We start from the raw sequence: 144,179 nt of genomic DNA, 5'->3' as shown, positions 1-144,179 counted from the left end.
GGTTACTGAAATGTCACCCGCTCAGCCAGGCTTTGCTGGCCACCCTATTTGAAATCGCATCCCACTTTCTCCTCAAGTGCATTGCTTATAAAAGGCGTGAGCTTGCCTTGAAGCCCCATCAGGATCCCTCTGTCCATATTTTTGCAGACATCACCCCATCCCGATAAATGGTACTTGACAGAAATGGGTATTAATGTGCTAGAGATGATCACACAGAAAACCTCTTTTAGGGAGCATGTGACTTAACTTGGGGAGGGCCTCTTATAAGCATCTGTATTCTTTATTGATATTTCTCTGGAACACGAATGGGTAGATCATGTTGGCCATGTACAGGCAGGAACACAGACCCTGGGGTCACATGGACAAGTCACAGCTCTGCCGCTTATTTAATCTCTCTGAGCTGTAGTTTTCCCATTTGTAAAAAGGGCAGAATGCCATCTGCTTACTTCAGAGTTGCTAATGAGATGAGGCAGCCAACACACCTAGAGTAGTGCCCAACCAAAGGTAGAAGGCAAGGGACTTCCCTGGTGGCGCAGTGGTTAAGGATCCGCCTGCAAAGGCAGGGGACACGGGTTCGATCCCTGGTCCGGGAAGATTCCACATGCCGCGGAGCAGCTAAGCCCGTGCGCCACAACTACTGAGTCTGAGCTCTAGAGACCACGAGCCCCATCTACTGAGCCCACGTGCCATAACTACTGCAGCTCTCACACCTAGAGCCCACGCTCTGCAACAAGAGAAGCCACAGAAATGAGAAGACTGCACACCACAACGAAAAGTAGCCCCCACTTGCCACAACTAGAGAAAGCCCGCACTTTGCCCTGCTCTGTGGCCATGAAGCCCAGGATGGAGAAGACCACGAAGCCAGCAAAGAAGCTGGTCCCGCTGTTGATAAGTGCGAGGATGATGGCATCCCTGGGGGCAGAGGGGACCATGTGGGCTGGTGAGACTGCCTGCTGCCCACGGGCAGGCAGGGCAGGGGTGGCAGGGCCGTAGTGCCTACTTGTAGCAGTTGTTGTTGAAGCGATTGTAGCTGCCCAGGGCCGTGAGGGCCCCCAGGCCAATGGCGTAAGGAAAGAAAATCTGGGTCCCGGCATCTATCCATACCTGGAGGTGAGCGAGGGGAGAGCAGCTGTGAGGAGCCCTGCTAGGCCGGCCTGCTCCTGCACCGTGTCCCCCGACCCGACCTCTACCTCACCTGAGGGGACGCCAGCTTCGACCAGCCGGGCTTGAGATAGTAGACGATGCCGTCCAGGGCTCCAGGCAGCAGCACTCCCCGCACGAGCAGCACAACCAGGACCACGTAGGGGAATGTAGCGGTGAAATACACGACCTGGGGGGCGGGGCCCCTCAGAGGGGTCCTGTGGCACCCACCTCCCCCTTAGGGGCCCTCAGCCTGCGCAGGGCTGCCAGGAAGGCCACGGTCCCCGTCCGCACCCCCCCCACAGCTGGCCGGTGTGCTCAGTGCTGAGGAGGGAGGCCACCCAGCGGCACCCCCTTCTACTCATCAGAGCCACGGCTCCTCCCAAAGGAAGCTGGGTGTTTGGCTGGGGCACCAGCAGCCCCACGGCAAGAAGTACAGGTCAGCTGCAGAGGGAGGGAGAGGCAGGGAGCGAGGCCGCAGCCCGCAGGCAGGTCCCACGCCTCCCGTGCCGACTCCAGGTCCTCGTCTGCAGAGAGGCGGGGGTCCTCGGTGCCGGGGATTAGAACTCAGCTAGCCAGAGACAGAGGCAAGATCAAGACCACAGCAAAGGCCTCTGCCTCCCACCCAAGCAGCGCCAAGCGGCTGCTCTGCGGACCCTGCTGGAATGCTCCCGCCCTCCAGAGACCTGGCCGTGTCCCGCGTGTCCCGCAACCGTCGGCACGCTGTCTTATTGTGTCTGTTCACACAGTTGTCCCCGCAACCTGACAGGGAGCCCCTGAGGGAGGGATGTGTGCAGGCTCCCTGCTGGGTGCCCCAGGGCAGACAGGCAGGTGAGGAAGACAGACCGAGAAGGTCAAAAACTGACTCAGAGCCAGAACCCAGAGAAACTGGAAGGGAGGGAAGGCGAGCCAGGGATGCCCCCCACCGCAGGGAAGGGGCACCCGCTGCCGGGGCCTCTCCCCCTCCACTCGGGAGGGAAGGCTGCCGGGCCTGGAGGCGCAGGGTGGGGAGGACTCTCCAGCCAGGGGGGTGGGGATCAAGTGGCCCGGACTGAAGTCCCTGCCCCTCCTCGGGCTCTGGCCCTGGTGCAGTCTCCTCCCGTGGCAGCAGTGGTCGCTGGCAGACACCCACAGCCCCCCACGCAGTGCTGCCCCCAGGCCTGCCGTCACCCCGGCTGTACCTTTGCTGTTGCCTTGACCCCCTTCCAGACACAGAAGTAGACCAGCACCCAGCGGGCCAGGAGACACAGGGTCACCTCCCAGTTGAGGGCCCCCGGAACCTCCAGCCCTCCGGAGAACTGCAAGACTTTGTTCCTGTGGGAGGGAAAGGCCATGAGGGCTGTGCCAGCAAAGGGCCAGGAGACTCGGGGTGGCCCTGGGGTTGCGCCCCCCGCCCCTCCTGCCACAACCCTTGAGTCCAACCGGTCTCCCCCGTGCACCTGGCCGGCCCGGGCCAAGCCTGCAGCCTGGAGTCGCTGCAGTCTGTGTCCCGGGAGCCTTGGAGCCGCTGGCGGCCCGGCCCCACGCCACCTCAGTGGGCCCAGCAGCAGTTCCCCGCTTCCCTCCCCAGGCGGGCAGGCACCGCCGCTCTGCATCCCTGGCCTCATGCCCCCAGGGCCGGCCCCGACACACGCGCGTGTGCACGTGCCCACACACGCATGCGTGTGCATGCACACACACATGCAGACTTGAGCTACCTGTGGGAGACCAGAGGGCTGGCCGGGCCTGGCCCAGAAGTGCCCTACTCCCTGCAGAAGTCGATGACAGGGACCTGCGCTCAGCAGGCTGGTCACATGTGAAGTTGGCCAGGCTGGCATTGATACAGACTTCGAAGTGCACGGGGCTCGCCTGGGGTTTGCAGGCTTGGCAGGGAAAGTTACATACACAAAGGCCTTAGGAGGAGGGGCACGGGTCTGTTTGGACATGCGCACTGGGGAGCCCCAGCCACACTAAGGGGAGGAGCGTCACCTGGAGGCCTCATGGCTAAGCCGCTTCCGGGGTGTCTGGGCCTGAGGTAGACCGGTTAGAGGGACCAGACCGTGTGGGTGTCTGTTTGTGCAGGCTCATTGGGGTTACACAGCGCTCTGAGGTGTGGAGCTTCATACAGGGGCGCCCGTTGGCTGGAGAGCCTGCAGGCTCTGTCGGTGGGAACCAATCACGAGTCAGGAGGCGTTACCAGGGGTCTGTTTGCGCAGGCGCTCTGGGAATCCCGAGTAGCTCGGGGCGCTAGACGGTTGAGTTTCGTAAGGGAGCGTTTTGTTCTTCCCCAGCTCGTCGGGAGGGTGGAAGCGGTTCTAGATGGAGTCTGAGGCAGATGGTGGAGGAGCCATGAGGGCAGCAGACGAAGGCGAAGGCGCCGCGGCCGTTGCAGAGGGAGCAGCACGTGGCGACCAGGGTGACCCTGGTGACCCAGTCAATCCTGGCGACCCTGGAGACGCTAACAATCCTGGCGTCGCAGGAGAGGCAGGTGGCGCAGCCGGTGGCCTTGTGCAGGTCCCGTGGGCACCCCTCGCAGCAGGGCCACGTACAGACGCAGCAGGCAGGGGTGGAGATGCGGCTCAGCAGGCGCTACAGTGGTAACCGTTTTCAGGAGCCCCAGTGTTCCGGGCGGACAGGGGCTGGGCTGGAGGTGGTTTGGGGGGAGGGGCTGCAGGCGGTGGGGCCTGAAGTGTAGAAGGAGGGAAGTCTGGGCAGCTGCAGGGTATGGGCCAAGGGTGGTCTGGGCTGACGGGATGGTGGTGGGGAAAACCAACCTGAGGGAAACCAGAGGGTAGGGGTGGTGATGTCCAGGGTGGCCTCAGTGTATAGGGTGGGAGGTGTGGACGGCCTAAGGGGTGGTCTCGGGGAGAAGCCTGGGGGTGGGGTGTGAAGGCTGGTCTCAGTGAGGAGGAAGCCTGACGCACAGGCGAAATCAGTAGTGTGGATGGTGCCTTAACCATATCTCCACCAGCACCCTTACTGTGGATTTCTCAACGCACATGGACGCAGAGATCGCTCACGAGTGGCTGACTGTATACTTTCAAGTCCCAGGGTCCATTCAGAAGGAGCTCGACGTGGAGGGCCGCGTCCTGGTCGTGTCAGTTCTAGAGGGGGCTGGGGAGGGGGTGGTGGCAAGTGGCCAGAGCCAAGCTCAGGCCCGGTGGAGCTGTAAGGGAGGGTTAAGCCTAAAGAAGAAGTGTGCTGCTCTGGGATTGTCGGCGTGGGGGGACAGGGAGGGACGTGCTCCTCCACACGAACCTGAATTTTATTTTTCCCTCCCTTTTAGCCGATTGAGTGGTGAAGACTTTGGCCAACTCCGAACTTCCATCATGCTCTGTGTGAACAAGATTTCCTGTGCGCTTCACATCTTGCAGCGCTCTGTGCGCCCCTTTTAAGTTCAGCGTCAGCAGTCCACAGGGGCCTAACCCTAACTTCTGTGTCCTGTCCTTGGCGTCCTTCCCTAGGGCATTGCTTTCTTCAGTGGTCACCACTTTGTTGTTGCCGTTTCATCGTTTGCCTGTACTGGCCCTTGGGCACTCAGGGTCCACGTATTTTGTTTGGTGATTAAATGTTAACTGCAGAAAATACAACTGAGCTGCTGTTCTGTGCCTGAGTTTAGTTTTAGCTTCTGCACCTCCTAATATTCTTGCATTTGTCCTCAGGTTGGAGGGGAGGTCTGGGATTCAGCTATTCAAGTAGTACACGTAATTGAAGACAATGGGACAAAAAGAAAATTGTGTCCTGCCATTCAGTGTTAATCTTGGAATATTTTCTTAGTTTTATAGTTACATTTTTATATTAACACATAATGCCAGAATACTAAATAGGAATTTGTGGCTTACCGACCTTGTTTCAGATCTGCAAAGAAAAGTGCTGGGGCAGTTGGTTAAGTGTTTGGGGTGAGGTGATTAGCTCCCTCTAAAACAGCTTGTATTCTGCAACGTTGCTAAACTCACTGGTTGATAGTAATAGCTCTTTTTATAAATCCCATGGGCCTTTCTACATATACAATCATTTTGTCTGTAAATAAAGGCACATTTACTTCTTCCTCTCCAATCGATGCATTTTAACTGATTTCTTTCATAATGGTTTGGATTTTCCTGCTTCTTTGCATGCCCGGTAATTTTAGATTGGATGCCAGGCATTGTAAGATTTCCCTTGGGTGCTGGATGTTTTTCTATTCCTAAACTTATTCTTGAGCTTTGTTCTGGGATCCTATTAAGTTACTTGGAAACAGTTTGAACCTCTTGAGTCGTACTTTTTAAAATTTGCTTTGTGGGACCAGAGCAAATCTCAGTGTAGGATTAATTTAATTAACTGGAATCTTCAGTGTTCAAGAAGGCTATAGTTAGAAACAAGGACTCTTATACACTATCAGAGTGGTGGTAAAATCTGTCTGGACATTTGATTGGCATTTCCTCTTAAATATTAAGATATACTTATCCTTTGACCCACCTTTGGGAATCTATCACAGGAAAACTCTTGTGTATGTGAACAAGGCAGAATTGACCACAGCGTTAATTACAGCATTGTTTGTCATTGTGAAAAACAGGTAGAATGTACATCGACAGGGGAAAGGTTCAGTAAGTCACGGCAAGTCCGTCCTGGTGGAGTACCATATGGCAGTCAGAGCAAAGTAGATAGCTGGGAACTAATATGGAAAGAGATTAAAGCAAAGTGCAGAATTCTGGGCATGGCATATTCCTGTTTTTCGATACATTCGGACCATATGAGCATGTGGGGAAAGGCAGAGTCACCACCTGGAATGAGCCACCCCTGCTGTCAATGTCATCCCTGGGCATTGGGGAAGAAACCTTTCACTATTTAGATTTTAGATTTCCATGTTGTTTAAGTATTTTCATAAGGAATTATTAGCTTTGAAATGTTTTTCCTTTGGAAAATAATAGTCTGCTCCATTTTTCCCCTTTACAACCACTGACTTAACAAACTTTAATCCAGCAAAGGTCAGTGTGGGAGGATTAGGAAGAGGACACCCCCCTGAAGTGGATGTGCAACCCCAGAGTCAGGGGATGGAAGCTGATGGGAGGGCCAGTAGCAGGGCACATGCTCTATTACGAGAAGAATCTTTCCTAGTCTTGCTTTTTTAAAAAAAAAAAAACCATTAGAAATGGATTATGAATTTGATGAAAAGTCTGCACCACTGTAGAGGACATCTATGGGTTTTGTCACCCAGCATCCGTTTCCCTTCTCTTGGTACTGGTATCGTCATGTCACGCTAGAAAATCTCCCCTTTCCTTTTCTCTCGGCCATTATGGTTCTGATAGAGTTGACGTCACCTCTGATTCCGGGGGTGGGCATGTGGCTCAGGCCTGGCCAATCGGAGCACTGCTTTCCTGCGGCCGTGGTGATCCCATCCAACCAGTGACACTTTTGGGGCTGCAGGGGAGGCAGGCTGGCAATGGACAGAGGGGAAGCTAGAGCAAGAAGACAGATCTCAGAGGACCGAGTCCTGGATCCAGCCAAGCCTGAAGACAGGAACTACCTCTGTACATTTCAGTTACACAGACCCAGAAATTCTCCCTTTGGCTTAAGCCAATGTGGATATTTTTGATTGTTTTTGTTCTACTCAGTTCCAAACCCTCCAAGGGGCTCCCTGTCAGAGTTGAAAACAAAGCCTTACAGTGGCCTGAAAAGTCCTACGTGATCCAGCCTGTATCCTCTCTGGCTTCATCCCTTCCCCTTCCCCTTCCCCTTCCCCTTTCCCCTTGCCTATTTGAATCCAGCCCCACAGGGCTCTTTGCCCTTTAGGAGAAACGAGGCCCATTCATTCCTGCCTCAGGGCCTTTGCACTGGCCTTTTCTTGTCTAGAACTCTTCATCCAGAGTTCACCGGGGTTACTGAAATGTCACCCGCTCAGCCAGGCTTTGCTGGCCACCCTATTTGAAATCGCATCCCACTTTCTCCTCAAGTGCATTGCTTATAAAAGGCGTGAGCTTGCCTTGAAGCCCCATCAGGATCCCTCTGTCCATATTTTTGCAGACATCACCCCATCCCGATAAATGGTACTTGACAGAAATGGGTATTAATGTGCTAGAGATGATCACACAGAAAACCTCTTTTAGGGAGCATGTGACTTAACTTGGGGAGGGCCTCTTATAAGCATCTGTATTCTTTATTGATATTTCTCTGGAACACGAATGGGTAGATCATGTTGGCCATGTACAGGCAGGAACACAGACCCTGGGGTCACATGGACAAGTCACAGCTCTGCCGCTTATTTAATCTCTCTGAGCTGTAGTTTTCCCATTTGTAAAAAGGGCAGAATGCCATCTGCTTACTTCAGAGTTGCTAATGAGATGAGGCAGCCAACACACCTAGAGTAGTGCCCAACCAAAGGTAGAAGGCAAGGGACTTCCCTGGTGGCGCAGTGGTTAAGGATCCGCCTGCAAAGGCAGGGGACACGGGTTCGATCCCTGGTCCGGGAAGATTCCACATGCCGCGGAGCAGCTAAGCCCGTGCGCCACAACTACTGAGTCTGAGCTCTAGAGACCACGAGCCCCATCTACTGAGCCCACGTGCCATAACTACTGCAGCTCTCACACCTAGAGCCCACGCTCTGCAACAAGAGAAGCCACAGAAATGAGAAGACTGCACACCACAACGAAAAGTAGCCCCCACTTGCCACAACTAGAGAAAGCCCGCACTTTGCCCTGCTCTGTGGCCATGAAGCCCAGGATGGAGAAGACCACGAAGCCAGCAAAGAAGCTGGTCCCGCTGTTGATAAGTGCGAGGATGATGGCATCCCTGGGGGCAGAGGGGACCATGTGGGCTGGTGAGACTGCCTGCTGCCCACGGGCAGGCAGGGCAGGGGTGGCAGGGCCGTAGTGCCTACTTGTAGCAGTTGTTGTTGAAGCGATTGTAGCTGCCCAGGGCCGTGAGGGCCCCCAGGCCAATGGCGTAAGGAAAGAAAATCTGGGTCCCGGCATCTATCCATACCTGGAGGTGAGCGAGGGGAGAGCAGCTGTGAGGAGCCCTGCTAGGCCGGCCTGCTCCCGCACCGTGTCCCCCGACCCGACCTCTACCTCACCTGAGGGGACGCCAGCTTCGACCAGCCGGGCTTGAGATAGTAGACGATGCCGTCCAGGGCTCCAGGCAGCAGCACTCCCCGCACGAGCAGCACAACCAGGACCACGTAGGGGAATGTAGCGGTGAAATACACGACCTGGGGGGCGGGGCCCCTCAGAGGGGTCCTGTGGCACCCACCTCCCCCTTAGGGGCCCTCAGCCTGCGCAGGGCTGCCAGGAAGGCCATGGTCCCCGTCCGCACCCCCCCCCACAGCTGGCCGGTGTGCTCAGTGCTGAGGAGGGAGGCCACCCAGCGGCACCCCCTTCTACTCATCAGAGCCACGGCTCCTCCCAAAGGAAGCTGGGTGTTTGGCTGGGGCACCAGCAGCCCCACGGCAAGAAGTACAGGTCAGCTGCAGAGGGAGGGAGAGGCAGGGAGCGAGGCCGCAGCCCGCAGGCAGGTCCCACGCCTCCCGTGCCGACTCCAGGTCCTCGTCTGCAGAGAGGCGGGGGTCCTCGGTGCCGGGGATTAGAACTCAGCTAGCCAGAGACAGAGGCAAGATCAAGACCACAGCAAAGGCCTCTGCCTCCCACCCAAGCAGCGCCAAGCGGCTGCTCTGCGGACCCTGCTGGAATGCTCCCGCCCTCCAGAGACCTGGCCGTGTCCCGCGTGTCCCGCAACCGTCGGCACGCTGTCTTATTGTGTCTGTTCACACAGTTGTCCCCGCAACCTGACAGGGAGCCCCTGAGGGAGGGATGTGTGCAGGCTCCCTGCTGGGTGCCCCAGGGCAGACAGGCAGGTGAGGAAGACAGACCGAGAAGGTCAAAAACTGACTCAGAGCCAGAACCCAGAGAAACTGGAAGGGAGGGAAGGCGAGCCAGGGATGCCCCCCACCGCAGGGAAGGGGCACCCGCTGCCGGGGCCTCTCCCCCTCCACTCGGGAGGGAAGGCTGCCGGGCCTGGAGGCGCAGGGTGGGGAGGACTCTCCAGCCAGGGGGGTGGGGATCAAGTGGCCCGGACTGAAGTCCCTGCCCCTCCTCGGGCTCTGGCCCTGGTGCAGTCTCCTCCCGTGGCAGCAGTGGTCGCTGGCAGACACCCACAGCCCCCCACGCAGTGCTGCCCCCAGGCCTGCCGTCACCCCGGCTGTACCTTTCCTGTTGCCTTGACCCCCTTCCAGACACAGAAGTAGACCAGCACCCAGCGGGCCAGGAGACACAGGGTCACCTCCCAGTTGAGGGCCCCCGGAACCTCCAGCCCTCCGGAGAGCTGCAAGACTTTGTTCCTGTGGGAGGGAAAGGCCATGAGGGCTGTGCCAGCAAAGGGCCAGGAGACTCGGGGTGGCCCTGGGGTTGCGCCCCCCACCCCTCCTGCCGCAGCCCTTGCGTCCAGCCGGTTTTCCCCACGCACCTGGCCGGCCCGGGCCAAGCCTGCAGCCTGGAGTGGCTGCAGTCTGTGTCCCTGGAGCCTTGGAGCCGCTGGTGGCCTGGCCCCACGCCGTCCACAACAGGCCCAGAAGCAGTCCCCCACTTCCTTCCCCAGACGGGCAGGCACCGCCCGCTCTGCGTCTCTGGCCTCAGCCCCCCAGGGCCGGGCCCCAACACACGTGCACGTGCACACACATGCATGCGTGTGCATGCACACACACATGCAGACTTGAGCTACGTGTGGGAGACGAGAGGGCTGGCCGGGCCTGTCCCAGAGGCACCCGACTCCCTGCAGAAGTTGATGACAGGGACCTGCACTCAGCAAGCTGGTCACACGTGAGGGTGGCCCGGCTGGCACCAGCACAGACTTGGAGGTGCATCGGGCTCGCCTGGGGTTTGCCGGTTTGCTGGGAAGCAGTCACGTGCCCAGAGGCCTCGCAAACGTGACATCTGGGGAATGGCGGCGGGGCCTGCTTGCACAGGCGCTCCTCTGGTAGCCCCAGTGACGTCAGCCACCTAGGGGCAGAGCTTCCTGTGGCGGCCTCGTTTCCTCAGAAGCTCGTGCTGGGCGTGGAGGGCAGAAGCGAAGCCTGAGGCAGCATGGAGGAGGCAGCCCCAGGCGCTGGCCGCGGCGTGGCGCGAGGTGGTGTAGTCCAGGGCGGCGGAGAAGTCCCCAGAGGTGTCCCAGAAGAGGGTGGAGGTCCACCGGCCGCACAGCTGCCGCCTGCTCGTGGGCCGAACGGACACGCTTTGCGCCGGTCGGGCATACGCGGCATCGCAGGGCCCGGTCGCCATCTCCCGGGAAACCGAGGTGGATGTGCCGCAATGAGACAGGGTGGAGACGCTGCGGGGGGACCTGGTGGAGACGCTGCGGGGGGACCTGGTGGAGACCCTGCGCGGGGACCAGGTGGAGACCCTGCGCGGGGACCAGATGCAAACGCCGCCTCAGGGCTGGGTGAGTTTGTCGGGCCCGTGGGCAGCGGATCCGGAGGCCAATTGCTCCAGTTGTATTCTGTTTGAGGAGAGGCCGGTGGATGCGCCTTCGGGAGGCAGTGGAAGGGGGGGGAGAAGGGGGTCAGTCGGGGGATGTGAAGGGGTGGGGGAAGGGGGACCAAGACCGTTGGAGGCGCTGGCCTGGTGGGGGGCCGGGGGTCAGCGGGGGCTGGGAGAGGTGGTGGGGGGAGACGGCCTGAGGGACCAGAAGGGAGGGGAGCAGACCTGGAGGGGCCCGAGACAAGTGAGAACGGCCTGAGGGGACGCAGGCCTGCGGCCCAGGCCAGGTCGACGGACGGTTCCTTGACTGTGCCGCCACCGGCTCCTTCCCGGTGCCCCTCCGGTGGCCCGTGGAGGCAGAGAGGGCCTGCCAGCCCCCGGCGCCGCATGCGCAGCCCCACCGAGGGGCGGTGTGGAAGGAGCTCGCGGTGAGCGGCAGCACCGTCGCCGTGTGTGTTCTCCGAGGGGCCCCGGTGGGGGGCGCTGGCCGGGGGCCGGTGGCCGGGCTCGTTCTAAGAGTGAGTTGGAGACCCCAGAGGCGAGGTGTGAGGACGTGGACTTGCGCGCCGAGCCTGCCCCCCGCTGAGGGGCAGAGCGTTCCGCTCACAGTTACCATGTTTACCTTGGTTTTCTTTTGCTCTCTCCCTTTTAGCCCAATGAGTGCTGAGGACCCTGGCCGACTCCAGATTTCCATCACCTCCGGTCTCACCCAGCCTTCCCCGTTGGTTCGGACCATGCAGCACTTTGTGTCCCGTGTTTCCACTAAGCCCGGGCCAGGAGAGGGGGCGTAGGACTCACCTAGCGTCTCTTCCTAGGCAGGGCGTCCCTCCCCAGGGCGTTGACTCCTATACTAGTTGCCACTTCATTATGGGGCCCTATTTGTTTGCTTGCATTGGTCTTGGGCACAAGATCTTGGCCCTGTTGTTTCCCTGTTGCTTCCCTGTTGCTGGAGGAGGAGGGTGCTGAAATGTTTGTTACGGCAGAAAATAAAACTGAACTACTATTCCGTGTCTGAGTATACTTTCAGGTACTGCGCCTCCACGGTTTCTTGCTTTGTCCTTGGTTCCAAGGGAAGGTTCTGGGCTTCAGATATTCTAGTAGTACAAGGTAACTGAAGACAGTTTAGGAAGTGGAAGCACATTAAAATGCACTATGTCCTGTCATTCAGCGTTAACTACTACCAGTATTCTGGGATATCTTCTTAGTTGTATACTTTCATTTACATATAACAATAATATAATGTAATTTTTGCAAGTTCATGGTTAATTTTTTTCCTGAATTATTTTCACTTAACATAGGAGCTTTTTTTCCCCTAAAATTCCTTCAAAAACATGTACTTCGTTGCATAAAAGAAGAACTATAAGTGTTAAACATTTAATACGTTTCTGTTTATCCCTATTGTAAGTAACGAGTCAGTGGAATTCTTCTGTGTAAGTATTTGCCTGGCTGGTTATGTCCTCAAGGTCGATTTCAATGGGTAGAAGTACTGAGGTAAGAGTTCACTTTTCTATTGATTTTTTAAGGCCGTTGGTGTACGGTACATGGTTGCTGCTCAGAAAGTGTGCCCTCCCACCAGAATTCTAGTTTGCCCACCACCTTGTACCAGTAGGTCTGATTCCTGCCAAAATAAAAAGCTTAGTTTGCAGGAGAAGATCAAACAACCCAGAAACACTGGAACTGGACCTTTGTGGTCTACTGACCTTGTTTCAGACGAGTGAAGAAAAGTTTTGGGACAATTAAGTCTTTGGGGGAGGAGTTAGCCCCCTCTAACGGATAGTGTTTCCTGCAACCTCGCTAAATTTGCTTATAGTTTTAGTAGCTCTTCTGTGAATTACATCATATTTTCTACATACACGATCAGGTGGTCTGAAGATAAGGTAGTCTTACTTTTCCTTTCCAGTTGGGATGCCTATTTGTGATTGATTTCTCTCCTAATGGGATTGGATTTTCCTGCTGCTTTCATGCCTGGTGATTTTATATTGGATGCCAGACACTGTGAAATTTTACCTTGGATGCTGGATATTTGTGTTCCCAAACATATTCTTGAGCTTGTTTCTGGGACTCTGTTAAGTTACTTGGAACCAATTTGATCCTTTCAAGTCTTCCTTTTGGTGAGAACAGGGCAGGTTTTAGTGTAGGAATAATTTAACTAATTAACAACCTCCAATATTTGTTAGAAACAAAGACTCTTATACTTCATCAGTTGGAGTGTTAGTAAATCTATCGGGACATTTATTTGGCATTTTATATTGAAGTTGAAGCTGTTTTTACCCTTTGGCCCGCCTTTGGGAATCTATCATAGAGAAAGTCTTGCATATGCCAACAAGGCAGAGTTAACCAGAATGTTAATTCTAGCATTGAGTAAAAAAACTTCAACTGAGTAAAGATTCAGTGAATTACAATAAGCCCATCCTAGTGGAAAACCGTGTGGCAGTTAGAGAAAGAGCAAGGTAGATAGCTGGGTACTAAGAAAGATGAAAACAAGTTGAGAATCTCTGCGTGGTATGGTATGTTCTCTTCTCACAGTGTGCTGCCACCGTGTGAAAGTGCGGGGATATGCATAGTAACTACCTAGAGTGAGCCCCCTCCACTGTCAGGAATGCTCATCTCCAGACATTAGCGTTAGGGAAAGAAACTTCCACCTTGTAAATTTCACACGTATGTATTGTTTAAGTATTTTCATCACGTATGTATTACTTTTGACATAAGTATTTTTATTTTGGGAAAATAAAAATACTGTTCTATTAGATTAAGGAATAATCTTTCCTAGTCTTGTTCCTTTAAAACATTGGAAATGGATTATGAATTTGATGAAAAGTCTGCACCACTGTAGAGGACATCTATGGGTTTTGTCACCCAGCATCCGTTTCCCTTCTCTTGGCACTGGTATCGTCATGTCACGCTAGAAAATCTCCCCTTTCCTTTTCTCTCGGCCATTATGGTTCTGATAGAGTTGACGTCACCTCTGATTCCGGGGGTGGGCATGTGGCTCAGGCCTGGCCAATCGGAGCACTGCTTTCCTGCGGCCGTGGTGATCCCATCCAACCAGTGACACTTTTGGGGCTGCAGGGGAGGCAGGCTGGCAATGGACAGAGGGGAAGCTAGAGCAAGAAGACAGATCTCAGAGGACCGAGTCCTGGATCCAGCCAAGCCTGAAGACAGGAACTACCTCTGTACATTTCAGTTACACAGACCCAGAAATTCTCCCTTTGGCTTAAGCCAATGTGGATATTTTTGATTGTTTTTGTTCTACTCAGTTCCAAACCCTCCAAGGGGCTCCCTGTCAGAGTTGAAAACAAAGCCTTACAGTGGCCTGAAAAGTCCTACGTGATCCAGCCTGTATCCTCTCTGGCTTCATCCCTTCCCCTTCCCCTTCCCCTTCCCCTTTCCCCTTGCCTATTTGAATCCAGCCCCACAGGGCTCTTTGCCCTTTAGGAGAAACGAGGCCCATTCATTCCTGCCTCAGGGCCTTTGCACTGGCCTTTTCTTGTCTAGAACTCTTCATCCAGAGTTCACCGGGGTTACTGAAATGTCACCCGCTCAGCCAGGCTTTGCTGGCCACCCTATTTGAAATCGCATCCCACTTTCTCCTCAAGTGCATTACTTATAAAAGGCGTGAGCTTGCCTTGAAGCCCCATCAGGATCCCTCTGTCCATATTTTTGCAGACATCACCCCATCCCGATAAATGGTACTTGACAGAAATGGGTATTAATGTGCTAGAGATGATCACACAGAAAACCTCTTTTAGGGAGCATGTGACTTAACTTGGGGAGGGCCTCTTATAAGCATTTGTATTCTTTATTGATATTTCTCTGGAACACGAATGGGTAGATCATGTTGGCCATGTACAGGCAGGAACACAGACCCTGGGGTCACATGGACAAGTCACAGCTCTGCCGCTTATTTAAGCTCTCTGAGCTGTAGTTTTCCCATTTGTAAAAAGGGCAGAATGCCATCTGCTTACTTCAGAGTTGCTAATGAGATGAGGCAGCCAACACACCTAGAGTAGTGCCCAACCAAAGGTAGAAGGCAAGGGACTTCCCTGGTGGCGCAGTGGTTAAGGATCCGCCTGCAAAGGCAGGGGACACGGGTTCGATCCCTGGTCCGGGAAGATTCCACATGCCGCGGAGCAGCTAAGCCCGTGCGCCACAACTACTGAGTCTGAGCTCTAGAGACCACGAGCCCCATCTACTGAGCCCACGTGCCATAACTACTGCAGCTCTCACACCTAGAGCCCACGCTCTGCAACAAGAGAAGCCACAGAAATGAGAAGACTGCACACCACAACGAAAAGTAGCCCCCACTTGCCACAACTAGAGAAAGCCCGCACTTTGCCCTGCTCTGTGGCCATGAAGCCCAGGATGGAGAAGACCACGAAGCCAGCAAAGAAGCTGGTCCCGCTGTTGATAAGTGCGAGGATGATGGCATCCCTGGGGGCAGAGGGGACCATGTGGGCTGGTGAGACTGCCTGCTGCCCACGGGCAGGCAGGGCAGGGGTGGCAGGGCCGTAGTGCCTACTTGTAGCAGTTGTTGTTGAAGCGATTGTAGCTGCCCAGGGCCGTGAGGGCCCCCAGGCCAATGGCGTAAGGAAAGAAAATCTGGGTCCCGGCATCTATCCATACCTGGAGGTGAGCGAGGGGAGAGCAGCTGTGAGGAGCCCTGCTAGGCCGGCCTGCTCCCGCACCGTGTCCCCCGACCCGACCTCTACCTCACCTGAGGGGACGCCAGCTTCGACCAGCCGGGCTTGAGATAGTAGACGATGCCGTCCAGGGCTCCAGGCAGCAGCACTCCCCGCACGAGCAGCACAACCAGGACCACGTAGGGGAATGTAGCGGTGAAATACACGACCTGGGGGGCGGGGCCCCTCAGAGGGGTCCTGTGGCACCCACCTCCCCCTTAGGGGCCCTCAGCCTGCGCAGGGCTGCCAGGAAGGCCACGGTCCCCGTCCGCACCCCCCCCACAGCTGGCCGGTGTGCTCAGTGCTGAGGAGGGAGGCCACCCAGCGGCACCCCCTTCTACTCATCAGAGCCACGGCTCCTCCCAAAGGAAGCTGGGTGTTTGGCTGGGGCACCAGCAGCCCCACGGCAAGAAGTACAGGTCAGCTGCAGAGGGAGGGAGAGGCAGGGAGCGAGGCCGCAGCCCGCAGGCAGGTCCCACGCCTCCCGTGCCGACTCCAGGTCCTCGTCTGCAGAGAGGCGGGGGTCCTCGGTGCCGGGGATTAGAACTCAGCTAGCCAGAGACAGAGGCAAGATCAAGACCACAGCAAAGGCCTCTGCCTCCCACCCAAGCAGCGCCAAGCGGCTGCTCTGCGGACCCTGCTGGAATGCTCCCGCCCTCCAGAGACCTGGCCGTGTCCCGCGTGTCCCGCAACCGTCGGCACGCTGTCTTATTGTGTCTGTTCACACAGTTGTCCCCGCAACCTGACAGGGAGCCCCTGAGGGAGGGATGTGTGCAGGCTCCCTGCTGGGTGCCCCAGGGCAGACAGGCAGGTGAGGAAGACAGACCGAGAAGGTCAAAAACTGACTCAGAGCCAGAACCCAGAGAAACTGGAAGGGAGGGAAGGCGAGCCAGGGATGCCCCCCACCGCAGGGAAGGGGCACCCGCTGCCGGGGCCTCTCCCCCTCCACTCGGGAGGGAAGGCTGCCGGGCCTGGAGGCGCAGGGTGGGGAGGACTCTCCAGCCAGGGGGGTGGGGATCAAGTGGCCCGGACTGAAGTCCCTGCCCCTCCTCGGGCTCTGGCCCTGGTGCAGTCTCCTCCCGTGGCAGCAGTGGTCGCTGGCAGACACCCACAGCCCCCCACGCAGTGCTGCCCCCAGGCCTGCCGTCACCCCGGCTGTACCTTTCCTGTTGCCTTGACCCCCTTCCAGACACAGAAGTAGACCAGCACCCAGCGGGCCAGGAGACACAGGGTCACCTCCCAGTTGAGGGCCCCCGGAACCTCCAGCCCTCCGGAGAGCTGCAAGACTTTGTTCCTGTGGGAGGGAAAGGCCATGAGGGCTGTGCCAGCAAAGGGCCAGGAGACTCGGGGTGGCCCTGGGGTTGCGCCCCCCGCCCCTCCTGCCACAACCCTTGAGTCCAGCCGGTCTCCCCCGTGCACCTGGCCGGCCCGGGCCAAGCCTGCAGCCTGGAGTCGCTGCAGTCTGTGTCCCGGGAGCCTTGGAGCCGCTGGCGGCCCGGCCCCACGCCACCTCAGTGGGCCCAGCAGCAGTTCCCCGCTTCCCTCCCCAGGCGGGCAGGCACCGCCGCTCTGCATCCCTGGCCTCATGCCCCCAGGGCCGGCCCCGACACACGCGCGTGTGCACGTGCCCACACATGCATGCGTGTGCATGCACACACACATGCAGACTTGAGCTACGTGTGGGAGACCAGAGGGCTGGCCGGGCCTGGCCCAGAAGTGCCCTACTCCCTGCAGAAGTCGATGACAGGGACCTGCGCTCAGCAGGCTGGTCACATGTGAAGTTGGCCAGGCTGGCATTGATACAGACTTCGAAGTGCACGGGGCTCGCCTGGGGTTTGCAGGCTTGGCAGGGAAAGTTACATACACAAAGGCCTTAGGAGGAGGGGCACGGGTCTGTTTGGACATGCGCACTGGGGAGCCCCAGCCACACTAAGGGGAGGAGCGTCACCTGGAGGCCTCATGGCTAAGCCGCTTCCGGGGTGTCTGGGCCTGAGGTAGACCGGTTAGAGGGACCAGACCGTGTGGGTGTCTGTTTGTGCAGGCTCATTGGGGTTACACAGCGCTCTGAGGTGTGGAGCTTCATACAGGGGCGCCCGTTGGCTGGAGAGCCTGCAGGCTCTGTCGGTGGGAACCAATCACGAGTCAGGAGGCGTTACCAGGGGTCTGTTTGCGCAGGCGCTCTGGGAATCCCGAGTAGCTCGGGGCGCTAGACGGTTGAGTTTCGTAAGGGAGCGTTTTGTTCTTCCCCAGCTCGTCGGGAGGGTGGAAGCGGTTCTAGATGGAGTCTGAGGCAGATGGTGGAGGAGCCATGAGGGCAGCAGACGAAGGCGAAGGCGCCGCGGCCGTTGCAGAGGGAGCAGCACGTGGCGACCAGGGTGACCCTGGTGACCCAGTCAATCCTGGCGACCCTGGAGACGCTAACAATCCTGGCGTCGCAGGAGAGGCAGGTGGCGCAGCCGGTGGCCTTGTGCAGGTCCCGTGGGCACCCCTCGCAGCAGGGCCACGTACAGACGCAGCAGGCAGGGGTGGAGATGCGGCTCAGCAGGCGCTACAGTGGTATCCGTTTTCAGGAGCCCCAGTGTTCCGGGCGGACAGGGGCTGGGCTGGAGGTGGTTTGGGGGGAGGGGCTGCAGGCGGTGGGGCCTGAAGTGTAGAAGGAGGGAAGTCTGGGCAGCTGCAGGGTATGGGCCAAGGGTGGTCTGGGCTGACGGGATGGTGGTGGGGAAAACCAACCTGAGGGAAACCAGAGGGTAGGGGTGGTGATGTCCAGGGTGGCCTCAGTGTTTAGGGTGGGAGGTGTGGACGGCCTAAGGGGTGGTCTCGGGGAGAAGCCTGGGGGTGGGGTGTGAAGGCTGGTCTCAGTGAGGAGGAAGCCTGACGCACAGGCGAAATCAGTAGTGTGGATGGTGCCTTAACCATATCTCCACCAGCACCCTTACTGTGGATTTCTCAACGCACATGGACGCAGAGATCGCTCACGAGTGGCTGACTGTATACTTTCAAGTCCCAGGGTCCATTCAGAAGGAGCTCGACGTGGAGGGCCGCGTCCTGGTCGTGTCAGTTCTAGAGGGGGCTGGGGAGGGGGTGGTGGCAAGTGGCCAGAGCCAAGCTCAGGCCCGGTGGAGCTGTAAGGGAGGGTTAAGCCTAAAGAAGAAGTGTGCTGCTCTGGGATTGTCGGCGTGGGGGGACAGGGAGGGACGTGCTCCTCCACACGAACCTGAATTTTATTTTTCCCTCCCTTTTAGCCGATTGAGTGGTGAAGACTTTGGCCAACTCCGAACTTCCATCATGCTCTGTGTGAACAAGATTTCCTGTGCGCTTCACATCTTGCAGCGCTCTGTGCGCCCCTTTTAAGTTCAGCGTCAGCAGTCCACAGGGGCCTAACCCTAACTTCTGTGTCCTGTCCTTGGCGTCCTTCCCTAGGGCATTGCTTTCTTCAGTGGTCACCACTTTGTTGTTGCCGTTTCATTGTTTGCCTGTACTGGCCCTTGGGCACTCAGGGTCCACGTATTTTGTTTGGTGATTAAATGTTAACTGCAGAAAATACAACTGAGCTGCTGTTCTGTGCCTGAGTTTAGTTTTAGCTTCTGCACCTCCTAATATTCTTGCATTTGTCCTCAGGTTGGAGGGGAGGTCTGGGATTCAGCTATTCAAGTAGTACACGTAATTGAAGACAATGGGACAAAAAGAAAATTGTGTCCTGCCATTCAGTGTTAATCTTGGAATATTTTCTTAGTTTTATAGTTACATTTTTATATTAACACATAATGCCAGAATACTAAGTAGGAATTTGTGGCTTACCGACCTTGTTTCAGATCTGCAAAGAAAAGTGCTGGGGCAGTTGGTTAAGTGTTTGGGGTGAGGTGATTAGCTCCCTCTAAAACAGCTTGTATTCTGCAATGTTGCTAAACTCACTGGTTGATAGTAATAGCTCTTTTTATAAATCCCATGGGCCTTTCTACATATACAATCATTTTGTCTGTAAATAAAGGCACATTTACTTCTTCCTCTCCAATCGATGCATTTTAACTGATTTCTTTCATAATGGTTTGGATTTTCCTGCTTCTTTGCATGCCCGGTAATTTTAGATTGGATGCCAGGCATTGTAAGATTTCCCTTGGGTGCTGGATGTTTTTCTATTCCTAAACTTATTCTTGAGCTTTGTTCTGGGATCCTATTAAGTTACTTGGAAACAGTTTGAACCTCTTGAGTCATACTTTTTAAAATTTGCTTTGTGGGACCAGAGCAAATCTCAGTGTAGGATTAATTTAATTAACTGGAATCTTCAGTGTTCAAGAAGGCTATAGTTAGAAACAAGGACTCTTATACACTATCAGAGTGGTGGTAAAATCTGTCTGGACATTTGATTGGCATTTCCTCTTAAATATTAAGATATACTTATCCTTTGACCCACCTTTGGGAATCTATCACAGGAAAACTCTTGTGTATGTGAACAAGGCAGAATTGACCACAGCGTTAATTACAGCATTGTTTGTCATTGTGAAAAACAGGTAGAATGTACATCGACAGGGGAAAGGTTCAGTAAGTCACGGCAAGTCCGTCCTGGTGGAGTACCATATGGCAGTCAGAGCAAAGTAGATAGCTGGGAACTAATATGGAAAGAGAGTAAAGCAAACTGCAGAATTCTGGGCACGGCATATTCCTGTTTTTCGATACATTCGGACCATATGAGCATGTGGGGAAAGGCAGAGTCACCACCTGGAATGAGCCACCCCTGCTGTCAATGTCATCCCTGGGCATTGGGGAAGAAACCTTTCACTATTTAGATTTTAGATTTCCATGTTGTTTAAGTATTTTCATAAGGAATTATTAGCTTTGAAATGTTTTTCCTTTGGAAAATAATAGTCTGCTCCATTTTTCCCCTTTACAACCACTGACTTAACAAACTTTAATCCAGCAAAGGTCAGTGTGGGAGGATTAGGAAGAGGACACCCCCCTGAAGTGGATGTGGAACCCCAGAGTCAGGGGATGGAAGCTGATGGGAGGGCCAGTAGCAGGGCACATGCTCTATTACGAGAAGAATCTTTCCTAGTCTTGCTTTTTAAAAAAAAAAAAACCATTAGAAATGGATTATGAATTTGATGAAAAGTCTGCACCACTGTAGAGGACATCTATGGGTTTTGTCACCCAGCATCCGTTTCCCTTCTCTTGGTACTGGTATCGTCATGTCACGCTAGAAAATCTCCCCTTTCCTTTTCTCTCGGCCATTATGGTTCTGATAGAGTTGACGTCACCTCTGATTCCGGGGGTGGGCATGTGGCTCAGGCCTGGCCAATCGGAGCACTGCTTTCCTGCGGCCGTGGTGATCCCATCCAACCAGTGACACTTTTGGGGCTGCAGGGGAGGCAGGCTGGCAATGGACAGAGGGGAAGCTAGAGCAAGAAGACAGATCTCAGAGGACCGAGTCCTGGATCCAGCCAAGCCTGAAGACAGGAACTACCTCTGTACATTTCAGTTACACAGACCCAGAAATTCTCCCTTTGGCTTAAGCCAATGTGGATATTTTTGATTGTTTTTGTTCTACTCAGTTCCAAACCCTCCAAGGGGCTCCCTGTCAGAGTTGAAAACAAAGCCTTACAGTGGCCTGAAAAGTCCTACGTGATCCAGCCTGTATCCTCTCTGGCTTCATCCCTTCCCCTTCCCCTTCCCCTTCCCCTTTCCCCTTGCCTATTTGAATCCAGCCCCACAGGGCTCTTTGCCCTTTAGGAGAAACGAGGCCCATTCATTCCTGCCTCAGGGCCTTTGCACTGGCCTTTTCTTGTCTAGAACTCTTCATCCAGAGTTCACCGGGGTTACTGAAATGTCACCCGCTCAGCCAGGCTTTGCTGGCCACCCTATTTGAAATCGCATCCCACTTTCTCCTCAAGTGCATTACTTATAAAAGGCGTGAGCTTGCCTTGAAGCCCCATCAGGATCCCTCTGTCCATATTTTTGCAGACATCACCCCATCCCGATAAATGGTACTTGACAGAAATGGGTATTAATGTGCTAGAGATGATCACACAGAAAACCTCTTTTAGGGAGCATGTGACTTAACTTGGGGAGGGCCTCTTATAAGCATCTGTATTCTTTATTGATATTTCTCTGGAACACGAATGGGTAGATCATGTTGGCCATGTACAGGCAGGAACACAGACCCTGGGGTCACATGGACAAGTCACAGCTCTGCCGCTTATTTAATCTCTCTGAGCTGTAGTTTTCCCATTTGTAAAAAGGGCAGAATGCCATCTGCTTACTTCAGAGTTGCTAATGAGATGAGGCAGCCAACACACCTAGAGTAGTGCCCAACCAAAGGTAGAAGGCAAGGGACTTCCCTGGTGGCGCAGTGGTTAAGGATCCGCCTGCAAAGGCAGGGGACACGGGTTCGATCCCTGGTCCGGGAAGATTCCACATGCCGCGGAGCAGCTAAGCCCGTGCGCCACAACTACTGAGTCTGAGCTCTAGAGACCACGAGCCCCATCTACTGAGCCCACGTGCCATAACTACTGCAGCTCTCACACCTAGAGCCCACGCTCTGCAACAAGAGAAGCCACAGAAATGAGAAGACTGCACACCACAACGAAAAGTAGCCCCCACTTGCCACAACTAGAGAAAGCCCGCACTTTGCCCTGCTCTGTGGCCATGAAGCCCAGGATGGAGAAGACCACGAAGCCAGCAAAGAAGCTGGTCCCGCTGTTGATAAGTGCGAGGATGATGGCATCCCTGGGGGCAGAGGGGACCATGTGGGCTGGTGAGACTGCCTGCTGCCCACGGGCAGGCAGGGCAGGGGTGGCAGGGCCGTAGTGCCTACTTGTAGCAGTTGTTGTTGAAGCGATTGTAGCTGCCCAGGGCCGTGAGGGCCCCCAGGCCAATGGCGTAAGGAAAGAAAATCTGGGTCCCGGCATCTATCCATACCTGGAGGTGAGCGAGGGGAGAGCAGCTGTGAGGAGCCCTGCTAGGCCGGCCTGCTCCCGCACCGTGTCCCCCGACCCGACCTCTACCTCACCTGAGGGGACGCCAGCTTCGACCAGCCGGGCTTGAGATAGTAGACGATGCCGTCCAGGGCTCCAGGCAGCAGCACTCCCCGCACGAGCAGCACAACCAGGACCACGTAGGGGAATGTAGCGGTGAAATACACGACCTGGGGGGCGGGGCCCCTCAGAGGGGTCCTGTGGCACCCACCTCCCCCTTAGGGGCCCTCAGCCTGCGCAGGGCTGCCAGGAAGGCCACGGTCCCCGTCCGCACCCCCCCCACAGCTGGCCGGTGTGCTCAGTGCTGAGGAGGGAGGCCACCCAGCGGCACCCCCTTCTACTCATCAGAGCCACGGCTCCTCCCAAAGGAAGCTGGGTGTTTGGCTGGGGCACCAGCAGCCCCACGGCAAGAAGTACAGGTCAGCTGCAGAGGGAGGGAGAGGCAGGGAGCGAGGCCGCAGCCCGCAGGCAGGTCCCACGCCTCCCGTGCCGACTCCAGGTCCTCGTCTGCAGAGAGGCGGGGGTCCTCGGTGCCGGGGATTAGAACTCAGCTAGCCAGAGACAGAGGCAAGATCAAGACCACAGCAAAGGCCTCTGCCTCCCACCCAAGCAGCGCCAAGCGGCTGCTCTGCGGACCCTGCTGGAATGCTCCCGCCCTCCAGAGACCTGGCCGTGTCCCGCGTGTCCCGCAACCGTCGGCACGCTGTCTTACTGTGTCTGTTCACACAGTTGTCCCCGCAACCTGACAGGGAGCCCCTGAGGGAGGGATGTGTGCAGGCTCCCTGCTGGGTGCCCCAGGGCAGACAGGCAGGTGAGGAAGACAGACCGAGAAGGTCAAAAACTGACTCAGAGCCAGAACCCAGAGAAACTGGAAGGGAGGGAAGGCGAGCCAGGGATGCCCCCCACCGCAGGGAAGGGGCACCCGCTGCCGGGGCCTCTCCCCCTCCACTCGGGAGGGAAGGCTGCCGGGCCTGGAGGCGCAGGGTGGGGAGGACTCTCCAGCCAGGGGGGTGGGGATCAAGTGGCCCGGACTGAAGTCCCTGCCCCTCCTCGGGCTCTGGCCCTGGTGCAGTCTCCTCCCGTGGCAGCAGTGGTCGCTGGCAGACACCCACAGCCCCCCACGCAGTGCTGCCCCCAGGCCTGCCGTCACCCCGGCTGTACCTTTCCTGTTGCCTTGACCCCCTTCCAGACACAGAAGTAGACCAGCACCCAGCGGGCCAGGAGACACAGGGTCACCTCCCAGTTGAGGGCCCCCGGAACCTCCAGCCCTCCGGAGAGCTGCAAGACTTTGTTCCTGTGGGAGGGAAAGGCCATGAGGGCTGTGCCAGCAAAGGGCCAGGAGACTCGGGGTGGCCCTGGGGTTGCGCCCCCCGCCCCTCCTGCCACAACCCTTGAGTCCAGCCGGTCTCCCCCGTGCACCTGGCCGGCCCGGGCCAAGCCTGCAGCCTGGAGTCGCTGCAGTCTGTGTCCCGGGAGCCTTGGAGCCGCTGGCGGCCCGGCCCCACGCCACCTCAGTGGGCCCAGCAGCAGTTCCCCGCTTCCCTCCCCAGGCGGGCAGGCACCGCCGCTCTGCATCCCTGGCCTCATGCCCCCAGGGCCGGCCCCGACACACGCGCGTGTGCACGTGCCCACACATGCATGCGTGTGCATGCACACACACATGCAGACTTGAGCTACCTGTGGGAGACCAGAGGGCTGGCCGGGCCTGGCCCAGAAGTGCCCTACTCCCTTCCAGAAGTCGATGACAGGGACCTGCGCTCAGCAGGCTGGTCACATGTGAAGTTGGCCAGGCTGGCATTGATACAGACTTCGAAGTGCACGGGGCTCGCCTGGGGTTTGCAGGCTTGGCAGGGAAAGTTACATACACAAAGGCCTTAGGAGGAGGGGCACGGGTCTGTTTGGACATGCGCACTGGGGAGCCCCAGCCACACTAAGGGGAGGAGCGTCACCTGGAGGCCTCATGGCTAAGCCGCTTCCGGGGTGTCTGGGCCTGAGGTAGACCGGTTAGAGGGACCAGACCGTGTGGGTGTCTGTTTGTGCAGGCTCATTGGGGTTACACAGCGCTCTGAGGTGTGGAGCTTCATACAGGGGCGCCCGTTGGCTGGAGAGCCTGCAGGCTCTGTCGGTGGGAACCAATCACGAGTCAGGAGGCGTTACCAGGGGTCTGTTTGCGCAGGCGCTCTGGGAATCCCGAGTAGCTCGGGGCGCTAGACGGTTGAGTTTCGTAAGGGAGCGTTTTGTTCTTCCCCAGCTCGTCGGGAGGGTGGAAGCGGTTCTAGATGGAGTCTGAGGCAGATGGTGGAGGAGCCATGAGGGCAGCAGACGAAGGCGAAGGCGCCGCGGCCGTTGCAGAGGGAGCAGCACGTGGCGACCAGGGTGACCCTGGTGACCCAGTCAATCCTGGCGACCCTGGAGACGCTAACAATCCTGGCGTCGCAGGAGAGGCAGGTGGCGCAGCCGGTGGCCTTGTGCAGGTCCCGTGGGCACCCCTCGCAGCAGGGCCACGTACAGACGCAGCAGGCAGGGGTGGAGATGCGGCTCAGCAGGCGCTACAGTGGTAACCGTTTTCAGGAGCCCCAGTGTTCCGGGCGGACAGGGGCTGGGCTGGAGGTGGTTTGGGGGGAGGGGCTGCAGGCGGTGGGGCCTGAAGTGTAGAAGGAGGGAAGTCTGGGCAGCTGCAGGGTATGGGCCAAGGGTGGTCTGGGCTGACGGGATGGTGGTGGGGAAAACCAACCTGAGGGAAACCAGAGGGTAGGGGTGGTGATGTCCAGGGTGGCCTCAGTGTATAGGGTGGGAGGTGTGGACGGCCTAAGGGGTGGTCTCGGGGAGAAGCCTGGGGGTGGGGTGTGAAGGCTGGTCTCAGTGAGGAGGAAGCCTGACGCACAGGCGAAATCAGTAGTGTGGATGGTGCCTTAACCATATCTCCACCAGCACCCTTACTGTGGATTTCTCAACGCACATGGACGCAGAGATCGCTCACGAGTGGCTGACTGTATACTTTCAAGTCCCAGGGTCCATTCAGAAGGAGCTCGACGTGGAGGGCCGCGTCCTGGTCGTGTCAGTTCTAGAGGGGGCTGGGGAGGGGGTGGTGGCAAGTGGCCAGAGCCAAGCTCAGGCCCGGTGGAGCTGTAAGGGAGGGTTAAGCCTAAAGAAGAAGTGTGCTGCTCTGGGATTGTCGGCGTGGGGGGACAGGGAGGGACGTGCTCCTCCACACGAAACTGAATTTTATTTTTCCCTCCCTTTTAGCCGATTGAGTGGTGAAGACTTTGGCCAACTCCGAACTTCCATCATGCTCTGTGTGAACAAGATTTCCTGTGCGCTTCACATCTTGCAGCGCTCTGTGCGCCCCTTTTAAGTTCAGCGTCAGCAGTCCACAGGGGCCTAACCCTAACTTCTGTGTCCTGTCCTTGGCGTCCTTCCCTAGGGCATTGCTTTCTTCAGTGGTCACCACTTTGTTGTTGCCGTTTCATCGTTTGCCTGTACTGGCCCTTGGGCACTCAGGGTCCACGTATTTTGTTTGGTGATTAAATGTTAACTGCAGAAAATACAACTGAGCTGCTGTTCTGTGCCTGAGTTTAGTTTTAGCTTCTGCACCTCCTAATATTCTTGCATTTGTCCTCAGGTTGGAGGGGAGGTCTGGGATTCAGCTATTCAAGTAGTACACGTAATTGAAGACAATGGGACAAAAAGAAAATTGTGTCCTGCCATTCAGTGTTAATCTTGGAATATTTTCTTAGTTTTATAGTTACATTTTTATATTAACACATAATGCCAGAATACTAAGTAGGAATTTGTGGCTTACCGACCTTGTTTCAGATCTGCAAAGAAAAGTGCTGGGGCAGTTGGTTAAGTGTTTGGGGTGAGGTGATTAGCTCCCTCTAAAACAGCTTGTATTCTGCAACGTTGCTAAACTCACTGGTTGATAGTAATAGCTCTTTTTATAAATCCCATGGGCCTTTCTACATATACAATCATTTTGTCTGTAAATAAAGGCACATTTACTTCTTCCTCTCCAATCGATGCATTTTAACTGATTTCTTTCATAATGGTTTGGATTTTCCTGCTTCTTTGCATGCCCGGTAATTTTAGATTGGATGCCAGGCATTGTAAGATTTCCCTTGGGTGCTGGATGTTTTTCTATTCCTAAACTTATTCTTGAGCTTTGTTCTGGGATCCTATTAAGTTACTTGGAAACAGTTTGAACCTCTTGAGTCGTACTTTTTAAAATTTGCTTTGTGGGACCAGAGCAAATCTCAGTGTAGGATTAATTTAATTAACTGGAATCTTCAGTGTTCAAGAAGGCTATAGTTAGAAACAAGGACTCTTATACACTATCAGAGTGGTGGTAAAATCTGTCTGGACATTTGATTGGCATTTCCTCTTAAATATTAAGATATACTTATCCTTTGACCCACCTTTGGGAATCTATCACAGGAAAACTCTTGTGTATGTGAACAAGGCAGAATTGACCACAGCGTTAATTACAGCATTGTTTGTCATTGTGAAAAACAGGTAGAATGTACATCGACAGGGGAAAGGTTCAGTAAGTCACGGCAAGTCCGTCCTGGTGGAGTACCATATGGCAGTCAGAGCAAAGTAGATAGCTGGGAACTAATATGGAAAGAGATTAAAGCAAAGTGCAGAATTCTGGGCATGGCATATTCCTGTTTTTCGATACATTCGGACCATATGAGCATGTGGGGAAAGGCAGAGTCACCACCTGGAATGAGCCACCCCTGCTGTCAATGTCATCCCTGGGCATTGGGGAAGAAACCTTTCACTATTTAGATTTTAGATTTCCATGTTGTTTAAGTATTTTCATAAGGAATTATTAGCTTTGAAATGTTTTTCCTTTGGAAAATAATAGTCTGCTCCATTTTTCCCCTTTACAACCACTGACTTAACAAACTTTAATCCAGCAAAGGTCAGTGTGGGAGGATTAGGAAGAGGACACCCCCCTGAAGTGGATGTGGAACCCCAGAGTCAGGGGATGGAAGCTGATGGGAGGGCCAGTAGCAGGGCACATGCTCTATTACGAGAAAAATCTTTCCTAGTCTTGCTTTTTAAAAAAAAAAAAAAAACCATTAGAAATGGATTTTGAATTTGATGAAAAGTCTGCACCACTGTAGAGGACATCTATGGGTTTTGTCACCCAGCATCCGTTTCCCTTCTCTTGGTACTGGTATCGTCATGTCACGCTAGAAAATCTCCCCTTTCCTTTTCTCTCGGCCATTATGGTTCTGATAGAGTTGACGTCACCTCTGATTCCGGGGGTGGGCATGTGGCTCAGGCCTGGCCAATCGGAGCACTGCTTTCCTGCGGCCGTGGTGATCCCATCCAACCAGTGACACTTTTGGGGCTGCAGGGGAGGCAGGCTGGCAATGGACAGAGGGGAAGCTAGAGCAAGAAGACAGATCTCAGAGGACCGAGTCCTGGATCCAGCCAAGCCTGAAGACAGGAACTACCTCTGTACATTTCAGTTACACAGACCCAGAAATTCTCCCTTTGGCTTAAGCCAATGTGGATATTTTTGATTGTTTTTGTTCTACTCAGTTCCAAACCCTCCAAGGGGCTCCCTGTCAGAGTTGAAAACAAAGCCTTACAGTGGCCTGAAAAGTCCTACGTGATCCAGCCTGTATCCTCTCTGGCTTCATCCCTTCCCCTTCCCCTTCCCCTTCCCCTTCCCCTTTCCCCTTGCCTATTTGAATCCAGCCCCACAGGGCTCTTTGCCCTTTAGGAGAAACGAGGCCCATTCATTCCTGCCTCAGGGCCTTTGCACTGGCCTTTTCTTGTCTAGAACTCTTCATCCAGAGTTCACCGGGGTTACTGAAATGTCACCCGCTCAGCCAGGCTTTGCTGGCCACCCTATTTGAAATCGCATCCCACTTTCTCCTCAAGTGCATTACTTATAAAAGGCGTGAGCTTGCCTTGAAGCCCCATCAGGATCCCTCTGTCCATATTTTTGCAGACATCACCCCATCCCGATAAATGGTACTTGACAGAAATGGGTATTAATGTGCTAGAGAGGATCACACAGAAAACCTCTTTTAGGGAGCATGTGACTTAACTTGGGGAGGGCCTCTTATAAGCATCTGTATTCTTTATTGATATTTCTCTGGAACACGAATGGGTAGATCATGTTGGCCATGTACAGGCAGGAACACAGACCCTGGGGTCACATGGACAAGTCACAGCTCTGCCGCTTATTTAATCTCTCTGAGCTGTAGTTTTCCCATTTGTAAAAAGGGCAGAATGCCATCTGCTTACTTCAGAGTTGCTAATGAGATGAGGCAGCCAACACACCTAGAGTAGTGCCCAACCAAAGGTAGAAGGCAAGGGACTTCCCTGGTGGCGCAGTGGTTAAGGATCCGCCTGCAAAGGCAGGGGACACGGGTTCGATCCCTGGTCCGGGAAGATTCCACATGCCGCGGAGCAGCTAAGCCCGTGCGCCACAACTACTGAGTCTGAGCTCTAGAGACCACGAGCCCCATCTACTGAGCCCACGTGCCATAACTACTGCAGCTCTCACACCTAGAGCCCACGCTCTGCAACAAGAGAAGCCACAGAAATGAGAAGACTGCACACCACAACGAAAAGTAGCCCCCACTTGCCACAACTAGAGAAAGCCCGCACTTTGCCCTGCTCTGTGGCCATGAAGCCCAGGATGGAGAAGACCACGAAGCCAGCAAAGAAGCTGGTCCCGCTGTTGATAAGTGCGAGGATGATGGCATCCCTGGGGGCAGAGGGGACCATGTGGGCTGGTGAGACTGCCTGCTGCCCACGGGCAGGCAGGGCAGGGGTGGCAGGGCCGTAGTGCCTACTTGTAGCAGTTGTTGTTGAAGCGATTGTAGCTGCCCAGGGCCGTGAGGGCCCCCAGGCCAATGGCGTAAGGAAAGAAAATCTGGGTCCCGGCATCTATCCATACCTGGAGGTGAGCGAGGGGAGAGCAGCTGTGAGGAGCCCTGCTAGGCCGGCCTGCTCCCGCACCGTGTCCCCCGACCCGACCTCTACCTCACCTGAGGGGACGCCAGCTTCGACCAGCCGGGCTTGAGATAGTAGACGATGCCGTCCAGGGCTCCAGGCAGCAGCACTCCCCGCACGAGCAGCACAACCAGGACCACGTAGGGGAATGTAGCGGTGAAATACACGACCTGGGGGGCGGGGCCCCTCAGAGGGGTCCTGTGGCACCCACCTCCCCCTTAGGGGCCCTCAGCCTGCGCAGGGCTGCCAGGAAGGCCACGGTCCCCGTCCGCACCCCCCCCCACAGCTGGCCGGTGTGCTCAGTGCTGAGGAGGGAGGCCACCCAGCGGCACCCCCTTCTACTCATCAGAGCCACGGCTCCTCCCAAAGGAAGCTGGGTGTTTGGCTGGGGCACCAGCAGCCCCACGGCAAGAAGTACAGGTCAGCTGCAGAGGGAGGGAGAGGCAGGGAGCGAGGCCGCAGCCCGCAGGCAGGTCCCACGCCTCCCGTGCCGACTCCAGGTCCTCGTCTGCAGAGAGGCGGGGGTCCTCGGTGCCGGGGATTAGAACTCAGCTAGCCAGAGACAGAGGCAAGATCAAGACCACAGCAAAGGCCTCTGCCTCCCACCCAAGCAGCGCCAAGCGGCTGCTCTGCGGACCCTGCTGGAATGCTCCCGCCCTCCAGAGACCTGGCCGTGTCCCGCGTGTCCCGCAACCGTCGGCACGCTGTCTTATTGTGTCTGTTCACACAGTTGTCCCCGCAACCTGACAGGGAGCCCCTGAGGGAGGGATGTGTGCAGGCTCCCTGCTGGGTGCCCCAGGGCAGACAGGCAGGTGAGGAAGACAGACCGAGAAGGTCAAAAACTGACTCAGAGCCAGAACCCAGAGAAACTGGAAGGGAGGGAAGGTGAGCCAGGGATGCCCCCCACCGCAGGGAAGGGGCACCCGCTGCCGGGGCCTCTCCCCCTCCACTCGGGAGGGAAGGCTGCCGGGCCTGGAGGCGCAGGGTGGGGAGGACTCTCCAGCCAGGGGGGTGGGGATCAAGTGGCCCGGACTGAAGTCCCTGCCCCTCCTCGGGCTCTGGCCCTGGTGCAGTCTCCTCCCGTGGCAGCAGTGGTCGCTGGCAGACACCCACAGCCCCCCACGCAGTGCTGCCCCCAGGCCTGCCGTCACCCCGGCTGTACCTTTCCTGTTGCCTTGACCCCCTTCCAGACACAGAAGTAGACCAGCACCCAGCGGGCCAGGAGACACAGGGTCACCTCCCAGTTGAGGGCCCCCGGAACCTCCAGCCCTCCGGAGAGCTGCAAGACTTTGTTCCTGTGGGAGGGAAAGGCCATGAGGGCTGTGCCAGCAAAGGGCCAGGAGACTCGGGGTGGCCCTGGGGTTGCGCCCCCCGCCCCTCCTGCCACAACCCTTGAGTCCAGCCGGTCTCCCCCGTGCACCTGGCCGGCCCGGGCCAAGCCTGCAGCCTGGAGTCGCTGCAGTCTGTGTCCCGGGAGCCTTGGAGCCGCTGGCGGCCCGGCCCCACGCCACCTCAGTGGGCCCAGCAGCAGTTCCCCGCTTCCCTCCCCAGGCGGGCAGGCACCGCCGCTCTGCATCCCTGGCCTCATGCCCCCAGGGCCGGCCCCGACACACGCGCGTGTGCACGTGCCCACACATGCATGCGTGTGCATGCACACACACATGCAGACTTGAGCTACCTGTGGGAGACCAGAGGGCTGGCCGGGCCTGGCCCAGAAGTGCCCTACTCCCTGCAGAAGTCGATGACAGGGACCTGCGCTCAGCAGGCTGGTCACATGTGAAGTTGGCCAGGCTGGCATTGATACAGACTTCGAAGTGCACGGGGCTCGCCTGGGGTTTGCAGGCTTGGCAGGGAAAGTTACATACACAAAGGCCTTAGGAGGAGGGGCACGGGTCTGTTTGGACATGCGCACTGGGGAGCCCCAGCCACACTAAGGGGAGGAGCGTCACCTGGAGGCCTCATGGCTAAGCCGCTTCCGGGGTGTCTGGGCCTGAGGTAGACCGGTTAGAGGGACCAGACCGTGTGGGTGTCTGTTTGTGCAGGCTCATTGGGGTTACACAGCGCTCTGAGGTGTGGAGCTTCATACAGGGGCGCCCGTTGGCTGGAGAGCCTGCAGGCTCTGTCGGTGGGAACCAATCACGAGTCAGGAGGCGTTACCAGGGGTCTGTTTGCGCAGGCGCTCTGGGAATCCCGAGTAGCTCGGGGCGCTAGACGGTTGAGTTTCGTAAGGGAGCGTTTTGTTCTTCCCCAGCTCGTCGGGAGGGTGGAAGCGGTTCTAGATGGAGTCTGAGGCAGATGGTGGAGGAGCCATGAGGGCAGCAGACGAAGGCGAAGGCGCCGCGGCCGTTGCAGAGGGAGCAGCACGTGGCGACCAGGGTGACCCTGGTGACCCAGTCAATCCTGGCGACCCTGGAGACGCTAACAATCCTGGCGTCGCAGGAGAGGCAGGTGGCGCAGCCGGTGGCCTTGTGCAGGTCCCGTGGGCACCCCTCGCAGCAGGGCCACGTACAGACGCAGCAGGCAGGGGTGGAGATGCGGCTCAGCAGGCGCTACAGTGGTAACCGTTTTCAGGAGCCCCAGTGTTCCGGGCGGACAGGGGCTGGGCTGGAGGTGGTTTGGGGGGAGGGGCTGCAGGCGGTGGGGCCTGAAGTGTGGAAGGAGGGAAGTCTGGGCAGCTGCAGGGTATGGGCCAAGGGTGGTCTGGGCTGACGGGATGGTGGTGGGGAAAACCAACCTGAGGGAAACCAGAGGGTAGGGGTGGTGATGTCCAGGGTGGCCTCAGTGTTTAGGGTGGGAGGTGTGGACGGCCTAAGGGGTGGTCTCGGGGAGAAGCCTGGGGGTGGGGTGTGAAGGCTGGTCTCAGTGAGGAGGAAGCCTGACGCACAGGCGAAATCAGTAGTGTGGATGGTGCCTTAACCATATCTCCACCAGCACCCTTACTGTGGATTTCTCAACGCACATGGACGCAGAGATCGCTCACGAGTGGCTGACTGTATACTTTCAAGTCCCAGGGTCCATTCAGAAGGAGCTCGACGTGGAGGGCCGCGTCCTGGTCGTGTCAGTTCTAGAGGGGGCTGGGGAGGGGGTGGTGGCAAGTGGCCAGAGCCAAGCTCAGGCCCGGTGGAGCTGTAAGGGAGGGTTAAGCCTAAAGAAGAAGTGTGCTGCTCTGGGATTGTCGGCGTGGGGGGACAGGGAGGGACGTGCTCCTCCACACGAACCTGAATTTTATTTTTCCCTCCCTTTTAGCCGATTGAGTGGTGAAGACTTTGGCCAACTCCGAACTTCCATCATGCTCTGTGTGAACAAGATTTCCTGTGCGCTTCACATCTTGCAGCGCTCTGTGCGCCCCTTTTAAGTTCAGCGTCAGCAGTCCACAGGGGCCTAACCCTAACTTCTGTGTCCTGTCCTTGGCGTCCTTCCCTAGGGCATTGCTTTCTTCAGTGGTCACCACTTTGTTGTTGCCGTTTCATTGTTTGCCTGTACTGGCCCTTGGGCACTCAGGGTCCACGTATTTTGTTTGGTGATTAAATGTTAACTGCAGAAAATACAACTGAGCTGCTGTTCTGTGCCTGAGTTTAGTTTTAGCTTCTGCACCTCCTAATATTCTTGCATTTGTCCTCAGGTTGGAGGGGAGGTCTGGGATTCAGCTATTCAAGTAGTACACGTAATTGAAGACAATGGGACAAAAAGAAAATTGTGTCCTGCCATTCAGTGTTAATCTTGGAATATTTTCTTAGTTTTATAGTTACATTTTTATATTAACACATAATGCCAGAATACTAAGTAGGAATTTGTGGCTTACCGACCTTGTTTCAGATCTGCAAAGAAAAGTGCTGGGGCAGTTGGTTAAGTGTTTGGGGTGAGGTGATTAGCTCCCTCTAAAACAGCTTGTATTCTGCAACGTTGCTAAACTCACTGGTTGATAGTAATAGCTCTTTTTATAAATCCCATGGGCCTTTCTACATATACAATCATTTTGTCTGTAAATAAAGGCACATTTACTTCTTCCTCTCCAATCGATGCATTTTAACTGATTTCTTTCATAATGGTTTGGATTTTCCTGCTTCTTTGCATGCCCGGTAATTTTAGATTGGATGCCAGGCATTGTAAGATTTCCCTTGGGTGCTGGATATTTTTCTATTCCTAAACTTATTCTTGAGCTTTGTTCTGGGATCCTATTAAGTTACTTGGAAACAGTTTGAACCTCTTGAGTCGTACTTTTTAAAATTTGCTTTGTGGGACCAGAGCAAATCTCAGTGTAGGATTAATTTAATTAACTGGAATCTTCAGTGTTCAAGAAGGCTATAGTTAGAAACAAGGACTCTTATACACTATCAGAGTGGTGGTAAAATCTGTCTGGACATTTGATTGGCATTTCCTCTTAAATATTAAGATATACTTATCCTTTGACCCACCTTTGGGAATCTATCACAGGAAAACTCTTGTGTATGTGAACAAGGCAGAATTGACCACAGCGTTAATTACAGCATTGTTTGTCATTGTGAAAAACAGGTAGAATGTACATCGACAGGGGAAAGGTTCAGTAAGTCACGGCAAGTCCGTCCTGGTGGAGTACCATATGGCAGTCAGAGCAAAGTAGATAGCTGGGAACTAATATGGAAAGAGAGTAAAGCAAACTGCAGAATTCTGGGCACGGCATATTCCTGTTTTTCGATACATTCGGACCATATGAGCATGTGGGGAAAGGCAGAGTCACCACCTGGAATGAGCCACCCCTGCTGTCAATGTCATCCCTGGGCATTGGGGAAGAAACCTTTCACTATTTAGATTTTAGATTTCCATGTTGTTTAAGTATTTTCATAAGGAATTATTAGCTTTGAAATGTTTTTCCTTTGGAAAATAATAGTCTGCTCCATTTTTCCCCTTTACAACCACTGACTTAACAAACTTTAATCCAGCAAAGGTCAGTGTGGGAGGATTAGGAAGAGGACACCCCCCTGAAGTGGATGTGGAACCCCAGAGTCAGGGGATGGAAGCTGATGGGAGGGCCAGTAGCAGGGCACATGCTCTATTACGAGAAGAATCTTTCCTAGTCTTGCTTTTTTAAAAAAAAAAAAACCATTAGAAATGGATTATGAATTTGATGAAAAGTCTGCACCACTGTAGAGGACATCTATGGGTTTTGTCACCCAGCATCCGTTTCCCTTCTCTTGGTACTGGTATCGTCATGTCACGCTAGAAAATCTCCCCTTTCCTTTTCTCTCGGCCATTATGGTTCTGATAGAGTTGACGTCACCTCTGATTCCGGGGGTGGGCATGTGGCTCAGGCCTGGCCAATCGGAGCACTGCTTTCCTGCGGCCGTGGTGATCCCATCCAACCAGTGACACTTTTGGGGCTGCAGGGGAGGCAGGCTGGCAATGGACAGAGGGGAAGCTAGAGCAAGAAGACAGATCTCAGAGGACCGAGTCCTGGATCCAGCCAAGCCTGAAGACAGGAACTACCTCTGTACATTTCAGTTACACAGACCCAGAAATTCTCCCTTTGGCTTAAGCCAATGTGGATATTTTTGATTGTTTTTGTTCTACTCAGTTCCAAACCCTCCAAGGGGCTCCCTGTCAGAGTTGAAAACAAAGCCTTACAGTGGCCTGAAAAGTCCTACGTGATCCAGCCTGTATCCTCTCTGGCTTCATCCCTTCCCCTTCCCCTTCCCCTTCCCCTTTCCCCTTGCCTATTTGAATCCAGCCCCACAGGGCTCTTTGCCCTTTAGGAGAAACGAGGCCCATTCATTCCTGCCTCAGGGCCTTTGCACTGGCCTTTTCTTGTCTAGAACTCTTCATCCAGAGTTCACCGGGGTTACTGAAATGTCACCCGCTCAGCCAGGCTTTGCTGGCCACCCTATTTGAAATCGCATCCCACTTTCTCCTCAAGTGCATTGCTTATAAAAGGCGTGAGCTTGCCTTGAAGCCCCATCAGGATCCCTCTGTCCATATTTTTGCAGACATCACCCCATCCCGATAAATGGTACTTGACAGAAATGGGTATTAATGTGCTAGAGATGATCACACAGAAAACCTCTTTTAGGGAGCATGTGACTTAACTTGGGGAGGGCCTCTTATAAGCATCTGTATTCTTTATTGATATTTCTCTGGAACACGAATGGGTAGATCATGTTGGCCATGTACAGGCAGGAACACAGACCCTGGGGTCACATGGACAAGTCACAGCTCTGCCGCTTAATTAATCTCTCTGAGCTGTAGTTTTCCCATTTGTAAAAAGGGCAGAATGCCATCTGCTTACTTCAGAGTTGCTAATGAGATGAGGCAGCCAACACACCTAGAGTAGTGCCCAACCAAAGGTAGAAGGCAAGGGACTTCCCTGGTGGCGCAGTGGTTAAGGATCCGCCTGCAAAGGCAGGGGACACGGGTTCGATCCCTGGTCCGGGAAGATTCCACATGCCGCGGAGCAGCTAAGCCCGTGCGCCACAACTACTGAGTCTGAGCTCTAGAGACCACGAGCCCCATCTACTGAGCCCATGTGCCATAACTACTGCAGCTCTCACACCTAGAGCCCACGCTCTGCAACAAGAGAAGCCACAGAAATGAGAAGACTGCACACCACAACGAAAAGTAGCCCCCACTTGCCACAACTAGAGAAAGCCCGCACTTTGCCCTGCTCTGTGGCCATGAAGCCCAGGATGGAGAAGACCACGAAGCCAGCAAAGAAGCTGGTCCCGCTGTTGATAAGTGCGAGGATGATGGCATCCCTGGGGGCAGAGGGGACCATGTGGGCTGGTGAGACTGCCTGCTGCCCACGGGCAGGCAGGGCAGGGGTGGCAGGGCCGTAGTGCCTACTTGTAGCAGTTGTTGTTGAAGCGATTGTAGCTGCCCAGGGCCGTGAGGGCCCCCAGGCCAATGGCGTAAGGAAAGAAAATCTGGGTCCCGGCATCTATCCATACCTGGAGGTGAGCGAGGGGAGAGCAGCTGTGAGGAGCCCTGCTAGGCCGGCCTGCTCCCGCACCATGTCCCCCGACCCGACCTCTACCTCACCTGAGGGGACGCCAGCTTCGACCAGCCGGGCTTGAGATAGTAGACGATGCCGTCCAGGGCTCCAGGCAGCAGCACTCCCCGCACGAGCAGCACAACCAGGACCACGTAGGGGAATGTAGCGGTGAAATACACGACCTGGGGGGCGGGGCCCCTCAGAGGGGTCCTGTGGCACCCACCTCCCCCTTAGGGGCCCTCAGCCTGCGCAGGGCTGCCAGGAAGGCCACGGTCCCCGTCCGCACCCCCCCCCCCCACAGCTGGCCGGTGTGCTCAGTGCTGAGGAGGGAGGCCACCCAGCGGCACCCCCTTCTACTCATCAGAGCCACGGCTCCTCCCAAAGGAAGCTGGGTGTTTGGCTGGGGCACCAGCAGCCCCACGGCAAGAAGTACAGGTCAGCTGCAGAGGGAGGGAGAGGCAGGGAGCGAGGCCGCAGCCCGCAGGCAGGTCCCACGCCTCCCGTGCCGACTCCAGGTCCTCGTCTGCAGAGAGGCGGGGGTCCTCGGTGCCGGGGATTAGAACTCAGCTAGCCAGAGACAGAGGCAAGATCAAGACCACAGCAAAGGCCTCTGCCTCCCACCCAAGCAGCGCCAAGCGGCTGCTCTGCGGACCCTGCTGGAATGCTCCCGCCCTCCAGAGACCTGGCCGTGTCCCGCGTGTCCCGCAACCGTCGGCACGCTGTCTTATTGTGTCTGTTCACACAGTTGTCCCCGCAACCTGACAGGGAGCCCCTGAGGGAGGGATGTGTGCAGGCTCCCTGCTGGGTGCCCCAGGGCAGACAGGCAGGTGAGGAAGACAGACCGAGAAGGTCAAAAACTGACTCAGAGCCAGAACCCAGAGAAACTGGAAGGGAGGGAAGGCGAGCCAGGGATGCCCCCCACCGCAGGGAAGGGGCACCCGCTGCCGGGGCCTCTCCCCCTCCACTCGGGAGGGAAGGCTGCCGGGCCTGGAGGCGCAGGGTGGGGAGGACTCTCCAGCCAGGGGGGTGGGGATCAAGTGGCCCGGACTGAAGTCCCTGCCCCTCCTCGGGCTCTGGCCCTGGTGCAGTCTCCTCCCGTGGCAGCAGTGGTCGCTGGCAGACACCCACAGCCCCCCACGCAGTGCTGCCCCCAGGCCTGCCGTCACCCCGGCTGTACCTTTCCTGTTGCCTTGACCCCCTTCCAGACACAGAAGTAGACCAGCACCCAGCGGGCCAGGAGACACAGGGTCACCTCCCAGTTGAGGGCCCCCGGAACCTCCAGCCCTCCGGAGAGCTGCAAGACTTTGTTCCTGTGGGAGGGAAAGGCCATGAGGGCTGTGCCAGCAAAGGGCCAGGAGACTCGGGGTGGCCCTGGGGTTGCGCCCCCCACCCCTCCTGCCGCAGCCCTTGCGTCCAGCCGGTTTTCCCCACGCACCTGGCCGGCCCGGGCCAAGCCTGCAGCCTGGAGTGGCTGCAGTCTGTGTCCCTGGAGCCTTGGAGCCGCTGGTGGCCTGGACCCACGCCGTCCACAACAGGCCCAGAAGCAGTCCCCCACTTCCTTCCCCAGACGGGCAGGCACCGCCCGCTCTGCGTCTCTGGCCTCAGCCCCCCAGGGCCGGGCCCCAACACACGTGCACGTGCACACACATGCATGCGTGTGCATGCACACACACATGCAGACTTGAGCTACGTGTGGGAGACGAGAGGGCTGGCCGGGCCTGTCCCAGAGGCACCCGACTCCCTGCAGAAGTTGATGACAGGGACCTGCACTCAGCAAGCTGGTCACACGTGAGGGTGGCCCGGCTGGCACCAGCACAGACTTGGAGGTGCATCGGGCTCGCCTGGGGTTTGCCGGTTTGCTGGGAAGCAGTCACGTGCCCAGAGGCCTCGCAAACGTGACATCTGGGGAATGGCGGCGGGGCCTGCTTGCACAGGCGCTCCTCTGGTAGCCCCAGTGACGTCAGCCACCTAGGGGCAGAGCTTCCTGTGGCGGCCTCGTTTCCTCAGAAGCTCGTGCTGGGCGTGGAGGGCAGAAGCGAAGCCTGAGGCAGCATGGAGGAGGCAGCCCCAGGCGCTGGCCGCGGCGTGGCGCGAGGTGGTGTAGTCCAGGGCGGCGGAGAAGTCCCCAGAGGTGTCCCAGAAGAGGGTGGAGGTCCACCGGCCGCACAGCTGCCGCCTGCTCGTGGGCCGAACGGACACGCTTTGCGCCGGTCGGGCATACGCGGCGTCGCAGGGCCCGGTCGCCATCTCCCGGGAAACCGAGGTGGATGTGCCGCAATGAGACAGGGTGGAGACGCTGCGGGGGGACCTGGTGGAGACACTGCGGGGGGACCTGGTGGAGACCCTGCGCGGGGACCAGGTGGAGACCCTGCGCGGGGACCAGATGCAAACGCCGCCTCAGGGCTGGGTGAGTTTGTCGGGCCCGTGGGCAGCGGATCCGGAGGCCAATTGCTTCAGTTGTATTCTGTTTGAGGAGAGGCCGGTGGATGCGCCTTCGGGAGGCAGTGGAAGGGGGGGGGAGAAGGGGGTCAGTCGGGGGATGTGAAGGGGTGGGGGAAGGGGGACCAAGACCGTTGGAGGCGCTGGCCTGGTGGGGGGCCGGGGGTCAGTGGGGGCTGGGAGAGGTGGTGGGGGGAGACGGCCTGAGGGACCAGAAGGGAGGGGAGCAGACCTGGAGGGGCCCGAGACAAGTGAGAACGGCCTGAGGGGACGCAGGCCTGCGGCCCAGGCCAGGTCGACGGACGGTTCCTTGACTGTGCTGCCACCGGCTCCTTCCCGGTGCCCCTCCGGTGGCCCGTGGAGGCAGAGAGGGCCTGCCAGCCCCCGGTGCTGCATGTGCAGCCCCACCGAGGGGCGGTGTGGAAGGAGCTCGCGGTGAGCAGCAGCACCGTCGCCGTGTGTGTTCTCCGAGGGGCCCCGGTGGGGGGCGCTGGCCGGGGGCCGGTGGCCGGGCTCGTTCTAAGAGTGAGTTGGAGACCCCAGAGGCGAGGTGTGAGGACGTGGACTTGCGCGCCGAGCCTGCCCCCCGCTGAGGGGCAGAGCGTTCCACTCACAGTTACCATGTTTACCCTGGTTTTCTTTTGCTCTCTCCCTTTTAGCCCAATGAGTGCTGAGGACCCTGGCCGACTCCAGATTTCCATCACCTCCGGTCTCACCCAGCCTTCCCCGTTGGTTCGGACCATGCAGCACTTTGTGTCCCGTGTTTCCACTAAGCCCGGGCCAGGAGAGGGGGCGTAGGACTCACCTAGCGTCTCTTCCTAGGCAGGGCGTCCCTCCCCAGGGCGTTGACTCCTATACTAGTTGCCACTTCATTATGGGGCCCTATTTGTTTGCTTGCATTGGTCTTGGGCACAAGATCTTGGCCCTGTTGTTTCCCTGTTGCTTCCCTGTTGCTGGAGGAGGAGGGTGCTGAAATGTTTGTTACGGCAGAAAATAAAACTGAACTACTATTCCGTGTCTGAGTATACTTTCAGGTACTGCGCCTCCACGGTTTCTTGCTTTGTCCTTGGTTCCAAGGGAAGGTTCTGGGCTTCAGATATTCTAGTAGTACAAGGTAACTGAAGACAGTTTAGGAAGTGGAAGCACATTAAAATGCACTATGTCCTGTCATTCAGCGTTAACTACTACCAGTATTCTGGGATATCTTCTTAGTTGTATACTTTCATTTACATATAACAATAATATAATGTAATTTTTGCAAGTTCATGGTTAATTTTTTTCCTGAATTATTTTCACTTAACATAGGAGCTTTTTTTCCCCTAAAATTCCTTCAAAAACATGTACTTCGTTGCATAAAAGAAGAACTATAAGTGTTAAACATTTAATACGTTTCTGTTTATCCCTATTGTAAGTAACGAGTCAGTGGAATTCTTCTGTGTAAGTATTTGCCTGGCTGGTTATGTCCCCAAGGTCGATTTCAATGGGTAGAAGTACTGAGGTAAGAGTTCACTTTTCTATTGATTTTTTAAGGCCGTTGGTGTACGGTACATGGTTGCTGCTCAGAAAGTGTGCCCTCCCACCAGAATTCCAGTTTGCCCACCACCTTGTACCAGTAGGTCTGATTCCTGCCAAAATAAAAAGCTTAGTTTGCAGGAGAAGATCAAACAACCCAGAAACACTGGAACTGGACCTTTGTGGTCTACTGACCTTGTTTCAGACGAGTGAAGAAAAGTTTTGGGACAATTAAGTCTTTGGGGGAGGAGTTAGCCCCCTCTAACGGATAGTGTTTCCTGCAACCTCGCTAAATTTGCTTATAGTTTTAGTAGCTCTTCTGTGAATTACATCATATTTTCTACATACACGATCAGGTGGTCTGAAGATAAGGTAGTCTTACTTTTCCTTTCCTGTTGGGATGCCTATTTGTGATTGATTTCTCTCCTAATGGGATTGGATTTTCCTGCTGCTTTCATGCCTGGTGATTTTATATTGGATGCCAGACACTGTGAAATTTTACCTTGGATGCTGGATATTTGTGTTCCCAAACATATTCTTGAGCTTGTTTCTGGGACTCTGTTAAGTTACTTGGAACCAATTTGATCCTTTCAAGTCTTCCTTTTGGTGAGAACAGGGCAGGTTTTAGTGTAGGAATAATTTAACTAATTAACAACCTCCAATATTTGTTAGAAACAAAGACTCTTATACTTCATCAGTTGGAGTGTTAGTAAATCTATCGGGACATTTATTTGGCATTTTATATTGAAGTTGAAGCTGTTTTTACCCTTTGGCCCGCCTTTGGGAATCTATCATAGAGAAAGTCTTGCATATGCCAACAAGGCAGAGTTAACCAGAATGTTAACTCTAGCATTGAGTAAAAAAACTTCAACTGAGTAAAGATTCAGTGAATTACAGTAAGCCCATCCTAGTGGAAAACCGTGTGGCAGTTAGAGAAAGAGCAAGGTAGATAGCTGGGTACTAAGAAAGATGAAAACAAGTTGAGAATCTCTGCGTGGTATGGTATGTTCTCTTCTCACAGTGTGCTGCCACCGTGTGAAAGTGCGGGGATATGCATAGTAACTACCTAGAGTGAGCCCCCTCCACTGTCAGGAATGCTCATCTCCAGACATTAGCGTTAGGGAAAGAAACTTCCACCTTGTAAATTTCACACGTATGTATTGTTTAAGTATTTTCATCACGTATGTATTACTTTTGACATAAGTATTTTTATTTTGGGAAAATAAAAATACTGTTCTATTAGATTAAGGAATAATCTTTCCTAGTCTTGTTCCTTTAAAACATTGGAAATGGATTATGAATTTGATGAAAAGTCTGCACCACTGTAGAGGACATCTATGGGTTTTGTCACCCAGCATCCGTTTCCCTTCTCTTGGTACTGGTATCGTCATGTCACGCTAGAAAATCTCCCCTTTCCTTTTCTCTCGGCCATTATGGTTCTGATAGAGTTGATGTCACCTCTGATTCCGGGGGTGGGCATGTGGCTCAGGCCTGGCCAATCGGAGCACTGCTTTCCTGCGGCCGTGGTGATCCCATCCAACCAGTGACACTTTTGGGGCTGCAGGGGAGGCAGGCTGGCAATGGACAGAGGGGAAGCTAGAGCAAGAAGAAGACACATCTCAGAGCACCAAATCCTGGATCCAGCCATGCCTGAAGACAGGAACTACCTGTGTACCTTTCAGTTATACAGACCCAGAAATTCTCGCAGTGGCTTAAGCCAATGTGGATATTTTTGATTGTTTCTGTTCTACTTTTTTTCACTTGCAATAGCAAAGTCTTGACTATTAATGAATTGGGGGAATCATACTTTTATTTATTTAACTACTGTGGTCTGAGGACTTGGCCCTCCTTTAATTACTTCAAGGGAGAAATTGACCTCTTTTCTTGTTAAGGGATTAGCTCCTGGCTGATCAACTCATACTGTGGTAGAAAAGGAGACAAATGAGTCAAAGGAGGGGAGGGACTGCAAGGGGCAGCTGGAGGAAAGGGAAAAGGAGAAGGACCATCCCTTTCCAGACAGGGCACCCAAAATTGGCCCAGAAGTGGGCCATATAGTGGATATGGAGAAGCCTGTGCCTTCCACATTATTTTTAATAGCTGTATAATGTTCCACAGAATGTGTATACCATAGTTATTTTAACCAATCTCTTGTACATAGGCCTTTAGGCTATTTATAATTTTTCAGTATTATAAACCATGCCGAAATTAATACCCTGGTACATTTGTTTTTGTGTAACACATTATGTACAATAGGATTTTAGAAGGAGGGTTGTTGGGTCAAAGAGTAATCTCTTTTTAAAGTGTTTAATATGTATTACCAAGTTGCCCTCCAAAAAGTTTGCATCAATTTAACTCCAACGAATTGTGTATGAAAGTGTCCATTTTCTTACGTCCTACCCTCTATTTGTCAGCTTCGCCTGCCATAATAAAATACCACAGACTAGGTGGCTTAAAAAGTAGAAATTTGTTTTCTCATAGTTCTGGAGACTTGAAGTCCAAGATCAAGGTGCCAGCAGGTTGGTTTCTGATGAGGCTTCCTCCTTGATTTATAGACAGACACCTTCTCGCTGTGTCCTCACGTGTCCTTTGTGTGTGTGTGTGTGTGTGTGTGTGTGTGTGTGTAGTGAGAGAGAGAGAGAGAGGTCTTTGGTGTCTTGTTTCTCTTCTTATAAGGACACCAGACCTATTGGATTAGGTACCCACACTTATGACCTGATAAATATAACCTTAATTACCTCTTTAAAGTCCCTATCGCCAAATACTGTCACATTAGAGAATAGGATTTCAACATACGAATTAAGGGGGATACAATTCTGCCCATAATGCACACCAAGCAGGACATTTTCAATCTAACTTTGGTCATAGTTCTTTTCTATATAGAAGGTTTTAAAAAACTTCTAAAATGTAGTTAAGTGATCGATCTTTTCATTATGATTTCTGTAGTTTATGTCCAATAGAAACCTTACCCACTGTAAAAGTGTAAAGTTTGTCACTCATAACGTCTTCTAGTACTTTAAAATTTTAATCCACTAGGAATTTATTTGGGTGCAAAAAATGACATTGATCTAATTTTGTTTTGCCCCCAAAGGTTAGTCAGGTGTTGGAACGCTATTTATTGAATAATCCGTATTTCTCCACTGAGTTGAAATGTCATCGTCACCAAATTTTAACCCCCATCTTTGTTTATTCTTGCAATTTGTTCTTCTAGCTAATTTGGGTTGAGTGATCTGGGATGGCCTCTCTGAAGAAGTGACCTGAAGGATTCAGTACAGAAAGTTGGGCTTGGGGAGGGAGAAGAAAGAGACAGAGGAAGACAGACAGACATTTGATTGGTTCAGCTTAAGTTGCCTTCCCAAGGATGCAGGGAGAAACGTGAGGACAAGAAGGGGATGAGAGAGAGGAGATTAACGCATCAGTGGATTAGAGGACTGTTGAGTTGGGGATACTTGAACATTTGAGTTTTTCTATTTTATACTATTATAAATAATATTGTTGTGAATATTTTGCTTAAAAGGGTTGCATACACACATGTGTAAATATACACGGTCCTAGTTTTAGTGATGAGAGGGTTTTCAGGTTGAGTTCATAACTTTGCAAGAACTATGCATTCCCACATGACATATTTATCCAGGCCTCTGTAATTACAGCATATTACCTGGTTAGGGAATGAGGGAACATTACTCTACCATGTAGTAGGGTGAAGGCTATGTGGAGAAAGGCCAAGATATGTGTCTGCAAAATTGATGTCCAAAATAAAAAACAAGTTCCATATTCTCACGGGAAGGTAGGGTTTATCAGCCAGGATGCCAGCAGTTGTGTCTAAGGGACCAAGCCAGAGATGTGACTGGAGAGAAAATGTAAAATTAAGAGTCAGAAGTCAGAGTGAAACCGAAATTGAAAGAGTACATAAAGAGCAATGGTGAAATTACTTGGATTACACAAGTCAGAAGAAAGCTGGTCTAGACTTTACTTTTTACAGAAAAATTAATTTCCAAAAGAATTAAACTTGAAATGGGAAAAAATGAAAGCATACAATTAAGTAGAAAATATGAAACCATAAAAATGAAAGGAGAAAACATTGAGGAAGACAATTATGCATGATACAAAACCCAGAAGCCATACATGAATAAATATGAATCAATGTCTGAACACAAAGAAATGTGAAACGTATTTATGGAAGAAAACACCGTGAGAGCATCAAATTGGGACTCAATTGGGATAATTCTTTATAAATCACATAGTAAAAAAGGCAGGATACAAAGTGCAGAAGGCAAAAAAATAAAATCAATATCTAATTATACGAAAATGTTAAACTCTGTTATGGAACAAAACACCATAAATAAGATGAAAAGACAAACAAGTTAGGAAAAAAATCAGTGATACAAATAGTAAACTAAAGAAGATATCTTAAAAATGTAAAAAAATAAAAAGCCCTAAAAAACTCCTGGAAATCAATACATAAAAGACAAACAATCCAATAGGGAATTGTACAAATGACAAGAACATGGCATTCATGGAATAAGAATTATAAACAGCCAAATTGGTACTTGATATGATCTTATTTATGTAAAAAAAACTGTAAATGCAGGTTAGCATATCATAGGAAAAAATCTAGAAGGATACCCATAAAACTGCTCATAGTGGTTAGTACAGAGACATTATGAGAAAAAAATTTTTAATTAATTTATTTAATTTTGGCTGCGTTTGGTCTTCGTTGCTGTGTGTTGCACAAGCAGGGGCCACTCTTCGTTGCAGTGCACGGGCTTATTGCGGTGGTTTCTCTTGTTGCAGAGCATGGGCTCTAGGCGCGCGGGCTCAGTACTTGTGGCTTGTGGGCTCTAGAGCGCAGGCTCAGCAGTTGTGGCACATGGGCTTAGTTGCTCCGTGGCATGTGGGATCTTCCCAGACCAGGGCTCATACCCATGTCCACTGCATTGGCAGGCGGACTCTCAACCACTGTGCCACCAGGGAAGCCCCCTATGAGAAATTTTAACTTTCTAGTAATGCACCTTTATGTAAAGCATAAAGGATTTTATTTCATTAGATTTTTTTAACCATTAAAAAAATTGAAGTATAGTTCATTTACAGTGTTGTATTCGTTTCAGGTGTATAGCAAAGTGATTCCATTACACACACACACACACACACACACACACACACACACATATATATATATATATATATATATTCTTTTTCAGGTTCTTTTCCACTTTAGGTTATTATAAGATATTGAATATAGTTCCCTGTGCTATACAGTAGGTCCTTGTTGTTTATGTATTTTATATATAGTAGTGTGTATATGTTAATCCCAAACTCCTAATTTATCTCTCCCCCTCTCCCTCTGCTATCCTCTTTGGTAACCATAAGTTTGTTTTTTATGGCTGTGAGTCCATTTCTGTTTTGTAAATAAGTTCATTTATATCATTTTTTAAAAGACTCCACATATAAGTGATATCATATGATATTTGTCTTTCTCTGTGTTACTTCACTTAGTATGCTAATCTGTAGGTCCATCCATGTTGCTGCAAACGACATTATTTCATTTTTTATGGCTGAGTAATATTCCATTGTATATATTACCACATCTTCTTTATCTGTTTATCTGTCAATGGACATTTAGGTTGTTTCCATGTCTTGGCTACTGTGAACAGTGCTGCTCTGAACATAGGGGTGCATGTATCTTTTTGAATCATAGTTTTGCCTGGATATATGCCCAGGAGTGGGATTGCTGGATCATATGGTAGTTCGATTTTTAGTTTTTTAAGGAACCTCCATACTGTTCTCCATAGTGGCTGCACCAATTTACATTCCCACCAACAGTGTAGGAGGGTTCCTTTTTCTCCACACCCTCTCCAGCATTTATTATTTGTAGACTCTGTTTTTATTTTTTGCTGCGTTGGGTCTCCATGGCTGTGCGTGGGCTTTCTCTAGTTGCGGCTGTTGGGGGCTACTCTTCGTTGCGGTGCGCGGGCGTCTCATTGCGGTGGCTTCTCTTGTTGTGGAGCACGGGCTTTAGGCGCACAGGCTTCAGTAGTTGTGGCACGCGGGCTCAGTAGTTGTGGTTCACGGGCTTGGTTGCTCTGTGGCATGTGGGATCTTTCCAGACCAGTGATTGAACCTGTGTCCCCTGCATTGGCAGGTGGATTCTCAACCACTGCGCCACTGGGGAAGTCCCTATTATTTGTAGACTTTTTAATGATGGCCATTCTGACTGGTGTGAGGTGATACCTCATTGTAGTTTTGATTTGCATTTCTCTAGTAATTAGCGATATTGAGCATCTTTTCATGGGCCTGTTGGCCATCTGCATGTCTTCTTTGGAGAAATGACTACCTAAATGATTTTATAATAAGCATATATTGTAGTTGAAAAAAATAAAAAATCTCTAAGCGTCCAGAACTGTAAATACACAGTGATTCCAGTTTTGTTTCCCTGCTTTAAATGCACATGCACATACATTGGTAGTTCAAAAAGAAACCTGAAGGAAACCATGAAAATGTTCACAGTGGTTCTCTGTAGGCGGTGAGATTGTGAAGGGTATTTTTTGTGTGTCATTTTATGAGCTTCTGTAACTGCACAACTTATCCGATGACCATGTTTTATTTCTATAAATACAAAAAAAAACAATGTTTTAGAATAAAAAAATGCAACAGAAATATTTGATCTTTGCTGGAATGGAGGAAAGCCTGGCACACAAAATAAGATTCACCAAATGGACCATCTACGCTAAATTTCAGAATCCTATGTAGTTGGATTCACTCCCAAAGCATCAGGTATGTGCCAGCCGCACTGTGGAGGAGTGTGGCCTTGTTTCGCATATGCCGTAGACGATGGGGTTGAGCATAGGAGCGGGGACCACATACAGCACAGAAAGAACCCGGTCTCTCAAGCCAGAGTGTGCAGAGCTGGGAAGGATGCAGCAGAGGACTGGAGTGATGCAGAAAATGCAGACCATGGTGATGTGAGCGCCACGGGCAGAAAAGGCTTTTCTTCGGCCCTCGGCAGAGTGAATCCTGAAAACCGCAGCGACAACATGTATATAGGAGATCACAACCAGGGCACAAGGTGCAAGAGCCACCAGAAAACTGAAGAACAGGGCAAGTTCATTGGCCCACGTGGTGGAGCAAGAGAGTCTGAGCAGTGGAGGGAGGTCACAAAAGAAGTGGGTGATAAGGCGGGGTCCACAGCGCTTGAGGAGAGCTGCAAGAATGGTGTGGGTGAGTGCATTGGCCAAAGCAAGCAGGCAGGAGATTGAAGCCAGTCCTGTCCGAGTCCTTTGGCCCACGAGGACTAGGTAGTGCAGTGGCTGGCAGATGGCTGTGTAGTGGTCATAGGCCATGGCTGTGAGCGGGAAGCACTCCCAGGGAGCCAGGAAGTAGAGAAAGAATATCTGGGTAAGACAAGCATGACAAGGCATGACCCGCACTGGTGCCAGCAGATGAACTAGAACCTGAGGCACCGTGTTGGAGATATAGGCAGTATCCAGCAGCGAGAGGTTGGCCAGGAAGAAATACATGGGAGTGTGGAGTCAGAAGTTCCCAGCCACGGCCACTGTGTAGACCAGCAGAAAGACGGTGAAGGGCAAATGCCTCAACTCCTGTGTCCCATTCCCCAGCTGCATGAAACCACGCCCAGAAACTTGCACCTGTAGAGTCCAGCTCAGAGTCAGATGAGGGTTTTAAGTTTGGAGTTTCAATTTACAAAAGGGAGTGGTGGTGAGGGACAGAGACAAAGAAGGCAGGTTTCAGGCTTAAGGGAATAAAACTCAGAATTGGAAGAATGAAATTAGGCTCAGGAGACCAGCGGTAAAGTAGAGGCCAGGAGAATGGAAACCCCACCAGCCCTCACACCAAGAGGAGGTGCACAGACCTTGAAGTCACAGTGCACGCACAGCCTATGAGAATATCAAAGTCAGTCCCTCAGAAACTTCTACCTGAGTAAGTGGCCCTGCGCCTTGTAATTACCTGAAATTGTCCCATCACCAACCCAACAGAACCCCTACTCAGGACCAGTGATGAGATCAAGATCAGGTCTCTCCTTCTCTTGCGCTGAACCTTTCAGTGCCTCCCATCTCACTCAGAGTCAAAGCCAAAGTCCTCCTCATGGGCTAGCAGACCCTCTGTGATATGCCCTCTCCTTTCCTCTCTGATCATCAGACAAGAGTTTCGTTCGTCAGCATCTTGTCCCATGTCACATCTTCAGACCTACCTACAGCAGCAAGCATCCTTGCCTATTTCCTGCCTTGGCGGAAGAGGGCTCTGCCCTTCTATCCAAGGCTAACTTCTCCAGCTGCTCTTCTTCTCAGTACTTGGCAATCCTTTTACATGTGAATGTACTAAATGCCACTAAATTGTTTACTTTAAAATGGTTTATTTTATGGTGTGTCAATTTTGCCACAATAGAGAAGAAAGCAAATTAAAGACTTCTTTCAGACATATAAAAGCTGAATTATTGTCAGCAGAAAACCTGCACTACAAGAAATGTTAAAGAGAGTTCTCCTCAAGGAAGGATGACACCAGATGGGAATTTGGATCTACGTGAATGAATGACGAGTTCCAGAAATGGAAAATATGTAGGTAAATATAAATTTTTCTCATTTTAATATCTCTTTCAATCATAGTAAACTGTTTAAGCAAAAATATTAACAGCATAGTGTGCGGTTTATAACCAATGTAGACATGAAATGTATGACAACAATAGTACAAAGGACATGAGTGGGTAATTGGAAGTATATTGTTGTAATGTTCTTACATGATACGTGGAATGATTTTAAACCAGTTGAAGGTAGTCAATAATAAGGTAAAATGCGTATCAGAAACCCTAGCTCTAAAAGAAGATATAGTGAGGATAAAATGGAATTCTAAAAATTATTCAACCTAAAAGAAGTCATGAAAAGATAGAACGAGGAACATAGAACACATGGGACAAACAGAAAATAAAGTACAGGATGGTACATTTAAACTGAGCCATATCACTAGCTACATTAATGGTAAATGGTCTTCAGTTAAGAAAATGCTTCAGTTAAAAAGCAGAGAGTGTCAAAGTACATGAAAGGATGCTCAACATCTTTACTCATTAGAGAAATGCAAATCAAAACTACAATGAGATATCATCTCACACCAGTCAGAATGGCCATCATCAAACAATAAATGCTGGAGAGGGTGTGGAAAAAAAGGAACACTCTTGCACTGCTGGTGGGAATGTGAATTGGTACAGCCACTATGGAGAACGGTATGGAGGTTCCTTAAAAAACTAAAAATAGAACTACCATATGACCCAGCAATCCCACTACTGGGCATATACCCCGAGAAAACCATAATTCAAAAAGAGACATGTACCAAAATGTTCATAGCAGCCCTATTTACAATAGCCCGGAGATGGAAACAACCTAAGTGTCCATCATCGGATGAATGGGTAAAGAAGATGTGGTACATATATACAACGGAATATTACTCAGCCATAAAAAGAAACGAAATTGAGCTATTTGTAATGAGGTGGATGGACCTAGAGTCTGTCATACAGAGTGAAGTAAGTCAGAAAGAGAAAGACAAATACTGTATGCTGACACATATATACGGAATTTAAGAAAAAAAAATGTCATGAAGAACATAGGGGTAAGACAGGAATACAGACACAGACCTACTAGAGAATGGACTTGAGGATATGGGGAGGGGGAAGGGTAAGCTGTGACAAAGTGAAAGAGCGGCATGGACATATATACACTACCAAACGTAAGGTAGATAGCTAGTGGGAAGCAGCCGCATAGCACAGGGAGATCAGCTCGGTGCTTTGTGACCGCCTGGAGGGGTGGGATAGGGAGGGTGGGAGGGAGACGCAAAAGGGAGGGGATATGGGAACATATGTATATGTATAACTGATTAAATTTGTTATAAAGCAAAAAATAAAAAAAAAGAGTAGATGGGAGTTTTTTGAGAGGGTCTAGGGATATTAATTTCTTTATGGTTACATGGGGTGCATTTTCTTTCTAAATGTTCATCATTTAAAGTAGTGATCTGTGTACTTATATGTCAATAAAACATTTATTAAATTAAAAAAAGCAGAGAGTGTCAAAGTGGATAAAAAGGCAAAACAAAACATATGCTAAGCATAAGAAACCCACTTTAAACATAAAGATATAGGTCTGGTAACAGTAAAACGATGGATGAAGACATACCGTGCAAACTCGAATAATAAGAGAGTTTGAGTAGCTCTATTAATAGCAGGCAGAGTAGACCTTACGATAAGGAATATGATGGGATGGAGGACATTTGCTAATGATAAAGGGGTTATTTCATGAAGAAGTCATAATAACAGAGCTTCAAAATGTATGAAACAAAACTCACAGAAAAGAAAGAAGTAAAGTAGCAATCAAGAGGAAACTTATCTTAAGTAACAGAACGATACTGCAGAAAATCAGACATAGAAGAGCAAATTTTGATTAATTGCACCTAAATAAGCAGTAGGAAAGAAATAATGAAGATAAGAGCAGATATGAATAAAATGTAAAATGAGCAAATAAATGATAGAGAAAAATCCATGAAACAGAAAGCTTTTGAAAATACCAATAAAACTGATAAAAAACTGTAACCAGGGAATGTTAGGGAAAATGTTTGTGAATAAATTTGCCAATTTAGATGAGATGGACAAATTCCTTGAATGACACAAATCACCAAAACTAACTCAAGAAGAAGTGGGAAACCTGAATATCCCTAAATCTATGAAAGAAATGGAACAGAAAACTCCAGGCCCATATGACTTTACTAGTGAATACTATGAAATACTTAGAGAAGAAATATTACCAATATTACCAAAGTAGAGGAGGGGAAACACTTCTCAAGTCATTTTATGAGGCCAGCATTACAAAATACCCAAACCAGATGAAGACATTGCACGAAAAGAAAACCATAGACCAATATCCTTCAGTAACTTACACACAAAAAACTTAGTTAAATATGAGCAAGTTTAATCCAGCAATATATAAAGAGGACGATACATTACGACCAAGTGAGATTTATCCAAAGAATGAAAGACTGGTTTTGCATTGAAAAATCAATCAAGAGTTATTCATCATATTAACAAAATAAAGGAGAAAAACCATGTGATCATTTCAATAGATGCAGAAAAAGCATTTGACAACATTCAACAACCACTATGATAAAAACTCTCAGAAAACTAGGACTAGAAAGAAACTTTCTTAATCTGATAAAGGCAATCTACAAAAATCCTACAGCTAAAATGATAATGGAGGAAAATATACTTCCCCACCCCTGAACTTGAGAGTAAGGCATGGATGTTCACCACTTTTAAGTATTGTCCTGGAAATCCTAGGCAGTGCACTAGACAAGAAAGAAAAATAAAAGTTATACAGATTGGAAAAATTATCTTTATCTTTATTCAGAGATGACATGTTTGTGTCTGTAGAAAATCCTAAGCAATCTACAAAGAAAGAAACGTGAAATTTAAAAGTCACTATAATTTATAATAGTATCCTAAAACATGAAATACTTAGTGATGCATTTAATAAAACACGTGCAAAACATTTACAGTGAAAACTAAAACCTATTAACAAGAGAACTTAAAACCTATATTAATGGAGAAATGTATCATGTTCATGGCTTGGAAGACCCGGGATTTTTTTCTTTTACTCACGAAAATTTAACGTTTGAAGATTTCCATCACAAAGCAAGATTACACATAGACAAAAATTAGGAAAGCAAACAAATAGAAAATTTGTTAGCAGAGGAAAGAAAAGTAGTACATATGGCAAAATATTCAATCCCACAAGTTACTTATAAAATGATAATTAAAATAGCAAGTGAATACCATTTTATAACTAGTAAATTAGATGTACTAAAATGAACAGCCAGTGCTGACTAGGTTGTAGTCAATGGGTAGACTATATTGGTGACAGTGTGAATTGATGTAATTCTTTTTGGCAAACAATTTGCAATACATTTGAAAAGAAACATACATCTATTGCATGTGATACTGGACATCCTGTTAACACAGCATCTACAGCTTTGTCTCCTTCTCCTCCCACAGTGGACAGAAATAATTCCATATTCAATCTTTCCAAGGTGCCCCACAGTATCAGTTACTGGGTGTTATCTGACATCCTCAGATATATATGAGGATGAAGGATCAGAAATATTAAACCCAGGCCCAGGAACTATGAGTATATATTAGGAAAAGGATACCACAAAGGAGCGAAGACTCAAGTATTAAGAAGAGATTTGGGGGCTTCCCTGGTGGCGCAGTGGTTAAGAATCCGCCAGCCAATGCAGGGGACACGGGTTCGAGCCCTGGTCCGGAAGATCCCACGTGCCGCGGAGCAACTAAGCCCGTGCGCCACAACTACTGAGCCTGCGTGTCACAACTACTGAAGCCCGCGAGCCACAACTACTGAAGCCCTTGTGCCTAGGGCCCGTGCTCCGCAACAGGAGAAACCACCACAGTGAGAAGCCCGCACACCACAATGAAGAGTAGCCCCCGCTCGCCGCAACTAGAGAAAGCCCGTGCGCAGCAACGAAGACCCAACGCAGCCAAAAATAAATTAATTCATTAAAAAAAAGAATATATTTTTAACATATCCTGCTGGTCATCAAGAAGATAAGAGCAATTCCAATTTTTTTGGAAATGGCCGAACGATATGAATAGGCTAGTTACAGAAAAGGAAATCCCCAAAGGTCGCAAGGCTATAGTAGGAGTGGAGACGGGTACAGCCATAGCAGAGAGCAGCGTGGCATGACTGAATCCAGTGACGTCTGCCCATCCCTAAAGCCCAGCAATTCTGCTCCTGGGAACTTGCCACTGGTCCCCTTAGTGGGTATGTATGAGGCTGTCCATCAGGTATTTTTCGCGGAGGCGGGAGTCAGAGCCCCCTAGACGTCCCACTGACCCTCCTTCTGCCCTTGTTTCAGACCCTCAGGTGGGGCTGGTTAATTCATGAGTTTCCTCTTGTGATATGGACGACAGCAGAAGCCAACAAGCTAGACCCTTGCTCAGTACGTTCTCTGGGCTTTTCCCGCACATGTCCAACCAGTGTCCACGCCTACTCACTACCTACCCACGTGAGTCCAATTCTGCACTGATGGTTTTTTTTTTCCCCCAGTGATGATGATTAAAACCTATTTGCTAAACCTAAAACTAAAAAACTATGAGAATGTCTGCTCACGGCTCCCGCTTTGCAACTCCCACAGGGAAACGTGGGACAGAGAGCTCATTGAGTCTTCCGTAAGTGACTGTGAGGCGTTAATTCCCACCTGGCTTTTGTACAAGACCACGGCTCGGCCTCCCTAGTCCGGCTCCCTACTGCCCATTATTCAGAGAAGCTGGCCTGCTCTCCTTTCCTCGTGTTTATATGTTAGTCTGGTGTGAATTGTAATCACTTCTGTACTCTCTGCTTTCTCCCGAAAAAAGTATGTGGCTTTACAAATTGGACCACGCGAATCATTTCCTCTGCAAGGAGTTCACTGACACCATCCACTCACACCTGCCGCCTGTCCTTTTCCACTCCTTTCAAATAGGTCTAGTTTACCATCTGCAGCCTTTGACACATCTCCCTTGACATGTTTTTCAACCTAAATACCAGCTTTATTACTGATAAAACTGATTGGGGGACTTCCCTGATGGTGCAGTGGTTAAGACTCCATGCTCCCAATGCAGGGGGCCTGGGTTCGATCCCTGGTCAGGGAACAAGATCCCATGTGCATGCCACAACTAAGAGTTCGCATGCCACAACTAAGAAGCCTGTGAGCTGCAACTAAGGAGCCTGCCTGCCACCACTAAGGAGCCCACGTGCCACAACTACAGAGCCCGCCTGCCACAGTCAAGGAACCCGCGAGCCACAACTAAGACCCAGCACAACCAAATAAATAAATAAATGCATTAAAAAACAACAAGAAAAACTAACTCATTGGGGGTACTTCCCTGGTGGTCCAGTGGGTAAGACTGCGAGTTCCCAATGCAGTTCCATCCCTGGTCGGGGAACTGGATCCCATATGCCGCAACTGAGGAGTTCGTATGCCACAACTAAGGAGTCTGCACGCCGCAACTAAGTCCCACATGCCGCGGAGCAACTAAGCCCGTGCGCCACCACTACTGAGCCTGCGTGCTACAGCCCGTGAGCCACAACCACTGAGCCCACGCACAGCAACGAAGACCCAACGCAGCCAATAAAGAAATAAACAAACAAACTGAAAAAATACTTAAAAAAGAAAGCACAGGTGCAGATGTCGAGTAGCCAGAGGGAGGACTCTGGTGGGTTCCGTGGCTTGGCCCCTTGCCACGTACTCCAACCTCGGTCCGGTGAGGCCTCTTCTACCACACGCGCTGGAGAAATGAGAGCTGCGTTTCCCCGGCCCCTTTGGAACTAGCGTCCTGGGCGAGGTCCAGGCGTGGCCAGCTAGTTGCCCTCACGTGTGATGTGGGGGGCAAAGCGAGATGGAAGTCTGCTTCTGGGTGCTCTTCCTGTGAGTCACAGTGACACGGTTTCCGTGTGAGTACTAGCAGAGTGTCCGTGTGTGCTGGGACGCACGGTGCGGCCCTGGGGGTGTGCTGGGCCACCTTGGACCTGCTGGCGACAGCCGAGCAGGAGCGTGTCTTTGCGGCCAGGCACTCAGTGACGTCGTGTTGGCGGCCTGCAGTCAGTCGGCTGTGGTGGGAGTGGGTACAGCGTGGAGATCAGCAGATGCAGCGCCCCTGCTGCATCTGGAGAGCCGTTGTTAAAGCTTCACCAGTGCAGCACTGGCCGCCCGGGCGAGGGCGCCTACTGAGTGAGCGTCCACCTCGGGGCAGCCTCTGGGGCCGAGGGCAGGGCTGCGGAAGGACGGTAACCAGCCCAGCAGGTGGAGGAGTGGCCTGGAAACAGCCGAGAGGAAGCCAGACCGGCCCGTGTCACCTCCTGGCCCTGGGACGCGAGGGACCGGGCCGGCCCAGGGGCAGGAGGGTCCACACCACTGGCAAGGACAGCAGGGAGCACGAGGAGGGGGAGGGGCACCCGAGAGGAGGTGGAGTGAAAGTAGAATTAGCATCCATCACCACAGCGGGTGTCACCGCCACAGCTCCTTTGATTCCAGGCGCGTCCTCAGGGCGCTTGGGGTTGACTGGCGTTAACCCACAGAATCTTCGTTTCCCCGTTTGCGTCCCGGCCCGCAGCTGGGGGACCTGTGAGGCCTTGGCTGGCGCATCTCTCAGGACAGCTGAGGTGGATCATCTCTCCGTCAGGAAAGATGCTGTTTCTGTGTTCGGTCAGGTAAGTCAGTGGCGCCCCGCTAAGAATACTCACGGGAACCTAGCCCGGGTTAGCTGAGCAGTGCTGGCCTATGGCCGGAGCGTCCAGTCCCTGCCCCTCCCCCTCCCCTCCCCCGGTTCACCCATGGAAGCCCTAACCCCCCCATGGGATGGACTTTGGAGGCGGGCCTTTGGGAGGTAATAGGGTCTGGACGAGGTCATGCGGGTGGCGCCTCCATGATGGGGTCAGTGGAGACACCCACCAGCCCTGACCTCCCCACTCAGCGGAGACCCCGCTGCTTGGAGGTCCTACGCTTCCCCTGCTGTTTGTGGTTTACTCTGGGCTTTACCGGGGGGAGGGTCGGGGGGCTATGGGGGTGGGTGGGTGGCCCTTATTGCCTGGGGCAGATGGTTTGGGAGACGGTTCAAGGCCTTGGGAGTGGAAAGGCGTCATTCCTGTCTCGGTGGTGACTCCGTGGGCACTCGGCACCCGCTCCACGCCGCCCAGGCCCCGCCGGGGGGGCCAGTCTGCGCAGGCGCATCCGGGGCGCGCGAAAGGAGCGGGGCTTCACGGCAGAACCGAGTCCGTGCAGCCCAACGGGGTCTCCGGGGCGGCCCGTGGGGGTCAGGGCGGCAGCCAATCGGGTGCCGGGAGGCGACCTCAGGGGTGTGTGCGCAGGCGCCCTGGGCGTCCTTGGGCAGAAGGGGCGTGGCCTCGTGAGGCGCTCAGGCTCTCCTCTGCTCTTAGAGGGACGCACAGCGGCCATGCAGGCCCCGGGGGATGGCGGCGCGGTAGGTGCAGGGGGCCGAGTTGGCCAGCAGAGCTCCGGAACTCCTGGTTACCAGAGTCGGTCGGGTAGCCCTGAAGGCGAGGGTGGTCCTCGGCGCCCGGAAGCCCCCCGTGGGCCTGGCAGAGGAGGAGCAGCGACGGGAGCGGCTGCTGCAGGTCCCCAGGGTGGGCGGGCACCACGTGCCCTAAGAGCTGGTGGAGATGCAGCGTTCGCGGCTGTAGGGCCTGGAAGCAGACGGCTGGTGTTGTATCCTTTCCGTGGAGCCTCCCTGGGCTGGGGCAGCGGTGCGGTGGCAGGGTACATGGCGGCCGCCTGTGGAGGGGACGGAGGGGAGCGCAGGGCGCAGTCAGGGGCAGCAGGGGCGGGCAGCCCTGCAGGAAAGGGGATTGTCAATGCCTGAGGAGCCTGGGGGGTGGGGAAGGACCGAAGGGTTAGGGAGGCAGCTCCGGGCGGTCTCATCCTGGGGCAAAAACGGGCCTCTGAGGTGTGGGCAAGCCCGAGATACCAGCAAATTCAGTGGCGGATGGTGCCTTAACCACGTCTCCCCCAGCAAGCTCATAGTGCTCTTCCGATCCCCGCTGGAGGCACACATGGCCCGCAGAGCTCTGACCCCAGATGCCCAGCGTGACCAAGGCATGATTCGGAAGGAATATAGAGTGAATGGCAATGCCCTAGATATGTGAGTTCTAGAAGAGTCTGCCGTGGGCGGGGGTGGGGTGGGGTGGGGTCGGTGGCAGGTGCTGGGATCTGATCTCTGTCTTAAGAGTGCTGCGATGGGGGCGCTGACGGGCTTGGTATACGGAGGGGCCTGGGGGCTGGTGCCCTGGACCTACATGAGCGATCTCCCCTTTAACCTGATTTTCCTTTCCCCTCACTTGTAGTACGTGGACTGCTGAAGACCTTGAGCTCTTCCAGATTTCCATCAGCTCCTCCCTCGATCAGCTTTCCCTGGTGATTCGGAATATTCAGCACCTTGGGCCCTCGCCTCCCTAAAGGCTACGCGAAGGAAAGGGGGCTGAGGCCTAACCTTGTGTCCCCTACTAGGCAAGGCTTAGGGAATTCAAACTTGAGTAATCACCACTTTGTTATTTGGGTTTAATTTTTTGCCAGTACTGGCCCTTGGTATCTCTTGGTTCACTTGTTTTGTTTCCCTGCGGCTCGAGGAGTGGGATGCTTCAATGTGTATTACTGCAGAAAATAAAACTAGGCCACTGTTTTGTGTCACAGTTTCTTCTCAGCTAATGCATTTCTGGATTTTTTATCTTTGTCCTCGTGTTGGAGGGAAGGTTCTGGAATTCAGATATTCCAGTAGTACAAGGTAATTGAAGACAGTTTAGGAAAATGAAAAGCCCGATGTCCAGCACTAAATACTGTCAACGTTCTAGAACGATTTTTTTAGTTGCACTTGCACAGTAAATGTATAACGGTATGCAATGTAGAAGTCATTAAGGTTAGCATTAAATTTTTTCCTGACTTTTTTTCATTTAACATACTAGCTTTTCCACATTCTAAAAACTCTTCAAAAATATGTTATTGAGTGGAGGTATATAAGATGCACCATAATGTAATCATTGAACATTTAAGTTGTTTTCAATTTTTTCATTACTATGGTTAACGATTCAGTGGAATTCATGTATGTAATTCTTTCCATGAATGATTATTTCCTGAAAGTATATTCCAAAAGTTGGAAATATTGATCTAAATGTTTACTTTTCTATTTCTTTTTTGAGACTCTTGATCACAGGGAATTCCCTGACAGTCCAGTGCTTAGGACTCCGTGCTTCCACTGCAAGGGGCACGGGTTCCATCCCTGGTTGGGGAACTAAGATCCTGTAAGCCACGCGGCATGGAAAAAAAAAAAAAAAGAGCGGGAGAGAGAGGGAGAGGAAACAGACTGTCTTTAAAAAAGGAAAGACTCACAGTTTCTCTTCAGAAAATACACCTACTACCGGATTTCTGGTTTCCCAACATCCTTGTCACAATCGGCTTGGTTTCCTACTAAAATTAAAAACTTAGTTTGCACAAGAAGAGAAAAACCCTAGGCACAGTAAAAGAACAATGTTGTGGCTGACTGGACTTGTTTCAGATCAGTGCAGAAAAGTGCTGGGACAAGAACAATTAGTTGAGCGTTTGGGCAGGTGGAGTTAGCTCCTCTGATATCTTTTATCCTGTGATCTTGCTAAACTCACTGACTAGTTCTCCTCACTCGTGTAGATTGCATTCGGTTTTCTACATAGACAATCATGTTGTCTGCAGATAAAGTTTTACTTCTTCCTTTCCAATTGGGATGTCTTTTATCAATTGATCTGTCTCCTCCTAATGGGTTGGATTTTTCTGAATCTTAGCATACCCTTTTCCTTGGGTGCTGGGTACTTTTCTTCCTAGGTATATTCCAGAACTTCAAAAAATCTAATATTGTTAACTTCCTGGGAAACAGTTTGGTCCTTTTGAGTCTTGCCTTGAGACTTTCTGGGTGGGGGCAGAGCAGCTTTTAGTTTTCCACACGATTGAGACAAGATCCGTCTGAGTACTGTATATGATGTCACCCGAGTTCCGAGTTTCCGCTAGTGGACCCTCCGCCCTTGGGCACGGTTCTGTCCCTGTGCCGCTGTGTCCTCTCCAGTCCTCCACCCGCCAACTCCGGCTGCGTGCGCTCTGCGATCCACCCCCGAGACCCGGGGAGGCGGCTGGACTCGGTCCGGACGGTCCGTGTAGACAGCAAGCTGGGGCAGCTGCACGGCTCACCTCTTCGGGGTCTCAGCTCCCAGAGGTCACTGACGGTCCTCCCTCACCCGAGGCCCAGTTTCTTCACAGCCTGTGTTTCATAACTTTTGGCTGCGTTTAGGGGATTCTTTCAAGCCAGTGCGGGGGAGATCCGGTCCCTGTTCCTGCATGTGCGTGAACGGAGTCCGCCGGCACAGAGCCCAGAGAGCTCTGACAGCGTGGGCTGGAGGGAGGGCGATGCTGGTGCTGGGGATGGTGGCGGTGGGCATGGCGACGACGGTGATGATGGAGCATCTCCCCTGCCAGCACGCAGCAGCTCTGGTGGCTACGCTGATCCTGCCTTTCAAAATAGAAGTCAGATCACGTCTCCCCTGCCTAATTCCCTTCAGGGCTCCATTCTCACCCAGAATATAAGCCAGAGGTCCTTGTAATGGCCAGCAAGTCCCCACATTCTAATCTGTGAATCCCCCATCGCCTCTCTTACCTCCTCTGCTCTCTTGCTCACTCCATGCCAGCCACGCTGGCCTCTTGCCTGTGCCCTCAACGTTCCCGGTTTTCTACTGACTTAGGGCTTTTGCACAGTCTGTTCTCCCTGCCTGGAATGTGCTCTCATCTCCTTCGAGTCTGCCCAGATCTCGTCTTCTCGGCCTACTTCTTCCTGAGGCCACCAACAGCCCATCCTCTTCCTGCTGTTCTTTTCCATACGACTCATCACCTTCTACAACACAGTATAATTTACAAATTGACTTTTTATTTCCTGCCTCTTCCCAATAGAGATAACCACTATTCTGACTTCTACCACCATAGAGTATGAAAGTGAATTAAAAGTCTCATGTTGAAGAACAAAAAAATGGAAATGATTTAAAATTTCAAGACGGATATAAAACAGTTAGGATGCATTTGTTTATACAAAGGTAAACAAAAGATAAAACTCATTGAAATGGAGGTTTTGACCATGAAACAAAGACCAGAACAACAGTGCTGGATGGAAGCCAAATGGCTGTGATAAGGCAGAGGGGACGCGTCCCATGGATTGTTCTGCCTTCCCCATGGAGCTCCCCCAGGAACCGATGTCTGTAGGCGGCGGTGGCAGAGTGGGGTCAGGTTCGTCATCATCCTCGTGGGGCTCCAGTGACCTGGCAGCCTTGATTGTCCCCGAGGCTCTCCAGCCCCCCTCTGCCATCGGTGAAGTGCCCGTGGCGCGGAGCCTGCGTCTCAGCTCTGCTGTCTCCCATCGGGCCCCCTGCTGCGGCCAGCACCACTGCCACTCTCTCTCAGTTGCAGAAAATAAAAACTAAATTTATAAAAACAAATGACAATTAAAATAAGGAAATGATAACAATAAATGCAATTTAAGATCAAGGAAAATAAAGAAGTAGAAAGCTGGAAACTTAGGGAACTGTCTGGTGAAGTAAAGGGGCCAGAGCACGAGGGGCCTGGGGCTCAGAGACCTTTAGGTCAGGTTTCCCGGCCCCTGCTTCCAGGTTAGCCTAGTGGGCCGACCTGCTCTCCTTTAGGCCAAGGGCTCGGCCTGGAGTGTGTGTCAGGAAAAAGCGTTCATGGTAATCAGCCTCGTACTTGACCAGGGTGAGGAATTTCACGTGGCTTCTCCTCCTCTCTCTCAGCACCAGGACTCCCGTTGGCTGTAGGGTTTCTGCTTTGGGCCTGTTTTCCCCAGACCTGAGCCCCTGCTATTCTGGTTGTCTCTGCCTCACATCGTGGCCTAGAGATGCTGCTGGCCTGGCAGCCAGGGCAACTGGGAGTCTCAGCCATAGGGAAAAGGGAGGTGGTGGCACAAGAGACCCCCTCTGGGGAGAAGCAAGCTGGGCGCTGTTGCTTTTTAATGTCAGTAATGACAACGGTTGTGTTATACGTGGTAACTGGCAGAGCCGGTAAGTTTACTGCCAATTATCGAAGCTAGCTGCTGACCCAGATGTCAAGATGTGGTTTGGCTGAGCAGAAGCAGTACTTCTTACAGCCACCTGCTCCACTGTTTGCAGCAAAGTGACACGGATGTAGGTCATTCCATGTGAGTCAGGTTAAGTCAGCTGTATTTGAAAATGGCAATGAAGTCTATTTCCACTTATTCAGGTTTCAAAACGTGTCCCGTAGTCTTTCAGATGTCATCACTTAAATAAGAGGGCACTTAGGTCACGATTCCTCTCCTTATAAGACTTTTATTAATGCCAGACATGAAATAGTAAAAACATAGTGAATTGTTAAAAATCTGCACGGTTGTGGATACAAAGGTGGTTTGAACGGGGACCGAGGAGGAGGCCTTGAGAGGGGGAAGCCAGGCCTAAGGGGAGCCATCAGTCTCGACCCGGACCCAACGGCCACGATTCAGCTGCTGCTTGCTGCGTGGTGAAGTGGCCTGGACACAGTCCCCAGGGTCACACCATGCCCTTGTAGCCAGGCTGTGTGCTGGGCCTCAGGGCTCCTCCCTCCCCAAGGAAAGCTTAACTCCCAACGTTCCTGGGCCTGTGGATTTAGGCTTGAGTCCCTTCGGTCCCCCTTTCTGCATGGCAAAACGCCTGATCTGGAAGTATTTCCTAATGAAAGGAGACGGAAGGAAACGAAGCCAAAAAGGAGCTACAGAAAATAATGCGAGATTAATTGCTGCACTGTCCTGTTATGTTGATTCCCAAATCTTCTAGAAAGGTGTACTCTGCACAGTGTACAGACATGCCATGTGTACTTGAGTTGGAGTGGTATCTGGGATCATTTCTGTTAAAAAAAAAAACCCACAAAAATCCCTCAGACCCCATCAGAATCATAGCCCTCTATTACACGTGGATTATCTCTGCCAGAAAACAAGATTTGGCCGGCATCGCTGTGATTTACGGTGCCTTTCTCAGGAGCATATGCTGCCGTCAGCTCCAAAACTACCTGTATTTTGTGTCCCTGAATCATTATGCCTTCGTGTAGCCATCCATTAGCAGTTTTTAGCAAAGCAAGACATCATCCCATCCACCCTGGAAATGAGGGTGAAGTCATATTTTTTTAAATCCCTAATCACTTCCAAACAAGTCACACTGCTCAAGTGTCTATTGTTTCGTGCAGTAAGTATGTCCCTGGAAATGTTTTGTAGAAACAGATTTTTGTTTTTTGGTCAACTGGATGACATTTCACTGCCGACAAAATTTCAGCTGCATTTACTATTCCAATCTCTCTTCAATCTGGTGAGGTTCTTGACACTTGGACGTACAATTTTTCTGCACTGGCCTTTGTCAGGCAATCAGTGAGCTAAACACAGGTGGCCCACACATAAGGAAGCCACCATCTACGGGAACTGGCCGTCTGTAGCCCTGGATTCTTGCCTGAGGCTCTGTGACTCCTTGCAAGTCACAGAAGGAAGAAGGCAGCTCTTTACAGGCTCTGGCCGTGGAGCAGGCCGTAGGCTCAGGGAGCCCTCTCGTGGCTCCATCCAAACTCACTAAGGACTCTTAACTCAGTTAAATCCCTTGGCAATTGGCCCCCATCTTGCTCTGGGAAGAAAATGATGTCACCAGACCGTGCTGCTTTGAACATCAAAATTACTTCTTTTATGGTCTGGAAAACCAAGACTTTGGCACTTACCTTCGGAGCAGTTTGAAACCCTGAAACCCTGCAGCAAAGCCTACAGGTGCCCTGCCTAACCCTGGCTGCCGCAGACCTGCCCGCCTATTTGATGCATCCTCGTATATAAGCCACCGTGGCAGAACAGTGGGCCAGAACCTGCCTACTACCCAGTTGGCGAGGTTTGTCTTCTGGCTGCAGGTGCTCAGAAGGATTGGGAATGGGCGTTAAGCAAAACTCCAAGCCCAGTCGAGCCTGTTGTCTGCGTCCCCTGAACCCCAGCGCCCCATAAGGGAAGGAGTGACAAGATGCCTTCATTGCCTGCGGGGAACGTGTGCAGTCTCAGGGGCTCGTCACCACTAAAGCAGAAGGGAAAATTAGCCAGGAAACCTGAGACTTGAAGTCACCGGCGTTTGGTCTGTTTTTTGGCTTTGTTTTGGATCATAACTGTCACTCAGAAGCTTGAGTGCAGCACAGGATGGCCAGGGATAGCTTTCCCCGAGGTGGCAAAGATTCTTCTGCCAGCATTAGCCAGCTCACGGGACACACACGGCAAGGGGACCATGTGAACCAAGAACGGATTTCACACTGACTGTCGGGAGGTGTCTCTAATGGTAACTGCTGATTATGTTAGAGTGCCCTGTTTGAAGACCATACAAAGAAACCCTGGCTCGACAGGCATACCTTTCAAGTATACAAGCACCTGCTCGAGATCCTATGAAAGGGACAGGAGATGATGAGTCATCCCGTGTCTGCACGTGTTTCCCACGCGTCTCCGAAGTTACCCTAAGCGACGGACGCAGCCTTAAGACGGCGGAAGGAGCCTGACTTGCTGTCTCACTCCATGAGTCATCTTGGGTCAAGCGTTCCCCTCTCTGGTGCTTGGTATTGTTTTCCTCAAAGTGGGAGCGGTGATCTCCGCCAAGCCTAGCTTCCGAGGTCTTTGAGGGGAAGAGATGAGACGATGCGTGTGAAAGCATGCCAGGAAAAGGCCAACAGCAGTGGGACGCCCAGCCACAGGTGGCTGCTCAAGCACGCTGTCCTTAGAGCCACCAGTGTCATCTGATAGGCCCATCACGGACCTCGGGACTCAAGGCTCCTGTCACTCGCATTGTCTTTCTGCCACCATCACTAGGCTTGGTGTCTTGCACTGTGTCTTCAGGGGTGAGGACAAGATGGTGTCCAGGCGCATCTCTCCTAGGGTCATTTATGATTCCAGTGGAAGCACAGGAGAGAGATCGAAACTTCAGGCGTTGGAGTCAAAAGATGTCATCCTGTTGGCTCCAATCTGCACGTCAAGGGCTCCACTGGAGAAGATTTCTAATGCCACTTTTGCTTTGATTGTTCCCACCCTGCCCGAATGGAGTCTTCTACATCCCAGTCCACCGGCCTGAGGCTCGGCAGGGGCAAGTGTGGCCGGTGACAAGGGCTGGCCTCCCTCAGAGCCCCCTGCCCGCAGCCCAGCCCCGTCACACTTTGGATTGCCTCTCGTCCGTCCACTCCTGCTTTGTGCTCTGGAGAGCTTGCGTCTTCTGCTCATCCACTTGGACATAGTCTACTCTTTGCTCCTCTGAAAAGAGAAGTTTCTGAAGGGGGAGAAGAAAAAGGTTTCATTCCATCAAATTTAAAAATTCGGCACAACGTCAGTCAGTCTCTGGTGGATTACAGTGTCGAGTATTGGCTGGCCCTCCCCCCTGGGTCGTCACTTGCAGAAACGTCATGCTGCGTGTGAACGTGTGTAAATCTCTCCTCACCTCTGCTCCCTTCAACTTGGCTCTAGCCAGCTGACTCGCCTTGGCCAATATAATGTGCGTGGGGTGACGGGTGCCCCTCCTAAAGAGAAGACAGGCGTCCTGTGATCCTGCACTCTCCCGTTTTCCCCTGCCACGACGCCGGCATGCCTCACGTGGGGACCGTGATGGACTGTCCCACAGGCCACAACTGAGAAGCCTTTGCGGTCGAAAGCCGCAGAGATTCGGGGCTTGTCTTCACTGCACAGCTGACCAGAGCTGACTAATGCACCGTCTGGGCTTATCTGTCTATCCTGCTGACCAGCTTTGCTGGAGTATCATTTTAGGTGTCTGGAATGAAATGAAAGGTAAAGGAGAAGTGGGAGGTCATTCAGCCAAAGGGAAGGGAAGCCCCCCAGACTCTTTTTTTCTCCACACGCACAAAGTGAAATTATACTGTATATTCTGTTCAGCAGGTGATTTTTCTCATCAAACAATACATTGTTAGCGCAGTCTAGACTATGACCATCCCGTGCTAAAAACTATTTAGCTGTCGTCCACTGCTTACCAGCCATTCATTCCATGGCTTCCCCTGGGCAGTGAGTGACACCGGTCAATGGCTAAGGTCCCTGACATGTATTAACTCACTTAATCCTCACGACAGGCTTCAACGTAGGCGTTATTTCTGCTGAGCACTCCACAGACAAGAATGCCGCTCAAAGGAGTCAAAACTGCCCAACCTGGCACTTGAGGCCCTTTACGGAGCTGTTTCAAAGCCAGCTGAGAGCTCCGTCACCACTCCCCAGAGTCTAGCCAAGCGGGACTGTTACTTCTTTCCTCAGCAGGCCCTTCCTATGGCTGGACTACACTCTACCCCACCCTCATCTCTGCCAGAGCAATTTCTCAGCAAACCTTACGGTCCAAGATTTGAAGAGCACGAATACTACATACATTTACACATAGACGTGCAAAGAACCCACCCCCGAGGGAAATACACCAGGACTTCTGGGAGGCAGAATTAGGGCTGATTTTAAGATTCTTCACTGTACGTGTCTGTAGGTTTAAGACTTTGCAAGGAGAACATCCATGGTGGAATCATCCAAACAAAATCCAAACCGAAATGGGATCTCCTGGCAAGTCTCAGACTCAAGAGTACTTCCTACCTGCTGCACAGGGGCTGGTGACGCTGAGTTGAAGTCCAGGGCTAAATAGTCCAGGCTGAATTTCCTCGTCCACGTCAGAGCTCCACTGCTCAGCAAGTTGGCTTCTCCGTGCTCCTCCTAGAAACCAACGTCACAGGATGCGGGTTACCAACTTCTGGCCGGGCTGGCCAGGGGAGGAGCAGCTGCCGTTGGACAACAGCGGCCCGATGAGTCCCGTGCAGCTCAGCCTGCACCTCGGAAGGAGAGCTGGCTTTGAAATACAATACAGCCCATTTGGCCTGCACAGGAGGCTATGCCTTCATTCACCATTGAAGCAGTCGGCCAAAATCTGCCCCAAGAAGAAATCATTTTAGGGATCTGACAGGCCCATGATGCCTTAGAGACTTTAAATCCTGAAAAGGTCAATCACACTTATGAAAGCTTTAGTAAAGACATCCCAAATGCATTTAAAGATACTTTATACAATACAAACAGTGATAACGTGTGCAACACACACCCATGGCATCACCATCCAGCTTCAGAATATACCACCACTACATGACACACACGGCCCATGCCGAGGGCCCCCTTCTACTGCTGCCTTCTTGCCCCCCAAGGGGGTGAGTGCTATCTTGAACTTGGTGTTTACCACTTTTCTTTTCAAAGATGGTTTTATGAATGTCCTTAAGTGGCCTACTGTTTTGTTTTGCCTGTTTTGAACTTTTATCAGTAGAACCGTATTGTATGCACTTGTGGTGTCTTCAATTTGCGCTCCATTTACATACTTCACATTCACCCATGTCAATGCCCTGTTTCATTCATTTTCCTTAGCATACATGATTCCATTGCATAATTTATTTAACTGTTCTACCAACAACAGACATTTGAGTTGTTTCCAGTTTGGCGGCTCTTACAAGCAATGCTGCTGTGAGCATTCATGCACCTGTGGAAGAACTTCTAGGGTGTCCCTGGGATGTGGGCCCCTTCAACTTGACTATCACCAGCCTGATATGTCGAACATGGTATTTTACTGTGATTTGATTTTCCACGCCCTTGATAATTTAATTAATTGGCCATCCTTTCATATGTTTATGGGTCATTTATTTTTTTCTCTTCTGTGAATTATGTGTTTAGGTTTGTTTTTGTTTTGCTAACTTTTATACTGAAGTGCTTGTATTTTTCTGATTTTCCTCCGTACTTCCTCACACATCTAAGAGACTAATCATTTGTTGGTTATGTGTGTTGCTAATAGCCCATCACAGTCTACAGTGGGTTTTTCTTGGTATTTTTTAAATTAAGAACTGTTCTCGCTTTCAATGTAATATATCAATATTTTCCTGAGGAGCTTGCTCTTGTATTTTGTTTAAAGAATTCTTCCTATGCTGAGGTTGTAATTTGTTTTCCCACATCTTCTTCTAAGTTATAAAGTTTTGTCCTTTACATTTAAGCAATAATCTAGCCTCAACTGATTTTAACATGTGGTGGTGACCCGGGGATACAATTAATTCCCTTTTGTTCTGTTTGTATCCCACATGGGCAACCCTCCTTTCCCCAGTAATGCAGCCTCTGCTCACATATCACGTTCCCATATGTGAATAGGTGGTCAGTTCTACTGAATATTTTTGCTGCATCTGAGACAATCACATCACTTCTCTCCTTTAGCATGTTAATGTGCTTGAGTGACTTGATAGATTCCTTTAATTTATGGTTGTAACAGCTCATCTCTCAGGGAATATTTGTAACAATAGATTTTTTTTCTTATTTATTTATTTATTTTTAGTTTCTGCTTTATAACAAATTTACTCAGTTATACATATACATATGTTCCCATATCCCCTCCCTTTTGCGTCTCCCTCCCACCCTCCCTATCCCACCCCTCCAGGCGGTCACAAAGCACCGAGCTGATCTCCCTGTGCTATGCGGCTGCTTCCCACTAGCTATCTACCTTACGTTCGGTAGTGTATACATGTCCATGCCGCTCTTTCGTTTTGTCACAGCTTACCCTTCCCCCTCCCCATATCCTCAAGTCCATTCTCTAGTAGGTCTGTGTCTTTATTCCTGTCTTACCCCTATGTTCTGGAGATGGAAGCAACCTAAGTGTCCATCATCGGATGAATGGATAAAGAAGATGTGGCACATATATACAATGGAATATTACTCAGCCATAAAAAGAAACGAAACTGAGCTATTTGTAATGAGGTGGATGGACCTAGAGTCTGTCATACAGAGTGAAGTAAGTCAGAAAGAGAAACACAAATACTGTATGCTGACACATATATATGGAACAATAGATTTTTTAAAAAATGTTTCTCCTTCTGGCATAGTTTTCATTTCCTCCAGTCCGTTTGTTTGGTTTCTGTCTTTATGCTAGAGCTTCCCTGAGATGTCTGACCAAATCATTGGCTGTCTGCTCACATTTAAGTGTGGAAGACCAAAACGCTGATCTGGTGGTGCTTGTCAGCTGTGGGGTTCACTGCAAGGTGACCTAGCTGGACGATTTTCTTGGGGAGCCCCTAATATTATGACCCATGTCTCGCCTCTTGGGCTGCTCAAGTAGGTCAGAGAACTGTCTTCGAATCTCTAGACCCAAGGGTAAAGGTCTGGTTGTCAACATTCTGGGAGAGAGCCACTGGAAAAGGGTTTGGGAAAGGCTCGTGTATCTACTGTGCATATTTACTTACATTGTTTTTAGCCTAGTATTCTTGGTCAGATGTGTCTAGCACCCCACAGGGCAGAGACCCCTTGTTTTACTCTCTCCAGAGACTACACTTCATCTTTTGTGTGGAGTAGGAGAGGGGAAGCCACAGTGGTCAGCCTCCGGGGAGTGGTGCTTAGGCTATTCACATATTTGTGCAATCATCACCTCAATGTTAGATTATTTTCATCACCCCAAAACGAAATCCTGCACCCCTTAGCCATCATCCCCTAGTCCCACTATCTCCCCAAGCTCTAGGCAACCACCACTAATCTAATTTCTGTCTCTATAAATTTGCTATTCTAGACATGTGATACAAATGGAATCATACAATATGTGGTTGTGATACTGTGATTTACAAGAAATATATATTTGGTCATTCAGATGACCAAATATTTATTTCTCATATATAGTTGGTCTTCAGTCCACAATTCCTGGGTCACAGCTCCCAAAACCCTTCGAATTTCCTAAGTGTTGAGAATGACAGAGATGTCTCACTATAGGAACGAGGTGACTTTCAGGTGGCACCTAACAACGTGCCTCCTGCTCGCCAGGAGAACCAACCATGAGATCACAGGCTTGGAAATTGCAGTCCCACTCCCCGGCTCCCACCCGATCTCCGGGGAGTGGGGAGGTGCTGGAGCTTGACTCAATCACCAACGGCCAATGATTTAACCAGTCATACGGTATCATGAAGCCTCCATAAAACCCAAGAGCACTGGGTTCAGAGAGCTTCTTGGTTGGTGAACACCTGGAGGTGCTGAGAGAGTGGCCCCTGGTGACGGCGTGGAAGCTCTGGGCCCTTTCCTCATGCCTCGGCCTGTGCATCTCTTCCATCTGGATGTTCATCTGTATCCTTTATCATATCCTTTTATAATAAACTAGTAAATGTTAAGTAAGTGCTTCCCTGAATTCTGTGAGCTGCCCTAGCAAATGAGTCAAACCCAAGGAGGGGGACATGGGAACCTCCAATCTGTAGCCAGTCAGTCAGAAGCACAGATAACAACCTGGGATTGTGACTAGCAGCTGAAGTTGGAAGGGGTGGGCAGTCCTGTAGGACTGAACCCTTAACCTGTGGAATCTGATGCTACCTCCTGGTAGAAAGTGTCAGAATTGAGTTGAATCCTTGGACACCCTGCCGGTGTCCGAGAATTGCTTGGTGTTATGTGGGAACCCACCCCAACCAACACACACACACATCCTGGAATTGGGTCCAGAAATCCCAAAGAGTGGTCTTTTGTGACTGGCTTCTTTCACTCAGCGTATTGCTTTCAGGGTTCATCCTTGTTGTTTCATGGATATCTGATTTCATTGTATGGCTGCATAACATTCCACTGTGTAGCCAGACCACATTTTATTTACCCATTCATCACTTGGTGAACATTTCGGTTCCTTTCACTGGTTGGCCATTATGAAAAACGAGGCTATGAACATTCACGTGCAAGATTTGGTTGGACTTATTCTTGCTTAGGATTTTTTAACCTGCATGAATGAGTGAGATTGCTATAAAGTTTTCTACTTATGTTAGTGCTATTTGTTTTGGTATCAAGTTATTTTAGCTTTATAAAATAAGCTGGGTAATATTTCCTCTTTTTGCCATTCCCTGGAGGTGCTTATATAAGACTGCAATGATCGCTTCCTTCTGATAGAAAGTTTCTGTAAAGTCTTGGGGGCCTCGTGATCCTTTGTAGTAAAAATTTCCCTACGTATTCAGTTTCCCTAATAATTTGTGTTTTCTGTTTTTACTTGAGTCAGTTTTTGTTTTGGTTTTGGTTTTGGTTTTTGGTTTTGTTTTTGTGGTACACGGGCCTCTCACTGTTGTGGCCTCTCCCGTTGCAGAGCACAGGCTCCGGACGTGCAGGCTCAGCGGCCATGGCTCACGGGCCTAGCCGCCCCGCGGCATGTGGGATCTTCCCCGACCGGGGCAGGAACCCGCGTCCCCTGCATCAGCAGGCAGACTCTCAACCACTGCCCCACTAGGAAAGCCCCCACCTGGTCATTTTTAAATAGTATCTTGTGACTCAGTCCAACTTTCAACTCCTCATCTTATTTTTTAAATATATAAAACATAGTTATTTTATATGTGAAATCTAATATTTCTAATAATGACTTACTTCCTTATGTGATTTTATTTTTTGTAATTCCTACTGATTCTCAAGATTTGCAATTTCTCAATATTTTTGGCCTGAGAGATCCCCTTTCCTTTCTTGGCAGTTGAGTTTTGGATTTAAAAAATACATTTAAAACTATATTCTCTACCATTTTAAGATTATTTTTATATGGTGGTCATGTGGTTTTCACGGTACCTTGCCTACTGAAGTGCTTCATCAAATTTTAAAACATAGAACAGGGACTTCCCTGGTCGTGCAGTGGTTAAGAATCCACCTGCCAATGCAGGGGACACGGGTTCGAGCCCTGGTCCGGGAAGATCCCACGTGCTGCGGAGCAACTAAGCCCGTGCGCCACAACTACTGAGCCTGTGTGTCACAACTACTGAAGCCCGCGAGCCACAACTACTGAAGCCCTTGCACCTAGAGCCCCTGCTCTGCAACAAGATAAACCACTGCAATGAAAAGCCTGCACACCTCAACAAATAGTAGCCCCCGCTCGCTGCAACTAGAGAAAGCCAGGGTGCAGCAAAAAATATATATATAGAAAGAAAGAAAAAGAAGAAGAAAGCTGGAGGAATCACACTCCCTGATTTCAAACTATACTATAATCAAAGTACTGCGGTACTGGCAAAAAAACAGACACATAGGTTAATGGAACAGAATAGACTCCATAAATAAATCCATACTTGTATGGTCGATTAATCTACGACAGAGGAAGCAAGAATATACAATGGAGAAAAGACAGCTTCTTCAATAAATGTTGGGAAAACTGGACAGCTACATGCAAAAGAATCAAACAGGACTACTTTCTCACACCATATACAAAAACAAATTCAAAATGGATGAAAGACAAATACCAGACCTGAAACCATAAAACTCCCAGAAGAAAACACACAGTATATTCTTTGACATGGGTCTTAACAATATTTTTTGGTTATGTCTCCTCAGGCAAGAGAAAGAAAAACAAACAAAAAATAAATAAAAGGGAGCACATCAAATTAAAAAGTTTTTGCACAGCAAAGGGAACTATCAGTAAAACAAAAGGGCAGCCTACTGAATGGGAGAAGATATTTTCAAATGATACATCTGACAAGAGGTTCATAACCAAAATATACAAATAACAAATACAAATCAACATCAAAAAAACAATCTGATTAAAAAATGGGCAGAGGACCTGAATAGACATTTTTCCAAAGAAGACATACCTGTGTCCAACAGATAGATGAAAAGATGCTCAACATCGCTAATCAGCAGGTAAATGCAAATCAGTACCACAATGAGACATCACCTCACACCTGTCAGAATGGCCATCATCAAAAGAACACAAGTAACAAATTTGGTGAGGATGTGGAGAAAAGGGGACCCTCCTAAACTGTTGGTGAGAACCTAAAGTGGTGCAGCTGCTATGGAAAACAGTATGGAGGTTCCTCAATTAAAAATATGATTCAGTAATTTCACTTCTGGGTATTTATCCCCCCCAAATACAAAAACACTAATTCGAAAAGATACATGCACTCCCATGTTCACTGCAGCACTATTTACAATAGCCAAGACATGGAAGCAACCTCAGTGTCCATCAACAGATAAATGGACAAAATGTGGTATACGGATGTGTATATATATATGTGTGTGTGTGTGTATATGTACATTTGCATATATATATATATATATATATATATATATATATATATAGAGAGAGAGAGAGAGAGAGAGAGAGAGAGACACACACAATGGAATGTTACCCAGTAAAAAAAAAAAATCTTGCCATTATGACAACATGGGTGGATCTAGAGGCTGTTATGCCAAAGTGAAATAAGTCAGAGAAAGACAAACGCTACATGATCTTACTCATACGTGGAATCTAAATAAAACAAATACAAAAACCAAAAAGCAGGGGTTTCCTTGGTGGCACAGTGGCTAAGAATTCACCTGCCAATGCAGGGGACACGGGTTTGAGCCCTGGTCCGGGAAGATCCCACATGCTGCAGAGCAAGTAAGCCCATGCACTACAACTGCTGAGCCTGCGCTCTAGAGCCCACAAGCCAAAACTACTGAGCCCACGAGCCACAACTACTGAGCCCGCAAGCCACAACTACTGAAGCCCATGCACCTAGAGCCCGTGCTCCACAACAAGAGAAGCCACCACAATGAGAAGCCCGTGCACCACAATGAAGAGTAGCCCCCAATCACCGCAACTAGAGAAAGCCCGCGTGCAGCAATGAAGACCCAATGCAGCCAAAACAAAAACAAAAACAAAAACAAAAACAAAAAATGGAAACAGACTCATAGATACAGAGAACAAATGGGTGGTTGCCATAAGGGAGGGGGTGAGGAGTGGGCGGAAAAAGTGAAGGGGATTTGGAGGTACACACCCCCATTATATAACCCATGGGAATGTACTCTACAGTGTAAGGAACAGGATCAATAATATTGTTGTAAGTCATGGAGGGACAAATGCTTACTAGACTTATCATGGTGATCATTTCATTCATGTATGCAAATGTCAATCATTATGTAGTACACCTGAGACAAACAAAATGTTGAACGTCAACCATATTTCATTAAAAAATAAAGTAGCTAAGGAAGAATAGGTGACTTTAATAAAACAAAACTTGTATTTCAGCCCCTAGCCTAAATTTTTACATTCAGATAAGAACTTGTCCTCAAAGAGAAAAAAATTATGCATATGATTATGTGCAAAATCGAAACTGAATCATATTAGTTCTGTCTACCAAATGGGTTGTTTTGTGGAACAAGTGAAATAATGTAAATCAAAGTCATTTGAAAATATCATATTACTGAATTTAAAACACACAATTGAATGAGGTGGGAAGGCTTTAAATTCATTTATGTGGTGGTTCCCTCAGAGCTACCTTCCTTCAGCCAGTTTTCTGGGCTCTTAATCTACTGGGTCATATTGCCTAGTAATGTACAGAGAGAGTCATTAATCAATGACTATATACAGGCAAGAAAGCAATCCTGAATTATGCTGTTAATGAAACACTGGTCTTTCTCACAACCTCAAAGATCAGAAATAACGGTTAGTGTCTGGAATGACTCTGCACTTGCTTCTATGAGGCTATAGATTCACTTCCCTTCTCTGTTCTCTGGAGACAAAGCACAGCTGGGCAGTATCTTTTATAAGAGTGTTTTCTTCTAGAGGTTTCCCAAGGGCCATTACTAAGTGTGAAAAATATTGGGAATACCACAGCAGACTGGATATGAGTCACTTTCCACCTGCATATGGGTACTCACAGAACAATCTGTCAAATAGAAAGGCAAAATGAAGCATTTAATTGCTGCTTCACTGGAGATGACTGTTTTGAGAATTGTAAATGCCTGTTATTGTCACGTATAGGAAGGCAGAGTTCTCTTCTGAAAAGTATATAGTCTCAGTGCCTTGAACACTGTCCTTCTAAGATCTGTTTTTCAAAATTTCATAGTTTAAACAGAGATTCTCTCTAGAGTTCCCTACATTTTAAAGTTCTGGCTAAAGGGCCTGATAATTGCCAGAGGTGCTAAAAGACCCTCTTTCTCTTCAGTAACCCATTCTCAACAGAATCCAAAGTAGAGAGAATGGAAGGGACAACACAGGGCAGGAGGAGAGATTGAACCATAAATCGTTCATCAAAGGATCGAGATATCGGGTCTCTGTGCACTCTGGGCCACAGAAAGACTCTACCAGGAGTCTCCAGAGACTAGACCCATCCATGACCCGGGACACTGGGCCACCCTCCCAACGGGACTCTAAGTGATTTATCTTTGGTAAAGGTTCGGAGGCAGTCAGGGCAGGGCTACCCGGTGGTGTGGTGGACGGGAACATCCAATGTGTGAGTTTTCACAGCTTAGACTCTGGACATACAGGGAGCTACAAAGCTACTGCGGTCAAACACGATATCCCAGCCATGGTGAAAAGAACCGCTAGCATTTCCATTTTCCCATTACACGTTGCAGCCCTGGGTACACTTAAAACTGTGGCCTCAAAATGGTACGAGGAGCTGAATATCGCAGGAAAGAAAACCGACTTCATAACAACTTGTTCCCCGTCTGGAAAACATTGTAAGCTGGTATTACAGTCAAGTAATTGTTTTAAGATTGCACGGGACTTTCTGAATGCTATGTTTCCTTTATAGTGAACTGATAAGAATATAGATTGGGGTGAAGAATACGAAGAGTGTGAAAAATATAGGATTACCATTTGCATGTAGCTTTGTTCCTCTTCTCTGGAAACACAATTGGCAAAAAATCTTGCAGAATTAATACCATTTCTTTCTGGAGAGAGAAAGCTGGTTCGATTGCTAAGAACAGAAATATAGATGAGGTCAAAGCAATGTCTTACAGCTGCTCTGAAAGCCAGCCAAGAACTGACATGGCCCCTCTGGGGTTTCGGCCCTCGCCCCCGCTTCCCCATGCAACCTCCTCCTGGCCAAAGCAATTCCTGAACCAGGAGAGAGACTACCCCACAGCTGCCATCCTGCTATGGGGCAAAGGGTTCCCAATTCTCAAAGGCTATTTTTTTCCAGGCCCTCCATGTGACACAGCTCATGAGCTTTCTAGAAAGAGACCAAGGCATCATATCATTTAGAGAAAAACAAAACAGAACAAAAACGCTCCTTTGAGGCTCTCTTCTTTCCATTCAGAGTAACCAGGAAAAGTAAGGAAGTGTGGTCATTCCTTTGATAGGATGAGATCAAGACTACAAATCCACTTTCATCATACTCCCAAGTCAGAAGCAGAGGCCAAGGCTCTGTACTTCTGTCTGGAAATGTAGTTCACTGCAGAATTCTGCTTTACAGAGCCACTGTGTCCTGCGGCATATAGGGTGAACTAAGAAACTCCCAGGCCAGGCTCAGGACTCTGAAATTCCTACAAGGACTCTGAAATTGCTACAAGGTGAGATGAGAGAGTGCAGATACATTTTGGGGTTTGTCTACTGAGCCCATGTGAATTGGGATTGAAAAAGAACTTTCTCTGTTGGTACTAGGGTTGTAGCATGTAAATAAGGATCTAAGGGACAGCTATCTCAGGCCGTGAGGATTGTGCAACAGAGAAGCAGACGTGAGAGACAGGTTCCCAGCAGCACTCTCATTCCCGATTCCATTGTCCTGGGAGACTCACTTATGGTCCTTCCTCTGTGACCTACAAAACACTTCCAGCTCGAGATAATAAATCCCATCCCTTGTTCGGCTTAAGCTAGATCCAGTGGGCTTCGACTACCTTTAACCACCGAGGCCTGAGTAACGCTGGGAGTGCACCAGATGAGGCCCCTATGAGCAATCAAAGACTCACCAAGGCACAGTGCGGGTCCTGGTGAGAGCCGTGTGTTCCCGGATGGTGGAGAGGCTTTTCAGGTCCAGGGGAGGTGACCGTGCTACAAGATAACACATGACAGCCAACATGGTAAGTTCTCAGGGGTTCAAGGCCAGAAACTGAAGAATATAAAACTATGACATTCCATCAGATCCACATTTACTTACAAGCAGTGCTGATGATGAGCATGCTTTGTGCTGTCCTACTCTTCCCTGCCTCACTGGGAGTAGAGGGGACAACCACCGAGCCAGTGGCCACATCATCAGCTGGGCTTACATCCAGTCACTACACACTTATTGAGAACTCACTGTCAGGCATGGTTCTAGGTGTCCCAAACTGAAACTGTACCTTTCTTCCCCATCTGTCTGTCTAGTTAGAGTCATCTTCGGATCTCAGCTCAACATGTCCTGCTTAGGAAGGCCTTCTTTGACCTCCAGGCAAGATAAGGCCCAGCTCATGGGCTCTCATGAGTTCCTGTGCTTACCCTTCACAGCACTCGCCCACTTCGTGATGATACATTCAGCTGTGATGATCTCATTCGGCTCTAGACCGACCACGTTCTGGGAGCACAGGGTTTTCTGGCTTGTTCACTGCAGTAGCCTCGGCATCCCATTCTGCCTTAGCTGCCCGCCTTGCTGAGTTGGCCGTGAGTGTATTCCTCTATTGCTTGGTCTTCTAGCTCTTTCCTCACTAGGCCACACAGGTGGAGAGTGTTTAACTCCGCTCCATATTGCCAGTGACTTCCGTGCTGCTCAATCAGTTTCCCAGGAGCCTCAGACCTGCCAGGTGCTGAGCTGGAAAGGACATATGCGTCGTGTAGTCCCCGGGGAGAAGGTCTCTCCTGGCTGTGATGCACCCTGGCCTTGGCTTCACTGACCAGCCGCCTCCTGGCTTCACCCCCTGCCTCTCTCACTTGGGCCACAGGGTCCATCCCTGGAGCCACACGTGTAAGAACCAGCCCCTCCCGGCCCAGGTGTCCCAATTAATCCACAACCACACGTCCAACCAAAATCTCTGCACCTCCATCACTAGGTCTTTTAGAGCTCTAACATCCAACGTGGTAGCCACTAGCCACATGTGGTTATTGAAATTTAAATACGTTAAAATTAAATGAAATTTAAAAATTCACTTCCTCAGTTGCACTGGCCACGTTTCACTTGTTCAACAGCCACATTTTCTTCATTACAGAAAGTTCTGTTGCACAGCATTGCTACAGAAAAGTCACTGAGCAAAACAACAGTATCTACCTCAAAGTTACAGGTCCCTGTGAAATGGTTTCTGGCCAGCCTGAATGGCTATTTCCTCTAAAGCTCACGAGACAGGGTCTGTTCTCCTATTTAGTACCTATTGAATAACTATTTTTCTTCCAGGTGGTTTGGACATATCTTTCTCCCTGCTTGCTTCCTCATCTGTGCCTCCCCCAGAAATGTGATTTGACTCGAATTGAAGAGAGGGAGGCTGGAGTGGACTGGACATAAGCAGACGACTTAGTTCCAGCTCTGGGCGTGGCCACCTGAAGCAGCAGAGGCGGCGATGGAGCCAATGGACTGTCAGGGGTCACGGTCACGGTACCAGGTATTTCCTTGGAATCGCCCAGCCCTACTGGGCAGGTGACGACGAGCGAAAAAGGAAGTTAGCAAGTTACTCTGACCTGCTTTTGCTCGTCCCCTCTTCGCCCTCCTCCCTGCCGGTTCCGGCTGCTCATCTCCACATGCCCCCGCCCCACACACCTCTTCTGCCAGGCACTAGCAGGGCACTGAGCGACGTGGCATACGACCAGGTCTACATTCAGGAATCAGTGTCAAAGGCCATTCTTGGCTGCCTTACACAAGGTGGACACTGTGATTACATTTAAGTGCTGTCTAAACAAAGAGAGGACAGGTGGGTTCCATTCTCACCCATCCTCACTTATTTCTGGGACTTTGTTAGGGAAGCAGCCAAAGATGAGTCCTCTGGAATGAACTTGGCTTCAGAGGCTGCATTTGCCAGGCCACAGTGATTGCAAGTCCCCCGGTTCCTTTTATCCTTAGGATCTGGGGCAGAAGGGCTCCTCAGCCCTCCCCACTCAATCCCAGCCATTTCTCCCTGCCCTTGTGCTTCCCAGGCCCCTGGGCTGGTTTCTCTAGTGTCCCCTTCCCAGAGACGGTCAGGACGGAAGCTTTTCCACACGGCCACCAGACCTTGCTCCCCAGTCCCGCACAGCAGGCCTGGGGAAGTGACTTACATTTCCTCTGAGGCTTGAGATCTCTATTCACGGGGGGAGGCTCCAGGTCCGCCGGGAGCTCGGGCAATGGGCTGGAGATGCTTCCTGAGCTCATTTGGATGTAGTCGTCAGGGCTGCAGTGGGGTCCGAGAGCAGAGGCGGTGGCCTGGGGGCTCATGGGCATGTAACTGTCCTCAGTGCTGGCAGAACCCGGAAGGGACATCGGGAAGAACCTGCACGGCTGCAAGGGAAAGCACAGAATAGCCATGGAAACTGCTTCCAGTGGGCAGCCTCGGCTGCACATGGCATTTCAGTTGCAGATTATCCAAGAATAACTTTGAATTTTCTTAGGAAAGTCAGACAAGCCTCTAACTCAAGCTCTGCCTCTGGACTTATCATGTGAGGTAGGTGATGATTCGCCTAGATCTCATGCTGGAAGACAGAGGTTAATGAATTTATGCAAATGCTTTAAGTATCATGTGATGACTTCAGCAGGTACCCCAAGTTTGGGGAAGCCTCTGGACCATTAGAACTGGCAGGGTCCTCACAGCACACAAAGTCCAGTAGCTCCCAGACAAGTTTAAGCCTTGATGGGAGACTGGAGGGCTCCTCAGAGATTCACAGTGCTGTCTCAAAAGATATCATGGGAACATAAGTAGGTCAGGGTATTTTTTTGGTAAAAATTGAGGCTGAAAGAAACTCAAGTACCAAACTTACCAAATTTAAACTTAGCCGCTTATCTCGGTGTCTTAAAGATTGGCCTTCTACATCACCTGCAAGAAACAAGCAGGGTGGTGAAAAATGCGGACAACATCAGTTGAAACTAGGCTCCAAGTACCTATGCGCCTCAGGGCCCTGTGTGCAGCTCCAGAGAGGGAGAGAGACTTGCTATTGAGTCTAGCTGGGCAGTCAGAACACCTTCCCCCCACAGATGGAAAGCGGACCAGATTTTGAAGAGGTTGCTGTATGACGGCTTCAGTTCTCTCTGTGAACTGGGGAGAGTCAGAGCAAGTAATTAACAAATGCTCGTTGCATTTGTTACATGAATTTTCTGCACTTAGAGATGGTAGAGACAGAGCTGGAGGTTTGAGGAGAGGGGAGCAGGCATGAAATAGCCCTTGTGATGAGCAGGAGCACGGGGTGAATAAAAGCCTTTGCAGAGCAGCAGCGCGAATCGGTGACCATGAACTTCTGAAGCAAGAGTCAGCGCCTCAGGAACAGATCCGGAGAGAGAGGAGAGCTGGATGAATCCAGGATCAGACATTTGTGAGACGGATGTGACATAAACTTAGAATAACTGTTGAACTGAAATAGGAGATGTCCAGAAGGTAGCAAGATATATGGGCCTCGATTCAAATGAGACCTGCTTAGAGATGACAGTCAAAACCTAAGAGTAGAGGAGATGATCTAGGTTGTAAATGTTGAGAAAAGTTTAAATATAAAATCCTAGAGACTCTCAATATTCAAAGAGTAGGAAGATGAGCACTGGCTCATGTTGAGAGAGAGCAAGTGGAGAAGGAGGAAAGTCAGGGGCCCCGGACTGCGAGAGCCCACAGGAGGAGATGGTGGCTGGTGGTGGGGAACACCACCAAAATGGGCCCTCAGCACGTGGGGACCAGAGCAAAATGTCTTCCTAGAACTTAGACATGTGAAAAGCCAGGCTGCCTCTGAGAAACAAACTGAAGAGTCAACATCATCTTAAAGCAAGAGAATAACTCCCAGCTCAGAAAGATGTGATGGAGATTGATGGAATTAAGACCAGACACTATCAAACTCTTAGAGGAAAACATAGGCAGAACACTCTCTGACATAAATCACAGCAAGATCCTTTTTGACCCACCTCCTAGAGAAATGGAAATAAAAACAAACAAATGGGACCTAATGAAACTTAAAAGCTTTTGCACAGCAAAGGCAACCATAAACAAGACGAAAAGACAACCCTCAGAATGGGAGAAAATATTTGCAAACAAAGCAACTGACAAAGGATTAATCTCCAAAATATACAAGCAGCTCATGCAGTTCAATATCAAAAAAAAAAAAACCAATAAAAAAATGGGTGGAAGACCTAAATAGACATTTCTCCAAAGAACACATACAGATGGCCAAAAAACATGAAAAGATGCTCAACATCACTAATTATTAGAGAAATGCAAATCAAAACTACAATGAGGTATTACTCACACCGGTCAGAATGGCCATCATTAAAAAGTCTACAAATAACAAACGCTGGAGAGGGTGTGGAGAAAAGGGAACCCTTATGCACAGTTGGTGGGAGTGTAAATTGATACAGCCACTATGGAAAATAGTATGAAGGTTCCTTAAAAAACTAAAATTAGAGCTGCCATGTGACCCAGCACAGCAATCCCACTCCTGGGCATATACCCAGAGAAAAACATAACTCAAAAAGGGGCATGAACCCCAATGTTCATTGCAGCACTATTTACAATAGCCAGGACATGGAAGCAACCTAAATGTCCATCAACAGAGGAATGGATAAAGAAGATGTGGTACATATATACAATGGAATATTAGCCATAAAAAGGAATGAAATTGGGTCATTTGTAGAGACATGGATGGACCTAGACAGTGTCATACAGAGAGTGAAGTAAGTCAGAAAGAGAAAGACAAATATCACATATTAACCCATATATGTGGAACCTAGAAAAATGGTATAGATGATCCTATTTGCAAAGCAGAAATACAGACACACATGTAGAGAAGAAACGTATAGACACCAAGGGGGAAGGGGGGTGTGGGATGAACTGGGAGATTGGGATTGACATATATACACTATTGATGTTATGTGTAAAATAGATAACTAATGAGAACCTACTGTATAGCACAGGGTAACCTACTCAATGCACTGTGGTGACGTGAACGGGAAGGGAGTCCAAAAGGGAGGGGGCATATGTATATGTATACAGCTGATTCATTTTGCTGTGCAGTAGAAACTAACACAACATTGTAAAGAACTATTCTCCAATAAAAATTAATTTTACAAAATATTGAAATCATAATCCAAGAAAAGGTCCACAAATAAAGTAACACTTGAATCTAATATTGAAAGGGCCCATCAAGTACCTGGAATAAATAAATGGTCAATTCTACCCAGAATGTAAAATCTATTAAAACATTATATCAATAATAATGACAGAATGAAACAGATGAATTAAATAACCAGCTCAAAGCTAAAAAAGCACAATAGAGAAAACGAAAAGAAATGATAAAATAAAGATAAAAGCAAAAAATAATAGAGTACAGAGAAATAGTGGAATTAATTTTAAAAAATCAAAATCTTGGTTTCCTGGGGAAAAAAATTAACCTAAAGGCAACCGACTAGCCAATCTAATCAATAAAAGAGGGGGGCACAAATATCCAAAATAAGAATTGACAAGGAAAAAATTATCATTGAAACAGAGGAATTTTTTTAAAAGAGACAATTCTGCATGCCTTTACACAAATAAATTTTAAAATCTAGATGAAATGGATAATTTTCCAAAAAATACACTACAGCAAAATTGACACAAAAAATTTCCAAAGAATAAAATAGACAAAGTTACGAAGATCAGATGGTTTCAACAGACAATTTTACCAAAACTTCAAAGACCAGACAGTCCCAATGCTTCACAAATTTGTTCAAGAGTTTAGGAAATCAAGGAATATTTCTAATTCTTTTTATGATGCAAGTATAACTTTGGTAGCTAAACCTGATAAACATAAAATATATCAGAAAAGTACAGACTAATATCACTTATGATTAACAATGCAAAAATCCTAAATAAAATATTAACAAATGTCACACCCTCTTTGAACCATTACTGTAAAACTTCTCACTACCCTCTCCAAGTTGGGACACACAGTTTTAAGGGCATTCGCCTGCTGCAGCTCCCTTTGCCTGGCAAAGCAATAAAGCTATTCTTTTCTACTTCACTCCACAAAAATATTAGCAAACAGAGGAAGGTGGTATTACTGGAATGGCTGAATGAGGAGCTCAGAAAAGCCATTCTCCAAAAAACAATTATACAAGTGTACAAAACTATTTTTAAAAAGTCAAGCACAACTATCTGGGGACTCTGAAAATTTACCAAAAGCATACAACAAAATTGTTGCATATTATACTGGGAAGGATTTATTGAAGAAATGAAAAACAACTACTGGAATCCGGTAAGAACACTGAGAATCTGTGGCATTTTAGCTTGGGGTGCTCCCATACCCCTCACCAGCTCACTCAGAAGTAGTTCTACCAGGGCAAGGCAAGTTGTGAAGACCAGAAGCTTCTTTGCCAAAGGGGTCTAATTTGATTTGGATCAAAGCATATAAAAAACTCCATTCCTCTAGGTACTAGCAAAAGCATACCAACAATTCATTTCATTGGGGTTCCAGGAGAAAAGAGAGAGAAAAGCATTGAAAATGTATTTGCAGAACATATGGCTGAAAACTTCCCAAACCTAAAGAAGGAAACAGATATCCTGTTTCCTTCCTGTACAGTAAGCACAGAGGGTCCCAAACAAAATGAACCCGAACAGACTCACACCAAGACATATCATAATCAAATGGCAAAAGTTAAAGATAAAGAGATAATTCTCAAAGCAGCAAGAGAAAAATAGTCATTTACAAGGAAATCCCCATAAGGCTATATCAGCTGATTTCTCTGCAGAAACTTTGCAGGCCAGAAGAGAGTGGAGTGATAGATTCAAAGTCCTAAAAGGGAAAAACCTGCAACCTAGGATAATCTACCCAGCAAGATCATCATTTAGGATCGAAGGAGAGATAAAGAGCTTCTCAGACAAGCAAAAACTAAAAGAGTTCATCAATACTAAACCTACCCTAAAAGAAATGTTAAAAGGTCTTCTCTAAGCAGAAAAGAAGGAAAAATCTATAGGAAAAGGAAAATCCCACTAGGAAAGGCAAATATATAGTAATGACTAAGGATCAACCACTTAAATAAGCCAGTACAAAGATTACGGTACAAAAAATTATAAAATCAACTATAACTACAATAAAGAGTTAAGGGATAGACATGAAGATGTAAAATATGACGTCAAAAACGCAAAATGTGGGGGAAGGGAGTAAAAAATGTAAATCTTCTAGAATTTGTTTGAATTTAAATGACTATCAGTTTAAAACAAGTAGATACAGTTATAAGTCAACATATATGAACCCAATGATAACCACAAATGAAAAACCTACAATAGATACACAAAGACTAAAAAGAAAGGAACACAAACATAAACTAAAGAAAATCATCAAACCACAAGGGAAGACACAAAAAGAAGAAATGAACAGAGAAGACCTACAAAAACAACCAAAAACAAGCAATAAAATGGAAATAAATACATATCTATCAATAATTACTTTAAATGTCAATGGGCTAAATGCTCCAATCAAAAGACATAGGCTGGGGCTTCCCTGGTGGCACAGTGGTTGAGAGTCTGCCTGCTGAGGTGGGGGACACAGGTTCTTGCCCCGGTCCGGGAAGATCCCACATGCTGTGGAGCGGCTGGGCCCATGAGCCATGGCCACTGAGCCTGCATGTCCAGAGCCTGTGCTCCACAACGGGAGAGGCCAAAGCAGTAAGAGGCCTGCATACCAAAAAAAAAAAAAAAAAAAAAAAAAAAAAAGACATAGGCTGGCTGATCAGATTAAAAACAAGATTCTTCAATATGCTACCTACAAGAGACTCACTTCAGGGCTAAAGACACACAAAGACTGAATGTGAAGGGATGGAAAAGAATATTTCATGCCAACAGAAATAACAAAAAAAGTGGGAGTAGCAATACTTCTATCAGACAAAACAGACTTTAAAACAAAAGCTATAACAAAAGACAAAGAAGGACACTATATAATGATAAAGGGATCGATAAAAAAAGAGGATATTACACTCATTAACAAATATGCACCCAATACAGGAGCCCCTAAATATACAAAGCAAATACTAACAGACATAAAGGAAGAAATTGACAGTAACACAAGAATAGTAGGGGACTTTTACATCCCACTGACATCAATGGACAGATCATCCAGACAGAAACTCAGTAAGGCAACAGTGGTCTTAAATGACACAATAGACTGGTTGGACTTAATAGATATCTACAGGACATTCAATCCAAAAACAGCAGAATACACATTTTTTTCAAGTGCACATGGAATGTTCTCCAGGATAAATCACATGCTAGGCCACAGAACAAGTCTCAACAAATTTAAGAGGATAGAAATTATATCAAGTATTTTTCCAACAACAGTATGAAACTAGAAATCAATTATAGAAAGAAAAATAGGAAAAGCACAAATGTGTGGAGACTAACCAATATGCTAATAAAGATCAATGGGTCAATGAAGAAGTCAAAGAGGAAATCAGAAAATAACTTGAGACAAGTTAAAATGGAAACACAACACTCCAAAGTCTATGGAATGCAGCAAAAGCAGTTCTAAGAAGGAAGTTTACAGCAATACAGGCCTTCCTCAAGAAACAAGAAAAATCTCAAATAAACAACCTAACCTACCATCTAAAAGAATTAGAAAAAGAAGAACAAACAAAGGCCAAAGTCAGCAGAAGGAAGGAAATCATAAAGATCAGAGAGGAGATAAATAGAGATCAAAAAACAATAGAAAAGATCAATGAAACCAAGAGCTGCTTTTTTGAAAAGGTAAACAAAATTCATAAACCTTTAGCCAGGCTCACCAAGAAGTAAAGAGAGAGGGCCCAAATTAACAAAATAAATGAAACAAGAGAAATAACAACTGATCCCAGAGAGATTTAAAAAATCATAAAAGAATAGTACAAATAGTTAATGCCAAAGAATTGGAAAACCTAGAAGAAATGGACAAATTTCTAGAAATATACAACCTGCCAAGACTGAAACAAGAAGAAACACACAATTTGAACAGACCAGTCACTAGTAGTGAAAATGAATTTGTATTAAAAAAACCCCAAAACTCCCAGAAAATAAAACTCCAAGGCCAAATGGCTTCACAGGGGAATTCTAACAAACATATAAAGAAGAACTAATACTTATCCTTCTCAAACTATTCCAAATAATTGAAGAGGACAGAACACTCCCAAATTCATTCTACAAGGCCACCATCACCTTGATACCAAAACCAAACAAAGACACTACAAAAAAAGAAAATTACAGGTCAATATCTTTGATGAATATAGATGCAAAAATCCTTAATAAAATATTAGCAAACTAAATCCAACAATATATAACAAGGATCATATACCATCAAAGAATCAAGTTGGATTTATTCCAGAAACACAAGGATGGTTCAATTTTCGCAAATCAATCAATGTGATACACCACATTCACAAAAGGAAGGATAAAAATCACACGATCATCTCAATAGATGCAGAAAAATCATTTGACAAAATTCAACATCCATTCATGATAAAAACTCTCTTCAAGGTGGGTATAGAGGGAACATATCTCAACACAATAAAGGGAATTTATGACAAGCCCACAGCTAACATTATACTTAACGGTGAAAAGTTGAAAACCTTTCCTCTGAATTCAGGAACAAGACAAGGATGCCCACTCTGACCACTTCTGTTTAACAGAGTATTGGAAGTCCTAGCGACAGCAGCCAAACAAGAAATAGAAATAAAAAGCAACCAAATTGGAAAGGAAGAAGTAAAACAGTCAGTATTTGCTGATGACATACTTTATATAGAAAACCCTAAAGTCTCCACAAAAAACTATTAGAACTAATAAATGAATTCAGCAAAGTTGCAGCATACAAGATTAATATACAGAAATCTGTCATATTTCTATACACTAATAATGAACTATCAGAAAGAGAAAGCAAGAAAATGGTCCTGTTTAAAATCACATCAAAAAGAATAAAATAACCAAGAATAAACTTAACCAAGGAGGTGAAAGACCTATACTCTGAAAACTATACAACACTGATGAGGGAAACTGAAGATGATACAAACTAATGAAAAGATATCTTGCGCTCTTGGATTGGAAAAATTAATATTGTTAAAGTGTCCGTAGGACCCAAAGCAATCTACAGATTTAATGCAATCCCTATCAAAATACCCATATTTTTCACAGAACTGGAACAAATAATCCCAAAATTCATATGGATTTTGACCCTGAATGAAACTATGAAAGACCCTGAAATGCCAAAGCAATCCAGAGGAAAAAGAACAAAGCAGGAGGCATAACCCTCCCAGACTTAACACAATGCTACAAAGCTACATTAATCAAAACAGAATGATAGTGCCACAAAAACAGACACATAGATCAATGCAACAGAATAGAGAGCCCAGAAATAAACCCACACACCTATGGTCAATTAATCTACAACAAAGGAGGCAAGAATATACAGTGGAGAAAAGACAGTCTCTTCAATAAGTGGTGCTGGGAAAGCTGGACAGCTACATGTAAAACAGTGAGATTAGAACATTTCCTCACACCATATACAAAAATAAACTCAAAATGGACTAAAGACCTAACTGCAAGACCTGAAACCATAAAACTCCTAGAAGAGAACATAGAACACTCTTTGCCATAAATCATAGCAATATTTTTTGGATCCAACTTCTAAGGAAAAGAAATAAAAGCAAAATAAACAAACAGGACCTAATTAAACTTAAAAATCTTTTGCACAGCAAAGGAAACCACCAACAAAACAAAAAGCAACCTGCAGAATGAGAGAAAATATTTGCACATGATATGACGAACAAGGGTTTAATATTCAAAATATATAAACAGCTCATAAAACTCAATGTCAAAAAAACAAACAACCTGATTTAAAAATGGGCAGAAGAAGTGAATAGACATTTTTCCAAAGAAAACATACAGATAGCCAACAGGCAGATGAAAAGATGCTCCAAATTTCTAATTATTAGAGAAATGCAAATCAAAACCACAATGAGGTATCACCTCATACCTGTCAGAATGGCCATCATCAAAAAGGCAACAAATAACAAAGGCTGGTGAGGACGTGGATAAAAGGGAACCCTTGTACACTGTTGGTGGAAATGTAAATTGGTGTAGTCACTATGGAAAATAGCATGAAGGTTCCTCAGAAAACTAAAACTAGAGCTACCATATGATCCAGCAATCCCACTGCTGGGCAAATATCAGGAAAAAATGAGAACTCTAATTTGAAAAGACACATACACCCCAATGTTCACAGCAGCAGTATTTAAAATAGCCAAGACATGGAAGCAACCTAAGTGTCCATCAACAGAGGAATGGATAAAGAAGATGTGGTACATATGTACAATGGAATATTACTCAGCCATAAAAATGAATGAAATTCTACCATTTGCAGTAATGTGGATGGCTCTTATGCTTAGTGAAATAAGTAAGTCAGACGGAGAAAGACAAATACTGTATGATATCATTTGTATGTGGAATCTAAAAAATAAAACAAATAAATGTATTATAGCAAAACGGAAGCAGACTCACAGATATAGAGAACAAACTAGTGTTTACCACTGGGGAGAGGGAAAGGGGGAGGGGCAAGATAAGGTAGGGGATTAAGAGGTATAAACTACTATGTGTAAAATAGATAAGCAACAAGGATATATTGTACAGCACAGGGAATTATAGCCATTACTTTGGAATAACTTTTTTTTTTTTGGCCATGCTGCGCAGATTGCAGGATCTCAGTTCCCCAACCAGGGACTGAACCCGGGCTCCGGCAGTCAGAGCGCCGAGTCCTAACCACTGGGCTGCCAGGGAAGTCCCTGTAATAACTTTTAACAGAGTATAATCTGTAAAAATACTGAATCACTATGCTATACACCTGAAACTAATATAATATTGTAAACCAACTATACTGCAAAAAATAATTGGCCAGTGAAGTTCTTCACGTTAACAGGATAAAGGAGAAAAAAATCACATGATCATAAAATATTTCAATAAATTCAATACCTTTTCATGATTTTAAAAAATAACATTTGGCAAAGTAGGAATATCAGAGAATGTCCTTAATCTAATGAATGGTGTCTATAAAAGTCTGCTGCAAACCACATTAGAATGGTGAAACACTGGAAGCTTTCCATGTGAGATCGGGAATAAGACAAGGGTCCCTGTTATTAATACTACTATTCAAAGATGTCCTGGCCTCCTACCCCAAGCAGTGACGTAAGAAAAAGAAAATGAAAGATATGTTATAAAAGAAAAACAAAGTTATTAGTATTTGCATGTGATATGATTGTATACAAAGAAAATGCAAATAAATATATAGTTTAGAAAAGGTAGATACAAAATCAAAATATAAAGCTAATTTATTTGATTGCAACAGCAAAGAAATTATTTAAAGTAAAATACCGTTGGCACTCACGTAAAAAATAACAAATGCATGGGAATACATTAATGAGCTATGCAAGATTTCACTAAAAACCATAAAAATTACAGACAGAAGTAAAATAGGAAGGGGAATTCCCTGGTGGTTCAGTGGTTAGGACTCTGCACTTTCACTCCTAGTTGAGAGTATGGTATTGGGGGAGGGGGAATTGGATGAAGGTCTGAAGGTGGTCAAAAAGTACAAACCTCCAGTTCTAAGATAAATAAGTACTAGGGATGGAGTGCAGGACAAGATAAATATAAATAACAGTGCTGCATGTCATATACGAAAGCTGTTAACAAGAGTAAATCCTAAGAGTTCTCATCAGAAGGAAATATTTTTTCTATTTGTTTAATGTTGTATCTACATGAGATGATAGATGCTCACAAAACTTACTGTGGTCATCATTTCACGATGTGTGTAAGTCAGATCATTCTGTATTCCTTAAACTCATACAGTGCTGTACGTCAATTACATCTCAATAAAACCGGAAGAAAAATAAAAGAAGGATAAGGGATGTAGGCACGATAGATCCCAGTGGGCCTTGCACGCTATGCTAAGAAATTTAGATTTTATCCCAAGTGCGAAGAGAAGTCGTCAGATTGGTTTTTAGCAAGGAACTGACTATCTGATTTACATTTTTTAAGAGACCACTTGACTTCGTGTGGAGAACAGATTAGAGGCAGGCAAGAATGGTGGTGGTGTGATCTCAGGATAACGAGTTGTATTACAGTAAATATATTCAGATTTCATTTATGCTTTAAAAAGAAGAGATAGTATGTATTTCTGTATTGTTTAATTGTTTCCAGAAATTCTTCCTATTCGACATTGTTTGGGCAGAACCAACAAGGTGGCTGAATCCCAAAATCGTCATGAAATCAAGAAATTAAACCATGACGACTTGGAGAGCAAGCAGCTGAATGCAACAGAATGTGTTGCACTTGGAAAAAAGTGACGACTGACAACACAACCCCCGCTTGTGTCATTTCACTGAGACTCATCAGCTGAATAAGAGGTGAGATCCATCAACAAACTGGGTGACGATGACACCAGCTTGTCTCTCTTTGACAAGCACACCTTGGAACACGGTGACAATGAGCCAGCCTCGGGGTGGGGGTGACTTCCCTGGTCGCCAAGGCGGGGCATGAATGTCGTGGTTACCTTAACCTTTTCTATAAGTTGTACCAAAGCACCCACTTAAGTTCTTTCATTTCTACTATTCCTTACAATAAAATAATTTAGTAGCCCCTCCCCCCACCAAAAAAAAAAGAGTGGCAGTGGTGCTGGCCGCAGCAGGGGGCCCGATGGGAGACAGCAGAGCTGAGACGCAGGCTCCGCGCCACGGGCACTTCACCGATGGCAGAGGGGGGCTGGAGAGCCTCGGGGACAATCAAGGCTGCCAGGTCACTGGAGCCCCACAAGGATGATGACGAACCTGACCCCACTCTGCCGCCGCCGCCTACAGACATCGGTTCCTGGGGAAGCTCCATGGGGAAGGCAGAACAATCCATGGGACGCGTCCCCTCTGCCTTATCACAGCCATTTGGCTTCCATCCAGCACTGTTGTTCTGGTCTTTGTTTCATGGTCAAAACCTCCATTTCAATGAGTTTTATCTTTTGTTTACCTTTGTATAAACAAATGCATCCTAACTGTTTTATATCCGTCTTGAAATTTTAAATCATTTCCATTTTTTTGTTCTTCAACATGAGACTTTTAATTCACTTTCATACTCTATGGTGGTAGAAGTCAGAATAGTGGTTATCTCTATTGGGAAGAGGCAGGAAATAAAAAGTCAATTTGTAAATTATACTGTGTTGTAGAAGGTGATGAGTCGTATGGAAAAGAACAGCAGGAAGAGGATGGGCTGTTGGTGGCCTCAGGAAGAAGTAGGCCGAGAAGACGAGATCTGGGCAGACTCGAAGGAGATGAGAGCACATTCCAGGCAGGGAGAACAGACTGTGCAAAAGCCCTAAGTCAGTAGAAAACCGGGAACGTTGAGGGCACAGGCAAGAGGCCAGCGTGGCTGGCATGGAGTGAGCAAGAGAGCAGAGGAGGTAAGAGAGGCGATGGGGGATTCACAGATTAGAATGTGGGGACTTGCTGGCCATTACAAGGACCTCTGGCTTATATTCTGGGTGAGAATGGAGCCCTGAAGGGAATTAGGCAGGGGAGACGTGATCTGACTTCTATTTTGAAAGGCAGGATCAGCGTAGCCACCAGAGCTGCTGCGTGCTGGCAGGGGAGATGCTCCATCATCACCGTCGTCGCCATGCCCACCGCCACCATCCCCAGCACCAGCATCGCCCTCCCTCCAGCCCACGCTGTCAGAGCTCTCTGGGCTCTGTGCCGGCGGACTCCGTTCACGCACATGCAGGAACAGGGACCGGATCTCCCCCGCACTGGCTTGAAAGAATCCCCTAAACGCAGCCAAAAGTTATGAAACACAGGCTGTGAAGAAACTGGGCCTCGGGTGAGGGAGGACCGTCAGTGACCTCTGGGAGCTGAGACCCCAAAGAGGTGAGCCGTGCAGCTGCCCCAGCTTGCTGTCTACACGGACCGTCCGGACCGAGTCCAGCCGCCTCCCCGGGTCTCGGGGGTGGATCGCAGAGCGCACGCAGCCGGAGTTGGCGGGTGGAGGACTGGAGAGGACACAGCGGCACAGGGACAGAACCGTGCCCAAGGGCGGAGGGTCCACTAGCGGAAACTCGGAACTCGGGTGACATCATATACAGTACTCAGACGGATCTTGTCTCAATCGTGTGGAAAACTAAAAGCTGCTCTGCCCCCACCCAGAAAGTCTCAAGGCAAGACTCAAAAGGACCAAACTGTTTCCCAGGAAGTTAACAATATTAGATTTTTTGAAGTTCTGGAATATACCTAGGAAGAAAAGTACCCAGCACCCAAGGAAAAGGGTATGCTAAGATTCAGAAAAATCCAACCCATTAGGAGGAGACAGATCAATTGATAAAAGACATCCCAATTGGAAAGGAAGAAGTAAAACTTTATCTGCAGACAACATGATTGTCTATGTAGAAAACCGAATGCAATCTACACGAGTGAGGAGAACTAGTCAGTGAGTTTAGCAAGATCACAGGATAAAAGATATCAGAGGAGCTAACTCCACCTGCCCAAACGCTCAACTAATTGTTCTTGTCCCAGCACTTTTCTGCACTGATCTGAAACAAGTCCAGTCAGCCACAACATTGTTCTTTTACTGTGCCTAGGGTTTTTCTCTTCTTGTGCAAACTAAGTTTTTAATTTTAGTAGGAAACCAAGCCGATTGTGACAAGGATGTTGGGAAACCAGAAATCCGGTAGTAGGTGTATTTTCTGAAGAGAAACTGTGAGTCTTTCCTTTTTTAAAGACAGTCTGTTTCCTCTCCCTCTCTCTCCCGCTCTTTTTTTTTTTTTTTCCATGCCGCGTGGCTTACAGGATCTTAGTTCCCCAACCAGGGATGGAACCCGTGCCCCTTGCAGTGGAAGCACGGAGTCCTAAGCACTGGACTGTCAGGGAATTCCCTGTGATCAAGAGTCTCAAAAAAGAAATAGAAAAGTAAACATTTAGATCAATATTTCCAACTTTTGGAATATACTTTCAGGAAATAATCATTCATGGAAAGAATTACATACATGAATTCCACTGAATCGTTAACCATAGTAATGAAAAAATTGAAAACAACTTAAATGTTCAATGATTACATTATGGTGCATCTTATATACCTCCACTCAATAACATATTTTTGAAGAGTTTTTAGAATGTGGAAAAGCTAGTATGTTAAATGAAAAAAAGTCAGGAAAAAATTTAATGCTAACCTTAATGACTTCTACATTGCATACCGTTATACATTTACTGTGCAAGTGCAACTAAAAAAATCGTTCTAGAACGTTGACAGTATTTAGTGCTGGACATCGGGCTTTTCATTTTCCTAAACTGTCTTCAATTACCTTGTACTACTGGAATATCTGAATTCCAGAACCTTCCCTCCAACACGAGGACAAAGATAAAAAATCCAGAAATGCATTAGCTGAGAAGAAACTGTGACACAAAACAGTGGCCTAGTTTTATTTTCTGCAGTAATACACATTGAAGCATCCCACTCCTCGAGCCGCAGGGAAACAAAACAAGTGAACCAAGAGATACCAAGGGCCAGTACTGGCAAAAAATTAAACCCAAATAACAAAGTGGTGATTACTCAAGTTTGAATTCCCTAAGCCTTGCCTAGTAGGGGACACAAGGTTAGGCCTCAGCCCCCTTTCCTTCGCGTAGCCTTTAGGGAGGCGAGGGCCCAAGGTGCTGAATATTCCGAATCACCAGGGAAAGCTGATCGAGGGAGGAGCTGATGGAAATCTGGAAGAGCTCAAGGTCTTCAGCAGTCCACGTACTACAAGTGAGGGGAAAGGAAAATCAGGTTAAAGGGGAGATCGCTCATGTAGGTCCAGGGCACCAGCCCCCAGGCCCCTCCGTATACCAAGCCCGTCAGCGCCCCCATCGCAGCACTCTTAAGACAGAGATCAGATCCCAGCACCTGCCACCGACCCCACCCCACCCCACCCCCGCCCACGGCAGACTCTTCTAGAACTCACATATCTAGGGCATTGCCATTCACTCTATATTCCTTCCGAATCATGCCTTGGTCACGCTGGGCATCTGGGGTCAGAGCTCTGCGGGCCATGTGTGCCTCCAGCGGGGATCGGAAGAGCACTATGAGCTTGCTGGGGGAGACGTGGTTAAGGCACCATCCGCCACTGAATTTGCTGGTATCTCGGGCTTGCCCACACCTCAGAGGCCCGTTTTTGCCCCAGGATGAGACCGCCCGGAGCTGCCTCCCTAACCCTTCGGTCCTTCCCCACCCCCCAGGCTCCTCAGGCATTGACAATCCCCTTTCCTGCAGGGCTGCCCGCCCCTGCTGCCCCTGACTGCGCCCTGCGCTCCCCTCCGTCCCCTCCACAGGCGGCCGCCATGTACCCTGCCACCGCACCGCTGCCCCAGCCCAGGGAGGCTCCACGGAAAGGATACAACACCAGCCGTCTGCTTCCAGGCCCTACAGCCGCGAACGCTGCATCTCCACCAGCTCTTAGGGCACGTGGTGCCCGCCCACCCTGGGGACCTGCAGCAGCCGCTCCCGTCGCTGCTCCTCCTCTGCCAGGCCCACGGGGGGCTTCCGGGCGCCGAGGACCACCCTCGCCTTCAGGGCTACCCGACCGACTCTGGTAACCAGGAGTTCCGGAGCTCTGCTGGCCAACTCGGCCCCCTGCACCTACCGCGCCGCCATCCCCCGGGGCCTGCATGGCCGCTGTGCGTCCCTCTAAGAGCAGAGGAGAGCCTGAGCGCCTCACGAGGCCACGCCCCTTCTGCCCAAGGACGCCCAGGGCGCCTGCGCACACACCCCTGAGGTCGCCTCCCGGCACCCGATTGGCTGCCGCCCTGACCCCCACGGGCCGCCCCGGAGACCCCGTTGGGCTGCACGGACTCGGTTCTGCCGTGAAGCCCCGCTCCTTTCGCGCGCCCCGGATGCGCCTGCGCAGACTGGCCCCCCCGGCGGGGCCTGGGCGGCGTGGAGCGGGTGCCGAGTGCCCACGGAGTCACCACCGAGACAGGAATGACGCCTTTCCACTCCCAAGGCCTTGAACCGTCTCCCAAACCATCTGCCCCAGGCAATAAGGGCCACCCACCCACCCCCATAGCCCCCCGACCCTCCCCCCGGTAAAGCCCAGAGTAAACCACAAACAGCAGGGGAAGCGTAGGACCTCCAAGCAGCGGGGTCTCCGCTGAGTGGGGAGGTCAGGGCTGGTGGGTGTCTCCACTGACCCCATCATGGAGGCGCCACCCGCATGACCTCGTCCAGACCCTATTACCTCCCAAAGGCCCGCCTCCAAAGTCCATCCCATGGGGGGGTTAGGGCTTCCATGGGTGAACCGGGGGAGGGGAGGGGGAGGGGCAGGGACTGGACGCTCCGGCCATAGGCCAGCACTGCTCAGCTAACCCGGGCTAGGTTCCCGTGAGTATTCTTAGCGGGGCGCCACTGACTTACCTGACCGAACACAGAAACAGCATCTTTCCTGACGGAGAGATGATCCACCTCAGCTGTCCTGAGAGATGCGCCAGCCAAGGCCTCACAGGTCCCCCAGCTGCGGGCCGGGACGCAAACGGGGAAACGAAGATTCTGTGGGTTAACGCCAGTCAACCCCAAGCGCCCTGAGGACGCGCCTGGAATCAAAGGAGCTGTGGCGGTGACACCCGCTGTGGTGATGGATGCTAATTCTACTTTCACTCCACCTCCTCTCGGGTGCCCCTCCCCCTCCTCGTGCTCCCTGCTGTCCTTGCCAGTGGTGTGGACCCTCCTGCCCCTGGGCCGGCCCGGTCCCTCGCGTCCCAGGGCCAGGAGGTGACACGGGCCGGTCTGGCTTCCTCTCGGCTGTTTCCAGGCCACTCCTCCACCTGCTGGGCTGGTTACCGTCCTTCCGCAGCCCTGCCCTCGGCCCCAGAGGCTGCCCCGAGGTGGACGCTCACTCAGTAGGCGCCCTCGCCCGGGCGGCCAGTGCTGCACTGGTGAAGCTTTAACAACGGCTCTCCAGATGCAGCAGGGGCGCTGCATCTGCTGATCTCCACGCTGTACCCACTCCCACCACAGCCGACTGACTGCAGGCCGCCAACACGACGTCACTGAGTGCCTGGCCGCAAAGACACGCTCCTGCTCGGCTGTCGCCAGCAGGTCCAAGGTGGCCCAGCACACCCCCAGGGCCGCACCGTGCGTCCCAGCACACACGGACACTCTGCTAGTACTCACACGGAAACCGTGTCACTGTGACTCACAGGAAGAGCACCCAGAAGCAGACTTCCATCTCGCTTTGCCCCCCACATCACACGTGAGGGCAACTAGCTGGCCACGCCTGGACCTCGCCCAGGACGCTAGTTCCAAAGGGGCCGGGGAAACGCAGCTCTCATTTCTCCAGCGCGTGTGGTAGAAGAGGCCTCACCGGACCGAGGTTGGAGTACATGGCAAGGGGCCAAGCCACGGAACCCACCAGAGTCCTCCCTCTGGCTACTCGACATCTGCACCTGTGCTTTCTTTTTTAAGTATTTTTTCAGTTTGTTTGTTTATTTCTTTATTGGCTGCGTTGGGTCTTCGTTGCTGTGCGTGGGCTCAGTGGTTGTGGCTCACGGGCTGTAGCACGCAGGCTCAGTAGTGGTGGCGCACGGGCTTAGTTGCTCCGCGGCATGTGGGACTTAGTTGCGGCGTGCAGACTCCTTAGTTGTGGCATACGAACTCCTCAGTTGCGGCATATGGGATCCAGTTCCCCGACCAGGGATGGAACTGCATTGGGAACTCGCAGTCTTACCCACTGGACCACCAGGGAAGTACCCCCAATGAGTTAGTTTTTCTTGTTGTTTTTTAATGCATTTATTTATTTATTTGGTTGTGCTGGGTCTTAGTTGTGGCTCGCGGGTTCCTTGACTGTGGCAGGCGGGCTCTGTAGTTGTGGCACGTGGGCTCCTTAGTGGTGGCAGGCAGGCTCCTTAGTTGCAGCTCACAGGCTTCTTAGTTGTGGCATGCGAACTCTTAGTTGTGGCATGCACATGGGATCTTGTTCCCTGACCAGGGATCGAACCCAGGCCCCCTGCATTGGGAGCATGGAGTCTTAACCACTGCACCATCAGGGAAGTCCCCCAATCAGTTTTATCAGTAATAAAGCTGGTATTTAGGTTGAAAAACATGTCAAGGGAGATGTGTCAAAGGCTGCAGATGGTAAACTAGACCTATTTGAAAGGAGTGGAAAAGGACAGGCGGCAGGTGTGAGTGGATGGTGTCAGTGAACTCCTTGCAGAGGAAATGATTCGCGTGGTCCAATTTGTAAAGCCACATACTTTTTTCGGGAGAAAGCAGAGAGTACAGAAGTGATTACAATTCACACCAGACTAACATATAAACACGAGGAAAGGAGAGCAGGCCAGCTTCTCTGAATAATGGGCAGTAGGGAGCCGGACTAGGGAGGCCGAGCCGTGGTCTTGTACAAAAGCCAGGTGGGAATTAACGCCTCACAGTCACTTACGGAAGACTCAATGAGCTCTCTGTCCCACGTTTCCCTGTGGGAGTTGCAAAGCGGGAGCCGTGAGCAGACATTCTCATAGTTTTTTAGTTTTAGGTTTAGCAAATAGGTTTTAATCATCATCACTGGGGGAAAAAAAAAACCATCAGTGCAGAATTGGACTCACGTGGGTAGGTAGTGAGTAGGCGTGGACACTGGTTGGACATGTGCGGGAAAAGCCCAGAGAACGTACTGAGCAAGGGTCTAGCTTGTTGGCTTCTGCTGTCGTCCATATCACAAGAGGAAACTCATGAATTAACCAGCCCCACCTGAGGGTCTGAAACAAGGGCAGAAGGAGGGTCAGTGGGACGTCTAGGGGGCTCTGACTCCCGCCTCCGCGAAAAATACCTGATGGACAGCCTCATACATACCCACTAAGGGGACCAGTGGCAAGTTCCCAGGAGCAGAATTGCTGGGCTTTAGGGATGGGCAGACGTCACTGGATTCAGTCATGCCACGCTGCTCTCTGCTATGGCTGTACCCGTCTCCACTCCTACTATAGCCTTGCGACCTTTGGGGATTTCCTTTTCTGTAACTAGCCTATTCATATCGTTCGGCCATTTCCAAAAAAATTGGAATTGCTCTTATCTTCTTGATGACCAGCAGGATATGTTAAAAATATATTCTTTTTTTTAATGAATTAATTTATTTTTGGCTGCGTTGGGTCTTCGTTGCTGCGCACGGGCTTTCTCTAGTTGCGGCGAGCGGGGGCTACTCTTCATTGTGGTGTGCGGGCTTCTCACTGTGGTGGTTTCTCCTGTTGCGGAGCACGGGCCCTAGGCACAAGGGCTTCAGTAGTTGTGGCTCGCGGGCTTCAGTAGTTGTGACACGCAGGCTCAGTAGTTGTGGCGCACGGGCTTAGTTGCTCCGCGGCACGTGGGATCTTCCGGACCAGGGCTCGAACCCGTGTCCCCTGCATTGGCTGGCGGATTCTTAACCACTGCGCCACCAGGGAAGCCCCCAAATCTCTTCTTAATACTTGAGTCTTCGCTCCTTTGTGGTATCCTTTTCCTAATATATACTCATAGTTCCTGGGCCTGGGTTTAATATTTCTGATCCTTCATCCTCATATATATCTGAGGATGTCAGATAACACCCAGTAACTGATACTGTGGGGCACCTTGGAAAGATTGAATATGGAATTATTTCTGTCCACTGTGGGAGGAGAAGGAGACAAAGCTGTAGATGCTGTGTTAACAGGATGTCCAGTATCACATGCAATAGATGTATGTTTCTTTTCAAATGTATTGCAAATTGTTTGCCAAAAAGAATTACATCAATTCACACTGTCACCAATATAGTCTACCCATTGACTACAACCTAGTCAGCACTGGCTGTTCATTTTAGTACATCTAATTTACTAGTTATAAAATGGTATTCACTTGCTATTTTAATTATCATTTTATAAGTAACTTGTGGGATTGAATATTTTGCCATATGTACTACTTTTCTTTCCTCTGCTAACAAATTTTCTATTTGTTTGCTTTCCTAATTTTTGTCTATGTGTAATCTTGCTTTGTGATGGAAATCTTCAAACGTTAAATTTTTGTGAGTAAAAGAAAAAAATCCCGGGTCTTCCAAGCCATGAACATGATACATTTCTCCATTAATATAGGTTTTAAGTTCTCTTGTTAATAGGTTTTAGTTTTCACTGTAAATGTTTTGCACGTGTTTTATTAAATGCATCACTAAGTATTTCATGTTTTAGGATACTATTATAAATTATAGTGACTTTTAAATTTCACGTTTCTTTCTTTGTAGATTGCTTAGGATTTTCTACAGACACAAACATGTCATCTCTGAATAAAGATAATTCTATTTTTTCCAATCTGTATAACTTTTATTTTTCTTTCTTGTCTAGTGCACTGCCTAGGATTTCCAGGACAATACTTAAAAGTGGTGAACATCCATGCCTTACTCTCAAGTTCAGGGGTGGGGAAGTATATTTTCCTCCATTATCATTTTAGCTGTAGGATTTTTGTAGATTGCCTTTATCAGATTAAGAAAGTTTCTTTCTAGTCCTAGTTTTCTGAGAGTTTTTATCATAGTGGTTGTTGAATGTTGTCAAATGCTTTTTCTGCATCTATTGAAATGATCACATGGTTTTTCTCCTTTATTTTGTTAATATGATGAATAACTCTTGATTGATTTTTCAATGCAAAACCAGTCTTTCATTCTTTGGATAAATCTCACTTGGTCGTAATGTATCGTCCTCTTTATATATTGCTGGATTAAACTTGCTCATATTTAACTAAGTTTTTTGTGTGTAAGTTACTGAAGGATATTGGTCTATGGTTTTCTTTTCGTGCAATGTCTTCATCTGGTTTGGGTATTTTGTAATGCTGGCCTCATAAAATGACTTGAGAAGTGTTTCCCCTCCTCTACTTTGGTAATATTGGTAATATTTCTTCTCTAAGTATTTCATAGTATTCACTAGTAAAGTCATATGGGCCTGGAGTTTTCTGTTCCATTTCTTTCATAGATTTAGGGATATTCAGGTTTCCCACTTCTTCTTGAGTTAGTTTTGGTGATTTGTGTCATTCAAGGAATTTGTCCATCTCATCTAAATTGGCAAATTTATTCACAAACATTTTCCCTAACATTCCCTGGTTACAGTTTTTTATCAGTTTTATTGGTATTTTCAAAAGCTTTCTGTTTCATGGATTTTTCTCTATCATTTATTTGCTCATTTTACATTTTATTCATATCTGCTCTTATCTTCATTATTTCTTTCCTACTGCTTATTTAGGTGCAATTAATCAAAATTTGCTCTTCTATGTCTGATTTTCTGCAGTATCGTTCTGTTACTTAAGATAAGTTTCCTCTTGATTGCTACTTTACTTCTTTCTTTTCTGTGAGTTTTGTTTCATACATTTTGAAGCTCTGTTATTATGACTTCTTCATGAAATAACCCCTTTATCATTAGCAAATGTCCTCCATCCCATCATATTCCTTATCGTAAGGTCTACTCTGCCTGCTATTAATAGAGCTACTCAAACTCTCTTATTATTCGAGTTTGCACGGTATGTCTTCATCCATCGTTTTACTGTTACCAGACCTATATCTTTATGTTTAAAGTGGGTTTCTTATGCTTAGCATATGTTTTGTTTTGCCTTTTTATCCACTTTGACACTCTCTGCTTTTTTTTATTTAATAAATGTTTTATTGACATATAAGTACACAGATCACTACTTTAAATGATGAACATTTAGAAAGAAAATGCACCCCATGTAACCATAAAGAAATTAATATCCCTAGACCCTCTCAAAAAACTCCCATCTACTCTTTTTTTTTATTTTTTGCTTTATAACAAATTTAATCAGTTATACATATACATATGTTCCCATATCCCCTCCCTTTTGCGTCTCCCTCCCACCCTCCCTATCCCACCCCTCCAGGCGGTCACAAAGCACCGAGCTGATCTCCCTGTGCTATGCGGCTGCTTCCCACTAGCTATCTACCTTACGTTTGGTAGTGTATATATGTCCATGCCGCTCTTTCACTTTGTCACAGCTTACCCTTCCCCCTCCCCATATCCTCAAGTCCATTCTCTAGTAGGTCTGTGTCTGTATTCCTGTCTTACCCCTATGTTCTTCATGACATTTTTTTTTCTTAAATTCCGTATATATGTGTCAGCATACAGTATTTGTCTTTCTCTTTCTGACTTACTTCACTCTGTATGACAGACTCTAGGTCCATCCACCTCATTACAAATAGCTCAATTTCGTTTCTTTTTATGGCTGAGTAATATTCCGTTGTATATATGTACCACATCTTCTTTACCCATTCATCCGATGATGGACACTTAGGTTGTTTCCATCTCCGGGCTATTGTAAATAGGGCTGCTATGAACATTTTGGTACATGTCTCTTTTTGAATTATGGTTTTCTCGGGGTATATGCCCAGTAGTGGGATTGCTGGGTCATATGGTAGTTCTATTTTTAGTTTTTTAAGGAACCTCCATACCGTTCTCCATAGTGGCTGTACCAATTCACATTCCCACCAGCAGTGCAAGAGTGTTCCTTTTTTTCCACACCCTCTCCAGCATTTATTGTTTGATGATGGCCATTCTGACTGGTGTGAGATGATATCTCATTGTAGTTTTGATTTGCATTTCTCTAATGAGTAAAGATGTTGAGCATCCTTTCATGTACTTTGACACTCTCTGCTTTTTAACTGAAGCATTTTCTTAACTGAAGACCATTTACCATTAATGTAGCTAGTGATATGGCTCAGTTTAAATGTACCATCCTGTACTTTATTTTCTGTTTGTCCCATGTGTTCTATGTTCCTCGTTCTATCTTTTCATGACTTCTTTTAGGTTGAATAATTTTTAGAATTCCATTTTATCCTCACTATATCTTCTTTTAGAGCTAGGGTTTCTGATACGCATTTTACCTTATTATTGACTACCTTCAACTGGTTTAAAATCATTCCACGTATCATGTAAGAACATTACAACAATATACTTCCAATTACCCACTCATGTCCTTTGTACTATTGTTGTCATACATTTCATGTCTACATTGGTTATAAACCGCACACTATGCTGTTAATATTTTTGCTTAAACAGTTTACTATGATTGAAAGAGATATTAAAATGAGAAAAATTTATATTTACCTACATATTTTCCATTTCTGGAACTCGTCATTCATTCACGTAGATCCAAATTCCCATCTGGTGTCATCCTTCCTTGAGGAGAACTCTCTTTAACATTTCTTGTAGTGCAGGTTTTCTGCTGACAATAATTCAGCTTTTATATGTCTGAAAGAAGTCTTTAATTTGCTTTCTTCTCTATTGTGGCAAAATTGACACACCATAAAATAAACCATTTTAAAGTAAACAATTTAGTGGCATTTAGTACATTCACATGTAAAAGGATTGCCAAGTACTGAGAAGAAGAGCAGCTGGAGAAGTTAGCCTTGGATAGAAGGGCAGAGCCCTCTTCCGCCAAGGCAGGAAATAGGCAAGGATGCTTGCTGCTGTAGGTAGGTCTGAAGATGTGACATGGGACAAGATGCTGACGAACGAAACTCTTGTCTGATGATCAGAGAGGAAAGGAGAGGGCATATCACAGAGGGTCTGCTAGCCCATGAGGAGGACTTTGGCTTTGACTCTGAGTGAGATGGGAGGCACTGAAAGGTTCAGCGCAAGAGAAGGAGAGACCTGATCTTGATCTCATCACTGGTCCTGAGTAGGGGTTCTGTTGGGTTGGTGATGGGACAATTTCAGGTAATTACAAGGCGCAGGGCCACTTACTCAGGTAGAAGTTTCTGAGGGACTGACTTTGATATTCTCATAGGCTGTGCGTGCACTGTGACTTCAAGGTCTGTGCACCTCCTCTTGGTGTGAGGGCTGGTGGGGTTTCCATTCTCCTGGCCTCTACTTTACCGCTGGTCTCCTGAGCCTAATTTCATTCTTCCAATTCTGAGTTTTATTCCCTTAAGCCTGAAACCTGCCTTCTTTGTCTCTGTCCCTCACCACCACTCCCTTTTGTAAATTGAAACTCCAAACTTAAAACCCTCATCTGACTCTGAGCTGGACTCTACAGGTGCAAGTTTCTGGGCGTGGTTTCATGCAGCTGGGGAATGGGACACAGGAGTTGAGGCATTTGCCCTTCACCGTCTTTCTGCTGGTCTACACAGTGGCCGTGGCTGGGAACTTCTGACTCCACACTCCCATGTATTTCTTCCTGGCCAACCTCTCGCTGCTGGATACTGCCTATATCTCCAACACGGTGCCTCAGGTTCTAGTTCATCTGCTGGCACCAGTGCGGGTCATGCCTTGTCATGCTTGTCTTACCCAGATATTCTTTCTCTACTTCCTGGCTCCCTGGGAGTGCTTCCCGCTCACAGCCATGGCCTATGACCACTACACAGCCATCTGCCAGCCACTGCACTACCTAGTCCTCGTGGGCCAAAGGACTCGGACAGGACTGGCTTCAATCTCCTGCCTGCTTGCTTTGGCCAATGCACTCACCCACACCATTCTTGCAGCTCTCCTCAAGCGCTGTGGACCCCGCCTTATCACCCACTTCTTTTGTGACCTCCCTCCACTGCTCAGACTCTCTTGCTCCACCACGTGGGCCAATGAACTTGCCCTGTTCTTCAGTTTTCTGGTGGCTCTTGCACCTTGTGCCCTGGTTGTGATCTCCTATATACATGTTGTCGCTGCGGTTTTCAGGATTCACTCTGCCGAGGGCCGAAGAAAAGCCTTTTCTGCCCGTGGCGCTCACATCACCATGGTCTGCATTTTCTACATCACTCCAGTCCTCTGCTGCATCCTTCCCAGCTCTGCACACTCTGGCTTGAGAGACCGGGTTCTTTCTGTGCTGTATGTGGTCCCCGCTCCTATGCTCAACCCCATCGTCTACGGCATATGCGAAACAAGGCCACACTCCTCCACAGTGCGGCTGGCACATACCTGATGCTTTGGGAGTGAATCCAACTACATAGGATTCTGAAATTTAGCGTAGATGGTCCATTTGGTGAATCTTATTTTGTGTGCCAGGCTTTCCTCCATTCCAGCAAAGATCAAATATTTCTGTTGCATTTTTTTATTCTAAAACATTGTTTTTTTTTGTATTTATAGAAATAAAACATGGTCATCGGATAAGTTGTGCAGTTACAGAAGCTCATAAAATGACACACAAAAAATACCCTTCACAATCTCACCGCCTACAGAGAACCACTGTGAACATTTTCATGGTTTCCTTCAGGTTTCTTTTTGAACTACCAATGTATGTGCATGTGCATTTAAAGCAGGGAAACAAAACTGGAATCACTGTGTATTTACAGTTCTGGACGCTTAGAGATTTTTTATTTTTTTCAACTACAATATATGCTTATTATAAAATCATTTAGGTAGTCATTTCTCCAAAGAAGACATGCAGATGGCCAACAGGCCCATGAAAAGATGCTCAATATCGCTAATTACTAGAGAAATGCAAATCAAAACTACAATGAGGTATCACCTCACACCAGTCAGAATGGCCATCATTAAAAAGTCTACAAATAATAGGGACTTCCCCAGTGGCGCAGTGGTTGAGAATCCACCTGCCAATGCAGGGGACACAGGTTCAATCACTGGTCTGGAAAGATCCCACATGCCACAGAGCAACCAAGCCCGTGAACCACAACTACTGAGCCCGCGTGCCACAACTACTGAAGCCTGTGCGCCTAAAGCCCGTGCTCCACAACAAGAGAAGCCACCGCAATGAGACGCCCGCGCACCGCAACGAAGAGTAGCCCCCAACAGCCGCAACTAGAGAAAGCCCACGCACAGCCATGGAGACCCAACGCAGCAAAAAATAAAAACAGAGTCTACAAATAATAAATGCTGGAGAGGGTGTGGAGAAAAAGGAACCCTCCTACACTGTTGGTGGGAATGTAAATTGGTGCAGCCACTATGGAGAACAGTATGGAGGTTCCTTAAAAAACTAAAAATCGAACTACCATATGATCCAGCAATCCCACTCCTGGGCATATATCCAGGCAAAACTATGATTCAAAAAGATACATGCACCCCTATGTTCAGAGCAGCACTGTTCACAGTAGCCAAGACATGGAAACAACCTAAATGTCCATTGACAGATAAACAGATAAAGAAGATGTGGTAATATATACAATGGAATATTACTCAGCCATAAAAAATGAAATAATGTCGTTTGCAGCAACATGGATGGACCTACAGATTAGCATACTAAGTGAAGTAACACAGAGAAAGACAAATATCATATGATATCACTTATATGTGGAGTCTTTTAAAAAATGATATAAATGAACTTATTTACAAAACAGAAATGGACTCACAGCCATAAAAAACAAACTTATGGTTACCAAAGAGGATAGCAGAGGGAGAGGGGGAGAGATAAATTAGGAGTTTGGGATTAACATATACACACTACTATATATAAAATACATAAACAACAAGGACCTACTGTATAGCACAGGGAACTATATTCAATATCTTATAATAACCTAGAGTGGAAAAGAACCTGAAAAAGAATATATATATATATATATATATATATGTGTGTGTGTGTGTGTGTGTGTGTGTGTGTGTGTGTAATGGAATCACTTTGCTATACACCTGAAACGAATACAACACTGTAAATGAACTATACTTCAATTTTTTTAATGGTTAAAAAAATCTAATGAAATAAAATCCTTTATGCTTTACATAAAGGTGCATTACTAGAAAGTTAAAATTTCTCATAGGGGGCTTCCCTGGTGGCACAGTGGTTGAGAGTCCGCCTGCCAATGCAGTGGACATGGGTATGAGCCCTGGTCTGGGAAGATCCCACATGCCACGGAGCAACTAAGCCCATGTGCCACAACTGCTGAGCCTGCGCTCTAGAGCCCACAAGCCACAAGTACTGAGCCCGCGCGCCTAGAGCCCATGCTCTGCAACAAGAGAAACCACCGCAATAAGCCCGTGCACTGCAACGAAGAGTGGCCCCTGCTTGTGCAACACACAGCAACGAAGACCAAACGCAGCCAAAATTAAATAAATTAATTAAAAATTTTTTTCTCATAATGTCTCTGTACTAACCACTATGAGCAGTTTTATGGGTATCCTTCTAGATTTTTTCCTATGATATGCTAACCTGCATTTACAGTTTTTTTTACATAAATAAGATCATATCAAGTACCAATTTGGCTGTTTATAATTCTTATTCCATGAATGCCATGTTCTTGTCATTTGTACAATTCCCTATTGGATTGTTTGTCTTTTATGTATTGATTTCCAGGAGTTTTTTAGGGCTTTTTATTTTTTTACATTTTTAAGATATCTTCTTTAGTTTACTATTTGTATCACTGATTTTTTTCCTAACTTGTTTGTCTTTTCATCTTATTTATGGTGTTTTGTTCCATAACAGAGTTTAACATTTTCGTATAATTAGATATTGATTTTATTTTTTTGCCTTCTGCACTTTGTATCCTGCCTTTTTTACTATGTGATTTATAAAGAATTATCCCAATTGAGTCCCAATTTGATGCTCTCACGGTGTTTTCTTCCATAAATACGTTTCACATTTCTTTGTGTTCAGACATTGATTCATATTTATTCATGTATGGCTTCTGGGTTTTGTATCATGCATAATTGTCTTCCTCAATGTTTTCTCCTTTCATTTTTATGGTTTCATATTTTCTACTTAATTGTATGCTTTCATTTTTTCCCATTTCAAGTTTAATTCTTTTGGAAATTAATTTTTCTGTAAAAAGTAAAGTCTAGACCAGCTTTCTTCTGACTTGTGTAATCCAAGTAATTTCACCATTGCTCTTTATGTACTCTTTCAATTTCGGTTTCACTCTGACTTCTGACTCTTAATTTTACATTTTCTCTCCAGTCACATCTCTGGCTTGGTCCCTTAGACACAACTGCTGGCATCCTGGCTGATAAACCCTACCTTCCCGTGAGAATATGGAACTTGTTTTTTATTTTGGACATCAATTTTGCAGACACATATCTTGGCCTTTCTCCACATAGCCTTCACCCTACTACATGGTAGAGTAATGTTCCCTCATTCCCTAACCAGGTAATATGCTGTAATTACAGAGGCCTGGATAAATATGTCATGTGGGAATGCATAGTTCTTGCAAAGTTATGAACTCAACCTGAAAACCCTCTCATCACTAAAACTAGGACCGTGTATATTTACACATGTGTGTATGCAACCCTTTTAAGCAAAATATTCACAACAATATTATTTATAATAGTATAAAATAGAAAAACTCAAATGTTCAAGTATCCCCAACTCAACAGTCCTCTAATCCACTGATGCGTTAATCTCCTCTCTCTCATCCCCTTCTTGTCCTCACGTTTCTCCCTGCATCCTTGGGAAGGCAACTTAAGCTGAACCAATCAAATGTCTGTCTGTCTTCCTCTGTCTCTTTCTTCTCCCTCCCCAAGCCCAACTTTCTGTACTGAATCCTTCAGGTCACTTCTTCAGAGAGGCCATCCCAGATCACTCAACCCAAATTAGCTAGAAGAACAAATTGCAAGAATAAACAAAGATGGGGGTTAAAATTTGGTGACGATGACATTTCAACTCAGTGGAGAAATACGGATTATTCAATAAATAGCGTTCCAACACCTGACTAACCTTTGGGGGCAAAACAAAATTAGATCAATGTCATTTTTTGCACCCAAATAAATTCCTAGTGGATTAAAATTTTAAAGTACTAGAAGACGTTATGAGTGACAAACTTTACACTTTTACAGTGGGTAAGGTTTCTATTGGACATAAACTACAGAAATCATAATGAAAAGATCGATCACTTAACTACATTTTAGAAGTTTTTTAAAACCTTCTATATAGAAAAGAACTATGACCAAAGTTAGATTGAAAATGTCCTGCTTGGTGTGCATTATGGGCAGAATTGTATCCCCCTTAATTCGTATGTTGAAATCCTATTCTCTAATGTGACAGTATTTGGCGATAGGGACTTTAAAGAGGTAATTAAGGTTATATTTATCAGGTCATAAGTGTGGGTACCTAATCCAATAGGTCTGGTGTCCTTATAAGAAGAGAAACAAGACACCAAAGACCTCTCTCTCTCTCTCTCACTACACACACACACACACACACACACACACACACACAAAGGACACGTGAGGACACAGCGAGAAGGTGTCTGTCTATAAATCAAGGAGGAAGCCTCATCAGAAACCAACCTGCTGGCACCTTGATCTTGGACTTCAAGTCTCCAGAACTATGAGAAAACAAATTTCTACTTTTTAAGCCACCTAGTCTGTGGTATTTTATTATGGCAGGCGAAGCTGACAAATAGAGGGTAGGACGTAAGAAAATGGACACTTTCATACACAATTCGTTGGAGTTAAATTGATGCAAACTTTTTGGAGGGCAACTTGGTAATACATATTAAACACTTTAAAAAGAGATTACTCTTTGACCCAACAACCCTCCTTCTAAAATCCTATTGTACATAATGTGTTACACAAAAACAAATGTACCAGGGTATTAATTTCGGCATGGTTTATAATACTGAAAAATTATAAATAGCCTAAAGGCCTATGTACAAGAGATTGGTTAAAATAACTATGGTATACACATTCTGTGGAACATTATACAGCTATTAAAAATAATGTGGAAGGCACAGGCTTCTCCATATCCACTATATGGCCCACTTCTGGGCCAATTTTGGGTGCCCTGTCTGGAAAGGGATGGTCCTTCTCCTTTTCCCTTTCCTCCAGCTGCCCCTTGCAGTCCCTCCCCTCCTTTGACTCATTTGTCTCCTTTTCTACCACAGTATGAGTTGATCAGCCAGGAGCTAATCCCTTAACAAGAAAAGAGGTCAATTTCTCCCTTGAAGTAATTAAAGGAGGGCCAAGTCCTCAGACCACAGTAGTTAAATAAATAAAAGTATGATTCCCCCAATTCATTAATAGTCAAGACTTTGCTATTGCAAGTGAAAAAAAGTAGAACAGAAACAATCAAAAATATCCACATTGGCTTAAGCCACTGCGAGAATTTCTGGGTCTGTATAACTGAAAGGTACACAGGTAGTTCCTGTCTTCAGGCATGGCTGGATCCAGGATTTGGTGCTCTGAGATGTGTCTTCTTCTTGCTCTAGCTTCCCCTCTGTCCATTGCCAGCCTGCCTCCCCTGCAGCCCCAAAAGTGTCACTGGTTGGATGGGATCACCACGGCCGCAGGAAAGCAGTGCTCCGATTGGCCAGGCCTGAGCCACATGCCCACCCCCGGAATCAGAGGTGACATCAACTCTATCAGAACCATAATGGCCGAGAGAAAAGGAAAGGGGAGATTTTCTAGCGTGACATGACGATACCAGTACCAAGAGAAGGGAAACGGATGCTGGGTGACAAAACCCATAGATGTCCTCTACAGTGGTGCAGACTTTTCATCAAATTCATAATCCATTTCCAATGTTTTAAAGGAACAAGACTAGGAAAGATTATTCCTTAATCTAATAGAACAGTATTTTTATTTTCCCAAAATAAAAATACTTATGTCAAAAGTAATACATACGTGATGAAAATACTTAAACAATACATACGTGTGAAATTTACAAGGTGGAAGTTTCTTTCCCTAACGCTAATGTCTGGAGATGAGCATTCCTGACAGTGGAGGGGGCTCACTCTAGGTAGTTACTATGCATATCCCCGCACTTTCACACGGTGGCAGCACACTGTGAGAAGAGAACATACCATACCACGCAGAGATTCTCAACTTGTTTTCATCTTTCTTAGTACCCAGCTATCTACCTTGCTCTTTCTCTAACTGCCACACGGTTTTCCACTAGGATGGGCTTACTGTAATTCACTGAATCTTTACTCAGTTGAAGTTTTTTTACTCAATGCTAGAGTTAACATTCTGGTTAACTCTGCCTTGTTGGCATATGCAAGACTTTCTCTATGATAGATTCCCAAAGGCGGGCCAAAGGGTAAAAACAGCTTCAACTTCAATATAAAATGCCAAATAAATGTCCCGATAGATTTACTAACACTCCAACTGATGAAGTATAAGAGTCTTTGTTTCTAACAAATATTGGAGGTTGTTAATTAGTTAAATTATTCCTACACTAAAACCTGCCCTGTTCTCACCAAAAGGAAGACTTGAAAGGATCAAATTGGTTCCAAGTAACTTAACAGAGTCCCAGAAACAAGCTCAAGAATATGTTTGGGAACACAAATATCCAGCATCCAAGGTAAAATTTCACAGTGTCTGGCATCCAATATAAAATCACCAGGCATGAAAGCAGCAGGAAAATCCAATCCCATTAGGAGAGAAATCAATCACAAATAGGCATCCCAACAGGAAAGGAAAAGTAAGACTACCTTATCTTCAGACCACCTGATCGTGTATGTAGAAAATATGATGTAATTCACAGAAGAGCTACTAAAACTATAAGCAAATTTAGCGAGGTTGCAGGAAACACTATCCGTTAGAGGGGGCTAACTCCTCCCCCAAAGACTTAATTGTCCCAAAACTTTTCTTCACTCGTCTGAAACAAGGTCAGTAGACCACAAAGGTCCAGTTCCAGTGTTTCTGGGTTGTTTGATCTTCTCCTGCAAACTAAGCTTTTTATTTTGGCAGGAATCAGACCTACTGGTACAAGGTGGTGGGCAAACTGGAATTCTGGTGGGAGGGCACACTTTCTGAGCAGCAACCATGTACCGTACACCAACGGCCTTAAAAAATCAATAGAAAAGTGAACTCTTACCTCAGTACTTCTACCCATTGAAATCGACCTTGGGGACATAACCAGCCAGGCAAATACTTACACAGAAGAATTCCACTGACTCGTTACTTACAATAGGGATAAACAGAAACGTATTAAATGTTTAACACTTATAGTTCTTCTTTTATGCAACGAAGTACATGTTTTTGAAGGAATTTTAGGGGAAAAAAAGCTCCTATGTTAAGTGAAAATAATTCAGGAAAAAAATTAACCATGAACTTGCAAAAATTACATTATATTATTGTTATATGTAAATGAAAGTATACAACTAAGAAGATATCCCAGAATACTGGTAGTAGTTAACGCTGAATGACAGGACATAGTGCATTTTAATGTGCTTCCACTTCCTAAACTGTCTTCAGTTACCTTGTACTACTAGAATATCTGAAGCCCAGAACCTTCCCTTGGAACCAAGGACAAAGCAAGAAACCGTGGAGGCGCAGTACCTGAAAGTATACTCAGACACGGAATAGTAGTTCAGTTTTATTTTCTGCCGTAACAAACATTTCAGCACCCTCCTCCTCCAGCAACAGGGAAGCAACAGGGAAACAACAGGGCCAAGATCTTGTGCCCAAGACCAATGCAAGCAAACAAATAGGGCCCCATAATGAAGTGGCAACTAGTATAGGAGTCAACGCCCTGGGGAGGGACGCCCTGCCTAGGAAGAGACGCTAGGTGAGTCCTACGCCCCCTCTCCTGGCCCGGGCTTAGTGGAAACACGGGACACAAAGTGCTGCATGGTCCGAACCAACGGGGAAGGCTGGGTGAGACCGGAGGTGATGGAAATCTGGAGTCGGCCAGGGTCCTCAGCACTCATTGGGCTAAAAGGGAGAGAGCAAAAGAAAACCAGGGTAAACATGGTAACTGTGAGTGGAACGCTCTGCCCCTCAGCGGGGGGCAGGCTCGGCGCGCAAGTCCACGTCCTCACACCTCGCCTCTGGGGTCTCCAACTCACTCTTAGAACGAGCCCGGCCACCGGCCCCCGGCCAGCGCCCCCCACCGGGGCCCCTCGGAGAACACACACGGCGACGGTGCTGCTGCTCACCGCGAGCTCCTTCCACACCGCCCCTCGGTGGGGCTGCACATGCAGCACCGGGGGCTGGCAGGCCCTCTCTGCCTCCACGGGCCACCGGAGGGGCACCGGGAAGGAGCCGGTGGCAGCACAGTCAAGGAACCGTCCGTCGACCTGGCCTGGGCCGCAGGCCTGCGTCCCCTCAGGCCGTTCTCACTTGTCTCGGGCCCCTCCAGGTCTGCTCCCCTCCCTTCTGGTCCCTCAGGCCGTCTCCCCCCACCACCTCTCCCAGCCCCCACTGACCCCCGGCCCCCCACCAGGCCAGCGCCTCCAACGGTCTTGGTCCCCCTTCCCCCACCCCTTCACATCCCCCGACTGACCCCCTTCTCCCCCCCCCTTCCACTGCCTCCCGAAGGCGCATCCACCGGCCTCTCCTCAAACAGAATACAACTGAAGCAATTGGCCTCCGGATCCGCTGCCCACGGGCCCGACAAACTCACCCAGCCCTGAGGCGGCGTTTGCATCTGGTCCCCGCGCAGGGTCTCCACCTGGTCCCCGCGCAGGGTCTCCACCAGGTCCCCCCGCAGTGTCTCCACCAGGTCCCCCCGCAGCGTCTCCACCCTGTCTCATTGCGGCACATCCACCTCGGTTTCCCGGGAGATGGCGACCGGGCCCTGCGACGCCGCGTATGCCCGACCGGCGCAAAGCGTGTCCGTTCGGCCCACGAGCAGGCGGCAGCTGTGCGGCCGGTGGACCTCCACCCTCTTCTGGGACACCTCTGGGGACTTCTCCGCCGCCCTGGACTACACCACCTCGCGCCACGCCGCGGCCAGCGCCTGGGGCTGCCTCCTCCATGCTGCCTCAGGCTTCGCTTCTGCCCTCCACGCCCAGCACGAGCTTCTGAGGAAACGAGGCCGCCACAGGAAGCTCTGCCCCTAGGTGGCTGACGTCACTGGGGCTACCAGAGGAGCGCCTGTGCAAGCAGGCCCCGCCGCCATTCCCCAGATGTCACGTTTGCGAGGCCTCTGGGCACGTGACTGCTTCCCAGCAAACCGGCAAACCCCAGGCGAGCCCGATGCACCTCCAAGTCTGTGCTGGTGCCAGCCGGGCCACCCTCACGTGTGACCAGCTTGCTGAGTGCAGGTCCCTGTCATCAACTTCTGCAGGGAGTCGGGTGCCTCTGGGACAGGCCCGGCCAGCCCTCTCGTCTCCCACACGTAGCTCAAGTCTGCATGTGTGTGTGCATGCACACGCATGCATGTGTGTGCACGTGCACGTGTGTTGGGGCCCGGCCCTGGGGGGCTGAGGCCAGAGACGCAGAGCGGGCGGTGCCTGCCCGTCTGGGGAAGGAAGTGGGGGACTGCTTCTGGGCCTGTTGTGGACGGCGTGGGTCCAGGCCACCAGCGGCTCCAAGGCTCCAGGGACACAGACTGCAGCCACTCCAGGCTGCAGGCTTGGCCCGGGCCGGCCAGGTGCGTGGGGAAAACCGGCTGGACGCAAGGGCTGCGGCAGGAGGGGTGGGGGGCGCAACCCCAGGGCCACCCCGAGTCTCCTGGCCCTTTGCTGGCACAGCCCTCATGGCCTTTCCCTCCCACAGGAACAAAGTCTTGCAGCTCTCCGGAGGGCTGGAGGTTCCGGGGGCCCTCAACTGGGAGGTGACCCTGTGTCTCCTGGCCCGCTGGGTGCTGGTCTACTTCTGTGTCTGGAAGGGGGTCAAGGCAACAGGAAAGGTACAGCCGGGGTGACGGCAGGCCTGGGGGCAGCACTGCGTGGGGGGCTGTGGGTGTCTGCCAGCGACCACTGCTGCCACGGGAGGAGACTGCACCAGGGCCAGAGCCCGAGGAGGGGCAGGGACTTCAGTCCGGGCCACTTGATCCCCACCCCCCTGGCTGGAGAGTCCTCCCCACCCTGCGCCTCCAGGCCCGGCAGCCTTCCCTCCCGAGTGGAGGGGGAGAGGCCCCGGCAGCGGGTGCCCCTTCCCTGCGGTGGGGGGCATCCCTGGCTCGCCTTCCCTCCCTTCCAGTTTCTCTGGGTTCTGGCTCTGAGTCAGTTTTTGACCTTCTCGGTCTGTCTTCCTCACCTGCCTGTCTGCCCTGGGGCACCCAGCAGGGAGCCTGCACACATCCCTCCCTCAGGGGCTCCCTGTCAGGTTGCGGGGACAACTGTGTGAACAGACACAATAAGACAGCGTGCCGACGGTTGCGGGACACGCGGGACACGGCCAGGTCTCTGGAGGGCGGGAGCATTCCAGCAGGGTCCGCAGAGCAGCCGCTTGGCGCTGCTTGGGTGGGAGGCAGAGGCCTTTGCTGTGGTCTTGATCTTGCCTCTGTCTCTGGCTAGCTGAGTTCTAATCCCCGGCACCGAGGACCCCCGCCTCTCTGCAGACGAGGACCTGGAGTCGGCACGGGAGGCGTGGGACCTGCCTGCGGGCTGCGGCCTCGCTCCCTGCCTCTCCCTCCCTCTGCAGCTGACCTGTACTTCTTGCCGTGGGGCTGCTGGTGCCCCAGCCAAACACCCAGCTTCCTTTGGGAGGAGCCGTGGCTCTGATGAGTAGAAGGGGGTGCCGCTGGGTGGCCTCCCTCCTCAGCACTGAGCACACCGGCCAGCTGTGGGGGGGGGTGCGGACGGGGACCGTGGCCTTCCTGGCAGCCCTGCGCAGGCTGAGGGCCCCTAAGGGGGAGGTGGGTGCCACAGGACCCCTCTGAGGGGCCCCGCCCCCCAGGTCGTGTATTTCACCGCTACATTCCCCTACGTGGTCCTGGTTGTGCTGCTCGTGCGGGGAGTGCTGCTGCCTGGAGCCCTGGACGGCATCGTCTACTATCTCAAGCCCGGCTGGTCGAAGCTGGCGTCCCCTCAGGTGAGGTAGAGGTCGGGTCGGGGGACACGGTGCGGGAGCAGGCCGGCCTAGCAGGGCTCCTCACAGCTGCTCTCCCCTCGCTCACCTCCAGGTATGGATAGATGCCGGGACCCAGATTTTCTTTCCTTACGCCATTGGCCTGGGGGCCCTCACGGCCCTGGGCAGCTACAATCGCTTCAACAACAACTGCTACAAGTAGGCACTACGGCCCTGCCACCCCTGCCCTGCCTGCCCGTGGGCAGCAGGCAGTCTCACCAGCCCACATGGTCCCCTCTGCCCCCAGGGATGCCATCATCCTCGCACTTATCAACAGCGGGACCAGCTTCTTTGCTGGCTTCGTGGTCTTCTCCATCCTGGGCTTCATGGCCACAGAGCAGGGCAAAGTGCGGGCTTTCTCTAGTTGTGGCAAGTGGGGGCTACTTTTCGTTGTGGTGTGCAGTCTTCTCATTTCTGTGGCTTCTCTTGTTGCAGAGCGTGGGCTCTAGGTGTGAGAGCTGCAGTAGTTATGGCACGTGGGCTCAGTAGATGGGGCTCGTGGTCTCTAGAGCTCAGACTCAGTAGTTGTGGCGCACGGGCTTAGCTGCTCCGCGGCATGTGGAATCTTCCCGGACCAGGGATCGAACCCGTGTCCCCTGCCTTTGCAGGCGGATCCTTAACCACTGCGCCACCAGGGAAGTCCCTTGCCTTCTACCTTTGGTTGGGCACTACTCTAGGTGTGTTGGCTGCCTCATCTCATTAGCAACTCTGAAGTAAGCAGATGGACGTAACTCTGAAGTAAGTTGATGGACGTTTGGGTTGCTTCCATGTCTTGGCTATTGTAAATAGTGCTGCTATGAACACTGGGGTGCATGTATCTGCTCGAATTAGAGATGGAAGGGACAACCCCCGGAGAAGGGTAAGACTTTGAATCGCTAGTGTTGGGGAGAGAGTGGGTGTGTTTTATCTGTTTGGAGGAGAGTTGCAAAATGGGAGACAGGAGACTGACGTTGGCAATATTGTCTGAAAACCTACATGATGGACTAATACACGGAAAGCACTTGAAACAGCGTATGGAACATAGGAAGTGCCAGCTATTACTACGGAGTCCAGTAGCCAGAGGGTGGACCTTGCTGAGTTCTGTGGCTTGGCCCCTCGCCATCTACTCCAACCTTCATCTGGTGAGCCCTGTTCTACGGCACAACTGTTCTTACATATGTCACCCCAACCTGACAGGGAGCCCCTGAGGGAGCCATGTGTCCAGGCTTCCGCTGGGTCCCCGAGGGCAGACAGGCAGGTGAGAGAGACAGGCGTAGACCAGGTGTACCGAGACGTTCAAAAACTGACTCAGAGCCACAATGGAGAGAAACTGGAAGGGAGGGAAGGCGAGCCAGGGATGCCCCTCAACCCAGGGAAGAGGCACCCGCTGCCGGCGCCTCTGCCCCTCTACTCGGGCCAGGAGGCGCAGAGTGGAGAGGACTCTCCAGCCAGGGGGTGGGGATCAAGTGGCCCGGACTGAAGTCCCTGCCCCTCCTCGGGCTCTGGCCCTGGTGCAGTCTCCTTCCGTGGCAGCAGTGGTCACTGGCAGACACCCACACCCCCCCACCCCAGGCAGTGCTGCTCCCAGGCCTGCCGTCACCCAGGCTGTACCTTTCCGGTTGACTTGAATCCCTTCCAGACACAGAAGTAGACCAGCAACCAGCGGGCCAGGAGACACAGGGTCACCTCCCAGTTGAGGGCCCCTGGAACCTCCAGCACCCCGGAGAGCCACAGGACTTTGTTCCTGGGGGAGGGAAAGGCCATGAGGGCTGTGCCAGCAAAGGGCCAGGAGACTCGGGGTGGCCCTGGGGTTGCGCCCCCCGCCCCTCCTGCCACAACCCTTGAGTCCAGCCGGTCTCCCCCGTGCACCTGGCCGGCCCGGGCCAAGCCTGCAGCCTGGAGTCGCTGCAGTCTGTGTCCCGGGAGCCTTGGAGCCGCTGGCGGCCCGGCCCCACGCCACCTCAGTGGGCCCAGCAGCAGTTCCCCGCTTCCCTCCCCAGGCGGGCAGGTACCGCTGCTCTGCATCCCTGGCCTCATGCCCCCAGGGCCGGCCCCGACACACGCGCGCGTGCACGTGCCCACACATGCATGCGTGTGCATGCACACACACATGCAGACTTGAGCTACCTGTGGGAGACCAGAGGGCTGGCCGGGCCTGGCCCAGAAGTGCCCTACTCCCTGCAGAAGTCGATGACAGGGACCTGCGCTCAGCAGGCTGGTCACATGTGAAGTTGGCCAGGCTGGCATTGATACAGACTTCGAAGTGCACGGGGCTCGCCTGGGGTTTGCAGGCTTGGCAGGGAAAGTTACATACACAAAGGCCTTAGGAGGAGGGGCACGGGTCTGTTTGGACATGCGCACTGGGGAGCCCCAGCCACACTAAGGGGAGGAGCGTCACCTGGAGGCCTCATGGCTAAGCCGCTTCCGGGGTGTCTGGGCCTGAGGTAGACCGGTTAGAGGGACCAGACCGTGTGGGTGTCTGTTTGTGCAGGCTCATTGGGGTTACACAGCGCTCTGAGGTGTGGAGCTTCATACAGGGGCGCCTGTTGGCTGGAGAGCCTGCAGGCTCTGTCGGTGGGAACCAATCACGAGTCAGGAGGCGTTACCAGGGGTCTGTTTGCGCAGGCGCTCTGGGAATCCCGAGTAGCTCGGGGCGCTAGACGGTTGAGTTTCGTAAGGGAGCGTTTTGTTCTTCCCCAGCTCGTCGGGAGGGTGGAAGCGGTTCTAGATGGAGTCTGAGGCAGATGGTGGAGGAGCCATGAGGGCAGCAGACGAAGGCGAAGGCGCCGCGGCTGTTGCAGAGGGAGCAGCACGTGGCGACCAGGGTGACCCTGGTGACCCAGTCAATCCTGGCGACCCTGGAGACGCTAACAATCCTGGCGTCGCAGGAGAGGCAGGCGGCGCAGCCGGTGGCCTTGTGCAGGTCCAGTGGGCACCCCTCGCAGCAGGGCCACGTACAGACGCAGCAGGCAGGGGTGGAGATGCGGCTCAGCAGGCGCTACAGTGGTAACCGTTTTCAGGAGCCCCAGTGTTCCGGGCGGACAGGGGCTGGGCTGGAGGTGGTTTGGGGGGAGGGGCTGCAGGCGGTGGGGCCTGAAGTGTAGAAGGAGGGAAGTCTGGGCAGCTGCAGGGTATGGGCCAAGGGTGGTCTGGGCTGACGGGATGGTGGTGGGGAAAACCAACCTGAGGGAAACCAGAGGGTAGGGGTGGTAATGTCCAGGGTGGCCTCAGTGTATAGGGTGGGAGGTGTGGACGGCCTAAGGGGTGGTCTCGGGGAGAAGCCTGGGGGTGGGGTGTGAAGGCTGGTCTCAGTGAGGAGGAAGCCTGACGCACAGGCGAAATCAGTAGTGTGGATGGTGCCTTAACCATATCTCCACCAGCACCCTTACTGTGGATTTCTCAACGCACATGGACGCAGAGATCGCTCACAAGTTGCTGACTGTATACTTTCAAGTCCCAGGGTCCATTCAGAAGGAGCTCGACGTGGAGGGCCGCGTCCTGGTCGTGTCAGTTCTAGAGGGGGCTGGGGAGGGGGTGGTGGCAAGTGGCCAGAGCCAAGCTCAGGCCCGGTGGAGCTGTAAGGGAGGGTTAAGCCTAAAGAAGAAGTGTGCTGCTCTGGGATTGTCGGCGTGGGGGGACAGGGAGGGACGTGCTCCTCCACACGAACCTGAATTTTATTTTTCCCTCCCTTTTAGCCGATTGAGTGGTGAAGACTTTGGCCAACTCCGAACTTCCATCATGCTCTGTGTGAACAAGATTTCCTGTGCGGTTCACATCTTGCAGCGCTCTGTGCGCCCCTTTTAAGTTCAGCGTCAGCAGTCCACAGGGGCCTAACCCTAACTTCTGTGTCCTGTCCTTGGCGTCCTTCCCTAGGGCATTGCTTTCTTCAGTGGTCACCACTTTGTTGTTGCCGTTTCATCGTTTGCCTGTACTGGCCCTTGGGCACTCAGGGTCCACGTATTTTGTTTGGTGATTAAATGTTAACTGCAGAAAATACAACTGAGCTGCTGTTCTGTGCCTGAGTTTAGTTTTAGCTTCTGCACCTCCTAATATTCTTGCATTTGTCCTCAGGTTGGAGGGGAGGTCTGGGATTCAGCTATTCAAGTAGTACACGTAATTGAAGACAATGGGACAAAAAGAAAATTGCGTCCTGCCATTCAGTGTTAATCTTGGAATATTTTCTTAGTTTTATAGTTACATTTTTATATTAACACATAATGCCAGAATACTAAGTAGGAATTTGTGGCTTACCGACCTTGTTTCAGATCTGCAAAGAAAAGTGCTGGGGCAGTTGGTTAAGTGTTTGGGGTGAGGTGATTAGCTCCCTCTAAAACAGCTTGTATTCTGCAACGTTGCTAAACTCACTGGTTGATAGTAATAGCTCTTTTTATAAATCCCATGGGCCTTTCTACATATACAATCATTTTGTCTGTAAATAAAGGCACATTTACTTCTTCCTCTCCAATCGATGCATTTTAACTGATTTCTTTCATAATGGTTTGGATTTTCCTGCTTCTTTGCATGCCCGGTAATTTTAGATTGGATGCCAGGCATTGTAAGATTTCCCTTGGGTGCTGGATGTTTTTCTATTCCTAAACTTATTCTTGAGCTTTGTTCTGGGATCCTATTAAGTTACTTGGAAACAGTTTGAACCTCTTGAGTCGTACTTTTTAAAATTTGCTTTGTGGGACCAGAGCAAGTCTCAGTGTAGGATTAATTTAATTAACTGGAATCTTCAGTGTTCAAGAAGGCTATAGTTAGAAACAAGGACTCTTATACACTATCAGAGTGGTGGTAAAATCTGTCTGGACATTTGATTGGCATTTCCTCTTAAATATTAAGATATACTTATCCTTTGACCCACCTTTGGGAATCTATCACAGGAAAACTCTTGTGTATGTGAACAAGGCAGAATTGACCACAGCGTTAATTACAGCATTGTTTGTCATTGTGAAAAACAGGTAGAATGTACATCGACAGGGGAAAGGTTCAGTAAGTCACGGCAAGTCCGTCCTGGTGGAGTACCATATGGCAGTCAGAGCAAAGTAGATAGCTGGGAACTAATATGGAAAGAGAGTAAAGCAAACTGCAGAATTCTGGGCACGGCATATTCCTGTTTTTCGATACATTCGGACCATATGAGCATGTGGGGAAAGGCAGAGTCACCACCTGGAATGAGCCACCCCTGCTGTCAATGTCATCCCTGGGCATTGGGGAAGAAACCTTTCACTATTTAGATTTTAGATTTCCATGTTGTTTAAGTATTTTCATAAGGAATTATTAGCTTTGAAATGTTTTTCCTTTGGAAAATAATAGTCTGCTCCATTTTTCCCCTTTACAACCACTGACTTAACAAACTTTAATCCAGCAAAGGTCAGTGTGGGAGGATTAGGAAGAGGACACCCCCCTGAAGTGGATGTGGAACCCCAGAGTCAGGGGATGGAAGCTGATGGGAGGGCCAGTAGCAGGGCACATGCTCTATTACGAGAAGAATCTTTCCTAGTCTTGCTTTTTTAAAAAAAAAAAAAACCATTAGAAATGGATTTTGAATTTGATGAAAAGTCTGCACCACTGTAGAGGACATCTATGGGTTTTGTCACCCAGCATCCGTTTCCCTTCTCTTGGTACTGGTATCGTCATGTCACGCTAGAAAATCTCCCCTTTCCTTTTCTCTCGGCCATTATGGTTCTGATAGAGTTGACGTCACCTCTGATTCCGGGGGTGGGCATGTGGCTCAGGCCTGGCCAATCGGAGCACTGCTTTCCTGCGGCCGTGGTGATCCCATCCAACCAGTGACACTTTTGGGGCTGCAGGGGAGGCAGGCTGGCAATGGACAGAGGGGAAGCTAGAGCAAGAAGACAGATCTCAGAGGACCGAGTCCTGGATCCAGCCAAGCCTGAAGACAGGAACTACCTCTGTACATTTCAGTTACACAGACCCAGAAATTCTCCCTTTGGCTTAAGCCAATGTGGATATTTTTGATTGTTTTTGTTCTACTCAGTTCCAAACCCTCCAAGGGGCTCCCTGTCAGAGTTGAAAACAAAGCCTTACAGTGGCCTGAAAAGTCCTACGTGATCCAGCCTGTATCCTCTCTGGCTTCATCCCTTCCCCTTCCCCTTCCCCTTCCCCTTCCCCTTTCCCCTTGCCTATTTGAATCCAGCCCCACAGGGCTCTTTGCCCTTTAGGAGAAACGAGGCCCATTCATTCCTGCCTCAGGGCCTTTGCACTGGCCTTTTCTTGTCTAGAACTCTTCATCCAGAGTTCACCGGGGTTACTGAAATGTCACCCGCTCAGCCAGGCTTTGCTGGCCACCCTATTTGAAATCGCATCCCACTTTCTCCTCAAGTGCATTACTTATAAAAGGCGTGAGCTTGCCTTGAAGCCCCATCAGGATCCCTCTGTCCATATTTTTGCAGACATCACCCCATCCCGATAAATGGTACTTGACAGAAATGGGTATTAATGTGCTAGAGAGGATCACACAGAAAACCTCTTTTAGGGAGCATGTGACTTAACTTGGGGAGGGCCTCTTATAAGCATCTGTATTCTTTATTGATATTTCTCTGGAACACGAAAGGGTAGATCATGTTGGCCATGTACAGGCAGGAACACAGACCCTGGGGTCACATGGACAAGTCACAGCTCTGCCGCTTATTTAATCTCTCTGAGCTGTAGTTTTCCCATTTGTAAAAAGGGCAGAATGCCATCTGCTTACTTCAGAGTTGCTAATGAGATGAGGCAGCCAACACACCTAGAGTAGTGCCCAACCAAAGGTAGAAGGCAAGGGACTTCCCTGGTGGCGCAGTGGTTAAGGATCCGCCTGCAAAGGCAGGGGACACGGGTTCGATCCCTGGTCCGGGAAGATTCCACATGCCGCGGAGCAGCTAAGCCCGTGCGCCACAACTACTGAGTCTGAGCTCTAGAGACCACGAGCCCCATCTACTGAGCCCACGTGCCATAACTACTGCAGCTCTCACACCTAGAGCCCACGCTCTGCAACAAGAGAAGCCACAGAAATGAGAAGACTGCACACCACAACGAAAAGTAGCCCCCACTTGCCACAACTAGAGAAAGCCCGCACTTTGCCCTGCTCTGTGGCCATGAAGCCCAGGATGGAGAAGACCACGAAGCCAGCAAAGAAGCTGGTCCCGCTGTTGATAAGTGCGAGGATGATGGCATCCCTGGGGGCAGAGGGGACCATGTGGGCTGGTGAGACTGCCTGCTGCCCACGGGCAGGCAGGGCAGGGGTGGCAGGGCCGTAGTGCCTACTTGTAGCAGTTGTTGTTGAAGCGATTGTAGCTGCCCAGGGCCGTGAGGGCCCCCAGGCCAATGGCGTAAGGAAAGAAAATCTGGGTCCCGGCATCTATCCATACCTGGAGGTGAGCGAGGGGAGAGCAGCTGTGAGGAGCCCTGCTAGGCCGGCCTGCTCCCGCACCGTGTCCCCCGACCCGACCTCTACCTCACCTGAGGGGACGCCAGCTTCGACCAGCCGGGCTTGAGATAGTAGACGATGCCGTCCAGGGCTCCAGGCAGCAGCACTCCCCGCACGAGCAGCACAACCAGGACCACGTAGGGGAATGTAGCGGTGAAATACACGACCTGGGGGGCGGGGCCCCTCAGAGGGGTCCTGTGGCACCCACCTCCCCCTTAGGGGCCCTCAGCCTGCGCAGGGCTGCCAGGAAGGCCACGGTCCCCGTCCGCACCCCCCCCCACAGCTGGCCGGTGTGCTCAGTGCTGAGGAGGGAGGCCACCCAGCGGCACCCCCTTCTACTCATCAGAGCCACGGCTCCTCCCAAAGGAAGCTGGGTGTTTGGCTGGGGCACCAGCAGCCCCACGGCAAGAAGTACAGGTCAGCTGCAGAGGGAGGGAGAGGCAGGGAGCGAGGCCGCAGCCCGCAGGCAGGTCCCACGCCTCCCGTGCCGACTCCAGGTCCTCGTCTGCAGAGAGGCGGGGGTCCTCGGTGCCGGGGATTAGAACTCAGCTAGCCAGAGACAGAGGCAAGATCAAGACCACAGCAAAGGCCTCTGCCTCCCACCCAAGCAGCGCCAAGCGGCTGCTCTGCGGACCCTGCTGGAATGCTCCCGCCCTCCAGAGACCTGGCCGTGTCCCGCGTGTCCCGCAACCGTCGGCACGCTGTCTTATTGTGTCTGTTCACACAGTTGTCCCCGCAACCTGACAGGGAGCCCCTGAGGGAGGGATGTGTGCAGGCTCCCTGCTGGGTGCCCCAGGGCAGACAGGCAGGTGAGGAAGACAGACCGAGAAGGTCAAAAACTGACTCAGAGCCAGAACCCAGAGAAACTGGAAGGGAGGGAAGGCGAGCCAGGGATGCCCCCCACCGCAGGGAAGGGGCACCCGCTGCCGGGGCCTCTCCCCCTCCACTCGGGAGGGAAGGCTGCCGGGCCTGGAGGCGCAGGGTGGGGAGGACTCTCCAGCCAGGGGGGTGGGGATCAAGTGGCCCGGACTGAAGTCCCTGCCCCTCCTCGGGCTCTGGCCCTGGTGCAGTCTCCTCCCGTGGCAGCAGTGGTCGCTGGCAGACACCCACAGCCCCCCACGCAGTGCTGCCCCCAGGCCTGCCGTCACCCCGGCTGTACCTTTCCTGTTGCCTTGACCCCCTTCCAGACACAGAAGTAGACCAGCACCCAGCGGGCCAGGAGACACAGGGTCACCTCCCAGTTGAGGGCCCCCGGAACCTCCAGCCCTCCGGAGAGCTGCAAGACTTTGTTCCTGTGGGAGGGAAAGGCCATGAGGGCTGTGCCAGCAAAGGGCCAGGAGACTCGGGGTGGCCCTGGGGTTGCGCCCCCCACCCCTCCTGCCGCAGCCCTTGCGTCCAGCCGGTTTTCCCCACGCACCTGGCCGGCCCGGGCCAAGCCTGCAGCCTGGAGTGGCTGCAGTCTGTGTCCCTGGAGCCTTGGAGCCGCTGGTGGCCTGGCCCCACGCCGTCCACAACAGGCCCAGAAGCAGTCCCCCACTTCCTTCCCCAGACGGGCAGGCACCGCCCGCTCTGCGTCTCTGGCCTCAGCCCCCCAGGGCCGGGCCCCAACACACGTGCACGTGCACACACATGCATGCGTGTGCATGCACACACACATGCAGACTTGAGCTACGTGTGGGAGACGAGAGGGCTGGCCGGGCCTGTCCCAGAGGCACCCGACTCCCTGCAGAAGTTGATGACAGGGACCTGCACTCAGCAAGCTGGTCACACGTGAGGGTGGCCCGGCTGGCACCAGCACAGACTTGGAGGTGCATCGGGCTCGCCTGGGGTTTGCCGGTTTGCTGGGAAGCAGTCACGTGCCCAGAGGCCTCGCAAACGTGACATCTGGGGAATGGCGGCGGGGCCTGCTTGCACAGGCGCTCCTCTGGTAGCCCCAGTGACGTCAGCCACCTAGGGGCAGAGCTTCCTGTGGCGGCCTCGTTTCCTCAGAAGCTCGTGCTGGGCGTGGAGGGCAGAAGCGAAGCCTGAGGCAGCATGGAGGAGGCAGCCCCAGGCGCTGGCCGCGGCGTGGCGCGAGGTGGTGTAGTCCAGGGCGGCGGAGAAGTCCCCAGAGGTGTCCCAGAAGAGGGTGGAGGTCCACCGGCCGCACAGCTGCCGCCTGCTCGTGGGCCGAACGGACACGCTTTGCGCCGGTCGGGCATACGCGGCGTCGCGGGGCCCGGTCGCCATCTCCCGGGAAACCGAGGTGGATGTGCCGCAATGAGACAGGGTGGAGACGCTGCGGGGGGACCTGGTGGAGACGCTGCGGGGGGACCTGGTGGAGACCCTGCGCGGGGACCAGGTGGAGACCCTGCGCGGGGACCAGATGCAAACGCCGCCTCAGGGCTGGGTGAGTTTGTCGGGCCCGTGGGCAGCGGATCCGGAGGCCAATTGCTTCAGTTGTATTCTGTTTGAGGAGAGGCCGGTGGATGCGCCTTCGGGAGGCAGTGGAAGGGGGGGGAGAAGGGGGTCAGTCGGGGGATGTGAAGGGGTGGGGGAAGGGGGACCAAGACCGTTGGAGGCGCTGGCCTGGTGGGGGGCCGGGGGTCAGTGGGGGCTGGGAGAGGTGGTGGGGGGAGACGGCCTGAGGGACCAGAAGGGAGGGGAGCAGACCTGGAGGGGCCCGAGACAAGTGAGAACGGCCTGAGGGGACGCAGGCCTGCGGCCCAGGCCAGGTCGACGGACGGTTCCTTGACTGTGCTGCCACCGGCTCCTTCCCGGTGCCCCTCCGGTGGCCCGTGGAGGCAGAGAGGGCCTGCCAGCCCCCGGTGCTGCATGTGCAGCCCCACCGAGGGGCGGTGTGGAAGGAGCTCGCGGTGAGCGGCAGCACCGTCGCCGTGTGTGTTCTCCGAGGGGCCCCGGTGGGGGGCGCTGGCCGGGGGCCGGTGGCCGGGCTCGTTCTAAGAGTGAGTTGGAGACCCCAGAGGCGAGGTGTGAGGACGTGGACTTGCGCGCCGAGCCTGCCCCCCGCTGAGGGGCAGAGCGTTCCACTCACAGTTACCATGTTTACCCTGGTTTTCTTTTGCTCTCTCCCTTTTAGCCCAATGAGTGCTGAGGACCCTGGCCGACTCCAGATTTCCATCACCTCCGGTCTCACCCAGCCTTCCCCGTTGGTTCGGACCATGCAGCACTTTGTGTCCCGTGTTTCCACTAAGCCCGGGCCAGGAGAGGGGGCGTAGGACTCACCTAGCGTCTCTTCCTAGGCAGGGCGTCCCTCCCCAGGGCGTTGACTCCTATACTAGTTGCCACTTCATTATGGGGCCCTATTTGTTTGCTTGCATTGGTCTTGGGCACAAGATCTTGGCCCTGTTGTTTCCCTGTTGCTTCCCTGTTGCTGGAGGAGGAGGGTGCTGAAATGTTTGTTACGGCAGAAAATAAAACTGAACTACTATTCCGTGTCTGAGTATACTTTCAGGTACTGCGCCTCCACGGTTTCTTGCTTTGTCCTTGGTTCCAAGGGAAGGTTCTGGGCTTCAGATATTCTAGTAGTACAAGGTAACTGAAGACAGTTTAGGAAGTGGAAGCACATTAAAATGCACTATGTCCTGTCATTCAGCGTTAACTACTACCAGTATTCTGGGATATCTTCTTAGTTGTATACTTTCATTTACATATAACAATAATATAATGTAATTTTTGCAAGTTCATGGTTAATTTTTTTCCTGAATTATTTTCACTTAACATAGGAGCTTTTTTTCCCCTAAAATTCCTTCAAAAACATGTACTTCGTTGCATAAAAGAAGAACTATAAGTGTTAAACATTTAATACGTTTCTGTTTATCCCTATTGTAAGTAACGAGTCAGTGGAATTCTTCTGTGTAAGTATTTGCCTGGCTGGTTATGTCCCCAAGGTCGATTTCAATGGGTAGAAGTACTGAGGTAAGAGTTCACTTTTCTATTGATTTTTTAAGGCCGTTGGTGTACGGTACATGGTTGCTGCTCAGAAAGTGTGCCCTCCCACCAGAATTCCAGTTTGCCCACCACCTTGTACCAGTAGGTCTGATTCCTGCCAAAATAAAAAGCTTAGTTTGCAGGAGAAGATCAAACAACCCAGAAACACTGGAACTGGACCTTTGTGGTCTACTGACCTTGTTTCAGACGAGTGAAGAAAAGTTTTGGGACAATTAAGTCTTTGGGGGAGGAGTTAGCCCCCTCTAACGGATAGTGTTTCCTGCAACCTCGCTAAATTTGCTTATAGTTTTAGTAGCTCTTCTGTGAATTACATCATATTTTCTACATACACGATCAGGTGGTCTGAAGATAAGGTAGTCTTACTTTTCCTTTCCAGTTGGGATGCCTATTTGTGATTGATTTCTCTCCTAATGGGATTGGATTTTCCTGCTGCTTTCATGCCTGGTGATTTTATATTGGATGCCAGACACTGTGAAATTTTACCTTGGATGCTGGATATTTGTGTTCCCAAACATATTCTTGAGCTTGTTTCTGGGACTCTGTTAAGTTACTTGGAACCAATTTGATCCTTTCAAGTCTTCCTTTTGGTGAGAACAGGGCAGGTTTTAGTGTAGGAATAATTTAACTAATTAACAACCTCCAATATTTGTTAGAAACAAAGACTCTTATACTTCATCAGTTGGAGTGTTAGTAAATCTATCGGGACATTTATTTGGCATTTTATATTGAAGTTGAAGCTGTTTTTACCCTTTGGCCCGCCTTTGGGAATCTATCATAGAGAAAGTCTTGCATATGCCAACAAGGCAGAGTTAACCAGAATGTTAACTCTAGCATTGAGTAAAAAAACTTCAACTGAGTAAAGATTCAGTGAATTACAGTAAGCCCATCCTAGTGGAAAACCGTGTGGCAGTTAGAGAAAGAGCAAGGTAGATAGCTGGGTACTAAGAAAGATGAAAACAAGTTGAGAATCTCTGCGTGGTATGGTATGTTCTCTTCTCACAGTGTGCTGCCACCGTGTGAAAGTGCGGGGATATGCATAGTAACTACCTAGAGTGAGCCCCCTCCACTGTCAGGAATGCTCATCTCCAGACATTAGCGTTAGGGAAAGAAACTTCCACCTTGTAAATTTCACACGTATGTATTGTTTAAGTATTTTCATCACGTATGTATTACTTTTGACATAAGTATTTTTATTTTGGGAAAATAAAAATACTGTTCTATTAGATTAAGGAATAATCTTTCCTAGTCTTGTTCCTTTAAAACATTGGAAATGGATTATGAATTTGATGAAAAGTCTGCACCACTGTAGAGGACATCTATGGGTTTTGTCACCCAGCATCCGTTTCCCTTCTCTTGGTACTGGTATCGTCATGTCACGCTAGAAAATCTCCCCTTTCCTTTTCTCTCGGCCATTATGGTTCTGATAGAGTTGACGTCACCTCTGATTCCGGGGGTGGGCATGTGGCTCAGGCCTGGCCAATCGGAGCACTGCTTTCCTGCGGCCGTGGTGATCCCATCCAACCAGTGACACTTTTGGGGCTGCAGGGGAGGCAGGCTGGCAATGGACAGAGGGGAAGCTAGAGCAAGAAGAGGACACATCTCAGAGCACCAAATCCTGGATCCAGCCATGCCTGAAGACAGGAACTACCTGTGTACCTTTCAGTTATACAGACCCAGAAATTCTCGCAGTGGCTTAAGCCAATGTGGATATTTTTGATTGTTTCTGTTCTACTTTTTTTCACTTGCAATAGCAAAGTCTTGACTATTAATGAATTGGGGGAATCATACTTTTATTTATTTAACTACTGTGGTCTGAGGACTTGGCCCTCCTTTAATTACTTCAAGGGAGAAATTGACCTCTTTTCTTGTTAAGGGATTAGCTCCTGGCTGATCAACTCATACTGTGGTAGAAAAGGAGACAAATGAGTCAAAGGAGGGGAGGGACTGCAAGGGGCAGCTGGAGGAAAGGGAAAAGGAGAAGGACCATCCCTTTCCAGACAGGGCACCCAAAATTGGCCCAGAAGTGGGCCATATAGTGGATATGGAGAAGCCTGTGCCTTCCACATTATTTTTAATAGCTGTATAATGTTCCACAGAATGTGTATACCATAGTTATTTTAACCAATCTCTTGTACATAGGCCTTTAGGCTATTTATAATTTTTCAGTATTATAAACCATGCCGAAATTAATACCCTGGTACATTTGTTTTTGTGTAACACATTATGTACAATAGGATTTTAGAAGGAGGGTTGTTGGGTCAAAGAGTAATCTCTTTTTAAAGTGTTTAATATGTATTACCAAGTTGCCCTCCAAAAAGTTTGCATCAATTTAACTCCAACGAATTGTGTATGAAAGTGTCCATTTTCTTACGTCCTACCCTCTATTTGTCAGCTTCGCCTGCCATAATAAAATACCACAGACTAGGTGGCTTAAAAAGTAGAAATTTGTTTTCTCATAGTTCTGGAGACTTGAAGTCCAAGATCAAGGTGCCAGCAGGTTGGTTTCTGATGAGGCTTCCTCCTTGATTTATAGACAGACACCTTCTCGCTGTGTCCTCACGTGTCCTTTGTGTGTGTGTGTGTGTGTGTGTGTGTGTGTGTGTAGTGAGAGAGAGAGAGAGAGGTCTTTGGTGTCTTGTTTCTCTTCTTATAAGGACACCAGACCTATTGGATTAGGTACCCACACTTATGACCTGATAAATATAACCTTAATTACCTCTTTAAAGTCCCTATCGCCAAATACTGTCACATTAGAGAATAGGATTTCAACATACGAATTAAGGGGGATACAATTCTGCCCATAATGCACACCAAGCAGGACATTTTCAATCTAACTTTGGTCATAGTTCTTTTCTATATAGAAGGTTTTAAAAAACTTCTAAAATGTATTTAAGTGATCGATCTTTTCATTATGATTTCTGTAGTTTATGTCCAATAGAAACCTTACCCACTGTAAAAGTGTAAAGTTTGTCACTCATAACGTCTTCTAGTACTTTAAAATTTTAATCCACTAGGAATTTATTTGGGTGCAAAAAATGACATTGATCTAATTTTGTTTTGCCCCCAAAGGTTAGTCAGGTGTTGGAACGCTATTTATTGAATAATCCGTATTTCTCCACTGAGTTGAAATGTCATCGTCACCAAATTTTAACCCCCATCTTTGTTTATTCTTGCAATTTGTTCTTCTAGCTAATTTGGGTTGAGTGATCTGGGATGGCCTCTCTGAAGAAGTGACCTGAAGGATTCAGTACAGAAAGTTGGGCTTGGGGAGGGAGAAGAAAGAGACAGAGGAAGACAGACAGACATTTGATTGGTTCAGCTTAAGTTGCCTTCCCAAGGATGCAGGGAGAAACGTGAGGACAAGAAGGGGATGAGAGAGAGGAGATTAACGCATCAGTGGATTAGAGGACTGTTGAGTTGGGGATACTTGAACATTTGAGTTTTTCTATTTTATACTATTATAAATAATATTGTTGTGAATATTTTGCTTAAAAGGGTTGCATACACACATGTGTAAATATACACGGTCCTAGTTTTAGTGATGAGAGGGTTTTCAGGTTGAGTTCATAACTTTGCAAGAACTATGCATTCCCACATGACATATTTATCCAGGCCTCTGTAATTACAGCATATTACCTGGTTAGGGAATGAGGGAACATTACTCTACCATGTAGTAGGGTGAAGGCTATGTGGAGAAAGGCCAAGATATGTGTCTGCAAAATTGATGTCCAAAATAAAAAACAAGTTCCATATTCTCACGGGAAGGTAGGGTTTATCAGCCAGGATGCCAGCAGTTGTGTCTAAGGGACCAAGCCAGAGATGTGACTGGAGAGAAAATGTAAAATTAAGAGTCAGAAGTCAGAGTGAAACCGAAATTGAAAGAGTACATAAAGAGCAATGGTGAAATTACTTGGATTACACAAGTCAGAAGAAAGCTGGTCTAGACTTTACTTTTTACAGAAAAATTAATTTCCAAAAGAATTAAACTTGAAATGGGAAAAAATGAAAGCATACAATTAAGTAGAAAATATGAAACCATAAAAATGAAAGGAGAAAACATTGAGGAAGACAATTATGCATGATACAAAACCCAGAAGCCATACATGAATAAATATGAATCAATGTCTGAACACAAAGAAATGTGAAACGTATTTATGGAAGAAAACACCGTGAGAGCATCAAATTGGGACTCAATTGGGATAATTCTTTATAAATCACATAGTAAAAAAGGCAGGATACAAAGTGCAGAAGGCAAAAAAATAAAATCAATATCTAATTATACGAAAATGTTAAACTCTGTTATGGAACAAAACACCATAAATAAGATGAAAAGACAAACAAGTTAGGAAAAAAATCAGTGATACAAATAGTAAACTAAAGAAGATATCTTAAAAATGTAAAAAAATAAAAAGCCCTAAAAAACTCCTGGAAATCAATACATAAAAGACAAACAATCCAATAGGGAATTGTACAAATGACAAGAACATGGCATTCATGGAATAAGAATTATAAACAGCCAAATTGGTACTTGATATGATCTTATTTATGTAAAAAAAACTGTAAATGCAGGTTAGCATATCATAGGAAAAAATCTAGAAGGATACCCATAAAACTGCTCATAGTGGTTAGTACAGAGACATTATGAGAAAAAAATTTTTAATTAATTTATTTAATTTTGGCTGCGTTTGGTCTTCGTTGCTGTGTGTTGCACAAGCAGGGGCCACTCTTCGTTGCAGTGCACGGGCTTATTGCGGTGGTTTCTCTTGTTGCAGAGCATGGGCTCTAGGCGCGCGGGCTCAGTACTTGTGGCTTGTGGGCTCTAGAGCGCAGGCTCAGCAGTTGTGGCACATGGGCTTAGTTGCTCCGTGGCATGTGGGATCTTCCCAGACCAGGGCTCATACCCATGTCCACTGCATTGGCAGGCGGACTCTCAACCACTGTGCCACCAGGGAAGCCCCCTATGAGAAATTTTAACTTTCTAGTAATGCACCTTTATGTAAAGCATAAAGGATTTTATTTCATTAGATTTTTTTAACCATTAAAAAAATTGAAGTATAGTTCATTTACAGTGTTGTATTCGTTTCAGGTGTATAGCAAAGTGATTCCATTACACACACACACACACACACACACACACACACACATATATATATATATTCTTTTTCAGGTTCTTTTCCACTCTAGGTTATTACAAGATATTGAATATAGTTCCCTGTGCTGTGCAGTAGGTCCTTGTTGTTTATGTATTTTATATATAGTAGTGTGTATATGTTAATCCCAAACTCCTAATTTATCTCTCCCCCTCTCCCTCTGCTATCCTCTTTGGTAACCATAAGTTTGTTTTTTATGGCTGTGAGTCCATTTCTGTTTTGTAAATAAGTTCATTTATATCATTTTTTAAAAGACTCCACATATAAGTGATATCATATGATATTTGTCTTTCTCTGTGTTACTTCACTTAGTATGCTAATCTGTAGGTCCATCCATGTTGCTGCAAACGACATTATTTCATTTTTTATGGCTGAGTAATATTCCATTGTATATATTACCACATCTTCTTTATCTGTTTATCTGTCAATGGACATTTAGGTTGTTTCCATGTCTTGGCTACTGTGAACAGTGCTGCTCTGAACATAGGGGTGCATGTATCTTTTTGAATCATAGTTTTGCCTGGATATATGCCCAGGAGTGGGATTGCTGGATCATATGGTAGTTCGATTTTTAGTTTTTTAAGGAACCTCCATACTGTTCTCCATAGTGGCTGCACCAATTTACATTCCCACCAACAGTGTAGGAGGGTTCCTTTTTCTCCACACCCTCTCCAGCATTTATTATTTGTAGACTCTGTTTTTATTTTTTGCTGCGTTGGGTCTCCATGGCTGTGCGTGGGCTTTCTCTAGTTGCGGCTGTTGGGGGCTACTCTTCGTTGCGGTGCGCGGGCGTCTCATTGCGGTGGCTTCTCTTGTTGTGGAGCACGGGCTTTAGGCGCACAGGCTTCAGTAGTTGTGGCACGCGGGCTCAGTAGTTGTGGTTCACGGGCTTGGTTGCTCTGTGGCATGTGGGATCTTTCCAGACCAGTGATTGAACCTGTGTCCCCTGCATTGGCAGGTGGATTCTCAACCACTGCGCCACTGGGGAAGTCCCTATTATTTGTAGACTTTTTAATGATGGCCATTCTGACTGGTGTGAGGTGATACCTCATTGTAGTTTTGATTTGCATTTCTCTAGTAATTAGCGATATTGAGCATCTTTTCATGGGCCTGTTGGCCATCTGCATGTCTTCTTTGGAGAAATGACTACCTAAATGATTTTATAATAAGCATATATTGTAGTTGAAAAAAATAAAAAATCTCTAAGCGTCCAGAACTGTAAATACACAGTGATTCCAGTTTTGTTTCCCTGCTTTAAATGCACATGCACATACATTGGTAGTTCAAAAAGAAACCTGAAGGAAACCATGAAAATGTTCACAGTGGTTCTCTGTAGGCGGTGAGATTGTGAAGGGTATTTTTTGTGTGTCATTTTATGAGCTTCTGTAACTGCACAACTTATCCGATGACCATGTTTTATTTCTATAAATACAAAAAAAAACAATGTTTTAGAATAAAAAAATGCAACAGAAATATTTGATCTTTGCTGGAATGGAGGAAAGCCTGGCACACAAAATAAGATTCACCAAATGGACCATCTACGCTAAATTTCAGAATCCTATGTAGTTGGATTCACTCCCAAAGCATCAGGTATGTGCCAGCCGCACTGTGGAGGAGTGTGGCCTTGTTTCGCATATGCCGTAGACGATGGGGTTGAGCATAGGAGCGGGGACCACATACAGCACAGAAAGAACCCGGTCTCTCAAGCCAGAGTGTGCAGAGCTGGGAAGGATGCAGCAGAGGACTGGAGTGATGTAGAAAATGCAGACCATGGTGATGTGAGCGCCACGGGCAGAAAAGGCTTTTCTTCGGCCCTCGGCAGAGTGAATCCTGAAAACCGCAGCGACAACATGTATATAGGAGATCACAACCAGGGCACAAGGTGCAAGAGCCACCAGAAAACTGAAGAACAGGGCAAGTTCATTGGCCCACGTGGTGGAGCAAGAGAGTCTGAGCAGTGGAGGGAGGTCACAAAAGAAGTGGGTGATAAGGCGGGGTCCACAGCGCTTGAGGAGAGCTGCAAGAATGGTGTGGGTGAGTGCATTGGCCAAAGCAAGCAGGCAGGAGATTGAAGCCAGTCCTGTCCGAGTCCTTTGGCCCACGAGGACTAGGTAGTGCAGTGGCTGGCAGATGGCTGTGTAGTGGTCATAGGCCATGGCTGTGAGCGGGAAGCACTCCCAGGGAGCCAGGAAGTAGAGAAAGAATATCTGGGTAAGACAAGCATGACAAGGCATGACCCGCACTGGTGCCAGCAGATGAACTAGAACCTGAGGCACCGTGTTGGAGATATAGGCAGTATCCAGCAGCGAGAGGTTGGCCAGGAAGAAATACATGGGAGTGTGGAGTCAGAAGTTCCCAGCCACGGCCACTGTGTAGACCAGCAGAAAGACGGTGAAGGGCAAATGCCTCAACTCCTGTGTCCCATTCCCCAGCTGCATGAAACCACGCCCAGAAACTTGCACCTGTAGAGTCCAGCTCAGAGTCAGATGAGGGTTTTAAGTTTGGAGTTTCAATTTACAAAAGGGAGTGGTGGTGAGGGACAGAGACAAAGAAGGCAGGTTTCAGGCTTAAGGGAATAAAACTCAGAATTGGAAGAATGAAATTAGGCTCAGGAGACCAGCGGTAAAGTAGAGGCCAGGAGAATGGAAACCCCACCAGCCCTCACACCAAGAGGAGGTGCACAGACCTTGAAGTCACAGTGCACGCACAGCCTATGAGAGTATCAAAGTCAGTCCCTCAGAAACTTCTACCTGAGTAAGTGGCCCTGCGCCTTGTAATTACCTGAAATTGTCCCATCACCAACCCAACAGAACCCCTACTCAGGACCAGTGATGAGATCAAGATCAGGTCTCTCCTTCTCTTGCGCTGAACCTTTCAGTGCCTCCCATCTCACTCAGAGTCAAAGCCAAAGTCCTCCTCATGGGCTAGCAGACCCTCTGTGATATGCCCTCTCCTTTCCTCTCTGATCATCAGACAAGAGTTTCGTTCGTCAGCATCTTGTCCCATGTCACATCTTCAGACCTACCTACAGCAGCAAGCATCCTTGCCTATTTCCTGCCTTGGCGGAAGAGGGCTCTGCCCTTCTATCCAAGGCTAACTTCTCCAGCTGCTCTTCTTCTCAGTACTTGGCAATCCTTTTACATGTGAATGTACTAAATGCCACTAAATTGTTTACTTTAAAATGGTTTATTTTATGGTGTGTCAATTTTGCCACAATAGAGAAGAAAGCAAATTAAAGACTTCTTTCAGACATATAAAAGCTGAATTATTGTCAGCAGAAAACCTGCACTACAAGAAATGTTAAAGAGAGTTCTCCTCAAGGAAGGATGACACCAGATGGGAATTTGGATCTACGTGAATGAATGACGAGTTCCAGAAATGGAAAATATGTAGGTAAATATAAATTTTTCTCATTTTAATATCTCTTTCAATCATAGTAAACTGTTTAAGCAAAAATATTAACAGCATAGTGTGCGGTTTATAACCAATGTAGACATGAAATGTATGACAACAATAGTACAAAGGACATGAGTGGGTAATTGGAAGTATATTGTTGTAATGTTCTTACATGATACGTGGAATGATTTTAAACCAGTTGAAGGTAGTCAATAATAAGGTAAAATGCGTATCAGAAACCCTAGCTCTAAAAGAAGATATAGTGAGGATAAAATGGAATTCTAAAAATTATTCAACCTAAAAGAAGTCATGAAAAGATAGAACGAGGAACATAGAACACATGGGACAAACAGAAAATAAAGTACAGGATGGTACATTTAAACTGAGCCATATCACTAGCTACATTAATGGTAAATGGTCTTCAGTTAAGAAAATGCTTCAGTTAAAAAGCAGAGAGTGTCAAAGTACATGAAAGGATGCTCAACATCTTTACTCATTAGAGAAATGCAAATCAAAACTACAATGAGATATCATCTCACACCAGTCAGAATGGCCATCATCAAACAATAAATGCTGGAGAGGGTGTGGAAAAAAAGGAACACTCTTGCACTGCTGGTGGGAATGTGAATTGGTACAGCCACTATGGAGAACGGTATGGAGGTTCCTTAAAAAACTAAAAATAGAACTACCATATGACCCAGCAATCCCACTACTGGGCATATACCCCGAGAAAACCATAATTCAAAAAGAGACATGTACCAAAATGTTCATAGCAGCCCTATTTACAATAGCCCGGAGATGGAAACAACCTAAGTGTCCATCATCGGATGAATGGGTAAAGAAGATGTGGTACATATATACAACGGAATATTACTCAGCCATAAAAAGAAACGAAATTGAGCTATTTGTAATGAGGTGGATGGACCTAGAGTCTGTCATACAGAGTGAAGTAAGTCAGAAAGAGAAAGACAAATACTGTATGCTGACACATATATACGGAATTTAAGAAAAAAAAATGTCATGAAGAACATAGGGGTAAGACAGGAATACAGACACAGACCTACTAGAGAATGGACTTGAGGATATGGGGAGGGGGAAGGGTAAGCTGTGACAAAGTGAAAGAGCGGCATGGACATATATACACTACCAAACGTAAGGTAGATAGCTAGTGGGAAGCAGCCGCATAGCACAGGGAGATCAGCTCGGTGCTTTGTGACCGCCTGGAGGGGTGGGATAGGGAGGGTGGGAGGGAGACGCAAAAGGGAGGGGATATGGGAACATATGTATATGTATAACTGATTAAATTTGTTATAAAGCAAAAAATAAAAAAAAAGAGTAGATGGGAGTTTTTTGAGAGGGTCTAGGGATATTAATTTCTTTATGGTTACATGGGGTGCATTTTCTTTCTAAATGTTCATCATTTAAAGTAGTGATCTGTGTACTTATATGTCAATAAAACATTTATTAAATAAAAAAAAGCAGAGAGTGTCAAAGTGGATAAAAAGGCAAAACAAAACATATGCTAGGGCCTCCCTGGTGGCGCAGTGGTTGAGAGTCCGCCTGCCGATGCAGGGGATACGGGTTCGTGCCCCGGTCTGGGAGGATCCCATATGCCGCGGAGCGGCTGGGCCCGTGAGCCATGGCCGCTGGGCCTGCGCATCCGGAGCCTGTGCTCCGCAACGGGAGAGGCCACAACAGTGAGAGGCCCGCATACCGCAAAAAGAAAAAAAAAAAAAAAAAAAAAACATATGCTAAGCATAAGAAACCCACTTTAAACATAAAGATATAGGTCTGGTAACAGTAAAACGATGGATGAAGACATACCGTGCAAACTCGAATAATAAGAGAGTTTGAGTAGCTCTATTAATAGCAGGCAGAGTAGACCTTACGATAAGGAATATGATGGGATGGAGGACATTTGCTAATGATAAAGGGGTTATTTCATGAAGAAGTCATAATAACAGAGCTTCAAAATGTATGAAACAAAACTCACAGAAAAGAAAGAAGTAAAGTAGCAATCAAGAGGAAACTTATCTTAAGTAACAGAACGATACTGCAGAAAATCAGACATAGAAGAGCAAATTTTGATTAATTGCACCTAAATAAGCAGTAGGAAAGAAATAATGAAGATAAGAGCAGATATGAATAAAATGTAAAATGAGCAAATAAATGATAGAGAAAAATCCATGAAACAGAAAGCTTTTGAAAATACCAATAAAACTGATAAAAAACTGTAACCAGGGAATGTTAGGGAAAACGTTTGTGAATAAATTTGCCAATTTAGATGAGATGGACAAATTCCTTGAATGACACAAATCACCAAAACTAACTCAAGAAGAAGTGGGAAACCTGAATATCCCTAAATCTATGAAAGAAATGGAACAGAAAACTCCAGGCCCATATGACTTTACTAGTGAATACTATGAAATACTTAGAGAAGAAATATTACCAATCCTATACAAACTCTTTCAGAAAGTAGAGGAGGGGAAACACTTCTCAAGTCATTTTATGAGGCCAGCATTACAAAATACCCAAACCAGATGAAGACATTGCACGAAAAGAAAACCATAGACCAATATCCTTCAGTAACTTACACACAAAAAACTTAGTTAAATATGAGCAAGTTTAATCCAGCAATATATAAAGAGGACGATACATTACGACCAAGTGAGATTTATCCAAAGAATGAAAGACTGGTTTTGCATTGAAAAATCAATCAAGAGTTATTCATCATATTAACAAAATAAAGGAGAAAAACCATGTGATCATTTCAATAGATGCAGAAAAAGCATTTGACAACATTCAACAACCACTATGATAAAAACTCTCAGAAAACTAGGACTAGAAAGAAACTTTCTTAATCTGATAAAGGCAATCTACAAAAATCCTACAGCTAAAATGATAATGGAGGAAAATATACTTCCCCACCCCTGAACTTGAGAGTAAGGCATGGATGTTCACCACTTTTAAGTATTGTCCTGGAAATCCTAGGCAGTGCACTAGACAAGAAAGAAAAATAAAAGTTATACAGATTGGAAAAAATAGAATTATCTTTATTCAGAGATGACATGTTTGTGTCTGTAGAAAATCCTAAGCAATCTACAAAGAAAGAAACGTGAAATTTAAAAGTCACTATAATTTATAATAGTATCCTAAAACATGAAATACTTAGTGATGCATTTAATAAAACACGTGCAAAACATTTACAGTGAAAACTAAAACCTATTAACAAGAGAACTTAAAACCTATATTAATGGAGAAATGTATCATGTTCATGGCTTGGAAGACCCGGGATTTTTTTCTTTTACTCACAAAAATTTAACGTTTGAAGATTTCCATCACAAAGCAAGATTACACATAGACAAAAATTAGGAAAGCAAACAAATAGAAAATTTGTTAGCAGAGGAAAGAAAAGTAGTACATATGGCAAAATATTCAATCCCACAAGTTACTTATAAAATGATAATTAAAATAGCAAGTGAATACCATTTTATAACTAGTAAATTAGATGTACTAAAATGAACAGCCAGTGCTGACTAGGTTGTAGTCAATGGGTAGACTATATTGGTGACAGTGTGAATTGATGTAATTCTTTTTGGCAAACAATTTGCAATACATTTGAAAAGAAACATACATCTATTGCATGTGATACTGGACATCCTGTTAACACAGCATCTACAGCTTTGTCTCCTTCTCCTCCCACAGTGGACAGAAATAATTCCATATTCAATCTTTCCAAGGTGCCCCACAGTATCAGTTACTGGGTGTTATCTGACATCCTCAGATATATATGAGGATGAAGGATCAGAAATATTAAACCCAGGCCCAGGAACTATGAGTATATATTAGGAAAAGGATACCACAAAGGAGCGAAGACTCAAGTATTAAGAAGAGATTTGGGGGCTTCCCTGGTGGCGCAGTGGTTAAGAATCCGCCAGCCAATGCAGGGGACACGGGTTCGAGCCCTGGTCCGGAAGATCCCACGTGCCGCGGAGCAACTAAGCCCGTGCGCCACAACTACTGAGCCTGCGTGTCACAACTACTGAAGCCCGCGAGCCACAACTACTGAAGCCCTTGTGCCTAGGGCCCGTGCTCCGCAACAGGAGAAACCACCACAGTGAGAAGCCCGCACACCACAATGAAGAGTAGCCCCCGCTCGCCGCAACTAGAGAAAGCCCGTGCGCAGCAACGAAGACCCAACGCAGCCAAAAATAAATTAATTCATTAAAAAAAAGAATATATTTTTAACATATCCTGCTGGTCATCAAGAAGATAAGAGCAATTCCAATTTTTTTGGAAATGGCCGAACGATATGAATAGGCTAGTTACAGAAAAGGAAATCCCCAAAGGTCGCAAGGCTATAGTAGGAGTGGAGACGGGTACAGCCATAGCAGAGAGCAGCGTGGCGTGACTGAATCCAGTGACGTCTGCCCATCCCTAAAGCCCAGCAATTCTGCTCCTGGGAACTTGCCACTGGTCCCCTTAGTGGGTATGTATGAGGCTGTCCATCAGGTATTTTTCGCGGAGGCGGGAGTCAGAGCCCCCTAGACGTCCCACTGACCCTCCTTCTGCCCTTGTTTCAGACCCTCAGGTGGGGCTGGTTAATTCATGAGTTTCCTCTTGTGATATGGACGACAGCAGAAGCCAACAAGCTAGACCCTTGCTCAGTACGTTCTCTGGGCTTTTCCCGCACATGTCCAACCAGTGTCCACGCCTACTCACTACCTACCCACGTGAGTCCAATTCTGCACTGATGGTTTTTTTTTTCCCCCAGTGATGATGATTAAAACCTATTTGCTAAACCTAAAACTAAAAAACTATGAGAATGTCTGCTCACGGCTCCCGCTTTGCAACTCCCACAGGGAAACGTGGGACAGAGAGCTCATTGAGTCTTCCGTAAGTGACTGTGAGGCGTTAATTCCCACCTGGCTTTTGTACAAGACCACGGCTCGGCCTCCCTAGTCCGGCTCCCTACTGCCCATTATTCAGAGAAGCTGGCCTGCTCTCCTTTCCTCGTGTTTATATGTTAGTCTGGTGTGAATTGTAATCACTTCTGTACTCTCTGCTTTCTCCCGAAAAAAGTATGTGGCTTTACAAATTGGACCACGCGAATCATTTCCTCTGCAAGGAGTTCACTGACACCATCCACTCACACCTGCCGCCTGTCCTTTTCCACTCCTTTCAAATAGGTCTAGTTTACCATCTGCAGCCTTTGACACATCTCCCTTGACATGTTTTTCAACCTAAATACCAGCTTTATTACTGATAAAACTGATTGGGGGACTTCCCTGATGGTGCAGTGGTTAAGACTCCATGCTCCCAATGCAGGGGGCCTGGGTTCGATCCCTGGTCAGGGAACAAGATCCCATGTGCATGCCACAACTAAGAGTTCGCATGCCACAACTAAGAAGCCTGTGAGCTGCAACTAAGGAGCCTGCCTGCCACCACTAAGGAGCCCACGTGCCACAACTACAGAGCCCGCCTGCCACAGTCAAGGAACCCGCGAGCCACAACTAAGACCCAGCACAACCAAATAAATAAATAAATGCATTAAAAAACAACAAGAAAAACTAACTCATTGGGGGTACTTCCCTGGTGGTCCAGTGGGTAAGACTGCGAGTTCCCAATGCAGTTCCATCCCTGGTCGGGGAACTGGATCCCATATGCCGCAACTGAGGAGTTCGTATGCCACAACTAAGGAGTCTGCACGCCGCAACTAAGTCCCACATGCCGCGGAGCAACTAAGCCCGTGCGCCACCACTACTGAGCCTGCGTGCTACAGCCCGTGAGCCACAACCACTGAGCCCACGCACAGCAACGAAGACCCAACGCAGCCAATAAAGAAATAAACAAACAAACTGAAAAAATACTTAAAAAAGAAAGCACAGGTGCAGATGTCGAGTAGCCAGAGGGAGGACTCTGGTGGGTTCCGTGGCTTGGCCCCTTGCCACGTACTCCAACCTCGGTCCGGTGAGGCCTCTTCTACCACACGCGCTGGAGAAATGAGAGCTGCGTTTCCCCGGCCCCTTTGGAACTAGCGTCCTGGGCGAGGTCCAGGCGTGGCCAGCTAGTTGCCCTCACGTGTGATGTGGGGGGCAAAGCGAGATGGAAGTCTGCTTCTGGGTGCTCTTCCTGTGAGTCACAGTGACACGGTTTCCGTGTGAGTACTAGCAGAGTGTCCGTGTGTGCTGGGACGCACGGTGCGGCCCTGGGGGTGTGCTGGGCCACCTTGGACCTGCTGGCGACAGCCGAGCAGGAGCGTGTCTTTGCGGCCAGGCACTCAGTGACGTCGTGTTGGCGGCCTGCAGTCAGTCGGCTGTGGTGGGAGTGGGTACAGCGTGGAGATCAGCAGATGCAGCGCCCCTGCTGCATCTGGAGAGCCGTTGTTAAAGCTTCACCAGTGCAGCACTGGCCGCCCGGGCGAGGGCGCCTACTGAGTGAGCGTCCACCTCGGGGCAGCCTCTGGGGCCGAGGGCAGGGCTGCGGAAGGACGGTAACCAGCCCAGCAGGTGGAGGAGTGGCCTGGAAACAGCCGAGAGGAAGCCAGACCGGCCCGTGTCACCTCCTGGCCCTGGGACGCGAGGGACCGGGCCGGCCCAGGGGCAGGAGGGTCCACACCACTGGCAAGGACAGCAGGGAGCACGAGGAGGGGGAGGGGCACCCGAGAGGAGGTGGAGTGAAAGTAGAATTAGCATCCATCACCACAGCGGGTGTCACCGCCACAGCTCCTTTGATTCCAGGCGCGTCCTCAGGGCGCTTGGGGTTGACTGGCGTTAACCCACAGAATCTTCGTTTCCCCGTTTGCGTCCCGGCCCGCAGCTGGGGGACCTGTGAGGCCTTGGCTGGCGCATCTCTCAGGACAGCTGAGGTGGATCATCTCTCCGTCAGGAAAGATGCTGTTTCTGTGTTCGGTCAGGTAAGTCAGTGGCGCCCCGCTAAGAATACTCACGGGAACCTAGCCCGGGTTAGCTGAGCAGTGCTGGCCTATGGCCGGAGCGTCCAGTCCCTGCCCCTCCCCCTCCCCTCCCCCGGTTCACCCATGGAAGCCCTAACCCCCCCATGGGATGGACTTTGGAGGCGGGCCTTTGGGAGGTAATAGGGTCTGGACGAGGTCATGCGGGTGGCGCCTCCATGATGGGGTCAGTGGAGACACCCACCAGCCCTGACCTCCCCACTCAGCGGAGACCCCGCTGCTTGGAGGTCCTACGCTTCCCCTGCTGTTTGTGGTTTACTCTGGGCTTTACCGGGGGGAGGGTCGGGGGGCTATGGGGGTGGGTGGGTGGCCCTTATTGCCTGGGGCAGATGGTTTGGGAGACGGTTCAAGGCCTTGGGAGTGGAAAGGCGTCATTCCTGTCTCGGTGGTGACTCCGTGGGCACTCGGCACCCGCTCCACGCCGCCCAGGCCCCGCCGGGGGGGCCAGTCTGCGCAGGCGCATCCGGGGCGCGCGAAAGGAGCGGGGCTTCACGGCAGAACCGAGTCCGTGCAGCCCAACGGGGTCTCCGGGGCGGCCCGTGGGGGTCAGGGCGGCAGCCAATCGGGTGCCGGGAGGCGACCTCAGGGGTGTGTGCGCAGGCGCCCTGGGCGTCCTTGGGCAGAAGGGGCGTGGCCTCGTGAGGCGCTCAGGCTCTCCTCTGCTCTTAGAGGGACGCACAGCGGCCATGCAGGCCCCGGGGGATGGCGGCGCGGTAGGTGCAGGGGGCCGAGTTGGCCAGCAGAGCTCCGGAACTCCTGGTTACCAGAGTCGGTCGGGTAGCCCTGAAGGCGAGGGTGGTCCTCGGCGCCCGGAAGCCCCCCGTGGGCCTGGCAGAGGAGGAGCAGCGACGGGAGCGGCTGCTGCAGGTCCCCAGGGTGGGCGGGCACCACGTGCCCTAAGAGCTGGTGGAGATGCAGCGTTCGCGGCTGTAGGGCCTGGAAGCAGACGGCTGGTGTTGTATCCTTTCCGTGGAGCCTCCCTGGGCTGGGGCAGCGGTGCGGTGGCAGGGTACATGGCGGCCGCCTGTGGAGGGGACGGAGGGGAGCGCAGGGCGCAGTCAGGGGCAGCAGGGGCGGGCAGCCCTGCAGGAAAGGGGATTGTCAATGCCTGAGGAGCCTGGGGGGTGGGGAAGGACCGAAGGGTTAGGGAGGCAGCTCCGGGCGGTCTCATCCTGGGGCAAAAACGGGCCTCTGAGGTGTGGGCAAGCCCGAGATACCAGCAAATTCAGTGGCGGATGGTGCCTTAACCACGTCTCCCCCAGCAAGCTCATAGTGCTCTTCCGATCCCCGCTGGAGGCACACATGGCCCGCAGAGCTCTGACCCCAGATGCCCAGCGTGACCAAGGCATGATTCGGAAGGAATATAGAGTGAATGGCAATGCCCTAGATATGTGAGTTCTAGAAGAGTCTGCCGTGGGCGGGGGTGGGGTGGGGTGGGGTCGGTGGCAGGTGCTGGGATCTGATCTCTGTCTTAAGAGTGCTGCGATGGGGGCGCTGACGGGCTTGGTATACGGAGGGGCCTGGGGGCTGGTGCCCTGGACCTACATGAGCGATCTCCCCTTTAACCTGATTTTCCTTTCCCCTCACTTGTAGTACGTGGACTGCTGAAGACCTTGAGCTCTTCCAGATTTCCATCAGCTCCTCCCTCGATCAGCTTTCCCTGGTGATTCGGAATATTCAGCACCTTGGGCCCTCGCCTCCCTAAAGGCTACGCGAAGGAAAGGGGGCTGAGGCCTAACCTTGTGTCCCCTACTAGGCAAGGCTTAGGGAATTCAAACTTGAGTAATCACCACTTTGTTATTTGGGTTTAATTTTTTGCCAGTACTGGCCCTTGGTATCTCTTGGTTCACTTGTTTTGTTTCCCTGCGGCTCGAGGAGTGGGATGCTTCAATGTGTATTACTGCAGAAAATAAAACTAGGCCACTGTTTTGTGTCACAGTTTCTTCTCAGCTAATGCATTTCTGGATTTTTTATCTTTGTCCTCGTGTTGGAGGGAAGGTTCTGGAATTCAGATATTCCAGTAGTACAAGGTAATTGAAGACAGTTTAGGAAAATGAAAAGCCCGATGTCCAGCACTAAATACTGTCAACGTTCTAGAACGATTTTTTTAGTTGCACTTGCACAGTAAATGTATAACGGTATGCAATGTAGAAGTCATTAAGGTTAGCATTAAATTTTTTCCTGACTTTTTTTCATTTAACATACTAGCTTTTCCACATTCTAAAAACTCTTCAAAAATATGTTATTGAGTGGAGGTATATAAGATGCACCATAATGTAATCATTGAACATTTAAGTTGTTTTCAATTTTTTCATTACTATGGTTAACGATTCAGTGGAATTCATGTATGTAATTCTTTCCATGAATGATTATTTCCTGAAAGTATATTCCAAAAGTTGGAAATATTGATCTAAATGTTTACTTTTCTATTTCTTTTTTGAGACTCTTGATCACAGGGAATTCCCTGACAGTCCAGTGCTTAGGACTCCGTGCTTCCACTGCAAGGGGCACGGGTTCCATCCCTGGTTGGGGAACTAAGATCCTGTAAGCCACGCGGCATGGAAAAAAAAAAAAAAAGAGCGGGAGAGAGAGGGAGAGGAAACAGACTGTCTTTAAAAAAGGAAAGACTCACAGTTTCTCTTCAGAAAATACACCTACTACCGGATTTCTGGTTTCCCAACATCCTTGTCACAATCGGCTTGGTTTCCTACTAAAATTAAAAACTTAGTTTGCACAAGAAGAGAAAAACCCTAGGCACAGTAAAAGAACAATGTTGTGGCTGACTGGACTTGTTTCAGATCAGTGCAGAAAAGTGCTGGGACAAGAACAATTAGTTGAGCGTTTGGGCAGGTGGAGTTAGCTCCTCTGATATCTTTTATCCTGTGATCTTGCTAAACTCACTGACTAGTTCTCCTCACTCGTGTAGATTGCATTCGGTTTTCTACATAGACAATCATGTTGTCTGCAGATAAAGTTTTACTTCTTCCTTTCCAATTGGGATGTCTTTTATCAATTGATCTGTCTCCTCCTAATGGGTTGGATTTTTCTGAATCTTAGCATACCCTTTTCCTTGGGTGCTGGGTACTTTTCTTCCTAGGTATATTCCAGAACTTCAAAAAATCTAATATTGTTAACTTCCTGGGAAACAGTTTGGTCCTTTTGAGTCTTGCCTTGAGACTTTCTGGGTGGGGGCAGAGCAGCTTTTAGTTTTCCACACGATTGAGACAAGATCCGTCTGAGTACTGTATATGATGTCACCCGAGTTCCGAGTTTCCGCTAGTGGACCCTCCGCCCTTGGGCACGGTTCTGTCCCTGTGCCGCTGTGTCCTCTCCAGTCCTCCACCCGCCAACTCCGGCTGCGTGCGCTCTGCGATCCACCCCCGAGACCCGGGGAGGCGGCTGGACTCGGTCCGGACGGTCCGTGTAGACAGCAAGCTGGGGCAGCTGCACGGCTCACCTCTTTGGGGTCTCAGCTCCCAGAGGTCACTGACGGTCCTCCCTCACCCGAGGCCCAGTTTCTTCACAGCCTGTGTTTCATAACTTTTGGCTGCGTTTAGGGGATTCTTTCAAGCCAGTGCGGGGGAGATCCGGTCCCTGTTCCTGCATGTGCGTGAACGGAGTCCGCCGGCACAGAGCCCAGAGAGCTCTGACAGCGTGGGCTGGAGGGAGGGCGATGCTGGTGCTGGGGATGGTGGCGGTGGGCATGGCGACGACGGTGATGATGGAGCATCTCCCCTGCCAGCACGCAGCAGCTCTGGTGGCTACGCTGATCCTGCCTTTCAAAATAGAAGTCAGATCACGTCTCCCCTGCCTAATTCCCTTCAGGGCTCCATTCTCACCCAGAATATAAGCCAGAGGTCCTTGTAATGGCCAGCAAGTCCCCACATTCTAATCTGTGAATCCCCCATCGCCTCTCTTACCTCCTCTGCTCTCTTGCTCACTCCATGCCAGCCACGCTGGCCTCTTGCCTGTGCCCTCAACGTTCCCGGTTTTCTACTGACTTAGGGCTTTTGCACAGTCTGTTCTCCCTGCCTGGAATGTGCTCTCATCTCCTTCGAGTCTGCCCAGATCTCGTCTTCTCGGCCTACTTCTTCCTGAGGCCACCAACAGCCCATCCTCTTCCTGCTGTTCTTTTCCATACGACTCATCACCTTCTACAACACAGTATAATTT

At 49.1% G+C, this 144,179-nt stretch overlaps 1 protein-coding gene across 1 annotated transcript; it reads right to left on the bottom strand.

Annotated features, from left to right (window-relative positions):
* Positions 1 to 62,738: 62,738 nt before the first annotated feature.
* Positions 62,739 to 89,372, bottom strand: LOC308608850 (GRB2-associated-binding protein 3-like; the record flags this gene model as incomplete). Its single annotated transcript, XM_081222175.1, has 7 exons — positions 62,739 to 63,993; positions 65,301 to 65,417; positions 74,281 to 74,383; positions 75,375 to 75,456; positions 77,620 to 77,839; positions 78,316 to 78,371; positions 89,258 to 89,372. 7 exons carry the CDS (start codon positions 89,370 to 89,372, stop codon positions 63,877 to 63,879), a joined length of 810 nt encoding a protein of 269 aa, XP_081078301.1. The 3' UTR covers positions 62,739 to 63,876.
* Between the last annotated feature and the right edge of the window lie 54,807 nt (positions 89,373 to 144,179).

The sequence above is a fragment of the Mesoplodon bidens genome, assembly GCF_964165515.1.
Source record: "Mesoplodon bidens genome assembly, chromosome: X".
Classification (NCBI taxonomy): domain Eukaryota; kingdom Metazoa; phylum Chordata; class Mammalia; order Artiodactyla; family Ziphiidae; genus Mesoplodon; species Mesoplodon bidens.
The sequence above is the reverse complement of the archived record's forward strand: the minus strand, read 5'-3'. Positions and strand labels throughout refer to the sequence as shown.